This window comes from Stegodyphus dumicola, chromosome 6 (genome assembly GCF_044657685.1).
Source record: "Stegodyphus dumicola isolate Sdum_Otavi_A_Nest chromosome 6, ASM4465768v1".
Taxonomy (NCBI): Eukaryota; Metazoa; Arthropoda; class Arachnida; order Araneae; family Eresidae; genus Stegodyphus; species Stegodyphus dumicola.
The window spans coordinates 119,095,468-119,221,604 of NC_140773.1; the positions used below are offsets into that span (position 1 = coordinate 119,095,468).

Here is a 126,137-nt window from a genome sequence, read left to right on the forward strand (position 1 = left end):
GTTTTGTATAGTTGGCCAAAAAGTTAATGCAGTCATTAATAGTCAGTACGATACATCAGAAGAAAAAGTTCTGAGTATCTCCAACTTAGTAGTAAGAAAGTAAGAAATGTAGTATTCCAGTTAAACTATATAGAATGAACACTGTGTATATTGGTTTAAAGTTACAGAATATATTATCTAGTGAAGTTATATGCATGTAAGTTCCAGCTTAAAATTTTAAAGACAGAGAAATGTAGGTAAGTTTACTTTTAGAGAAATGGAAATGTAATATCATATGGTATTTAGAACAAGGGGAAAAAGTTAAGGGTAAAAAAAATTTAACAAAAAAAATTTAAAGGAAAGAGGAAAAAAAAAAGAAATTTACTTTTGGAAGTAAAATGCATAAGGGAAAAATAAAAAAACTGCATTCGTGTAAACAAAAAACTCAAAAAAAAAAAAAAAAATTAAAATTATGAAACTAAATATTACTTTTGTAAAAAAAATAAAGTTTTAAAAGTAGTAACACCTTTTTTAAAATAAAAAGCGAAAAGGAAAAATTAAATTTGTAAAAATAAATATTACTTTTGTAAAACCAAAAAAAAAAAGCTTAAACAAAAGAAAAAAGCCTTTTTAAAGTAAAAAAGTTAAATGTAAATAAAAAATAAAGTAAAAATACGAAAAGGAATAAATTTTGGAAAAAAAAAAACTTTTGCAAAATAAAAAAGTGAAAAGGAAAAATTCAATTCATAAATAAAAATATTACTTTTGTAAAACCAAAAAAAAAGTTAAACAAAAATTAAAATAAAGTAAAGTAAAAATACAAAAGGGAAAAAATTTTGGAAAAGAAAAAAAAAAACTTTTGCAAAATAAAAAGTGAAAAAGAAAATGTAAATTCACTTTTGTAGAAATAAACGTCAATTTGCGAAAGTTAAAAATAAAATTTATGTTTGGGAAAGGGAAACATAGAAAAATTTATAAATTAACTATTAGTAAGTATCAGAAGAAAAGAAGAAAACAATTAAAAATATCACAATAAAATAAAAGAGAGAAATTTAATTGTGGGAAAATCTTATATTTAAAACATCAAAGAACAGAGTTATTTAGAAAGCCAACAGATATCCTGGTTCGTTTCAAGAAATAAAGTTACAAAGTAATTCGTGGTTAGCAAGAATCTGATTGGCCGCCAAGATTGTATTCGTTCGCCGTCATGAAAAAAAGAAATGTGTGACGCGGTTTTCATGTCAAAGCGCATGCTCAATCTGTCAGCTTCCTGACATCATAATTGTTTCCGCTGCACAAAGATCAAAGTGACAAATGGGGTCAACTAATAACATGTTTGAAAGAAGGATGGGCTAGCTTTGAGGTAACGCTTAGGTTTTTTCATCTCAGAGATGGCGAGTTCGAATCTCGCTCGTGGAGCTATTTTTAAAATTCAGAGAAAATAATATTAAATTCAAAAAAATTAATTAAAATAATGTCGTACTAAATAATTAAAATACTCATTCAAAAGAGTAAGTAATTAAAATTAATGACGTATTGAATAATTAAATATAGTTAATCACGTGTCAAATAATTAAAAGTGGTGTCTTTCAAGCACGTGGTTCAAGAGATCGTTGCCATAAAACCTAAAAAATATTGTCGATGCTACAAAAAATAGGAACTTTCGAAAACACAATATCGTTGCCACAAAATGAAAACAAATCTTTGATGACATCATTCCAACGCATCGATTCCGGAAAAATGACAAGACGGCGCTGATGTCGTCACTTCCGCGAAAATCCAAGATGGCGGCGGACACGCCCCCTATGACGTCACATCCGCCGCACGAGTACGGGCGCTTACTACTTATGTGCTTTACCATAAACCAAAATCTTTGTCGGAAAATCTTTGGCGCATGTTACCTTATTATAAAAAATCTACTGTATAGACCATATGACTTCCTTGTACGGAATATTAAATTATACGCATTTTTTTTCATTGCGTTTAAACTTATTGGATTGAATTAAACCTACTTCACCAACAGCGCATAAACCACAATAGAATAAATACATTCTTTAAAATTCACTCTATTATTTTACCCTAGCGCCACTGTGGCGCTAGGTTCACTTAACAGTATTATATTTTGTTCATATAACTCAGAATGCACAAAATTCATAACATTTAAAGAATTATCTAATCACTGCCACATGTTCTATTCAAATACCGTAATAAATCTAAAACGATGTATAAAGGAAATTAAGCAAACAAAACAAAAAAGAAACAGTTTTTCACAGACGATTTAGTATTTCTCATTCAATTAATTCAGTTCTCACTTCGCGACAAGGCAAAAATACATAAAACCTCAAAATATCTGTATTAAAAATTACGAAGTAAATCTTAAACACTTATTTCCTCGAAAAAAATTCCAGAAAGGATTAAGCATGATTTAATTCGCAATAGTAAATAAGGCGTTATCTTTGTTGTTGCGAAGCTAAATTTCTCTAGATTGGCAACAAATCCACTATCCTGCTGTTTCAAATGTAAACAAGCAATGGCCGCCATCAAAAAAATTATTAGGCTTTGGGCCACTTAAACAACTTTAAAATTGTTGATAATTCTAAAAATATTGCATACAGATTTACTAAAGGCATAAAAACCTTAACCGGAAGATAAAAGCAACATAATTAAATCATTTTTAAAGCAAAAATGTACAATTTACAAACATATAAGAGTAAAGAAACTGAGATCATTGAGCCGGGTAACAGAGTGGAGATATATATATATATATATATATATATATGTATAAATATATGTTTGGCGCGGCCGATTGCAACCAAAATACGAGGTGCACATCTACATGGTATAGTAGTCCTGTATACAAAATTTCAACGTTCTGAGTCTACTCGTTTTTGAGGTATGCGAGATACGTACATACGTACATACGTTCGTACAGACGCCACGAAAAATTCTCTTCAGAATTCATTTTAAAGCAGTTTTATAGTTTTTTTTTGGAAAAAAAAGAATTTTTTATTCTGTCCTTACGTAGAGATATAACGCAAATACATCGTTAAATTGCATTCGAAAGCGATCAAAATGGATATTTTCGTTGAAATCGCTGAAACGTTTCGCGATTACAATAGTTCCTTTTTACTTCGCACAAGGAAGTAAAAAGTGTTGAAACTGGTTTTTAGCATAAACATTGTTTTCAGTATTAATCATAACATCAATTGCATCAATAGTATTCTCAATATTAAGCTCAGGTTTGTATTCATAACTATAATGTACACAAAAGCGGCAGCTAGAATAAATTTATATGAAATTTTATATCATAAAAATTTAGATTAGAATTGTTCACAGCACTTGAGGATTAGATGACTAAAAGAGTCGCGTCTCGTAAAGGACGTTTAAAGGGAAAGAATTCGTATTACGTTCACATAAGGAAAAAACCACGAAACCTTCCCTGTAACTAAACCATTTGCCTAGGTTTGAACTCCTTCAAATTACCAGTCTTTTGCGACCTTACTGAACTTAACGCTCAGGGTTCACTCATATTAATTGCATGTGTGTTATAAGAAAAGAGGAATAGAAAAATGTAGGAATCGAAAAATTTAGAAAAATATAATAAGAGCACAAAAGGAATTTAATTCACTTAAAAGAGTGTCATTTTTTTTTTCTTTTTTTTATGTACAGAAGATAAAAACATGTTTTCAGCTGAGTTCATTCATGGCAAAGAAACTTTGCATATAAAGCTGTTTTTTTGAAATGCTACACTATAAAAGTAATACAGGAAACAGCATAGACATTTTTTTTTTTCACATGCACCAAATGCAAGCATTGCCCTTTCCTGGATTTGAAGAACTCAAAGAAAGAGGGAGTAGAAATATTAACAACAAATTTTATTGGTGTCTGACTGATTGCTGTGGGAACACGAAGTCTTTGCGTACAGAAGCTATTCGGGCAATCAGGGCCAACGGGTTTAGTTATACTACATTATAAAGCAGAAGCCAAAGATAAAAGTGGTCGCCCCCTATGTTAGAAAAAAGGTCTTTCGGTGGTGAAATCGGTCAATGTCTTCTTGAAGGGTTGGCCTCTTATCTGTATATCTACATCCATAAGGAATTACCACAATTTTCAAAATTTCAAAAGACCAATTTTGTACTTCTAAATACTTTCGGTCTGACACCAAGATTTAAAAAAATTAAGTTGTTTTCGATATTAAAAAAATAATAAGCCAATTTTTAAATTGTTTTATACAGAACCAGTAGGGAGGTAAAATTTTATTTTCTTGATATATATATTTTCTCAGAGATTATATTGCGAGTTTTTTTCAAGTTACGAAAATCTCACCTACATGTATTTTCAAATCAGATTTATTTAATGTATATGGATCCAAACAAGCGCACTTTCGCACGTATAAAATATACATTAATACATACATAAAAGTGAAACAAATTTTAAAAATAATGCAATTTAGGAATTAGTGTATTAAAAAATAATTAAAAATTTGTTGTGATTTCATTTCTTACGTTATATGCATTTATTTTAGTTTTGTAATATGCACTTATTTTATTTTGTGTAAAACAAATATTTAAATTGTATTAAAAAATTATCAGAGACAAATTTGTCTCTGATAATTGTTGAATTATTTTTGCTTGATCTACTAACTTATAGTAATTCGTTTGGCTTCGAAAGAGCCACAACTAGAACTGTGTCTGCTTCTTGAATTTTACGGTCTACGTCTTTGCGACCATATCAGATTTTTGTCTCTCTTTGGCTTCTTCCATATACGATTTTTTGACATCTCCTCATCTGATTCATTAGTTCAAAAACCACATTCCACTAAACTATTTTCTTCCTCTTCTTTACCAGATAATTGTTCATACAATAGCATAATTGGGTTCTTAAGTTTCTGCAGTAAACTAATTCTGCCGGTAGAAATCTGTACTGTCGTAGAAGAGCAAGTAAAGCCTGAGTTAAGTTCGGAACAGATTCTAGAGTAGGACTCAAAAAATTCTTTTGCGAGTTCTATTCATTATTTCTACAGGATTGCTATGCGCATGGTAAACAGAACTTCGTACAACTTTAATACCTAATTTTTGTAGGAAATTCGATGTCATCCAACTCATAAAAAATTTTTACTTCGTCGGTCTGCATAACTCTTGGAAATTCCATTCGATGAAAAATTTGAAGAAAAACATCAACGAACGTAGCTGAACAAATATTCGCGACAAGAACTGCTTCCGGATTTTTTGAATAAAAGCAGAATCCAGTTACAAGATACATATTTCTTGAAAGTGACCCACAAGAATCAAGATTTATTTTTGAAACTATTTCTATGACAACAGGGACAATTTTGAAAGGCGCTTTCTTTTTATCTTGCGTCTTCCAAATTCTTTGACATTTGTTACAAGCTTTAACAAAATTCTCGACATTTTTGTAACAATTTGGCCAATAAAGTGTTTTGAATAATGCATCTTTGGTCTTTGTTGTGTTATATAGGTTACCGTGAGAATTCAATCCAAAAAAAAAGACTTATCTGTTAAAGACGTCTTGAAGTGGAGGACTCGTATCCTAATAAGCGTTGACGTCGGCGGGGCTCATCTTTACACTGGTTCTCATAATGTCGACATTATTTTACCTCTGTAGAACAGAAACAGGACACTGCTGCCCAGGACGGCTATCCGCTTGGTCTTGAAAGTCTAAAGTCAACACGCAGGTAACTGGTTTTCATAGTGACGAAACTAATTTTACCTCTGTAAAACAGAAACAGGAGCACTGCTGCCCAGGACGGCTATCCGCTTGGTCCTGAAAGTCCTAAGTCAACACGCAGGTAACTCGTTCAAATTTCGCCTCTTTACCAGAACGCGGCAAGGGAGCGTGTTTGCAGCTTCCGGCCAGAAACGTTTTTTTCTAGGCAATTACGACTCGCCTGTTCTTACTCATCCCAAGAGCAAGCTTCACGAGTAACGTCCCAAGTAAGTTCCACACGCCAGTCAGTGAGTCCTCTTAACCAAAACGCGGACGGGTAGCATATTTGCCGCTCCCCGCCGGGAAACATCTCTCGTCGTGAATTACATCTTGCCCATCTCTTTCAAGCCTTTTTCCAAGTGTAACCTCCAAAAGTCCAGCAAGCCCGTCAGTGCGTCCAACTCGAATTTCCTTCGTCTCCTTCACAAACGCGGGCTCCCACTATGGCTTCACTTATCGCCCCCTTAATTTTGGTAAAATTTGCGTTTTCAACCCCTGAATGCGGAAATAAGGGTGATCGCGCATGCGCGTCCTTCTTCACTTAGCCAACAACCGGACCCTCAATCGCCAAAAACCTGAATGACTTACATTGAAAGACAAGTAGCAATCTTTGACCTTTTTGTCACGTACTTCCTCTCTTAAGGTCAACTACACAATGAAAAATCCTTCTAGAACATTCTAAAGGACAGAGCGCGCGAAATCATGACTTGGCAAAAAATTGCTTCCCTTTCCCTGCTTCTTTTCACAATGAATCAAAGCTTGTACAAAATTTGCAAATAAAAGAAAATAAATAATATTCTTTTAAACTAAATAATATTCCCAGAAGCATCTGTTTTTCCCCCAAAATTAAAGCATTAAAGTAAATAATTCAGAATCAAATAAAATTAAAATTTCCATAAATCAGAAAATCATTCACCTAGTTTTTATAACGCTATCAGACAAATTCTCTACACAACATTCCTTTCCCCTAAGGAATTAAATTTTGGTGTACCAAAATTTAGAAGACAGACACTTCTTGAAATACCATGACTCATAGTGTGCAATAAGGCTAAAGGATAACATAATGTAACAATATTTCACACGACTCTTTGGTAACAGTGACCTTACTGACACATTAAATTTCAAGTCCAAAATGTGCAAGGAAAACAACAAGATTAATCAAAGCAATTACTAATTAAAATACTCAAGGAAGATCATCAAAAACAATTAATCCAAAAACATCAATTAAATCACTTAATTAATTAAACCTAGAAATACTCAGAACACATACAAAAATAAAAATAAAAAATAAGGCGTTAATCACAAACAAAATATGTCTAAGATCAATCAATAATTTTATGACAAAAAGTTATTTTCACTTCATTACATCACACTAGTGTTGCAGTCTCTGGCCACATTTCTGAACGTTTATTTATCTATTCATTCTTTTTCAGTCCATTAATATAAACAATTTCACCTGAGGTCGAGCACATTCTACTATTGTGACAATTTCTACTGAGCACAGTCATGGGGTACAATAAATGAGTACGGAGTTGTCAATGCAAGCGCGGAAAAACCCTGTAGTTAGAAATCATTGTGTTAGCAACTTCCCCCTGCAGCGTTCAACGCGAGAAAGTGAAAGCAACAACCCCGTAATGTAAGAACTCAGCACCACAATAGCTTTAGTAGAGAAACTTGACCTTAAAAGAAACCAGATTTCACCCTCCTATGTCTCACCTTCGACCAAGGAAGAACAATCACTGTTTCAAAGTTGAAGAAGACTTTATCTGTCAATTTTTCCCTTACGATAGATAAGCCACTGAATGTGTTCGGATACTCACACCCGAAGAAAGAAATAATCTAATCCAATTGTTCACACCAAAAAATGAAATAAATAAAAATAAGATAATTAACTCGCCGCAGATACATAAAATACATTCCTGAGAAAATAAACACACTCATAATTCAAACAATTCCAAATAAAATATGTCACATGAACGTATTCAAACAAAGACCCCCCTAAGTACTACGAAATTAAATAAATTCCAAGAATGAATCCCAAACAATCACGTCTAAGAACAGAAGCGGCCTGATCAGGGCCAAGCATTAGAAAAGAAAAGAACGTTACAACACAAGGAACCTCGGAACCAGCCGAAAATACCCCACAAAAAAAAATCAGAAAGATAACGTGATTGCCCAAAAATTCAGTCCAACCAAAATCAATTCCGAAAATAGCATCCAGAATACGCTGTGCAAATACCAATTAGAATTTTATCCCAGACACACAAAAATAATAATAATAATACAACCTAATGCATGTACAAAATAACGTTTGGCCAATAATTACAAACAGATACTACCAAGATACACATATACACATAAAATGAAAATACAATTAAACTGTAAAAATTTCGTACATAATTCAAATGAGCAATGAGATCAGTGATACTTAAAATTTAAACTGCAATACCTAGACAAATACACGAATAGTCATTACGTTAAACCATATCAAGTCAAAAATTTCACTGTAATTCAAATCAAGCCAAAAAAATCAACCAGCAAGAGTGAAGTGTCGCTAAAAAATTTTCAAACCTTAAAGTAAACACTAGTGAGTAACAACACCAAACTAAGTCCCCTAGTAAGACAACCAAAAAAATTCAGTAATTCTAAAGATCCATTAAGTCCACAAAAAAAATTTCAACTAGTCAAAGAAATCAATCAAAGCTGGACTGAAGCACATTACTAGATCACTAAATAAAATATCACAAATCAAAAAAGTGTTCAAAACAAACCCCCCAATTTTAGGCAAAAACTGAGATCTGTACTGCATCAGACTCTTCCAAAACGTTGTATAGTAACCTAAGTAGCAGCCTTCAGCAACACCTCCACCCAAACAAAAGAAACAAATTAACTCTTTACCGCGTCCATGTAAGCTGAGAAAAGCGCTGTATTATGAATGACAGACTCAAACTTTACGTATCAAGCAAACTCCCAGACACGTTGAAAGAGAACATAAGATCTCTTATCTCGGAAAGAAAAGTGCGCTAACTGAAACGTTACAATCCTGAACCAACACAATGAAAAAAGATTCAACAATAGTTTTCTCAGATAACAAGTTCCTGTTTGTCCCGGTGTAAGAGGTCAAGTGCCACCATGAAGTGCAAGTATTTACAAGAAAACGAGCTTTCAGGACATTACAACTTCACGCAAGACCTAACTGCAAGCAACAAATGCAAAGTTCTCAAAAGTGCTAAACTAAAAAAAAAAATACTCATAACTCGTAACTCAAAATCCCTAAAAATCACACAAATGAAATCCATAACTCAGATTCTACTATTTTCCTATGACCACAGAAATCTCAATTCTTCCACAGAAACTAAACATCAGAGAACTTACATTTTTCGGACCTTGGCAGAAACCACCAAAACAAAACAAAAACCTGATACAACTATCTTGATACTACCAATTCAAATACAAAACTTAAGCCAAAACAAGAATTAACCCCAAATTCAGCAACAAGTCCAACCAAGAAAGAAAATTCAATAACTCAAATCAAATCTATTACGACTCACTAGCAAATTCAAGACAAACTACTTGTAATCAACAGAAAATTCCCACACAAGAGTACAGAGCAAAAATAACTAATCTTCTCAAACTTATTTCAAACATTTTCACAAAACAAATTCCCGTTGTCACAAAATTCTCATTAAAATTCACTTTCTACAATTCACAAGACTAACTCAATTTCTACTGTTTAAACAATTCTCACATGACAACTCTTCACAAACTTAAAACTCAGAAGATAACTAATCTCAATTACTCTGACTCATTAAACTAATTAGAACTTCACTCAAGCTGAAGAATTCAATCCAAAAAAAAATTAAATATGCAAACATCACTATTGCTGATCTCAGGCAAAAATTCAAATCTAACCCATGTGCACTTTAAAACAGACTTTTGCAATAAAAAAACAATCTACAACTTTTACTCAGTCATTTGTATCATTATGACTTAAGAACATATAAAATTCAATGCTCAATACTAAATTAAATTTTCTAACATATTACACAATATACTGGAATCATAACAAAACATTGTAAATCAAAAAGCAATAATATACTACGCTAGAGAATCATGAAAACATTACATACATTTCACAAAATATTATTCAATTAAGTCAAAAAAATCAAAATTTCTCTAACGTTACCCCTCACAATTACACATTTCACAAGATTCTAGGTTAAATAAGTAGCAAAAACACACACACACACAAAAAAAAAAAATCTAGCTACGCATAGCTATGGCTTGTCTCATTCAGTAAAATAATTAGAGTCTTTAATCTCTTTCTCTTAGAAATGCTCATAAAATGAGTCCAGTTTTTAAAGACAAGCACTCGAAACTTTATACAAGGATATACAAATAGCATAGGATCATCGTGAAATAATTCATTTTCCATCTTGTATCAGAAATCAGAAATCAAACATATATATCCAGAAAACACTCAAGGATTTTCAACAGTAAAATGTACAGTACCTATTCTGCTACATTAAAATATATATTTTTCCTAATTTTAAAGTTCAATTCTGTTTGCCTAACGTTAAAGTCCAAAATTCCAGAAATTCACACAAATTCTCAAAATTTATCCTCTAGTATTAACAAATAAGCAAACACAAATCAAAACTAATTAATCCTAGCACTTAGATTTAACTCCTTCATTAAAACAGTAAGGTATACGAAATAAATAAATTCAAAAAAATCAGTTACTGATTCGATCCTTCACTAAGCAGAGGTCACGGCACCAATGTTATATAGATTACCGTGAGAATTCAATCCAAAAAAAAAATTACTTATCTGTTAAAGACGTCTTGAAGTGGAGGACTCGTATCCTAATAAGCGTTGACGTCGGCGGGGCTCATCTTTACACTGGTTCTCATAATGTCGACATTATTTTACCTCTGTAGAACAGAAACAGGAGCACTGCTGCCCAGGACGGCTATCCGCTTGGTCTTGAAAGTCTAAATTCAACACGCAGGTAACTGGTTTTCATAGTGACGAAACTAATTTTACCTCTGTAAAACAGAAACAGGAGCACTGCTGCCCAGGACGGCTATCCACTTGGTCCTGAAAGTCCTAAGTCAACACGCAGGTAACTCGTTCAAATTTCGCCTCTTTACCAGAACGCGGCAAGGGAGCGTGTTTGCAGCTTCCGGCCAGAAACGTTTTTTTCTAGGCAATTACGACTCGCCTGTTCTTACTCATCCCAAGAGCAAGCTTCACGAGTAACGTCCCAAGTAAGTTCCACACGCCAGTCAGTGAGTCCTCTTAACCAAAACGCGGACGGGGAGCATATTTGCCGCTCCCCGCCGGGAAACATCTCTCGTCGTGAATTACATCTTGGCCATCTCTTTCAAGCCTTTTTCCAAGTGTAACCTCCAAAAGTCCAGCAAGCCCGTCAGTGCGTCCAACTCGAATTTCCTTCGTCTCCTTCACAAACGCGGGCTCCCACTATGGCTTCACTTATCGCCCCCTTAATTTTGGTAAAATTTGCGTTTTCAACCCCTGAATGCGGAAATAAGGGTGATCGCGCATGCGCGTCCTTCTTCACTTAGCCAACAACCGGACCCTCAATCGCCAAAATCCTGAATGACTTACATTGAAAGACAAGTAGCAACCTTTGACCTTTTTGTCACGTACTTCCTCTCTTAAGGTCAACTACACAATGAAAAATCCTTCTAGAACATTCTAAAGGACAGAGCGCGCGAAATCATGACTTGGCAAAAAATTGCTTCCCTTTCCCTGCTTCTTTTCACAATGAATCAAAGCTTGTACAAAATTTGCAAATAAAAGAAAATAAATAATATTCTTTTAAACTAAATAATATTCCCAGAAGCATCTATTTTTCCCCCAAAATTAAAGCATTAAAGTAAATAATTCAGAATCAAATAAAATTAAAATTTCCATAAATCAGAAAATCATTCACCTAGTTTTTATAACGCTATCAGACAAATTCTCTACACAACAGTTGCACCAAGTTGGGCTGCTGTTTGTTCGTGATAATTAGTTATCAACTCTTTCCGATATGTCTCAGGAACAGCCTTTTCGTTCCATCACGATCTCCTTTCTTGGAAAAGATCATTTGGCCTTTCAACATATATCTCGTCTCTTTACAAGATTTTATTTTAGCTTTTTCATAAAGTGGCTTCAATTCAGCATTTCCCTTCTGTCATTGTTTAAATATTTCTGGAGAGGCCTTTATTATATCTAATTCAGAACGTTCATATTTCACAGGAGGCAAACTTTCATTTTCAGTTAATGTGTATTTGTAGCTAACTTCAGTTTCAGAATTTAACTCATCCGTCGAGACTAGATTTTTTAAATTTCATTTAGACGTCGCAGTTGAGTAGGAAACTGTACGACATTTATAATACGAATTTGAACATCTTCATCTCGTTTTACTTCTTCAAATAATGCAGCTGTGTTTCTACCTATAAGACACCTTCCTTAATCTAATGAATCTCTTAAGACTGGAGCCTTTTTATCATATGACCCAGAAAACATTCAAGCTCTACCTCAGGCAAAAGCAAGCATCCTGGATCTTCTGACAGAGGTGTTCGTATCCACACATTTTCAACCGTGTACATAGAAGGTAGCACATACGTTTGGCAAATTAAGTCTAAAATATCACCAGTATCTCTAAGTATGGGAATTTCATAAACGTTACTTTACCTAGAGTGGTATATGGAGTTATAATATCCTTAAAAATAGTTTTAGAAAGTTCATTTGAGGACACAGTTCCATTTGATGCTACAGTTTCCAAATTCATTTTGAGTTTATCACATTGATGTTTATCACGAAGATGCTAGTAAGATCCGCATTCATAAAAACTAGGCTGTTTCCGATTTTCAAATTCCCTTTCATGAATTATATTAGTAGATTCTCCTTTAATTCAGGCTTAGGATTAAAATTTTTCGAGATTTGGATAGGATTATATCTGTTCTGGTAACTACTTTGCATTCTGTTCCCATTTTGATGACTTTCATGAAGTTTTAAACCTAACCTTGTTTCCTGGGATTTTTTTTTTAAAGCTTTGTTTAATACTTTAATACTCGTCTAATTTTTCTGCTAGCTGATATGGAGTTTTTAATTTTGTCCGTTGGTGGAGAAATTGATCTTTTACTTCCATTGGAACCCTATATTTAATTTGCTCGGTAACTATTAAATCTTTCAGATTCTCAAATGTCTTAATTTCTAAATCCTCAATCCACTCCAAAACATAACTATAAAGTTCACGAGCATAATTTCTCCAAGACATTTAAGGAATCTTTTGATGTCGGTAAAAGTGTTGTTTCAGCTTTTCACTTTTACGTTTATATTTATTTAAGGTTAGAATTTCACACAATCTTACTTAGTTGCATATTCAAATCGTTTTCTAACATACTAGAGATAGAAATGAATGTATTGTATATATTTCTGAGCTTCTGTGTATTAATTTTGCAATTAAGTGGATAATTAGCCAGGATGGACGTTGTTCCAGCTACTTAATCTGTACGGATTCACTCTCTTCCCTGGAATCCCTTAAAAATACCACTATATATAATGATATTATTGTTAATATACAGCAGTCTCTCGGAGATCTGGAGAAGAGGGGTATTTCAGTGCTTTTTACATTTGTTCGTGGCCATTCGGGTAATTATGGAAACGAGAGAGCTGATTGGCTTGCTAAGAATGAAACTAAAAATGATATTAATGTTGATGTAAATATTCCAAAATGTTATTTAAAAAAACATTCAAAGCTAAAATGATTGAGCAGTGAAACTGTGATTATATCTCTTTCTGATAAGGGATCTGTTACAAAAACATTCTTTCCAACTATTTTTGAAAGACTGAAAAGTAAGGTTGGTAGTTTATTAAATTACGGCAAAGCACTCGAGGGCTATCTGCCTTAAGGGAGGGATGCCTTCGTGGAGGACATTTTAAGGGAAACTGGCTCGTATACACGTTACACATGGGGAAAACCAGGAAAACACCCATGCAGCCAGCCCTTTTGCGGGATTCGAACCTCGGACCGAACTACCAGTGTTCAGCGACGTTATCGCTCGGCCGCTGGTGGGAACTGAAAAGTAAGGACTTGTTGCTCAATTTTAAAGTTACGCAATTTTTGTCTAGCCATGGTAAGTTTAATGTTTATCTTGAACGATTTAAGCTGACATCCTCCAATTTGTGTTATTGCAATCTTAGAGTTCAACAAAGTGTGTTCCACCTGTTTTTGACTGCACATTGCTAGATAAAGTGTTGTGTAGCGAATTTAATTTAATTTAATTAAGTGATTCATAAAAATCAAAATTTTAATTTGTAATTATTCAAAATTTGTGCTACACAAATATGGTCATATTCTTTTTTTGGCTTATTAATTCTAGTGTAATATATTTTATCTTTCCGAGTTTACGCGAACTGCGTCTTCAATCTTGTACACGCAAACAATGGATTTAGGTGAATTTTTCACGTAATAAACTCAGTTTTTCTTGTCAAAAATTAATTTGATTTCTTAGTATTTAATATCATTAGTTGCAGAAAAATTAGCTCTTTAATTTGACATAACTTTCGTTTTTCTAACTTTAATTGCATTTCAGTTATGAGCTTTAATTAGTAGATTTTTTTTCGTTTGCATTGTGATTTTTGTTGTGGGGGATGAAATGCCCTTTTCCTGTAGAAATGGTCACTTTTTTCGAGTTTCAGCGTTCTTTCGTTGGGAGTGATTACAGGGTTGTTGAAATTCCAAGTTTCCCCTTCCAGGAGGTGTGGTTAGTTTGGCGAGGGCTTGCCGTTTTAGAATTTCCGTTGAGGTTTCAAAGTGGGGGATTTGGCGAGTTCACTAACATGAGGGAATGCTGTAGTTGCAACTGTTTTAACTTTTGGCGAAAAGTGAGTGGTGCCAACGTGGCGGTCCGGCACCCACCTTTTTAACGGGATGTTTTGGGGGACGAGGGGACTTTTGGACTGTTTTCACTTGCAAGGAAGTAGGACTGGCCTACAGCTGAATTTCGGTTGGAATCATGTTCAAGAAAATGAAAGGGGTGTTAGGGCCCTTGTTAGGCCGTTGTTTCTCTAGTTATACTTAAATGTATTGGCTCAAGTAGCCGTTTCTCGTGGCCTTCGGACCGAGGAAATTTTTTCGGCATCTTTAAATAGCTCTTCCGTCAGCATAGATGATAAATAGCACTACTAAACACATACGATATACACTTCAGCTTCGATTCAGTGCATTTGGTTCTTCAAGAAAAATTTAAATTTACTATTTCAAGAATTCCGTTTCCCCAGCTACAAGAACTTTTCCTAACGTCTCCTTGGGTGTGTCAACAGTTGGTTTCAAGAAAATGGGTTAAAAAAAATAGCACTACTAAATTATATGATATACACTTCAGCATCGATTCAGTGCATTTGGTTCTTCAAGAAAAATTTAAAGTTACGATTTCAAGAATTCCGTTTCCCCAGCTACAAGAACTTTTCCTAACGTCTCCTTGGGTGTGTCCACAGTTGGTTTCAAGAAAATGGGTTAAAGTTTCACCGCCTCATACTCGCCAACCAGGCTCCTGTGAAGTTTCAGCTAAGTGATTTGTAATTTTTTTTTCTCTTGGTTAAGGTAACTTAATTAGAATGGCTAGGAAAATTATTATTAGTTAAATATTTTAATTAAAGCGAGAAATAACTTTGATCGTTAAGATTTTATATCAGGTGAAATTAATTGGGTTTCATCACTTCGCAGTTGGAATAAGTTGTCTGTTAAGTTGCAAGGCCTGATTTTATTTTTTTAAATATTTTTACCCGGTTATTTACTCATCTCATAACTCCAAAAATTATAATGTCCAATTAGTAATTAGTATCATTCCGGTTTATTTTCTCATCGCAAAACTCTAAAGTCATAATGTGCAATAAGAAATGAGTAACATTTTGTTTTGTAATTAAGTTCATATATGCTTTTTCTGTGTGGAATGCTCTTGCAAAGTGAAAATTGTTAAATATATTTATTTTCTTTTTCTCTCCGGGAAGATTATGTTATTCTTTCTTACAATGAAACTGATTATGCTTACCTGTATGAATTCAATGTAATGTTTGATATTGCAGAAGGTTTTGAAAGGAGATTGTTAGTTTATTCTGTTAAAGTATACCTTTTATTTTATTCAATTATTTCTCCCTAACTGATAGAATTTTCTAAAATTATAAATTGCTTAAGAGTAAAAAAAAATAAGTTGTTCTAGATCAATCCATGGTTAAATTTATTTTGTGTGCTCATAATTTCTACCAGTCTTTTACTCAAATTGATTTTAAGGGTTAATCCGGATTAAACACAACGCAAATGTATATTGTATTGATACTGGTTTATTGTTGAAATGAGTATTTTGAGTGTTAGTTTCAATTAGTAGGGTACTCTTTTGCAAAAATTTAAGGTAAAAGTTTAAAATACTATAGCGTTATTGGTGTCGCTCCCTTTCAAACCATTTTAGCACTTAAATTTTTTTTTTTTTTTGGTGCTGTGATTTTTGCACCACCTTTTGGCTTGCTCTTATATTTAAACATAATTTTGACTTGAGACTGGTGATTGTCATGTGTACTATTGCATATTTATGTGAAAGTTTTCTTCCACATGTCTAGGCTTTTTACTGAAACCCTACTCGTTAGTTAGTTACAGTGACAGGCCTATACAGTGGTCGTATTACTGTGCTTATTTTATACTTATTGAGGTTGCATACCAGATATGTACTACTGATACACATTTGGACTTTAAAACTATTGTATCCAAACACAAACATTTTCACGCAGTACCTGTTTAGTTTAGTATTTTCTTTTTGTGCAAAATTTTTTATTGCATTTTTACATATTGATTTTGAGGATTACTGTTCACATTTTTGCATCTGTATGTTTGCAACATAAGGTTAAAAGGAACGAGTGTTAATCACACTTTGGGATACAGCCCTACTTTTATGTGCTGGCAATTGCTGATTGCAGTTTAAAATGCCAAAGAAAGTGTCAAAACGAGCAGCCAGAGCGGCTAGTAATAGTGCAATAGACTGGGAGGAGAGTCAAGAAGTAATGGCTCTATCAGTTTTTGGTTGTGATCCTCTGGATTCTGTTCCTCTGTTCTCAGGTGCAGACAAGGGAATTAGTCTGAATGACTTCTTAGATAGGATTGATCTCATTGCCAGTCATGTGGGTTGGTCAGATGAAGACAACTTAACAGTGATCAGAGTCAAGGTGGCAGGTGAGGCTGCTGAATTAATTAGGAATAATCCTAGTGTTACGAAATTGGTATTTAAAAAGCTAATGTCAGTTCAATTATAAATTAAATGGTTTTATTTCTAGCGCAGTGCAGCTCGTGACGAATATTAAAAGAAAGCTAAGCCGGAAAATTGAAAATACAAGAACGCGTGCATTAAATAAATAAATATCTCATTTTGATTTCGAGAAAATACTGGAAAATTCTAGCGCGTGATTTTTAAAATCTAATAAAAGGAGGAAAACATCTCACTTTGTAGTTGTTGCTTAGTCTGTTGTTGTTTAGAAAATTGCTCTTGTTGATTGTAGCGAATTCGCAGATTAGCTTTCTTTAGCTGTTTTGAATTACGTTCTATTGGACATTTGAGTAGTTAAAAGATTACTACTGTGAGATATTGTAATACTGCATGATAATTTGAGAAAATTTAAGCATTATTGTTGTGATAATAATAAATTTTTGTTCATTTTTCATCGGACTTGTGCATTCATTTCATAACGAACCCGTACGCACACAACAATTTTTGGCGTCAGAAGTGGGATTTGAATGCCAATAACAAGAACGATGGAAGAGCAATTAAGGCAGTCAATATTAGCCGTTGCCTCATTTAAAGAAGCAATTAAAGAAGAAATGAAATTGTGCCAAGATTCCGTTAAAGGAGAGATAAGATCCGTTAAAAAGGAAATGGAAGCCGTTCACGAACTGTTGGAAGCTGGTCAAGTAACTTTTAAAGAAGACATAAAAGCTGTACAAGAAAAGATTGAAGCAGGTCAAGACGAAATGAAAAGAGAAATAACCTGCGTAATAGAAAGTAAATTTGAGGCTATGGAAGACAGAATAGGAGCTGTCGAAAATAAAGTCGGGCAAATTGAAGAAAAGGTTTCTTCTGTCAAAGATGAAATAGAAGATAGAGTGTCGGCTGTGGAGCGACGAGTCGAAGGAAGAGTTTCGGCCTTCCAACAACAAATTGAAGAAAGAGTTTCTGACGTCCAAGGACATATTGAACAACAAATCGAAGACAGAGGTTTTGCCGTCCAAGGACATATTGAACAACAAATCGAAGACAGAGGTTTTGCCGTCCAAGGACATATTGAACAACAAATCGAAGACATAATTTCTGCTGTCGTCGCCAAAGAAGTTGACACTTTAAAGAAATTCGTAGCGACGGCAGGGAGCATTTCGGATGGTTTAAAATTTCTACCCATGCCTGCTCGTCCCTCTCTGAAGCTATCGACATATCATAGGAAGACCTTCTGGCAGGTGTATAAGACACAATTTTCTATCGTGGCGGATGCGAATGGATGGGATTCCCAAGCTAAGGCCTGTCATCTCGCCGCTTCTTTAAGAGCCGACGCAGCGGATATCATTCAGACTCTTCCCGAAAGCAAAAGGTTAGATTTCGAAGCTCTGTCCGGCGCCTTGGAGCTGCGCTTCGGGGAGAAATGTTTAAGACTACAGCAGGCTCCAATTAAAATCCCTTAAACAGAAGCTCACCGAAACACTTCAGGAGCTCGCCACGGATGTTGAAAGGCTGTCACATCACGCCTTTTCGGAGTGCCCGACAGAAACAAGGGAAATCCTGTCCCTGCAATATTTCATCGATGGCATCCGGGACCCTGAAATACAGAAAGCACTGCGAATGGCGGATGTTAAAGATCTGAAAAGCGCTTTAGTGTACGCCATGAAATTCGAGGCAGCCCAGCAAGCAACTCGTAGAGAACGCTACCCAGTTAGAGCTGCTCAGGTCCAGGAGCCAGGGGATCAAGTCACTGCTCATCTAGACGATTTAACCCGCGAGCACACGCGGCGGGTATGTCATACCCATGTGCATTTTTCTTTCTGTATATTTCTCGCCCATTATTTCATAAAAGGTCGAAACTTCGTGTAGCTGAGTTCAAGGTCACATACTTAAATGGGGGAAATTCCTGAGGTGGCAAGTGCAACGGTTTTTTAGGAACAGCATTGTTCGGGCATGTCATACCCGTGCGTGTACTCGAGTTTCTCAGTGAGTCACTTCGCACTTCTCGTTTTCAAGCTTTTAGTATAGGTTTTTCTTGAGTCGTAAGCATGGCGCCGTATATTCCTTACGATGAAGAGATGAAAAAATTGAGAAATCACCTTGAAACAGTTTCTTCTGATGAGGATTCATTTAGTGAAGAAGAGGAAGATGTAGATGACGAAGAATATAATAGGAATCATGATTCACCCATAGAGAGTAGTGATTCAGATACAGAAACAGAAAATGAAACTCTAGAATGTAGCAATGAGTTTTTATGTTGGAAAAAAATGGAAAAAAATAAATTCCGGACTAATGTTAGAATTGGCGCCAAAAATATTATAACTAAACTCCCTGGAAATACAAAGTATTCTAAAGACTTCTCAACACCTTTAGATTCCTTATCACTACTTATCGATGAAGATATGTTAAAACATGTAGTTAACAATACAAATATTTATATTGATTCAATACGAGAAAATTTTACTCGTAAATGGGATGAGTACTTTTCTCAAAGCCTTAGGGATGAAGCTAATAGAAAATGTTCAAAATGAACGACGGCGAGCATCTGTGGTTCCTGATTCTGGACAAACACTGACCACCGATGAACATGTTAACAATGAACGGTCTCCCAAAAAACCTAAAATGACTTACAAGAGGTGTACAGAGTGCTCCAAGAAAAAAGATAGAAAGACTAGATTCATTTGTGAAAATTGTAGCAAAAGTATATGTATAGAACATATGACCTCATTTTGTAAACAATGTTCAAGAAGTAAGTAAATAATTTTTCCTCTCCTTATTGTTTCCTATTTTGTCTAAAATGAAAAATTAACTTGGTTTTACATTTAATTTCTTTTAAAAAACGATTAATTTTTTGACAAATTTTTAATTACAATTTTTTTATTCGGGTATGACATACCCGGGGCGTGTTCTCGTGTTCGTCGAATCGGTGCGTGTGCTCGCGGGTTAACTAGACAACTGAACGCCTAGAGACGGAATATTGGTGACAAGAAACCGACCGTAAAGTGCTGGAACTGCGGTGCTTAAGGACACATACGACGAAACTGCAGAACACCCCAGGGTACGGATGTTAAAACCGCTCCTAACAAACAGCAGGGAAACTAATTAGTGGCCATCTCGCGGGGCGGAGGTTGCCAGATAATGAAAAGCCCCCGTTTAAAGCGCTTCAGATTTCTGCAGTGAGAGGCGGCAGTAATGGACTTTTCATAATAGGACATATTAATAGAGTTCCCTGCAATATGACGATAGATACAGGAGCCATCGTTACCATCATCCGAAATGATTTGGCTCAACAACTGGGAAGCAAACTTATCTGGACGCCGCCCTGCGTGTCCCTACAGACTGTGTCCGGTGAGAAGATCGACATAGATGGAAAAGTAAATGTTAACATCACGTTTGAAAGTGCCGCTTACCATCACACGGCATATGTAGCAGAGATCACTGATTCTTGCATACTCGGATTGGACTTTCTAAGGAAATACAATTTTTCCTTGGACTTTAAAAATAACGAATTGCATTCTACATCTGAGGACATAGCGTTATTTGGAGTTAATGATGAAGAAGTTAAATCTGTTCATAAAATCATAGCACAAGACAATATCACAATACCGGCAAGAACAGAAATTTTACTTCCTGGATCCATTGCCGAAAACAGAAATTTCCGCTACGGCATCATAGAATATCCCAATAACTGTAATAGCCCAAAAGGAGTACTAGTAGCCTCAACACTCGTCGACCTATCCAGAACGGTTATCCCGGTGAGAGTCGCCAATGTAACTGAGAAGGGGAGAATTATTAAGAAAGGTGAAGTGGTTGCAGCATGTACTCCAGTAACCAGCGTTGAAAGAAAGAGTAACATCCAAGAGTCCGTGTCCTTAGAGAGCATTACATCGGAGTTATTGCAGAATGCGCAATTAAACGATAAAGAGAGGAATGCTGCCGATCGCGTCATTAAAGACCTTCAAGTTGTTTTCGCCCGCTCGTCTTCTGACGTGGGTCGAACTAGTTTGACACAACATAGAATCGATACCGGCGATCATCCCCGATCAAGCAACATCCAAGACGTCTACCGTTTGCTAAACAGGAAGAGGTCCGAACCCTGTTAAAAGATATGGAAGAAGGCGATGTCATCGAGCCTTCAGTAAGTCCATGGGCATCTCCCATCGTCCTAGTCAGAAAGAAAGACGGCTCAACAAGATTTTGCGTCGACTATCGCCGGTTGAATGAGGTTACGAAGAAAGACAGTTACCCTCTTCCTAGAATTGACGACATTCTAGACACTCTCTCTGGAAGCAAGTGGTTCTCAACACTTGATTTAAAGAGTGGGTATTGGCAGGTAGAAATACAGCCTGAAGACCGAGAAAAGACGGCATTTACTACGGGCCAAGGGCTTTGGCAATTCAAGGTGATGCCGTTTGAACTGTGTAATGCGCCGGCAACATTCGAACGTCTTATGGAGACTGTTTTGAAAGGCCTTTCCTACGAAGCCTGCCTGATATACCTGGACGGCATCATCATCGTCGGAAAGAGTTTTGAAGAACATTTAGAAAATCTTAGGAAGGTGCTTCAGAAACTGAAAGAAGCCAATCTGAATCTGAGTCCCGCTAAATGCAAATTGTTCCGAAGGGAAGTGACTTACCTGGGACATGTCATCTCTGCAGAAGGTGTGCGCACGGATCCTGAAAAGGTATCAGCGGTTAAATCCTAGAAACGTCCCGAAAATGTCCAACAGCTGAGAAGCTTCCTAGGGCTTTGCACCTACTATAGGAGATTCGTGAAAGACTTTTCTTTCATCGCAAGACTTCTTCACAAGCTGACAGAGAGCAAGCAAAGATTTTTGTGGACAAATGAATGCGAGGATGCATTTAACAACTTAAAGGAGGCTTTAACATCTGCTCCAATCCTGACGTATCCTCAGCTCGACCGACCATTTATTCTCGACACCGACGCGAGCAATGAAAGTGTCGGTGCTGTTTTGTCCCAAGAAATAGACGGCCAAGAACGTGTAGTGGCGTACTGGAGCAAGTGCCTGTCTAAACCGGAGAGGAATTATTGTGTCACCAGGAAAGAGTTGCTCGCCATAGTCAAAGCTGTAGAACAGTTCCATCACTATCTATACGACAGAAAATTCCTGCTCCGGACCGATCATGCATCATTGACCTGGCTTTTAAATTTCAAGAATCCTGAGGGTCAAATAGCCAGGTGGATACAGAGACTCCAAGAATATGACATCACTATCCGTCATCGTAAGGGATCATCACACGGAAACGCCGACGCCCTGTCTAGAAGACCTTGCCAAGAAAGCTGCCGATATTGTTCCATGGTGGAAGCGAAATACGAGCTGCTGACTCCGGTCGCAAGACAAATTACAACATCAACATCGGCTGATCGAGAACCGTGGAGTGATGATGAAGTCAGGAAAGACCAGCTGGAAGACCGCGACATTAATCCCATAATTGATTTAATGGAGTCATCAACCAGAAAACCTACCTGGCAGGACATTTCTATCTGTAGTCCTACAACCAAACAGTATTGGGCACTCTGGGATTCACTTCACATTCGAAACGGTGTCTTATACCGGAAATTCGAATCGAATGATGGGAAGACGTTCCGATGGCAGCTGATACTTCTAAGATCCCGCATTCCTGATGTCCTTAAAGAACTAAATAACAGCCCTACGGGAGGTCACTTTGGAATAATGAAGACCTTACAGAGAGTTCGTGAGCGCTTTTACTGGAATAATGCAAAGGATGACGTCCAAAAGTGGTGCCGATCCTGCCATGCCTGTGCAGGTCGGAAAGGACCGAAGAGACGCAGCCGAGGCAAGCTGCAAAGTTACAACGTAGGGGCGCCTTTTGAACGTATCGCCTTTGACATTTTGGGACCTCTGCCACGAACTGCTGATGGCAACAAATACATACTCGTTGTCATTGATTACTTCACCAAGTGGCCTGAAGCTTATCCTATTCCTGATCAAGAGGCAGTCACAGTAGCTGAGGTAATGATACAGCACTGGATTTCCAGGTTCGGAGTGCCTCTTCAGTTACATTCCGATCAGGGAAGGAATTTTGCCTCGGCAGTAATCAAAGAACTATGCAAACTACTCGGCATTGACAAAACTCAAACGACGCCATTGCTTCCCCAGTCGGACGGCACGATAGAGTGGTTCAATCGAACCATCCTTAATAACCTCTCAATAGTGGTTTCCAGAAACCAACAGGACTGGGACAAGAAATTACCACTCTTTTTACTGGCTTACCGCAGTGCTGTCCACGAGACTACCGGCTATTCTCCATCACAAATGCTCTTCGATCGTGATCTTCGTCTGCCTAGTGATCTATTGTTTGGCCGCCCTCCGGATGCTCCTTCATCGTCTGAGGAATATATTCAAGATCTCCAGGCCCGGTTTGAAGTGATGCACATCTTTGCACGAGAGCGAGTCAACTTGGCGACGGAGAAGATGAAGACCCGATACGACACAAGAGCTACTGAACATCAATTCCACGAAGGAGACAAGGTGTGGTTGTGGAATCCGACTCGACGGAAAGGACTTTGTCCGAAATTACAGTCATCTTGTGATGGCCCGTACACAGTCCTAAACAGGCTGAATGACGTCGTGGTTCGGATTCGTAAGTCTTCGAACTCTAAACCTAAAGTCGTTCATTACGACAGGTTAGCTCATTACTATGGCCATAGTACATAATGTAAATAATTGTAAATAGTGTAAGACCATGGTCCTTTTTGTTTTTAAATGTGTATCTGATTTGATTTGTATTTAGTATTTGATTTGCATTTAGTATCTGATTTGTATTTGATAGCATTTGTTTAAGTTATCTATTGCATTTATTTTTCATGTTGTTTATTATTGTAATGTAAAGCTTATTAATGCATTTACGCCACAGTTGTAAGTTTGGCTTCCTGTCCAGGGATTGTACTGCCCGGGACGTGCAGTCCTTGGGAAGGGGGCAGTGTTACGAATTTGGTATTTAAAATGCTAATGTTAGTTCAATTATAAATTAAATGGTTTTATTTCTCGCGCAGTGCAGCGCGTGACGAATATTAAAAGAAAGCTAAGCCGGAAAATTGGAAATACAAGAGCGCGTGAATTAAATAAATAAATATCTCTTTTTGATTTCGAGAAAGTACTGGAAAATTCTAGCGCGTGATTTTTAAAATCTTATAAAAGGAGGAAAACATCTCAGTTTGTAGTTGTTGCTTAGTTTGTTGTTGTTTAGAAAATTGCTCTTGTTGATTGTAGCGAATTCGCGGATTAGGTTTCTTTAGCTGTTTTGAATTACGTTCTATTGGACATTTGAGTAGTTAAAAGATTACTACTGTGAGATATTGTAATACTGCATGATAATTTGAGAAAATTTAAGCATTATTGTTGTGATAATATTAAATTTTTGTTTATTTTTCATCGGACTTGTGCATTCATTTCATAACGAACCCGTACGCACGCAACACTAGGTTAAAGAAAGAAGCCAGTCTTGACTATGTCGTGAAAGCATTGAAAGATAGCTTCAGTTCTGTGCACAATTTGCACTCTAACTTCCGTGCTCTTATTCAGGCTTTTCAGAAACCACACGAGTCAGTGCGACAATTTGCAGCACGTATAGAGTCTCTTTCGGACAAAACTGTGCCAGTGGAAAGAAGCAGTGACCCTGCAGCAGAAGCACAGAGGCAGGATTTACTTCTGTCAGTGTTTATCGAATGATTGCAGTTGCATTTGCGACGCTTGTTGCTGCCACAGAATCGCAAAACTTTTGCATCTGCTAAACAGCATGCAATTATTGAGGAAGATATGTGGGCTAAGAGCCATGCTAGTAGTGATTTTTCAACAGCTGAGGTTAGAGCAGTGAATGCTGCTAAACCAGCAGTCGAAAAGTCAGTTACAACACCATCAGTAACCAACTCAGAGCTCACTACAGCTATTAAAATGCAACAGGAAAATATAGCTCATCTTACAAAAATGATGGGCTCTCTTCAAACACAGGTGCAGAGTTTAATATCACAAGGTACTCGTTCAAGACCCATGCAGCCTCGTTGTTACTAAGAGCCATGCTAGTAGTGATTTTTCAACAGCTGAGGTTAGAGCAGTGAATGCTGCTAAACCAGCAGTCGAAAAGTCAGTTACAACACCATCAGTAACCAACTCAGAGCTCACTACAGCTATTAAAATGCAACAGGAAAATATAGCTCATCTTACAAAAATGATGGGCTCTCTTCAAACACAGGTGCAGAGTTTAATATCACAAGGTACTCGTTCAAGACCCATACAGCCTCGTTGTTACAGATGCAACAGAATAGGGCATGTTAGCAGGGACTGCTATGCGAATATTGTGCCTAATCAGCACTCTAGACAGGGTCAACAGAGATTTAGAAATAACCAAACAGCCAGGAGACATCCTAATAACACCACACCAGCTGTTTCGGGTACTCCAAATACCACAAGTGTGGCTACAAATGCTTTGAATCCCCAAGCACCAAGTTTTAATTTAAACTAATTCAGGGTGGGGAGAAACCAGTCTCCGTTTCGTCTCCTAAAACCCTTTGGGAGGTGCCATCGGTTTTTATAGTATCCACTAGTGAGGCGTCTTTGCCTATTGTTGAGGGATCTATTTTGGGTGATAAAGTAAAGTTTTTATTGGACTCAGGGGCAAATGTAAACATCATAGAAGCTAAATGCATTAAATGTTTTGGAAATAAAATCTCATTGGATTCATGTAATATATATTTAAAGGGTATTGCTGCAGAAAAAGTAAAAATAAATAAGAAAATGAATTTAATAGTAGAATTTCAACAACAATATTTTGAAACTGAATTTTTAATTACTGACACACCTCTTTCATCTCAGTATGATGCTTTATTAGGGACTAAATTTCTTGCAGACAACAATATGCATTTGGATTTCTCCACTTCTCAACTGTTAGGATCAATTGTAATTCTTAAATGGAATCTAAGTCAGCCTAGTGCTATGAATAGTAATGTTTTCTCTACTTCAGTTTCTCAGTCATTTTGTTACTCTGTAACCAAACATAAATTACCACTTTTTCTGAAAATATCATTAAGCTGACTGCTCGTTCTGAAAATTTTACTACTTATACTGTGTTAATTGAACCTTTAATAGAACATGCTCAAAGTCACTTTTCCATAGCCAGGTCAGTTAATCAGACTTCTTTATCTAACGAATTTTATGTCAAAATAATTTTTCACCGAATACACTACATCTCAATAAAGGAATGAAATTGGCCAGTGCCCAACCTGTGAATGTCATCACACATAACTCTGAACTTGTAAACAATACCACCATAGAAACAGGTGAGGATTTCGAGTCTTGGGGTGGTGAATTTGATCTTACACATTTACCTGAGCAGCAACAACAACATTTATCACACCTTCTCAATCAGTATAGTAACATCTTTGCTGACCTCAGTCACTGAGTTAACAGGGTGTGACACCATCTTACACAACATCAACTTGCGTGACAATATTCCTGTTAGGCAAAAGCCTTACAAAGTACCTTACCATCTCAGGGATGAATTAGATAGACAGGTGGCAGAGCTGCTTGAAGCCAACATCATTCAAGAAAGTGACAGCCCTTACAGTGCTCCTGTTTTATTTGTTAAGAAAGCGGATAACACCTACCGTTTAGTCACTGACTTCCGCAAGTTGAATGAGAAAACGATAGAAGACAGTTTTCCTCTGCCTTCCATGATTGAGTTGATAGAACAGTCAGGAGATTCGAATTATTTTTTCACGCTTGATTTAACTTCAGGGTTTTTCTAGATGAAAATTCATCCTGATGACACCTTCAAAAGTGGTTTCTCGACTCCTTCTGGGCACTATGAGTGGTTACAAACACCTTTTGGCATGCGAAATGCTCCTAGTTCCTTTCAAAGGTTGATGTCCATAGTTTTGGCCAATCTTTCACCATTAAAAATAGGGATTTACATTGATGATATTGTCATTGCTTCTAAAACTTTTGATGAACATTTGGAAAAATTGAAGTTAGTTTTTGATAGACTGAAACCGCATAATTTAAAACTTAAACCTTCTAAATGTCATTTTCTGAAAAAAAAATTACGTATTTGGGATATAAAGTTACCAAGGGTAATATACAGCCTGATGATAAAAATTTAAAGACAATTCAGAGTTTTATTGCACCTAAAAATAGGAAGGAAGTTAGGCGATTTTTAGGCCTTATTGGCTTTTACAGAAGGTTCATTCCAAATTTTGCCCAAAATTCACTTCCTTTAACTCAGCTCACTAAAGATAAAGTTCTATTTTATTGGTCACATGAAGCTCAGCACGCCTTTGATATTCTAAAAGCTGAACTTCTGAATGAACCTATTTTGGCTTTACCTAATTTTATTAAACCTTTTTCCTTGTGTACTGATGCTTAATTATGCACTGGGTGCTGTCTTGTGTCAGGAAGATTCTAACGGTTTCCAACATCCAATTATGCTAGTAGAAAATTAAAAGGTCCTGAAACACGTTATAGTACGCTAGAGAGGGAAATTTTGGCAGTTGTTTGGGCCACAGCACATTTTAGACAATATCTTCTTGGTAAACCATTTACAGTATATTCTGATCAAGCTTCATTATCTCATGTTTTAAAACTTAAAGATCCCACTTCTAGAATTGCACGTTGGATTATGGGTTTATCCCAGTTTGATTATAAGATTGTTCACAAACCTGGTAGATTAAATTTAACAGCAGACTATTTATCTAGAGCAGTAAATGTTACACAGTTAATTCAAACTTCCATTACTCCTGAATTGTTAGAATTATTCAAAAAAGAACAAGCTTCTGATCCTTCTTGCCAGCAGATTGTAAATGATCTTAAGAATAATAAGCCTAATTCTCAGATATTTTTTTGTAAAGGAAGATGTTTTATATTGCAAATACAAGAAACCGAAGTCACGTTGGCAGAAGCAAGATAGGCTAGTTGTTCCTAAAACACTAGTATTAAGAATTTTGCAGGAGCATCATGATTCTCCTACTGCTGCACACTCAGGCTATCACAGAACACTTCATAGGGTTCAAAAGTCTTTTTTCTGGAAGGGTATGCATAAACAGGTGCACAATTACATTAAGTCCTGTCACTCCTGTATCCAGAGGAGGGGTCATAGACCTGCTCATAAGGCTTCCCTTATGAGAATGCCTATGGCTTCTCGTCCCATTGAGCGAATTGCGATGGATATAGTGGGTGCCCTTCCAGTTACTATGGCAGGCAACAGATATATTTTGGTCGTAACTGACTACTTTTCACGATGGCTTGAAGCTTATCCTTTGCAGGACACCACATCCATATCCATAATTGAGAAATTAGAACAATTTATTTCAACTCATGGTATACCTCAGCACATTGTTACAGATAAAGGTACTAATTTTATTTTTCAAGCTATAATGGACGTTTATAAGAAATTGGGGGTTACTAAACATACTACTACGAGTTATCATCCACAGTCTGATGGTGTAGTAGAAAGATTAAATGCTACTTTAATTAATTCACTTAGCCACTTAGTTTCTCAAACTCAGGAGGATTGGGATAGACATCTGCCTTTTGCCTTATTGGCACACAGAACTGGTCGTCATAGTGCACTTCAGGAATGTCCAGCTTTTATTTTATATGGCAGGGATTTGTGCTTACCAATTGATTTATTATTGCAAACCAATTTTAGAACTTATGATGACACAAACAATTATTCTAAAGATTTGGTTTTGAGATTACAAAAGGCTTTTAAATTAGTCAATCAGAATTTAACGGAGGCTGCTGATAAGCAAGAAAATTTACGTGGAAAGAATTCTCATGATAAGGACATAAAAGTGGGAGATTTGGTATATTTATACACTCCAGTAGTTCAGCCAGGTATGGCTAGAAAACTCTCTAAATTGAATCATGAATTATTGAGAAAGTGACTAAAGTCAACTATAAAATCTCTTCAATTACAAATCCTGATCGGATTCAGGCGATACACATGGACAGAGTCACGAAGGTACCAGAGAGAATTACTTTTCCCACACTTCAAAAGGATGACTCAATTTTGACAGATAATGTAAAGAACTCGTCACACGATTCACCTTACCATCTAAGACCTAGAGATACACATGGTTTTGTGTCGAAAAAGTGAAATGAAATATTTTGAGAATATAATGTGTTTTGTACACAATTTTGGTTAAATTATTATTTGTTTCTGGTAATCGTATTCTTATGTAGCTAAATTTTGTAATCAATTAGTATAGTTGTGTAGTCTTCTTGGCTTATCCTTGGTCGAGTGTTGCATTTGGATTTTACATGTTTTGGGCATAAGAGGTTGTGATCAAGTTGTCTTGGCTTGGAACTTTCTAGTCTCAATAGCCTGGTTTGTTTTTTTTGGAAGTTTGGCTGGGTTGGCCCCGCCTTTTCTCCACTTTCTTAAGTTCAATTTTTTTTTTCTCTCTTGAAATCCCTTAGCCATGGTAGTCGGGATTTGTTTCGGTTAGAATTTTGACTAGATAGTTCTCTTGCTAACACTTCGTGGTGGTTGTCTTCTGTTCATATTAGTGCAACTCGCTTTAATTTCTTATGCCAAGGATTTATTAGTAGTTTAGTTTGCGCTATACAATCGCGGTGTTTACTCGTATGCCCTCTCGTATTGGTGGGGTGTCAGTTCTTAGGGAAGTGAAATTCTGTGTGTTAGGGAAAATTATGATTTATACGGTACACATTTCCTTAAGTGTAATATTGAGTTGGTATCATAGGAGGGATGTTGTGTAGAGAAATTTAATTTAATTTAATTAAGTGATTCATAAAAATCAAAATTTTAATTTGTAATTATTCAAAATTTGAGCTACACAAGTTTGGTTATATTCTTTTTTTGGCTTATTAATTCTAGTGTAATATATTTTGGCTTTCCGAGTTTACGCGAACTGAGTCTTCAATCTTGTACACGCAAACAATGGATTTAGGTGAACTTTTCACGTAATAAACTCAGTTTTTCGTGTCAAAAATTAATTTGATTTCTTAGTATTTAATATCATTAGTTGCAGAAAAATTAGCTCTTTAATTTGACATAACTTTCGTTTTTCTAACTTTAATTCCATTTCAGTTATGAGCTTTAATTAGAAGATTTTTTTTCGTTTGCATTGTGATTTTTGTTGTGGGGGATGAAATGCCCTTTTCCTGTAGAAATGGTCACTTTTTTCGAGTTTCAGCGTTCTTTCGTTGGGAGTGATTACAGGGTTGTTGAAATTCCAAGTTTCCCCTTCCAGGAGGTGTGGTTAGTTTGGCGAGGGCTTGCCGTTTTAGAATTTCCGTTGAGGTTTCAAAGTGGGGGATTTGGCGAGTTCACTAACATGAGGGAATGCTGTAGTTGCAACTTTTTTAACTTTTGGCGAAGAGTGGTGCCAACGTGGCAGTCCGGCACCCACCTTTTTAACGGGATGTTTTGGGGGACGAGGGGACTTTTGGACTGCTTTCACTTGCAAGGAAGTAGGACTGGCCTACAGCTGAATTTCGGTTGGAATCATGTTCAAGAAAATGAAAGGGGTGTTAGGGCCCTTGTTAGGCCGTTGTTTCTCTAGTTATACTTAAATATATTGGCTCTAGTAGTCGTTTCTCGTGGCCTTCGGGCCGAGGAAATTTTTTCGGCATCTTTAAATAGTTCTTCCGTCAGCATAGATGATAAATAGCACTACTAAACACATACGATATACACTTCTGCATCGATTCCGTGCATTTGGTTCTTCAAGAAAAATTTAAATTTACTATTTCAAGAATTCCGTTTCCCCAGCTACAAGAACTTTTCCTAACGTCTCCTTGGGTGTGTCAACAGTTGGTTTCAAGAAAATGGGTTAAAAAAATAGCACTACTAAATTATATGATATACACTTCAGCATCGATTCAGTGCATTTGGTTCTTCAAGAAAAATTTAAAGTTACGATTTCAAGAATTCCGTTTCCCCAGCTACAAGAACTTTTCCTAACGTCTCCTTGGGTGTGTCAACAGTTGGTTTCAAGAAAATGGATTAAAAAAATAGCACTACTAAATTATATGATATACACTTCAGCATCGATTCAGTGCATTTGTTTCTTCAAGAAAAATTTAAAGTTACGATTTCAAGAATTCCGTTTCCCCAGCTACAAGAACTTTTCCTAACATCTCCTTGGGTGGGTCCACAGTTGGTTTCAAGAAAATGGGTTAAAGTTTCATACTCGCCAACCAGGCTCCTGTGAAGTTTCAGCTAAGTGATTTGTAATTTTTTTTCTCTTGTTTAAGGCAACTTAATTAGAATGGCTAGGAAAATTATTATTAGTTAAATAATTTAATTAAAGCGAGAAATTATATTGGTCGTTAAGATTTTATATCAGGTGAAATTAATTTGGTTTCATCACTTCGCAGTTGGAATAAGTTGCCTATTAATTTGCAAGCCTGATTTTATTTTTTTAAATATTTTTACCCGGTTATTTACTCATCTCATAACTCCAAAAATTATAATGTGCAATTAGTAATTAGTATCATTCCGGTTTATTTTCTCATCGCAAAACTCTAAAGTCATAATTTGCAATAAGAAATTAGTAACATTTTGTTTTGTAATTAAGTTCATATATGCTTTTTCTGTGTGGAATACTCTTGCAAAGTGAAAATTGTTAAATATAATTATTTCCTTTTTCCCTCCCGGAAGGGTATCTTATTCTTTCTTACAATGAAACTTATTATGCTTACCTGTATGAATTCAATATAATGTTTGATATTGCAGAAGTTTTGAAGGGAAATTGTGAGTTTATTCTGTTAAAGTATACCTTTTATTTTATTCAATTATTTGTCCCTAACTGATAGAATTTTCTAAAAATATAAATTGCTTAAGAGTAAAAATAAATAAGTTGTTCTAGATCAATCCATGGTTAAATTTATTTTGTGTGCTCATGATTTTTACCAGTCTTTTACTCAAATTGATTTTAAGGGTTAATCCGGATTAAACACAACGCAAATGTATATTGTATTGATACTGGTTTACTGTTGAAATGAGTATTTTGAGTGTTAGGTTCAATTAGTAGGGTACTCTTTTGGAAAATTTAAGGTAAAAGTTCAAAATATAGAACAAAAGCAAGAAATCTACTGAAATGCAGATTAAAATTAATTGGAATTCATTGGCCGCCGAAATGTTATGATTTTGTGTCTTCAGCTTCGGCCTACCGAGCTTTCAACGATTTTATTGACTTTTATTTTAAACATTGTAAATGATTTCTTTATACATTTTATACTTTTGTATTTACATTTTTTTTTTTCTTTGTGTATGATTTCATTGTATTATTGAAAACTCATGTTATTACTTACAATTTTGCCTTTTTTACTTACGATTTGTAAGTCTCGTGTGATACTTTAGGGTGCACGAGGATTTATTTTTCTTTAAATAAATAAAAAAAAATACTGGGGATTTAACATACCGGTAATTCTCTAATATATACCGGTAGGTTAAACACCCATAAAATAAGCCACCCAATCTTTCTTATGGACCTGAGCCATTTCAGCTTTTTTCTCAAAATTAATCAAATATAGTCCCATTTCATCCTTTTTACTTCCTTGTACGAAGTAAAAAAGGAAGTATTGTAATCGCGAAAAGTGTTTCAGGCAGCATATTTCAAAGAAAATATCCATTTTGACCGCTATCGAATGCAATTTAACGATGTTTTTGCGTGATGTCTGTACGTAAGGATAGAATAAATTACTCTTTTCCTTCAAAAAAAATTACAAAACTGCTTTAAAATGAATTCCGAAGAGAATTTTTCGTGGCCTCTGTACGTATGTACGTACGTACGTATCTCACATAACTCAAAAACGAGTATCCTCAGAACGTTGAAATTTTGTATATAGGACTGCTCTAACATGTAGATGTGCACCTCGTATTTTGGTTGCAATCGGCCGCGCCAAACGTATATTTAAATATATATATATATATATATATCTCCACTCTGTTACCCGGCTCAATGACCTCAGTTTCTTTACTCTTATGTGTTTGTAAATTGTACATTTTTGCTTTAAAAATGATTTAATTATGTTGCTTTTATCTTCCGGTTAAGGTTTTTATGCCTTTAGTAAATCTGTATGCAATATTTTTAGAATTATCAACAATTTTAAAGTTGTTTAGGTGGCCCAAAGCCTAATAATTTTTTTGATGGCGGCCATTGCTTGTTTATATTTGAAACAGCAGGATAGTGGATTTGTTGCCAATCTAGAGAAACTTAGTTTCGCAACAACAAAGATAACGCCTTCATTTACTATTGCGAATTAAATCATGCTTAATCCTTTCTGGAATTTTTTTCGAGAAATAAGTGTTTAAGATTTACTTCGTAAATTTTAATACAGATATTTTGAGGTTTTATGTATTTTTGCCTTGTCACGAAGTAAGAACTGAAATCATTGAATGAGAAATAATGAGTCGTCTGTGAAAACTGTTTCTTTTTTGTTTTGTTTTCTTAATTTCTTTTATACATCGTTCTGGCTTTATTATAGTATTTGAATAGAACATGTGGCAGCGATTAGATAATTCTTTAAATGATATCAATTTTGTGCATTCTGAGTTATAATATGAACGAAATATAATACTGTTAACTGAAGCTAGCGCCAGAGTGTCGCTATGGTAAACAAATAGAGTGAATTTTAAAGAATACATTTATTCTATTATGGTTTATGCGTTGTCGGCGAAGTAGATTTAATTCAATCCAATACGGTTAAATGAAATGCAAGAAAAATGCGTATAATTTAATATTCCGTACAAGGAAGTCATGTGGTGTACACATCAGATTTTTTCATCAAACTTGTAATTTAGTAATAAATAATTTTTTCATCAAACTTGTAATTAGGAGGAATTTGTGCCAACTGCATTTTATTGCTTGATTCTACTATATTCGCTATTGATCCCCTAGCTCGGACTTTCTTGATTTTTTCAATTCAAGTCGCTTTATTTATAATTTATGTGTCTAAGCTAGGCGTTCTTCCCGATCAGCAGTTACTCTGTTCATAATTAATGTAACTTCTTCGTGATCCTAAAATTGTCTCCTAGCTATTAATTTTGTAGTTTCTGGGACCTAAATAGTGAGCAGCACTTTCTCACCCGATTTGTCGGCTACTTCTTTTAAATCTTATTTTCTACCCTTGGCAAGAAAAGACATTTTTGAAAGAGAAAGCTCTTGGACAGCGTATCAAAATTAAGTTTAAAGGCCTTTAGCCAATATTCAAAAATTCAAATCATTTTGCTCAATCTAGCTTTTTTAAAAATTTAGAAATTCAAATAAGACACAACGTATAAAAAATACTCAATACAATAAAATTATATGTTCTCTGTTCAACAAAAATCTAGCAAGCTCGCTCTTAATAAAATATACTAAAGTAAATAAAAGATTAAAGCCTCTAACTTGATTCATACAAAATTCTTGATTTTGGACTCTAATACAAGAAGTCAAATTTCAGAAGGAAATTTTCTAATATTACTTAATAAATGCGACACTTTAATACAAAAGCTCCAATTTATTCACATAAAACATTTTTGTAATTTTGAATTCTAATGCAACAGCTTAAGTTTTAAAATAGAAATATTAGCATAATAAATTTTCCGACTATAACACAAGAACTCAAATTTTAAAGAACATCCTAATCAAAATAACAAATTTGACACTTTAATAAAATAGCTCAAAATATCGTTAAGAATAGTTGAATTCAATAACAATATGAAACATTTTCATATAAATTAGCACTGTATTCATAAAAAGCTTGATACTCACCCGTCCTATATACCTTTCGTTTTTAAATAAACACTGGTGTCACTTTTCGATTCCAGCGACTACTACCAGATATATTTTTATATATCTGTAATGAAGTTTCAAAGAAATTTCACCTTTTTAAACAACAAAATTTTTTATTCAAACTTACCGGTATTATGTTAGTAGCATAGCAACACAAAGATGTCAGTGTCAACTGTAAATAAGACTCAGTGTCAACTGACTCAAGTGTCAACAACTCAGTGTTAAAATACTCGTTGTCAACTGTAAGCAAAGTAATTAATGCTGATTTGAATCTTAAACAAGCGAAAAAACATAATGCGCATCGCCATAATGTGCATCGACATATCGCCTAAAGCAGAACCTATTGCAGGATTCTTTATGAAAAACATTTATCCGGATAAAAATAGAAAAATGTTGTCAAAATAAACTAATCTTGGGTGTATTTAAATGACTTCAATAAAAAAAGATCCATTTATTATCCTCAAAGAGGAGGGAACAAACCTTAAAACATGGTTCAAGGAATCTAAAGAAAGCTTTTCGAAGGGATTTATGATTGTTGCTGGTTTTTCCACAATATCATCAATCAGTAGAACTGCACCAAGACAAGGCAAGCAACAGGCAAAAATATCTGCCTTCTTGACCGCTAGCCGAATCTACTGTTAAAATCCTAAATAAAAATGGAAAAGAAATGGGTATCAAGGCCATATCCTTCACTCATATCCCTACTAAATCTCATGTTCTGTCACTAATGTATTTTTGCGCTTTTAGACTTAAAAAGCGGGTTGACCAAACGTCGACTTACAAACTCCTTAGACTTTGGGAAGCTGTTTGAGAGCGATGGGATAAAATGCCTCTACCGATACTACAAAAGACATTATTATCTTGGAAATTACGATGTATAAAAATAGTGAAGAATAAGAGTTACCAAATACAATATTTAAAACACAAAAGTGTTAGGTAAAGTATTTCTGTAATTAAAATGAAAATCATCTAAAAATGTGTGAATAGCCTCTGTATAGAGCCAGATAGCGGAATGCACAATATTTTTAGTTTCAAGCGTTATTGCGTGACATGTCTCAGGTATATTCAAAGTTTTAAAACCTTTTGAAGTTACTAAAGCAACATCGCGTGTATTCGGTAAAATGACGAATGAAAACATGACCACGCTAACAGGCACATTATTTAAAAAAAGGCTTCATTTAAAGAATTGTTTGTACAGTATTTCAAGGAAAACGAACAATCCATATTGATGCGCTATATTTTTCATTCATTTGATTTTCCTATATAAATGTATTTCATACACCAGATAAATGGGAAGTTACGACAGCTCAATATATTTGAATAGCGTACTCCATTATAAAAGATCATATTCGTGTTATATCTTTGTTGACACGAATATATTCGTGTTATATCATATTCGTGCCATATCTTTGTTTAAATTAAAATTGTCCTGCTTTCATATATACTTGAATTTGAAATCTTTGCATGGGAGTTGTAACCAGTAAACAGAAGTAATGAAAATTGCAATAGTTAATAAGCTGATCTTCTCAGCTTCGATTTTTCTTTATTTTTTGTGTAGATTGACGGTTTCAGGATTGGAAGATGGAGTCGGTAATATGTCAGAAGAAGAAGTCGGCAGTTGCTGGTACGCTATTACATGTAAATTAGGTACATATACATATTTTTATCTTATAGATATAAACAATCATTTTCGATTAGAAATAATATTCCTAAACTCCAGTAAATATTAACTAAACTTCGTTTATTCGAAAAGGGAAAAAAATAATTTTCTTAATGTTTCTGACAAGCAATCATTCCAATAAAAAATAAGTTTTTGTCAATGTTCCATCATTTAGAGGAGTTGTTTATTACTTCCTTCTACGATATAAAGGAAGTATTGTAATCTAAAAAAAATTTCGGGTATCATATTTCAACGAAAATATTCATTTTGATGCTATCGAATGCAATTTAACGATGTTTGTGCGGGACTTCTGTACATAAGGACACAATAAAGAAATCTCTTTCCCAAAACGGGTTGCGAAAAGGTTTTAAAATGTATTCAGAACAGATTTTTTGTGTGATATCTATACGTACGTGAGTAAGTATGCATGTACGTATCTCGCATAACTCAAAAACGAGTAGCGTCAGAACGTAGAAATTTTGTATATAGAACTGATATAACATGTTGTTGTGCACCTCCCATTTTGGTTGCAATCGGCAGCACCAAAAATATATAAATATATATGTACCCACTCTGTTACTCGGCTCCGTATCCTCAGGTTTTTTTTTTTTTTTTTTTAATTAGTATTCTTATATGTTGGTAAAGTGTGTAATTTTTTTGCTTTAGAAATGATTGAATTATGCTATTTTTATCATCCGGTTAAGGTTTTTATGCCTTTTGCTAATCTGCATGCAATAGTTGTAGAATTATCAATAAATTAAAAGTTTTTTAAGTGCTGTTAGAACTAATTTTTTTACCACAGCATCCCCCCCCCCTTTTTTTTTTTTTTTTTTTTTTTTTTTTTTTTTTGTACATATGAGATTTAGCAGAACAATGAATTCAGTTTTTTTACCTTCAGTGTCTTTTTGCCGAGTGGGACCAACACTAAACTTTCAGTATTGTGCACCGAAAAAATCTGCCATCTTGTCCGCTGCCCGAATTACTTACTTTTGCGTAGAAACTCTGATTTTAATAGTAAAAATTGTTTTAACTATATTTGGTGTTTCAAATTTTTCTATATTTTTCAATTTGTAATGCAGATATTTTTAGGTTTTATGTATTTTTGCCTTGTCGGAAAGTAAAAACTGAATTAATTGAATAAGAAATATTTATCTGATGAAATTTGAGGAAATAAGTTTAAATGAAATGCATGGAAAAAATTTGTATAATTAATTTAATATTCCGTGCAAGAGTGGCATGTGGTGTACACATCAGACTTTTTGTTATATGTTATACAGCAGAAAAAGTGATGTCAATGCATTGTAACTAGAAACATTTTTAAATAAATTTATGTACTAAAAAGAGCATTCAAATACTTAACTATTAGTGTCGGATATTACGTTAATACAAGTTATTCTTTGGTACGAAATAAACTGCTAAAAGTCAAAATATCAAAGTTTGCAAAGAAAATGATTTCTAGCTTTTAAATTCCAACGGTTATGCGGCTACTGCTTTTAACTGTTCCTCAGTATTATTGTAACTCATTCCTCTCCCTAGGTTTTAGATATTACTACTTAATTTACAATCTAGAATTACCATGGATATACCTTGATCTGCCTTTTCAATGAATGTTAGACGTTTAAATCTATGATTTTTATATTTTTACCCAGCTCTTTGTATAAAATATGACACAAGAGAATATTATTCTATTAATCATTTAACAATTATTGCTTACTTCATAATTTTGTTGAATTTATCATTGCATAAAATAATTTTTAAGCATAACGTTATATCATTTTTTGCCATTTATTTCTTTGTGATTATTTGATACATATCGGCATCAATGTTGTTTTAAGCCAAAATTGCACCAGCTGTAAAACGTAACATAATTTTAAAAAAATTTAGCAGAATGTCTTGAGCGGCTGACTGAAGAATTGCCTGTCAGTTACTCTCCTCGATTCGTAAACTGTTTATATGTTGTTACAATTCAAAATGCGAATTTCATTAGAGATCATTTCTTAAATCTAAAATCATTTAAAAAATATACACTGTTTGTACAAAAGTCCTTACTCGTCTGATGCTTACTTAACACAGTTTCACGCGGCTGGTAACCAAAAATAAACACGAGAGAATGGACTGTAATGTTCACTTTTATTTATTACATTAATTCTAGTTATGCGAAATTTATTGCAACACATCGAGCCATAACATGGCTGTCACATGAACGAAGTTCTATCTTTTACTCCACTTGCTGCCACATGCAATAAAAAATAAAGAGAATCTTACATTCCAAACGATAAATCATATATTAATTACTTTAAACATCCGGTCGGAGCGGACTGCTGATTCAGCCATCAGTACAAAAACCAAACGATCTTATTTTCATGAGGTCGCTATACTCACATGAACGCCGTCCTTTATTTTCGTAACCATTGATCGTAAACATATACTTCCAATAACAAAAATGTTTTATAAAAGTTTGACTGCCGTACGGACAAATATTGACCGAGGAATTTTTATTAAAGTCGCAGGCAGCATTTAGAGCGTGCCCACAACTTGAAGACCGAAATGTTTGCTTAAACTTAAAATGGGTGTACTCCAACTGCGCTAATGAAAATCCCCCCGGGTCCTGCTATAGTCCAACTGCGTAGATCAGAATTTGTTCCCCCTGCTGCCTACAGGGTTTCAATTTAACTTTTCGAAGCCAATTGTAGCCAAGAGGAAAATAAAAATATATAAATAGAATTACATATCACAAGTAAAAAGCTATCTGACAAGCATGCTAATTACTTGAATAACAGTAATAAATGCGAGAGCTAACAAAATAAAAGGTATTGGTAAACATACATATTAGCATTACAAACATCTTCCATTTATTATAATAATATCATAAATTAAATAATTATAAAGCATACAAATTATATTTTTAATAAATTACATCAATAATAGTCAAGATGTCTGAACTAGACTGGAAAATTTAATAGAGTTCACTAGCGTGCAAAAAATTATTTCATATCAAAATGTGTTAAAGTGTGCTAAAATATTTTTTGTTAATTATAATAATCATGTAAATGTTTGCAGAAATTAAATTTAGTTAAATTTAAAAAAAAGCTTAGCATGAAAACTATTATAAAAACATTACTATGCATTTGGAACACTGACGTATAAATTGTAAATAAATTTAAATTATTATGCTAAGAAGTTTTTTCTAAAATTTATCTAGAAGAAAGGAATTAGATAAACAATACTGCAAATTAATATAATCAGTCAGGCCTCTCAATAAATAAAAGTTTATTTTTTTAACCAAAAATTAAAAATTTGGATGCAAAAGTTTGAGCAATATACTTGGAAATATCTGAACATATAATTAATTAGAAATGTATAATTAAATTAATAACAAGCTAATTAGCAGTAACATTAAGCTTAATTTCATTCAATCTAAAACAAGCAATCGATGAGGAGCTCAGCATAACTGAAGTTTTAATGCTTTTTTATGTAGATTTGCGTATAAACTAAAAGTTGCACTTGTGAAACAAGTGAATAATGTACTGATAGTCAACAGGAATTAAAATACAGTGGTTAAAAATATAACTACTTGTCAGAAGGTATGCAAAGTTGTCATGGCTAGAGAAACTGAATGGTTATAGAAAACTCATAATGTTAAGCGATACAGTATGAAAAGAAAATTCTGGAATAAACATGTTAAGAAAATTAGATGGAGAAATAATCCTTAATTTATTGATATCCTTATAAACTCCATGCTTTTGGAAAAATGTTACATATGTTAAATACGTTAATTACACCGAGGTATCAATCACCGAAACCGAGTTAATTTCTTTCCTTCTTTTTTATTATTAGAGGGATTTGTAAAAAGATATGTTAAGGTAAAGGTGAAAATTTTTGCAATATTTTTTAAGAATAAATTTCAAAAGTATTTTTACTTCATGAACTGAAATTTTTACGCTACATTTTTACACAGTAAATAAGTACAAAAAAATAAATAAATAAATAAATAAATAAAAAGCTGGAGGATCTCTGGGATTAGAAACTCGGATCGAACTACCAATGTTTAGTGACTTGATCGTAAGATCTTTCGAAATTAAGCTGAACAATATATTAAAGAATGTAGAAAATACAGCACATGTAAAAACAAAAGTGGGCTGAATTATAATGTTTGGTGAATGAGTTAAACATATATAAGTATGCCATACAAATAAGTACGTCATTATGAAATATTAGGAATGTAGCATGAAAGCATCAATGAAGAAGGCAATGGAAATATAAAAAACACTGTAATCTAAATGTATAATATTATCAGTATATGCTATTAATTTCAATACTGCTGAAAAAATTATAAATGAATAATATTATAAATCATACGAACTCTTTGCATTATAAATTACAACAGTTAGAAATATTATTAGCGTGATTTAGCGACCATCATTGTTAACAAATAATTTCAAGTAATTAATTTTACAAATAAATCAGCCTGAAACTAGGTTAGAAAATAAACTACATGCTGAAGATTAAGCTTTGCCAAGCTGTTAGAAACATCTTCTGTTAACTAGAGTTGTGATACAAGAATTTGTAAAAATTATCATTTAAATATAAATTCGCATTAATACAATACAATGCAGTATATAAATTCTACATATATGAAAACCTGAGTACAGTGCAACAATATGAGAAAAAGGAGTGGATTAAAAGGGAACTGAAAATTCCAGGATATGAATATAAGAGTTTGAATTTTTTTTTTTATTATTATGAAAATTCTGCTGATGCTCATAATTATTAATTTATTAATTAAATGTGTATTAGAAATTAAATGTATGCTAAAGTACATCAGGTGGAAAACAGAATAAATATTTAAACGTTTCTAGTATTAAAATATGGAATTTGTAACCTTTAAAATAACTTCAATGACTAAAAGTGGAAAGCTTAATACGGGAATATATTGCAATAATATTAGAGTGAATTTAGAACGACTTAAGACGTCCAATTTTTAGATTTAATAAAGAGAATATTTTTAATTAAATTAGATCTGTTTACCTAAAATGATAAATTTGAAAGTTAAAACCATTCTGCTATTTAAGAAGATTTGTTAATATTTACCTAGATAAGAAACTTATTTAAGGTGCGCTACAAATCTAACATTTGATAGGTTGATTATGTATCAGTTTTGTGTATGTCATTAATCTATCAATTTTACTATTCAAAACTGATATATAATTATATCAGCGACTAAAATCTACAACTTGGAAAGTTTTTAATTCTTACAGAGAATAAGAAAGATCTAGCTCATCATTCCTTTAAGCATCATAAAACTTTAAAATGAGTGTAAAAGAAATTTATTTTTACTTTAGCACACGCCAGACTTTAAATTAATATTTGTTTTGCATGCACAATTTTTACAATATTGATAAACGAAAATAAAGGTCAGTCTCAATAGAATGTCCCATTAATGGCGATAAATGACTTTTTGTAGCACCCAATCTTCTTGGGAAAGGATTAGGGGACAGGAAACGTCGCGCAGTTCGTGGATTATATAAAAGGGGGACGGGTATCTTCGATTAAATTTGGCGCAGTTCGTACCCTACCCTTAAAATATCAGTTTACATAACATAACGGTTTCTGATTTTAAGACACTACGTGACGAGTATTTCTATGCAGATTATTATAAGTATTAATGACCAATCTAAGATTTTTTCAAAGTGGAGATCTTATTCACGCAACGTTACTGAATTCGTACTCTAGAAAACCTAGTAGGCTTCAATATTCGCACCATTATTTGTATTAAAAGTAAAAAACATTTTTAGTTTAATAACTTTTTGTACAATTATCAGATTATATTCTGAAGTAAGAAAACTTCACGAGACTATTAATAACTTATTTTAAGACTGAAATGTTATAAACTTCAGTACGTTCCTATCAGCGACCTGAGTAGAAGTCGCCCAATTTTCAAAATGTGCCAAACTCTTTCAAGTTTGCGCGCAGCCATTCTTCAGCTAACCATGCTTATAACTATCCTTCACTCGAATAAAGCCGCTCATTTACGTAATTTTTTTTAATTCCGAGTTCCAAACGGTCTTATACAAATCGCGATATTTTTTGTCTTACAGACACGCATATATATATATATATATATATATATGCGTGTATATATATATATATATGTGTGTGTGTGTGTGTGTGTGTAAAATATAAAAAATACGATAGCTTTGCTCTACGCGAACAGGCAACCTCTAATTAACTTTCCGCAATTTCAGGAACTTCCCCCTAGACCAGTACTTTCGAGAACATTCTGGCATGTTATGTAACCGCTACTATAAATGTAGACTTCGCGCCATTTTTCATGAGACTGCTTTTCTCTTCCTGCCGCTATCAGACCTTTTGCTGCCGTTCTTTCCGTCTGTCTTCCTTTGCTTGAAAAAAATGACGCAGTATTTACTTTAAATTATTAACGCATATGTAATCTTGAAGACTCTAAAAGAATTGTGATTGCTAAGCTTCATCATTTCCAATACCATCTGCTGTAAGTATATATATATATATATATATAATTCTCTTGGCATACAAAATATGAAGAGAAATTAAGCACTAGTAAATGACGAAAGAATATCATTTACTGGAATTTAAGGAAAAATTTACCTTGACTTGGTCTAATATATTTACTAACCGACCCCTCTAGGCAAATTAAATATGATCTTAAAAATCACAGATTCTGAAATTAAATATCTGAGTCAATATTCATAGTATGGCTGTCAAATATTTTGTGTTTTATTTTTTATAATGAGTACAAAATACTCCTAAATGTAATTATAGTGACCTCACATAGGGAATAAATAAAGAGTTAATTATCGTAATTTTCACAAAACTAATAAATTTAAATTAAAAATGCTAAAGTATGAAGATTTGTTTCATTTAAAGCATTTTTGTAATAGGAAGTACATGCCTGCGAACAACTGTTGCGAAAATAAAGGCCGTGTAAAAGTTTTTGTTAAAACGATGTATTGCTAAAGTTAAAATTTTTATATTGTTTTATTTCGGATGGTGAGGGACCAATGGACGTATATAAAAAATTATGGTTTACTTAATTAAAATTTTTGCAACAAAGCGTTTTGTAAACAGAGTTTCCAGAAGCTTTAAATTCTCTCTATATTATTATAGGTTTTAAAATAAAATTATTATAATTTTTTAATTTTTTTAAAAAGTACATTTGAAGATTTCATTAAGAAACTGTGCATGAAAGAGGTACGACTGTACTCCAACTACTTTGATTCCAGTAACATGAATTTCCAGATGATCTTTATATGTTTAATATTTCCATGTCATATAAAGTTCAGCTTACTGTCTTTTTATCACTTTTTAATTTAATTTCTTTATTAATAAATTAAAAAAATGCAATGTATGTTTCTAAGAACTATTACATTACTTTATATCAGTTTTATTAAACTGTTCGTCGCGGGACCTGCCGCAGAGCGTCGCCAAAAATTTAGCAGTTTTGATATTTCTTTAACTTATTATAATAATTTTACTATTACCAAATATTTTTACACAACGTATCTGAAAATAGATAAAGATAAGACAATACAGACAAAGAAAAAAGTTTTCCCGCATTCTTTTTATAATAGGAACGTTCATTGTACTTGCTTTGCACGTGACGCTGTCATTTCGTCTGTTACTTATTTGAAATTTGAACAATGTTCTATTTCTTAAAATTAGAAATTAATGACCTAAACCTGCAATGGTAGTATATTACCAGTACAAGTGGAAAAAAGAAAAGAAAATCTGAAAGGTTTCAGATTTTAAATTACGTCCAAATAGGCGGTTTTTTTTTTTTTTTTTTTTTTTTTTACATTTTGTCTGTTACCATTATTTATTAAATATCACGTTCTTCACACTTAAACCATAAAATTCAGTTCAAGAGCAATATCGCAAAATTAATTTAAATTGAGCGTATCTTTAGAATTTCCGATACAGAGTCTCGCGCGCTGGAGATAAAATATGTTTTCTGTACAACGCTGCCATTGCTCGATTTGAAATTCTTGAGTTTGTTAATTAAAAATTCGTAAAGTTTTACAAAATATGAAATTAATAATAAAACAAATTTCAAATTTCAAATTTGGGCTTCCGCATACGTATATTCGCAGTAGGATTACGTCATTCAAAATTCGATAGTTTGGTGGCAACAGTTTGAAAAGTGAAACAGACATTTATAGTGAACCAACGCAAAATTGAAAAACGAAAGCAATAGTCCTTCAGGGACAAAGCCCCGTTGGACTAAAAATTGAGTTTCACACACGCGTGTGTCGGATTTGCGCAATGCTTATAATGCCGCACAAAACTTTCGTAAATATTATGGGGTCCGGGGGTCGCGAAAAACTCTCAGTGATAAAAAGGGGTAGCGACTGAAAAAAGTTTGAAACCCTGCTTAAGATGAATGTGTACACTATGTGAATTGCTCTACTAAGCTCTAAAGTATGCAGCGAATAAAAACCTTGAAGATGAAGCAGCTTCAGAATTTACGAAAGTTTTGTGCACAATACATAGGCTTACTTGTTCAGCACTGAAGGTCGTTGATTGCTTTGGAATAACATAGTCTAAAAAATAAGAAAAAATTAAATTAAAAAACGCGTTTTAATAGCAGATTAAGCAAACTATTGTCAATTTTTGAATTCTTCCTCCACGTAATGAAGTTTTTTCTTTTACTTTTCATAACTGCATTCTTCCGGATTTTTATGTATTCCGCACTCTTTTCTGAAGGTTGAGACTCATAAATTTATTACAAATTGTGAGTGCGAATATTGACCTCGAAAGGTTTATATTTGTTATATTTCTCAATTTATGAGATTTTTTATTGGATTGCACTCACACAATATAATTGTTACAAAAGTTTAAAAAAAATCATTATTTTTTGAACTTCATGCAAGAAACGGAAAATTTTATATTGAAATAAACAAAAACATTAACCATCGTTGACAAGAAAATAATGGTGATAAAAACATATTTTGGACTTTATTTTATGTATATTAACCATAGGTATACACTTAAGTACAATAACTGGAAAATGTTGATTCACTATTAATGTATGACTAAATATGTTAGGCAATATGCAAAAATTAAAAAAAGTGTCGAATACATTGTTCAAGGAAAAATCATATAATTTAAATTCTGTAAGACTTATATTTTAACTCTCAGTCATAATAACTCATGCATAATAATATACAAACTCTGTGTGCAAAATTTCAAGGGATTTTATAAGGAATCATGGTTGCTGTGAACATAAATCATAAAAAAATATCATAAATCGCATATAAAGTTTTCAGATTAACATTACACGACACATGCACACAACTATTCACGTTGCCAAACGAAAGTGAGAAAGCACATAATACAAGTACTTTGCCAGATTCTCCAGACTAATTGAAATACTTAAAATTATTTAGTATGTTATGTTAGTAAACAAATAACATAGAAGAGGGCGAAAACTGCATTTTAAATTTTCCCTTTAAACTTTCACTTCCGCTGTTGCAAACAATAACTTCGGGTTTATCATCCCTCAGATAAATTGGTATATCTCCACTTCTAATAAACATATCAAGAAACGAAAAGTTTTTTGATAGCTAAGAGTGTGGCCTTCAGAAACATGAAATAAAAAATTGAGGTTTTTAACCAAGCTCGGCGTTTTGAAGAAGGTCGATTACCTTATGTATAAGGGATATGTTTTTGCTAATTTGATTATTTCACGTCAGTAAAAAATAATGTGTTATTTTCCATTTAGTTGAATAAAAAATGTTATGTATTTTGTTTATGCAAATGCAAAATAATATTTTCGTTTTATTTTGGCACGGCAACAATAATAAGAAAGCTGTGAGTCCCTTTTTAAGGTCTGTTTATAAAAACACGAGTTTCATTAGTTTAGATTCAATGTACATCAGGTAAATAGTTTTGTTGTCCTTTAATTTTACGTAGTATCTAGCCTAATGTAACTAATGCCTTCCGTTATTAATATTATTTTATTTTATTAAGTAAGTTAGATTTGTTTCTCAAAACTCCATCGAATGATTTTGTTGGGTACGTACGGGTTCGTAACGCATTGATTGAACAAGTCCGATAAAGATTAATAAAATTGATTATCACAAAGAAATACCAAAAACGCGCGAATTTTCTCACAGCGATATTCGTACAATATGACGCAATATAATCAGTAGCTATATTTTAAGCTACTAAAACGCTAAATAGAACGCAATCCAAAGCGCAGAGAAAATTAATCTGATGTCACCGCAAATTCGCTACAATCATCAACAGTTATCTAAACAAATGAGCTGAGATGTTCTCGCTCTGGCGTTTTATAGCTTTTTAAATCGGCCGCGTGAGACAGTTCTAGCAATTTCTGGAAAGCAAAAAGAGTAGAATTCGGTTACAGCTAACATACTAGTCAATTACATTTATTCAAATTAAATATAAACTGACGAGATAAACATTTTTTCAATGTTAAATGAACGTGTTCCTGTGTTTTAAGTTTTTCGGCATAGCTTCCTCTGAAAATACGCCACGCGCTGAGTTGCACGACTAAATAAAACAATTTTAATTATAATTCTATTAAAAATATCTCACTAAGTACAAAATTCGTAACACTGCTCCCTTCCCAAGGACTGCACGTCCCAGGCAGTACTATTCCTGGAAAGGAAGGCATACTTACAACTAAAGAATCAATGCAGTAATAAACATTACAACACAAAATAAATCAAATACAAATCAATAAATGAGTGCATAATTTTACAAATTTAGAAACAAAAAGGAGCATGAGCTTATATTCTTTACGTTTAATACACTACGTATTGTAGCCGCAGTAAGGAGCTAGCCTGTCGTAATAAACGACTTAGAGTTCGATGACTTACTGATCCGAACCACGACGTCGTTCAGCCTGTGTAGGACTGTGTATGGATTCTAAGGAGACTGTAGTTTAGGAGAGAGTCCTTTCCATCGAGTCGGATTCCACAACCAAGCCTTATCACCTTCGTTGAATCGATGTCTAATAGCTCTCGTGTCGTATGGGGTATTCATTTTCTCCGTCGCCAAGTTGACTCGCTCTCGTCCAAAACTGTGCATCACTTCAAACCGGGCCTAGAGGTCTTAGATGTATTCCTCAGGCGATGAAGGCGCATCCGGAGGGCTACCAAACAAGAGATCACAAGGCAGATGAAGGTCTCGACCGAAGATTATCTGAGATGGGGAATAGCCGGTACTCTCGTATTTCTCTTATACACTAGTATGATTTTAAGGGGGTTAGCATGGGAGGGCCTAGTATGATTTTAAGTTATGGAAAGGTTATTATTTTAAGTTTATGTTAAGGAGTTTACGACCAGTAAATGGGCCATGCTTGGATAATCTCTGCACCATGCGGACACTTAAAATACGTGACGTGCTGAAAATCCTTTCGAGTAGTTTGGGGGTAGGAGAAGGAGTGGAAGGCTATGGGGTGATTCTTCCCTTGGGGATTCGGCTTCAAAACTGGAAAGTGTGGAACTTAATGTGCAAATTCGAACTGTACTTACATGGTGACACTTAAGGTCAGTTTACACCTGTCAGAGCGGCTCGGAGCGAGTCGCTCGTTACGATTACTTTGACAAAGCGTGCCAACGTCTTCGACCAGTATCGGATCTAGACACCATCACGGATATTATGAAGAAAAATCTGCAAACTCTCCAGGCTGAAGCGGCGGATATTAGAAGTAAGTGCGATCTTTCTTGTTTCTCAGGCATTGTGCCCCCAGTCAACCCTAACCTTAAACGGAAAAATTTTGAAAATAAAAGGAAAAATAGTGGTAACTCAATTATTACTGATAGTGATGGATTTAAAATTCCCCGTAAGACTGCTAAGCAGCAAAAACTTGAAAAAATTCCTGTTGTTATGGAAAGTACGAACAGATTTAATGTACTCAATGAAAATGTTGATGTTGATAATGTAAATATTATTGCTACCCCAGATGAGCAGGCAGTGCAGCAGCAGCCGACTAATAATCATACCCAAACTATCCCCCCAATTATGGTTAACCCAGGAAAATTAACCCATGAGGTTTTTGTAAAAGAATTATCTTTAAAGACAGAGGCAAAGTTCTTAGGAAAAGTGAACGGATAACTCCTAAAAGTACTACCCAGGACAGCTGACGACCATCGGATGCTTACAGCCTTATTTTTGGAAAAGAAAGTGGAGCATTATATCATAAATGCAAACTACGCCAGACCTATAAAAGTGGTTATTAGGGGTTTATCCATAACCACAAGGACAGATGACATTTCCGGTGCCCTTACTGCCAAAGGATTTGGAATCAGCAAAGTAACGCAGCTCACACGCCGACGAACTAAAGCCCCAATGCCTCACTTTTTGGTACAGGTCATTAAAAATGAAATTGCAAAGGAAATATATAACGTTAGTGATTTATTATTTTTCGCGGTCACGGTGGAAAAATACATCTCCAAAAATCAGGTGCCACAATGTTATAATTGTCAAAAGTGGGACCACTCATCAGAAAATTGCCATTTCGCTCCACGTTGTCTGAAATGTTCACAAGAGCATAAAACTATAGACTGCCCGACGAAAGGAAAAATGGAAGAACCTAAATGTGCCAACTGCCTAAAAAATCACGTGGCTTCCTACCGTGGCTGCGAAAAGTTTCCCAAAAACAGAATTAATCCTCCAAAAAAGGATAACACTGTTAAAAAAGGAATCTCTTTTGAAGATATGATAAAAAACCAGGCGCATATGTTCAACGAAAATCCAAATATGTCAGTCCCAAAATCGGCTTCTGCTGCACAAAGTAAAAACTGTGAAAATATTAAGTTAACTGATCTCAGTACTGCATTAAAAAACATAAATATGTCAAATCTAGTGAGCAAATCTAGTGAAAATGTCGTAACTGATAACCAAGAGAAGCCACAAGGCTCCGAATTTTTGTATTTTATGAAAAATATCTCAGAATTCAATAATGTATTAAGAATTAACAATATCAGATTAATGAACAATGTGATCAAAACATATTTACCAAAGTTAAAAGAATTAAGTGACCCTGTTGACAAATTATTTATGTTCTATGAAATAGTAAATGGAATTCACAATAATGTCTCAGCTCAACCATAATATGCATTTTACTTTTGTTACTTGGAACGCAGATGGACTGCTCCAAAAAGCTTACGAGCTTAAGGAGTTTTTACATGAAGTTTCCTCTGATATTTTATTCCTACAAGAACACATGCTTGGCCCCCAAAACTACTTCAGAGCATGCAACTACGAAACGCATCGTTGAAACAGACCTACAGAAGGCAGATATGCTCCAGGAGGCAACGCAAGAGGAGGGTTGCTTATTTTAATCAAGCGCTCCATCCCTCATCATGTTACTACATTACCACAGCTTTTAGCAGTTGAAGCTCTAGCTATTACACTCACGCCAAACACTTCACGACCAATCACAGTCATCTCCACCTATTTTCCAATACACTCACCTACAAATTCTGTCAAGACAGATTTGCAAACCTTATTAAACACTAACAATCGAGTTATTATAGGTGGAGATTTTAACGCACACCACCGCGAGTGGAATTGCTGGGATTTTAACCAACACGGAAAAGTCATCCACACCATTGCCCAAGCGGCCAATATTCACCTCGCAGTTCCTGAAAAACCAACACACTATGGGATAGGTAGACCATCAGTCATGGATTTCTTCATCCTCAAAAACATCAATCCAACCAGTTATGTGGAAAGTCTGACTGAATTATCATCAGATCATAACCCTGTGATGATGGAAATTTCTACCGACTCCTATAGTACACCGCACAAACGAGCCCTTATTACGAATTGGGCAGGTTATGCCAAAGCTCTCAACAACACTCAGTACCCTATCCACACGATACAGTCGAGGGATGAGTTAGACGCCTTCACGGAAGAATTCACGGATGAACTTCACGATGCTCTTCTGAAAAACAGCAAAACTATGCGAGCAGATAAACGCTACAAGAAGAAGATCATCAGAGTAATCATCAGACGCAGAAATCACACTCGTAAGCAGTGGCAGAGATTCAGATGCCCTGCGGACAAAGCGCTATTAAATCAACTTAATCAGCAAGTCAGGACTCTATTAAGAAACATGCACAACTTGACTGGGCCAGACATTTAGAATCACTTTCCACGGACGATAATTCGCTGTGGAACGCAGTTTCTAAATTTAAAAGACGCAACACTAATATTCCGCCCATTAATGGCCCCAACGGAATCGCATACACCGATTTTGAGAAAGCTGAGTCTATTGCAGATCAATATGCTTCTCAATTTCGCACTCACAACAATCCTAACCCCCAAACAGAACTCACAGTCGCATCACTCATCACACAATTTCAAACAAAAACACACACAAACAACACACCCTTAATTATGCCATCAGAGGTTATTAGTTATATTGAGAAGAGAAAAAACCGAAAAAGACCTGGACTGGATAAAATAAGTAATAAAATGCTTAAAGAGATGGGAGCGAAAATGATATGCAAATTCACAAAACTTCTGAACGCCATGCTCCGCCTCCAGTACTTTCCGACCAATTGGAAAACAGCCATAATCGCTCCAATTCTAAAACCAGGGAAGGATCCCATCCTGGCTACCACATACAGACCGATTAGCTTGCTATCGACTGTAAGCAAAATTGCAGAAGCAGTCATCTTGAAGAGAGTGCAAGACTTCCTAACAGATAACAACGTCCTCATCTCACAGCAATATGGGTTCAGAAGTAAACATTCAACTACGCACCAACTCTACCGAGTTACTGAGATGATTGCAGATGGCTTCCAGAAGAGGCAAATCACAGGAGCTCTCTTCCCCGATATTTCGAAAGCCTTTGACTGTGTATGGTTACAGGGCCTCCCTTACAAATTACTCACTCTGGGATTCCCAGATTACATCATAAACATCATTAATTCCTATCTCTACGATAGACACTTTGTCGTTCGCTATAACAATACTCACTCCACACGGAAAGTAACTCTTGCGGGTTTACTTCAAGGAAGTTTACTTTCGCCCACATTATTTTCAATTTATACGAATGACATCCCACACCACCCCCGCACTACACTCGCACTTTATGCAGACGATACTGCGATCCTATACCAAGATGCGTCCATGGCCGCAGTCGTACAAACATTACAAGAACACATCCATGCATTAGAGTCCTGGATGCTTAAATGGAAAATTAAAACGAACGTCGAAAAATCCGAAGCTGTTTACTTCACCAAAAAAAAAAGAATCGTCGACCTGAGTATCACCCTCCAGATGTATGAAGTCAACATTCCCTGGGCCAAGCAAGTCAAATACCTTGGTGTCATTTTAGACCAAAAACTCACATGGGCCTCACACATCACACATATCCTGAATAAGTTTCGGGGAACTAAAGCATTACTCAACCCCCTAATTGCCCGAAACTCGGTTTTATCTATCCATAACAAACTTCATGTACTCAGATCCATGCTGCGACCAATTGTTACTTACGCCTGTCCCGTCTGGGGATATGTTTGTAAAACACACATGCAAAAAATCCAGCAATGCCAGAACATTACACTGAGAAGAATCTCTAACAGCCCCTGGTACTTCAGAAACGAAGCCATCCATAACGAACTAAATATAGATAGCATCAGTATTTGTATTGCCAAAATTGCAAAAAAAATTTTTCAACAATATTGAAAAAGTTAATAATAGTTCCATTCCCAGGCTGACCTACGACTACACGATTGAAGAAAATAAAAAGAGACCAGGAGCTGTACTCCGGCATTTATTGTAGTTGTACCCTAATTATAAATTAATTTCCCGCATCAAATTTCATAAAATTCAATTGTATTGGCAATACTACTTCTGTGGAATTCTAGGACACGCATAAGTGTCGCCATCTATATGCACTCCCACGGACTTCAATTTTTATTCTCCTACTCTATATCCATAACACTGTTACGACCATACATAATAGTTATTTAAGCCACTTATTATCTTAGCATATGATCCTTTCACTATTTTGCGTTCTCCCCATTTTAGTTTCTAGTTATTATTTTATCCTTGCATATAATTCCTAGTTCTGTCTTTAAAGTCAAATCCTGAATAAGATACAACGTTTAGCTAAGCCCCTCCCCCCATCCAATGCCTGACAAGCAAGACTGTGCACTTTCTTTACAGATCGACCATTGGCGCACGTGACCAGTAGCTCCTCCCGGCACCTCTTCGACCATCTCTATGCCATTCCATCTTCATTTGAGCGCCGGCCAACGTAGCAGTAGCATCACTTAGGTTTTTCTCGCAGCTCCTGCCATGAACACGACTAACTCTCCGTGCTGTTTATGCGAAAGGCTCATCCATTGCTTATCACGTCCACTACTTATCACGAGGAACCTTCCTCTTCTAAGTAATATGCCATGATATGCCAGTAAAAAGATATGCAACCTTACACGTGATAGACACAGGATTCGGCTTTCCCAGCCGAGGCGCCTGAAGAAGTGCCCAGCACCTGAGCCTTCGACGGAGTAGAAACGTAGGGGAGATGAGTCAGCGCTTCCGTTTCTACTTTGAACCTGTTGAACCTGGGCAGTTACTCCGAGCAGCGTTCGCAGGGGCGTCGTGACAGTGAGTTCTATAATGCCAAGATTAAGCGATAGCCAAACCATGGTTTTTTTAATGCATACGCATCTTATGAACTGTTTTAGGGAACACTTCACTGCTTGATTAAGATGTAGCATACTTCTATAATTATGTGAGCTTATAATTCATTTTTCTACAAGCATCCCTACATGAGGATGCAATAAATAAATGATATTATAAACTATAAAAATAAAAATGGAATTATGAAAAAATATATAGATCTGTTTTATTGGGGATATTTAAATTTCTTGCTTTGTATAAAAACATTCTGGGCTATAATTCGTTACAATTCAGCTTGGATGTGAAACATGTTCAGCTTGAATGTGGAGTGCAAGTACTGAAGATGTATTAAGGTTTATACAAATTATGCTAGATGAATTCTAATATTTTTAAACTATCCTTTTTGGCATTTTAAAAGAAAAGTATAATCACTATATTTAACCATTATTAATTTTGTTGATATTACTTTGTGTGTTGTCCAGAAACACAATTTCAGTAGGATCCAAAAGTAACAATTTGCGATAAATATCTTCCTGTTAAAACTATGTCATAATATATATATTCTTTTACTTGTGGTAAATATATGTAATGCTCCCAATTTTTTGCTACTTCTTATTTATTTAAGATTTTCTGAATAATTAGGTAGATATTATACAGTTTACTTTTGTCGTGTTAATGGTAGCTTTGAATAAATATTCCATGCTTTAATTTTGCATTCTTCTCTAGAAATAACACAGTTCCAATCAGAACTCTGCATAATTAATTACATGCACAGAGAGCTACTAATTCTGTGTATTCTGGATGAATAAACATATTCTTTCTATTAATAAATAATAAAACACATTATTACTTTTACATTATTTTGTAAATGATTAATTAGATGTAAATAAACGGTTGTATATAGTAGAAATACTTTGTTAATTTGAATTTCAACAACCACAGTTGACTAAATAACTTCTCTGAAACTGAGTTTCTTTTAAATTCTTGTATCTGATATGCAATAACGTTTTTGTAACTTTGGACATTCTCGTCCGAAACTCATTTAATAGTTCATTTGATACTCCTAATTCCATCGCGGCAAGCTACCCAGTCACGTACCCATTTATTTTCTTTTTTTCCCCTCACAAGAGCAAAAATTAATTCGTTTGAAACTGCTTCGCAGACTTCAAGCACTGCAGCCGAAGAACATCTATGTATGTTCCATGCATATTCTTTCCTCCAGCTGCCACGTCGGTATCCATTCCGTAAACAAACGGAGGCGAGTTGTCAGTCCACTCTGATTGGTGTAAACAATCTATCAGAGTACAGGTCCGTTCACTCGGTTCGAAACGCCCGGACGAGCGGCTCGCTACGAGCTGCTCTGACAGATGTAAACTGGCCTTTATAAATTTATGTATATATGGTCACTTAAAAGGTCCATGCCAACGATGGCGCATTCCTGCGTTCCTTGCAACAATAAAACTCATTAACGTCTTCTAATGATACTGTCAGACAAGTGAGCTAAATCACAATAACAACAGACCTTAGATCGTAAAAAATATCTGCTAAAAAAATCAAAAATTCCAATAGATTTTTTCACACGAGTTTGAATTCAATGACATAGTGCAAGGATTCTTGTAAACATTGTTTTTAATGTGATTTATTACTATGTTTCTTCATTTCTAATAACGTTTATTCTTTCATTGATTATAGCAAAATTTTGAAACAAATAGTGATTTAACTTACGTCATAACGCGCAGGTATTTTCTAGATTAAACTGCTTAAAAATAGAGGCACTTTCTTAAAAAATATACTTTTCATGAATTACAATGATGGTTATATCTTCTATACGTTTTAAAAGTGTTCAGATTAACTGTGATTTGTAATTAACGGCCCACGCTATCCCGAGTAGTATCGCTTTCAGTCTGATATCTGCTCTAATTCTTCTTAAATATCTTCAAAATCTCCTTTTTTAATAAACGTCATTTCATTTTCCAGCTTCTGGACTACCTGCATTAGCCATTATTATGCAACACTTGTTTGGCGATAATTATTTAGAAAAGTGTCCTGTCTCCTTCGCACTGAAGATGTTTTTCGCTTCAAACAGTTTCTTCCTATTTTTTATCTGACATATAGATTAACTGTGATCTACAATCACATTATAATTTTAATAGCAAATAATTTCTGTCACAATCCTATACATTTTAGGGAATTTTTCGTGCCACACACTTTTCCATTTAATGTTCGCCTGAAAATAGTTTCCTCTCAATCTGCTGAAAATTCCAGGAACTTTCTCATTACTAAACCCTTCCTTGCCTAATTACTTTTATCTCAGATTTAGAGTAGTTGCTTAAACGTAACTTTGTCAAAGGCTTTATAAAACTACACTGTTGTCCGTTTCATCTCACGCTAGAAACACAGAAGACATCTAGGAAGGCAGTTTGTCAAAATATTATCCCAATTTTTTAATGTTGTTTGATAAACAATTCTGAGAAAGATCGAATTTAGTGTTATATCTTTTTTCCTACGGACTTTTATCAAACTATTTGAGAAACAAAATATCAACATTTTCCCTTTGATCATTAAACACATAGGTTTCGTATCTGTTGCTTTAAGTTTATCAAAAATGTAGATTTTTATGCTTAATGTGATAAATGGTATAAAATGTGCCAGCGGCACACAAGTAGTACTCTTCCTAAATCAGTGAAGGCATTCTGACAAAATATCCTACCATCTAATAAGTTTAAGTTTATGTTGGGTACGGACTCAGAACTTAAATTGTGGTAGTCACTTTTCTCGAAGTTCCTTCTCGTAGAAAACTGAGTAATTGAGCTTGGAAGAAAATGTTTACTGAATGAGTTATAGAAAGACTACATTGCTGTGGAATTTGTAAAAACATAGGGATAGTGAATTGATTCTCGGCTTTGGTTAACTAACGGTTCTCAGTCACAGTTATGTCGAAAGCAAAGGCGATGTGAGAAAAAACGTTCTTGGCATTCACTCAGTGTCTTAAACGGTCATACAAGGGCATCGCATATATCGCAGAGTAAATTACAGCAATAAACAGAAAAGAAGCTTTTGAAGATTCAAAATTATAAAATGCCATGGTAAAGTTGTCAAATCTAGTTATCTTGGACACATAACTAGATTCCTGAGTAGGAATAGAGAGCTTACTCAAAGCCTTGTTCGTGCGTGTGTAGAAGATACGACAAAGATGAGAAGGGTTAAATTGTTATGTGTTTCGATAGTAAGTACCTGAAAGGTTGCCTACTCAGTTGACAATAACGCTTAAATTTTCTAACAACAGTAATATATATATATATACCAACATCAATAAAACCAGTACGTTTTGCGTTGTGTTTTCGGATTAACCCTGAAATCAATTTGAGATGTAGACTGGTGAAAATCATGAGCACACAAAAAAAAATAAACATTGACTGATCTAGAAAGTGAGGCTATTTATTAAATTCTTCAACAATTACTTAATCCATTAATTTGAAAGCAATTTATATTCAATCAGAACTGTAACATATTGATTATTACACAATTTATAATTAACTTAGAAAGCAAATTATATTCAAGCTGAACTGTAAAATATGGATTTCTACAAATGCATACCCCTACAGAGTAATACTATTTTTATCATACGACTCTATAATATCAACTATTATTTCTATTACATTCAGGTAAACATAATCAGATAAAACTTTGGATAAATTAACAATACCCTCCCCGGGGAGGAAGAAAAAGAATAATTAACAAGTTACACTTTCCAAAAAAAAAAAAAAAAAAAAAAAAAATAGAAACATTTCACACAGAATAATCAATACCAATGTAATTCAGGTTATTGCACATAGTAACATTTAATCAATACCAATGGAATTCAAGTTATTGCACATAGTAATTTTCTATTTTCAAAAAGAATAATTTAACCGGGTAAAATATTAATTTAATTCAGGCTATTACATCCTACAAGCAATTTAGTCCCTAAGAGGAGCAAAGAAGCTCAAATAATGACACCTTTACAAATCAATCTTCACCATGAAAGAAATTCACAAGTTCAATTAAATAATTTCAGGAAGAACTTATTTCCTTAACCAATCTAACTAAGTTACATACACGGTTTCAATTAAATAATTTGAATAAGGTTATATTTCCTTAGCCAATCTAATAATTTGCTTTATCGACAAACAAAAATGATTTCTTTAGAATTAGGTTAATTTACTCAACTACAAAATTTTAATTTAACTAATTAAGTTATTTCAATCACTATTAACTGCAGAATTTTTTTTTTACGTCTGACTACAAATAAAAAAAAAAAACTTATCTGAGTAAATACTGCAAGCAGGCAAGTGAAGGAGGAGAAAACCTTCTTATTAAAAAGAATTATCATTGATGCCCAGGAGGACGGATGACAAGCGTGGAGGAGTGTAGAAGAGTTCATAAGGAGATGAAATTTCAATGAAGCCGAGAAGTTTCTAGTTGATTTAGGATGCACTATGGAGGTTACAAGTCCTTGGACTAGTTGATTTAAAATCCAATATTGAAGTTAATAGTCGTTCAGCAAGAGAAGAATTCTGAAGTTACATCAGGAAATCGGATAGTGGAATCGACGGACCCATCCTCAGAGGTCGTAGACACAACGAGAAGCATACTCAAGCCAAATGAAGCATTCTATTGTAGCGACCCCGGAGCTAGCAGTGAAGGAATTTCTTGCATAGTGGGAAATAATTCTAGAAGCGTCGTAGAAACATCGAGACAGATGAAGACTCCATTCGTGGAGGAGACACTGAAATTTTCTTCTTAACGGCACAAATACCAGGCATCACCTTTCGTTGCATTTTTCTATTTTATTTTTCTTTGAGTAACTTAAACGTTAAATATTCAAACCCAAAAAAACTGATGAGAAAATAATTAGGTCGAGGACATGATGCATAAAACTAGGGCCCTCGCTCAAAACACAAGGGCAAGAAACCCGTAGATCCAACGGTAGAAAATTGCATCTTTCCGGAAAAAAATCTGCTGCCGGCGTGTACAGCCTCCGAGGGTGAGTCAAAAGTCCAAAAAAGTGACCTTGTCCCTCAAAACAGCCCGTTAAAAGGGAACGCGCGGGAATACCAACTTGGCAGTGCTCACGCCCCGCCAAAAATGAAACCAGTTGCAACTTCAGCAATCCTTCATGCTAACAATCTCGCCGAAACCACCACTTTGAAACCCCAACGGAAACTCCACGTCGCCAAGCAGTCGCCAAGCAGCCACGCCTCGCGAAAGGGAGAAAATTGGAATTTCAACAACTCTGTACTCAGTCCCAAGGAAAGTGCACTTTAAACTCGAAAAACGATTATTTTACCGGAAAGAGAAAGATTTCTTCCCACAGAATAGAAATCACAATGACAACGGAAAAAATCTATTAATTAAAGCTCATAGCTAAAATGCAATTGAAGTTGGGAACACAAAAGTTATATCAAATTACAGAGCTAATTTTTCTGCAACTATTGATATTAAATACTAAGAGTTTGACTTAATTTTTATCATGAAAAATTGAGTTTATTACATGAAAATTCACCTATATCCATTGTCTGGGTGTACAAGATTGAATACGCTGTCGCGTAAAACCAAATAATCGAACTAGATTGCACTAGAATTAATAAGCCAAATAAATGAATATATCCAAACTTGTTGTGTAGCTAAAATTTTGAATATTTACAAATTAAAATTTTGATTTCTATGATTCACTTAATTATATTAAATTTGCTACAAAACAAAATTTACCCTTTATTTCCCACAGCGTACAGCCGTCTCGCACATCGGGATACAACGACCAGCACTTGTGGTCTAAAACGTAGAAAATAAGAACTAAACTAACTAAAATAAAAACTAAACTTAGATGCTTTACAGAGAGTAGTAACGCGAAGATTGGCCTTTTTAACACTACGTATGTAGTGAGCGGAATGTAAAAGACTACAGTTCGTCTTCAAATATCAGCGAGAGTTAAGTTCTGGCAAAGGCAGACATGAACTGACTGAAAAGCACGCGCGTGGTAAGGCAGCGAGAAGTCTCTCTCTCTTTTGGAGAAAAGCCGTATCTTAAATACTTATATAGTTTACAACCTCATTTGCATAAACAAATCTAATCGCGCTTAATCTGGCGGCCGGAAATAGAAAATAAAAGAGGGTAGCAAAGTTTTAAAATAAAATAAGCGCTAGTAAAACTTAAAATCCTCACAAATTATGTGTCGATTTGGGACAATTTCGTTAAACTTCACAATTTGAATATTTTTATAAGGAAACTCTAAATTTTGTAAACAGACGAGCAAATAAGTTTCTAAACGGAACGTTCATAAAAGAGATTTCGTTCTAAAATTGTCAGTTTGTATTCTTGCCTGATTTAAAACTTTATACTGCAGTACTTATTTTACGGATGCTTTAATTTTCCTTTCGCTTTTTCACTTAGGAGAAGAAGCACATAAGAAATCTATGTCTTGTTCTGAGACTGTTTCAGAAAACGTAAGTACATTTTATATCTGTTACAATATTTCTCTTGATATATATCAAGAATATATATATAAACGTAAATTAATAAATTAGTAAAAGTATATTAAACCATCCCAGGAAGATGTCAAAATTTAAAACGAAATCTATTAGAGTGCTTAAATTATGAATCCGACAATATATGGCATTGCTCAAAATTTAGAGAACCGAAATCGAATAAGCTGCAATACTAGATAACTATGCACTTTGCTTCTACTTCTGAAACCGCTAAGATGCTGCCGCGCTGTTTTTCTTCTATAGAAACAATATCAAAAATGTAAATCTACTGGAAACAGGCACGATTAGAGTGCCAAGTGAGTTGTGGCCACAACTGTCAATTGAAATAAAAATGAATATTTAATCTGCCTCGCTGCCAAGTTTACTTTTCACTTAAGATCATCTTAATATCTGCGCAGCCTAACGTTCCTACATTATTACATCTAAATCTGCTTCATTACATCTAGTCTGACAGAATGTCGTAAGTGCAGCTGGAAAATTCACGTACGGAATTATAAAATGTGTTAACGACAAAGATTAAAGATTTGCCATGACCTACTAATTTTATTTTATTTTTCATGCATATGAAACATCGTTTTTGATCTATTTAAGATCCAGAAAAGGAAAAAAATACTGTCATCTGCAGCGCTTAAAATTATCCCAGCCAAAGGTTTATATTAAAAGTGATTAAATACGTGTTTCCAGGGGACATCCCAAATGATTTAAACTACGCATTCCCAGTGCTTTGAAGGTCGTTAATGTATGTTTGAAGAATGTGCTTCAAGTTTGTGCGCGTTAAATTTATTTTCACTTCATCTCTTTTTTCTATTTTATTCGTCAATCGGAAACTCTAACCGTGCTGTGGATTTTATAATTTTATATTAGGTATTTATTATATGAATAAAGTAAGGTTTTATATAGTACAGCTAGAAATTTGTAAATCATGAACATATGGGAATTGCTGATCATTACTATTACTCGTATTTTGAATATTAGTAATTTATTTTAATTATTTTAATGAATAAACTTGATTTAGTAACGAATTAAAACTTATAATTATTTTATTTAGGGAAGGTTATTAAAATTATTCTGTTATTAAACATATGTTTTAATTATTGTTTCAAAGATCCTTTAAATTTGTTTAAGAATTTGGTAATTATTTTGATAATGATGTGAATGTGAAAAATCAATGAAGTAATTTAGAAAAATTGGCATAGAATATGATATACTATTAGTGTTTTGAATAGACGCTCAGGACTATTAAATATAGCGCGTCGGGAAGAAAGGAAAGTACGATCGCAAAATTTGCAAATAAATGCAAATGTCCGGACCGTCACCGCCACTATTCCCAACTGGGTGTATATTATGGTGCGTAAAATTAAGAGAATTTCCGCATTACGTCGAATTTATGAAAAGTTAATGCAGAGATTTTAATGAAATTTCATATGAATATACATTTATAAGACAGAAAGAGACATACCAACTCATGGTTATCAATAAAGCTCATAGTACAGAGATGTCGAAAATGCACGTTGTGATACTGAACTAAAAATGAGTCTACTATACTATGTGGTATAAATCCCTCTCATAGCCAGCCAGGTCGCGTAGCGTAAAGGCATACTGGACATGAAGTCCCTATGGCAGTCAATACCACTCCTGCAGCAAGGATATTTTCCTCTCCCGGATGGTTCTAGTAATAACAAGACGGCGAGATGAAATTGCCCGCTCAAGAGCGTCCCAGACATGCCGTATAGGGTTAAGGTTAGGAACTTTAACTGGCAAATCCATGCGATGAATATCCTCACTTTTCACGCAATCGTTGAATAGCTGAGGTTTATGTGGATTTATGTTTGTTGTCGTCCATTAACAGAAACCCAGGACGCACTGGCTCTTAAAAAGTAGAACGTAGAGTTCTAAGATCTCCCCTTTATACATCATAGTAGTCAGGGATCCTTTTTAAAAAATATACAGGTATGTGAGATAGTCTAACATAATGCCTTCCCAAACCATTACACCTCCATCACCATAATGATCCTTTTATTTTAAGAGATGGTGAATACCGTATTCTAGGCTGTCTCCAGATATAGGTAGACGAAAATCAGTGACCGAGCTAAATTTCGCCTCATCAGTGAAACGCACTCTGCTCCACTGAAGTCTTTTCTAAGTCGCATGTTGTCGCATGTCTTTAAGTTGCCTGTTGTCTGCGCCATGCTAAAGTCATTCTCTTGTGTGTTGCAGTAAGTGAGACGCAAACAGCGCGTCTTCTGTTATACCACGCGAGCTCATGAAAGTGTATGGTGTTTGGTGTTTGGTGCAGTTAATTATGGCAAAGCACACTAGGGCTATCTACTTAAGATGAGGGATGCCTTCGTGGAGGACTTTCTAAGGGGAACTGGCTCGTATACACGTTACACATGGGGGGAAATCCACGAAAACGCACATGCAGCCATTCGCGGGATTCGAACCTCGGAACGTACCAGTGTTCAGCGACTTTACCGCTCGGCCGCTGGTGTGCCCTGAGCTCATGAAGGCTTCGGGCAACTGTAAACCGTAAAACTCAGGCTTCAGTGGCAGCATGCAGCTCATGTGAGAGCTGTGAAGCTGTAGTAGTCCCGCGTCACCACGCTGAAAATGCCAAGTAACAATCATTCTTCGTTGCGGATCTTGGTGTATCTTGTGGAAGTTTTCTCGATATGGATCTAGTGTCCTGAAACTGTTTTCACAAATTACAGACAATAATGGTCTTACAATGAGCTCTGTATCCACCTGCGTTTGTGATTTGTCTACTTACCATCTACCCACAATACTCCATCTCATTCTGTCATCCGTACGTTCGTGCTTTCTCATATTACCTGATGTCATATAAAATTTACCTAACTCTTGCAGGAAACACGGTGAAAGTCGTGAAGAAGTACGAGCACACCTCTCATGGGCTTATATCCCCTACAAAAGCAGTTTACAGACTCGCACCTTTAGGCTTAGGTATTCGACTCTGAATATTTGCATAATTCCTTGGCGGCATAATTAATACCTTTTTTTCAATATTTTTCATAAAAATATACATTCTCCGGAAATTCTCTTAATTGTGCACATGTGTGTATTTCTTAAACCCAATGATACATTTGTTGGACAAATTCGCAAATATGTTTCTACCGGATGAAGAGCTGTGCTCGCGGCTGGAAACAATTTGTCTAACCGTGTTACAGAAATCCAATAATGCCGTAACCTCGAAACAGGAATTTTTGTTCAGGAAATGAATATCCAGCCCATGAGATTACGTGAGGGAGTAAACGTATTCTGTTATGTCTAACAGACTGTGGTATACCTAGCTAATTTCGGGAATCTCAGAATCCCAAATTCCGGACATCTAGCGTTAAATATCGTGACTATGCTTATACTAGAAATGAATGTCAGTTAAATATTATGCAGGTATCGTGAAAGTAAATCATAATCGGAACCTCTATTTGACTTGAATAATTATCGCAACCTACACAGGGTTATTCGGCTAACAGCATAGATTAAGACACTGGCTCCCAAACCTTTCCGAGTTGCGGCGCCTCTTTTTAATTAAAAGTATTCTACAGAGCCCTATCCTAAGCAAAACGGTAACTAATCATAAGGCATAAAATAAATAAAACTCGTGTATCTCCATTATTTAACTTTTTTACTTTATTGACTAATAACATTAAATTAATAATTACTATTAACATTAAATGTGATGGATGAGCCTGCAAATCAATGCACATTTTCTCAAACCGTGGAATTAAGCAGTATATGGCCACGCTCATTTTCTTTCTCATGTTGATTTTTGCTCTATCCCTGCTTTTTATTACACTGTAGGATCGTGTTCTCTTTGACAACATAAACTGTACAAATCTTACTAAAGAACCTGGCTACATCAAACCAACACAGAAGAAGGGTAAAAATAACTCTTTATTTATTTTAAATATGAAATGCATGCCTTTAACAGAAAGGCATGCATTTCATACTTAAAATGACACCGACAACTTGCGGTGGAAATTAAGAATCGTTACACAATATATTCGAGGATAAAGAGTAGTGCTGGACTAGCACTTGAAGTTTAGGTTAACTAAGTTGACTTGGTAACCTACCGGGCATGATAATTATTTAAACGGCCAAAAAGGCGCATCAGCAATTCCGCGTGTTAGCAAAGACAGACTCCTAACGTGCGCTGGCTAGCGAAAACACGCTCTGAATAAACTCAGGACTCACCCTTTTAAATACTCAATTCACTTAACTCTAAATTTGCGTCCTGGCGAGGAAATGCGAGGGGAAGTTGAGGAGTTCCGAAAAGATAACAAAAATTTGAATAATTGGTTAACTGAACTAAGGGAAATCCTGCAACACGACCGATGGAAACCAAGCTTCACACAAAACCAAGCTACGTCGAAAATTGAATAAAAATCTTCCCGAGCCTGGACTTCAATGAAAGATGAGTATCCCCTTAATTAGAAGGGAATACTTATCTTTCATTGAAGTTCAAATTTCTGCCAATTCCATGCTGCCAAATTTGGCTTTCAAACTGTTGTCGCAAGATAATTCGATAAGATTTTGTTCTTCCTCAGCAGTGAATTCAGACGCAGCACTAGTGATAAAGGAATCTTGATCCTTGCAAATATATCGAAATTTTTATTTTAAAAGTATTTCTCAAACCAGATCATTAGCTGGATGCCTTTCAAACATGGTTTTTATATTTTCAGAAAGTTCAAGTTCATTTGACGTCACAAGTTGTTGCAATATTAAAAAACAATCTTCGCCTGGATCATTTTCTTCTCCATAGTTTGAGTTTTTTTTATAAAAGCTGATATTTTTTCCTTTGACTAATACAAATAAGTCGCATGTGTTTTTCCCTGAAGAGAGTGAATAAGATAACACAGCTTTTCAAAAATGTTGTATAAATATACCAGTTTTATTAAAAAATCGGCATCAGCAAAATCTTCTGTATTTTTGCATCCTTCCTCTTTAAAGAAAATAAATATGTATTCCCGCTTTCAAAGGTACGTGATAAAACATTATTGTAAGGGATCTTTCGTGAACTGCTATAGTCCAAGAAAGACGAATATTCGGCTTCCATATCTTCACACAATTTTTTAAAAAGCCTCACTTTCAATTGACTTGATTTTATAAAATTTACAACATTCAGCACATATTCTATAACCTGATTTAGCGCAGCACTCAAATGCTTTGACGCAAGCGCTTCTCTATGAATAATGCAACGTGTGCATAGTGCACTTGGTAATTTGCTTCCAATAAGTACCTGTAATCCTCCATAGTAACCAGACATGTAAGTAGGTCTCAGTACAGATACCAGCGCACTTAAGGCAATTCAGATTATTTTCAGATGAGAAAGCATCTAGAATATCGAACAGTTCCTGAGTCTGGAGTGATAATTTTGCAGATTGGATTATTTAATTATGGCAAAGCACACGAGAGCTATCAGCCTAAAGGGAGTGATGCCTTCGTGGAGGACTTTCTAAGGGCAACTGGCTCGTATACACGTGATATTTTTGCAGAATAGAAGGTCTTATTTAACATTATTATCGTACATAGCATATCAAATAAGCATCTTTATTATTATCCGTAACATTATCTAGCTGCCATCCCAACTCCTATAGTTTTTTCAAATACTTGATCGCTGATATCCTCCGCCGTATGTTTCATTCTCCGACTAATAGTTTTATTGGACAAAGGCACACTTTCAAATCCAGGGTTCTTAGCAGATTCTCCAACCATGATTTTCAGCATATCTACAGCAGCTGCTAAAATAAGCTCTTCTGCAACTGTATGAGGCTTCTTTAATTATGCGTTTCTGTAAGCCACCTTGTAAGACGCTAACAAAGCTCTTTTGGTATTGATGCAGTCTTAAAACGTGTATATTTTTTTTTGTTTAATTTCTTTTAACTTCCTGGCACAAAACGCACGAGGTTTGCCAACCTTGCTGTAGTGATTTGCTTTTAGATGGCGGCTCGATTTACATGAGAGCAAACATTCCGCTGCCAAAACTTTTTACACAATACACATTGTGGTCATTCTTCAATATTCATTTTTGTTGACTTAAAAACAAACTCTAAATAATCGTCATCATATTTACGATATTTTTGTTTTTTCACAGTCGTGCCACTGATTGAAGACATGCTTTCTTTATCTGCACTATGTTGTTTATCACTGTTCAAAAATCGGTCTTCCATCAAAGACAGAGCAAAAAATCACAAAACTATTTATCAAAGACAACAAACAAATATAATATAATACTAACTATGCTGCATGAACTAATTTAAATCACTTTCTATTTATATAAAGCAGTGAGTTTGTATGTTTTCCTCAAGATCTTCCAGAATAGTCCAAATCTGTCGCAAAGGGCCTAAGTTAAGAAAAGGGGACAGGATGAGCAGGAAAGCAGCTGGCAGAAACGGAAGCAGACCGGAATGTAAGCACATCTGAAGATTGTAAGTGAAAATCGGAATAATAGCAGCTGTATTCAGATGCCCGTTGACGAAGATTCAGCTTTTTGAGGAGAGTGCGGACGACGGTCCCGCAGGATCTACGGTCGAATAGTCAACACCAAAGAAACTAAGGAACAGGTCAGATCCTCCAGCAAATGAGGCTATTGAAGACAGCGGGAAGTCCAGAGTTGTGAAATTATTTCAAACGACGGATGAGTGACGGGAGACGAAGTAGAAAGCAGTCAGTTAACGCGCTAAAATCTATTTTATTAATATTAAGGCTAAAATTGTGTCTCAAAATTAAAGCAATAATAACGCAATTATGTTTTTATTAATACTGAGTGCTGTAATGAAAGTTTATATTTCTTATTTTTGAGTTTAATAGGATTTAACACATTCATGCTGTAATAGAGAATATTATGCTAAACGGCTAACACATCTAAATAAACCTGTCATTGGGATGGATTGTAGTGCTTAGGGATACTTGAGTTTAGTCGCATAGTATTAACATGTTGTGTAGTTTGGTTTAGGAGTAGTTGTCCGCTCTAATACAACATATACAGTTTGGTAGCTTCAACACAAACACAGAGGCCTTGGAAAAGATCAGGGAAGAATGTACATAATAATCTTGTGAAGAAATGAATATGTTATAGCAAAATGAAATATGTTATTGTACATAAATATAAAAAATTGCTTTCCTTTCTAGGTCCCATTGGAAGGATGTAAAAAGATGTCAAGCTATGCTTCGAGTTTGCGATGAGGCTTCAAACGGTTCTCACTCTAGAAAATATACTTAACGTTTCATAAAGTCCATTTGAGACTGTGAATAACCAAGACTTTTCCTTGAAAAAGGCGAGAGTGACATTTCAGTTAACAGTTTATTTCAAATCGTTCCTTTGTGCCTCGTTTCCTCACGTATTCGCTCAGTTTAGAGATTATTGCAGATGTGACAGGCACGTGGCATAATTTAAATTGAGAAGAAGAATCAAAACCGTATAACCGTGTGGCAGAAAACACGCTTCGCAGTGTTTTGGCTGCTGCACTTACGTTGCTTTCGGAGGCTACTGTTCGAATAAGAGATAGGTCAAGTTGGTAAGTGAGTTTTGATTTAGATTAGTTTCTCCAACCAAGTATATTGTAGCCTTGATTAGAAGCACTATTATTGTAGCCAGTTGAATTTGTAAGCTCCATCTAATTGCTAAAAGTCAAGCCGACGTATTTTGTTTTGTGTTATTTTAATATAGAAGTCGCAAGTAGTGAGGTGAAATAAAATTAATATTTAAACGTTTTGGGCATTCGTTGTTTTCAAAGTTAGATTAAGCTAAAGATGATAGCTTGCACCATACCTTTAAGGTAACATTTGAGGAGTAAGCGTTTAATACAGGTATTTATGCAATTAGAAAGACCCCTGAATCGTTATAATATTAACTAATTTCTTTGTGTCATATTAGTGGAATTTAAAACTTGTGCGTCGAAAATTTTCATCTGCGATAAAATTACGTTAATCAGTGAAGTCCTGTACGTTTCTCTTTTATCTCTTTGTATTTAAAATAGAATAACTGTAAATATTCAATAATATATCGAATTTCTTTATTTTATTTAGGAACTTCTAAAAGCGTTTGAATGGTACAAAGAATTCGATCCTCCAATTACATATAAATCTGAGAATGTAGATGACCGCATGAGGCAATTGTGTGAAAGTGATCCTCAGACACAAGTAAGGAGAACAAATGTTTGCTTATGAGCGCTTAAAGTAATTGAAATGAGTAATTGTCAAACACAATTATTGAACTTGAGAAAAATAAGGCTCATAATATCTTGTAGGAATTACGTTTTATAAAGTGTGCTTATGCTTTGTTTTAGACTTTTAGAACACAAAACTCTTCTTACAAGTTTTATGTTCAAAACGTCGTAAAAATACACAAAGTTTATTCAATAATCGAAAGATGAAATAAGACATGTGCCTTTCCACTCTTAATTTAATTCTGAAAGATCAGTAGCGGATGATAGTGAAACTAATTTTGTTTACATGCACATATGCGATATTAAATTGATAATTTTCACCGGCACAGCAGCTGTTCCACTTGGAGATGGTGCTTATCAGCCTGTGTAAACCCTGACAATGATCCTTATTTTGTTCGCTGGTATATTTTGAGAACATATGCATATTATGCATTTTTCAAGTTTATGACATTTCTTTTACTGCCCTTAGTTGTAGCAGTATGCCATTTAGTTATTTAGTCGATTGGGGATTCCAGGAGCTATTTCAGTGCATTTATGGATACGCCTAAGAGCGTACGTGTTGAAGCAGATGTTACGTACCCATACATGTTTGTTTTCAGATGATGGAATTCAGAGATAATAAGCACTAGTTTCTGGACAGTCAATATAATGGTCAGACTCCGATCCTCCACATATGCACTGCGCATTGTTCCTAAAGCCTAAGTGAAATAAATATGTATGGGCCATGTCCCGTCAGGAATTATGTCAGCTCAGAAGTACCACTGCGTAATTTATCTCTGATCTGGGGATGGTAACCCGGACCACACATCAGACATCATACAGGGCATACAAAAGGACCTCAGGGAAAACTTTCCTTATCGCACGAAACTGGAATGGATCAAAGCTCATGCCGGCCACCAAGGCAATGAGCTAGCTGATCAACTCGCCAAGGAGGCCACGACAGATCCATCCAGTACGCAAATAACCATTCCATGGCCCTTTCGTTTCTCAAAAAGACACTTCGCTTAAAGGCCACCGGTTTATGGCAAAGTGGTGGGACACCAGCGCCACCGGGAGGCGCACGCACTACTTTATCAGCTATGTGGATCCCAGCAGAAACACTGCCAACACACAGCTGGTAAGATTTATATCCGGACACGGACCTTTCCCGGAATACTTCCACAAACGCGGCATCAGCCACACAAGCCAATGTGCGTGCGGAGAAAATGGCTCACCAGAGCACTATCTTACATCTTGCCCACTTACAGAAGGGCTGCACATCAATCTACCACAGACGAACCGTCAAACCTTTTGTAAGTACATGATAAAACAGCGGCACCTAATTAAAAAGATAGTGCAACTGATGGACAAACTGTCTGACTTAAACACAGACCTCTGCCATCCTTAGATTTTTCACTCTACCTGTAATATAACTGCATGTAATATCTACCCGAAGTGTATCAGCATTTACCATGAGTACAATGGTAATATAAAGTAAATATAATAAAATGCAAGCTGCGCCATGCAATGTACTGTAATACGTAAAATAGGATAATGACCTTAATAAGTAATGAACATAATAAGCATTATAAACTTAATAAGTAAATGCATACGAAAGCAGTGTATATCTTATAAGTGTCTTAATTATGAAGGTAACATAAATTCAGTGTAATGCAAAAGTAATAATAATGTGAACAATATGTATTATAATATTAATGCACATAGAGAATTAGTAAAAAATGTGAATAGCATGTGCACTCCTTAAGCGTTTATGTTTTAGACGTGAAGATAATGCAATGTAAATGTATCATAAGGTAAATGCAATATAAATGTAAATAGCACCATTTAATGAACATAATAAGTAAATGCATACGAAAGCTGTGTATATGTTACATAAGTCTTAATTATGAAAGTAACATAATTTCAATGTAACACAAATGTAATATAAATGCAAACAACACCAAGTAATGAAATTGTGAAGGTGGTGCACATAGAGCACCATTAAACAATGTGCATAGCATGTACCCTCTTTAAGTTTTTATGTTCTAGATGTGGAGATAATGCAAAGTAAATGTATCATAAGATAAATGCAATATAAATGTAAATAACACCACTTAATGAGCTGAATAAGTAAATGCCTATGAAAGCTGTGTATGTGTAATAAATGTCTTAATTATGAAAGTAACATAATTTCTATGTAATGCAAATGTAATATTAATGTAAACAACACCATGTACTGATTCTGTAAAGGTGGTGCACATGTGCATATAGACAATCAGTAAACAATGTGCATAGCATGTGCCCTCTATAAGTGTTTTTTTTAATTTTATTTAATTTTATTTTTTTTAGACGTGAAAGTAATGCAATGTAAATGCATCATAAGGCAAATGCAATATAAATGTAAATAGCACCATTTAATGAACTTAATAAGTAAATGCATACGAAAGCAGTGTATATGTTTTGTAAATGTCTGTTAAATGTCTTAATTATGAAAGCAACATAATTTCAATGTAATGCAAATGTAATATTAATGTAAACAACACAAGTAATGAATCTGTAAATGTGGTGCACATAGGCAGTCAGTAAACAATGTGCATAGCATGTACCCTCTATAAGTGTTTATTTTTAGACGTGAATGTAATGTAATGTAAATGTATCATAAGGTAAATGCAGTATAAATGTAAATAGCACCATTTAATGAACCTTAATAAGTAAATGCATACGAAAGCAGTGTATATGATATAAATATCTTAAATTTGTATACAATGTATGTAAAATGTAACCAAATGTACTTAAATTTTCAATGTAATCTGTGTTCACAAACTCTGTAAAATGTGCATCCAAATGTATAATTATGCCCTTGTTTGGACCTGTATTGCAACTAATTATTCTGCCCAAACTCTAGATAAAGGTGGACGTGGCGCTATACCAATTAACCAATTGGCAGAGGGATGGTGCCCACGTCCTCCGTCGCATGTCGCATGCCAATATCGTTCGTTGTCCCAGAAACTTTGCCATTGTTCCATGAAAAGAGCCTTAGTGGTCCTTTTCATGTGCGACTTCGGCCATGGTGATCCGCGTATATTCGTTCGTGGCTGAAAATTTGGGAATTTGGTCTGCTTTTTCATTGCCATCTACTCCAGTATGCTCACGGACTCATTGGAGTTTGGGCTCATATTTGTAGGCAAGATGAGTAGCATTCTCTGAATCCCATTTGACGATAGTTTTCCAACCTTTTCAACCCCGTATAGCATGGAGATTTGACGCTGGGTCAAAATATGTGGTTAGTTCGTGACCAACTAGAATGCTGTAGAGAACTGCTGCTCTAACTGCAGGAAGCTCAGCTTGGAACACTATTTTGGCAGAATTAAGTTTTCGTGTCCAAATGGTGCCTCGCATCGTACAGAAGCCACAGGCTGTACCTTAACCCTCTTTGATACATCACTATATGCAGCATATTACTCAAAAGTTGATAGAGCTTATAATTTCGTATCAAGATTAAATTCTGCTGGGTAGAAAGGCCTTGTTGGGCTATTGCGTATATAGTCAGTGTTGATGAATTCTCTATCCCGCAAAGATATATTAGTGTGTAGACGGTAAGCTGCAATAATATGTGAACCCGTGTTATTCTGGATGATTTTGTTGCAGGAAATATCTGAAAAATAATGTAGTCTGTTATAGTTTCTTCGCAATGGTTTTGCAATAACGTAACTATTTTGTTGCTTTTTGGCTTTTTTTCTGCTCCTGTTTTCAAAGGAACAGTTTTAATATCCGCTACTTCCTTAGCTGCAGTAAATTTTGTTGTCTCAGGAGAGCATCCTTTCCTTAAACTCCGAATGAGATGCTCTCGTGAGAGTGGGTAACCTCTTATTACCTAGTACACTGAAACTTGACTCTTGAACTAAATTTCTTCCTGAAGATAGTCCGTCATCCGAAATATTCGTAAACTGAAACAGATTTCTCTAGATAGAAATAAATGTAAAGTGAATTACTCTGTTCGCGTATTACAAATTATTTCTTAGAAAAGTTTGTAATGTAGAACCAGAATTATATCTAACTGAGTAATGTACATATAAAAAATAGGAAACCTTGATTTAAATTTTATCGTATTCTTTACGAAGGAAAGTTCACGGAGTATCTAGAAACTGTGAAGAAACAAACGGTACAAAATTATGTTTGAAAAGGAAACCTATTCGATAAGAATATTACGTAGCTGCTGTCTGTCTGGGTCCAAGGCTTCCACAATTTCTTCGCTTCCACATATGCCAGAATTTCTCATCATCGGTAAAAACTGTGACCATTAACAAAAGTATATATCTTCAAGCGCCATTTATTTAATTTCACGTATTTTGTATTAATATTTTTTAACTTAGTGTTATGTATTTTGTTTTATGTTATATTATCCGCTTTATGTCATTTGCATATTTTGTGTTATCAAGCATGCATTTGCGTTTTATTATGCAGGCATTTGTATGTTATTATGTATTTTATCTTGTATATTTATTATTATGCATTTTGCATATTTTTTGCCTTTATTTCACGTGTATTGTATTATAGTTCCTATGTACATTCAGATTTGTTTTTAAGTACACTTCTATGCTGATTTCTATCGAGCATTTATACACATCTTGATGCTACACAAATATCCATAACTAGCATGATTATGTTCTACTTAAAAATATGCGTAATGGTATGAACCGGTGTTGTACATGTAGACAACTGAAATTAATGGTATTAATAACAATGATTATGTTCAATTTGCAATACCACTGCTGTGAAACACTGTAAAATCTATGCATTTAATTTCTTATTCTATTCAATGTATCTGTTTTATTATTGTTCTTCTTATTTTTATATACTTCTTTTGTTTCTAATGAAATTTTTCACGAGAATGTCATTCATTTACGCATGGTTTGACCTAGAATGGATAAGATGTAATCTCTGTTTGGATTTTCAGTTTCGTTTTCTTTTCTCTTTCTCTTAACATAGTTCATCTCTGCCTGAGAATCGTTGAGCCTTTGGTCCATTAAATATTTGTTCTGCATGTGTTTTTAAATGTTCCTAAAGCAAGTCATTGCAAATAATATTTGCTAAAAATTATCAGGGTAATAGTGCTAACCTTTGCACTAGGTTAGATTAGATTAACCTTTGCACTTTACTCCATTTTGTACACATTTCACGGATCAAATGACTTCTCACTTGTTGCCGGCTTACTTCTTCGTTTCTTGAGACATCATTTGTCATCCAAGATTTTTTCCTTTTTGAACATTTGTTCGCGATTCGAGGCTTACATTTTCTCCCTCTTTGATAGCTATAATTATCATAATAATCAAATGACGGACACTAACGCCATTTAATAAGTTTAGTATGCGATCAGCTTAGGAACGTGCGAGGATTAAATTCTTATATTCATATAAAAACATTAAAACCATATTTTTGAAGAAAACATTATTAATATTATAATGGAAAAGGTACTTTTCTATTAAAGCTATGCCACGCTTTTGAGCTATACTGGCGCATTTTGACTTATTTTTCCCCCACGTTAGGGTAAAAAAAAAGGTATTGGGCGCATACGTCTGACACATAATTATTCCAATCTATCTCTGTGTTGTGATTCATCTGAAGCTCCAGTTAGAAGAACTCAATAACTTGTTAACCCTTGACACACTTGTTAACCCTTGACATATGCTGAAACATCAGCGACAATAACTTCTGCTTTTTTGAGGGCTAGGCAATAAAAATGATACAGGCAAAATTATAATTTATTTGTAAGTTTCAGTTTTTAAGCTTAATTTACTCGCCGTCTGTAACGCAATTTTTGTCAAACCAAACTCATCAATTTCGTAATACAGCATTAAAGAAAGGCAGAAACAAAAGAGCTTCACAGTAGGATGAAAATTTAAACCCACTCTACTTAACTTAAATTCTCATAATTTATTTAAAACTCGCTCCATTGACATTTTCTGGTGATGTAGACCATAGAGTAGAACTGCATGAACGTTTCACCGCAAAACATAATTTGCTAATTAAAATAGATCAGACAGATCGGCTAGCAGTAATCAAAAGCTGTGCAACCTCGTAAACTGAACTATGGAATTCTCATGTACAAACCGCCCAGTTTCACGAAACGAAAATGTTTAATTTGATGTATAAACGGCGATTAGAAGAAGATAATTCAATGCGGATGTTTAAAGTTTTTATAATAAAAATTTGCTAATCAGACTGCAAATCGATGGTTTGATATTTTTAAAAATTTACTTATTCAATATGTGTTGGGAAACATCTAGAGCGAGATTTTTTTCCCTTTTATAAAATGTTAGACGTTAGACGTTTTCTAAGATTTCTAAGTCTACATGATCGAGATTTCTATGGTTTCTATGTCTGCATAATAGAAAAAATCCGATATATGAATCTGTACTAATTTTCTGAATATGAAAAATGTAAAATTTTACTTTTATATAATAAAGGGCGTTTTTTGTTTTACAGGATAGATATTTCCAATTCTTTATACAGCGTTTTATCGATATGATGTCGGTAAGCATAACTTTTACATAAATTTTGATATAATTAAATTTCAGTTGCACCCACTACTGTGAGATGTTAGGTATTTTAATTTCTGCACCAAAAGAAAAGTGCCAAAAGTGTCTAATATTTTCATGTTTATTGCTTTTCTTACAAAATTGAAAGAAATTTCATTGCACTTATATCGCAATGAAACTTAAATTTTCTAGTCTCCAGATATCTTTAGTTACTCATATCGAGTCTTATTTCTCTAGGATAACTGAAATCGGGATTATTAATATTTTTTATTTTAAAACTTTTTTTATAATCTTTTAAGTAATTTTAGATGATGGTACAACGCAAACGAATAAGACCTCATTAAGATGCAATGTATGCAATCCAGACAGCCACTAAAACAATTTTAACGGTTGTGAAAATAAATTTTCTAATAACTTCTATAACGGTTGAAGCCAAAAGACTGTGTACGAGAATCTAGACAGCCACTGAAACAATTTTTTGCGGTTGTGTTATGTAAAAAAATGTCAAGTGATCGACATAAGAAAAGTAATAAGCGTATTTGTAATTATTTACGAAAACTGTAATTATCCTAATATATTTCATTTCTTTACTCTTTGGGTTAATAGTTTTATTTTATTATTATTTTTCACTAAATTATTCATCTGAAAACCAGTGCTTCTATGCTAATTTTTGTTTGCTAAATTTAATTATAAAATTCGTGAAACAAAGAAATAATTTGTATGTGTAAAATCAGGAGGGCTAGCGAAGCAAAATTTTGCTGTGTCATTCTATTTTCAAAGTACGGGAAACGCGCCAAATACTGTAGAAGCTTTTTGCATTGTTCTTTCACTTGCTCGGGACGGGGTTGGAGTACGTGATGTTTTACAGTAAAGATCAAGGGTTAATGTGAGGTTACTAGTTTTGACTGGCTGCGCTTACGCAAAATGTTGTTTTTTGATTGATTTGACGGAATAGTGGTTTTACTCGTGTTTAGGGGGTGACAAATTCTGGATTTCTGGGATCTTGGTTTAGTGTGATCGCGCGTAGAATTTTCCTGCGTTGGTGACGTGTTCCTCGGCTGTCTGTGGTGTTGGTGACTTTTTCCTCGGCTGTTACTGGTGTAGTAGCTTCAATTATACTCCCGAACCGAACTTACCATTGAAAGTTCAGGGAATCGGGCTTGATAAGCGGTACTTGGAAATTGTGGTACTTGATATGTGATAAGGAAAACTTTGAAACTGTGGTATCTGCGAATTTCTTCGGTGATCTTGCGAGAACTTGTTGAGTGCGACACACTTTTGAAGGAACAGCGATGAAGAGCGTACGCATATAGTTTTTGATGAAGCAGATTTTGATACACTTGGAGATAGTTGAGATGTCGAGACGAAATTTTCTTTAGAAGAATCCAGAGGAAAAGAGGTGAATGAAATTTTTATTAGCTGGTCGACGCCATGCCTAGGTGAGCGCGCGTGAAAATTAGTATCGGCTTGCTACACATGAAGTCTGACCTAGCAGTTATGGAGGCGTTATATTCACACTGAGTTCCATATCTGTCAGCATCCATCTGAAAGGTGCTAATACATGTGAAAAATCGTGGCAAGTTTATTTCCCAGCAGCAGTAGTGTTTAAATATTGCTCTAGTTTTACCAGAGCTATAATAACCGCATATTCTTCATGTCTGCGTAGATCGCGTGCTTCTCCGGAAGTGTCTCAACTTGGCTGAATCAGTGATGTTCTTGACCATTCCATGGATTAGACGGCTAAACTCCGGAGTATTCTACTTCCAGTTTCCAGTTGGGGGCTTTTCGAAGACGCAAGACTCTCGCGGGAAATTTTTGTATCGCCTAGCTACCAGCCTGGTCTCAGTTCCCGACCCATCGACGTATCGGCCCATATAGCACATTTAGTTCTATAACGTTACAGTGACATCTCAGTGTTGTATTTTTTCACATTACATTTGTGACCACGGTACAACGTCGCAGAAATGTCACATTGTGATGTCGATGTGAATGTCGCACAGATGTCACATACTCGTCACAGCAAACGTTTAATGTGACCACAAGAAATTCTGACTCTTCCTCATCCTGACCTTTCTTGACCTTACTCACGCAATTCTTCTTTAATGAGAGGTATTCTTGACCCCCCCGATTCATTGCTATGTGTTTCAGTAAACCTTTCTAAATAAATTATTCTTTTGTCGCAATAGCTTGCAGTTTTAGTTATTTCGGTTTTATTAAAAGTATTAAAAGTTTATAGCGTGTTTTTATTGATGTGGTACTTCGAAATCTTTGAACTATACTCTGCGCTGAATGAATTCACATTCTACCGCATCTAGTGTTATTAAGAGATACTGACGAAAGAGTTTATTTATCTTAAGGATTTTCGCGGCCATTTTTTTTAGTTCTGTTCGCCGAACACATCGTCAGTGCTACATTTTCAGGAAAAAACTGTTTATTGTATATTTATTTGAATGATATCAGCAATTATAATAATAAAAGCGTAATTTAAATTCTATGAACAAAAAGAAATAATGAATTGGCTGTTGATTAACTTTTATTTGTATTACAAAGATTGCGGAAGCAAGTGCATTGTCAAAAATATACTCTAATTTATGTTTCACAGCTTAGAAATTTTAATTTTTGAAGTCAGTTTTATTTGGTAGAAACAATTCATTTTTTGTTGTTTTTAATGTTAAAATATAATATGAAAGAGGAATTTATTTTATGCATTTTAATGCAGTACTTTCATCTTGTTCTGCTATTTTTCGAAATTATTCACAAAATAATTATTTCCATGCGTGGTACTTAGCGCCACTTTACAAACGATGCCACACTTGGGTCCGTGACACTTGGCCGACAACCACTTAGCGGACGGGACACTTAACCGACACCACTTAGCCTACAGGACACTTAGCCGATACGGACACTTAGCCTACAGGACATTTAGCCTACAGGACATTTAGCCGACACGGACACTTAGCCGACAGGTCATTTAGCCGACACGGACAGTTAGCCGACAGGACATTTAGCCGACAAGGACACTTAGCCGACAGGACATTTAGCCGACACGGACAGTTAGCCGACAGGACATTTAGTCGACACGGACAGTTAGCCGACAGGACATTTAGCCGACAAGGACACTTGGCCGACAGGACATTTAGCCGACACGGACAGTTAGCCGACGGGACATTTGGCCAAAACACAGAGTTAGCCGTAAGGACATTTAGCTACGGGACACTTACCTGTCAAGACATTTAGTCAACAGGTTACTAAGCTGACAGTTACGTTTAACTGACACTACCCAAAAATTATTTAAACTATCAATTACAAAATTTCTCGACTATTCCATAAGTTCAATATTTAAGTCATTTTTTTTCACCTATCAGTAAAATTCATTTTTCGATTTTTAAAGATCTCATATTAATTATTGTGTTAATTTAGCATTGTTTGATATGTATCGTGCTGTTTGATCTGCATTGGCCAAATTGAAAAAGCGCTGAAATTTCTAGAAAATGAATAAAAGAAAAACTTAAAGAATATTTTACTTCTAAATTAAACATTATGCACTAGTTTAGGGCTATAAGCATTAACCTAAGTAAGTATTTTAAGCGAGAGGCGTGGTCAATAAAATATTACAGAATTTTTATCTCAAGAATGGAGGCATGAACTGCAAATTATAGAGGTCGCAAGTAATTTATACCTTTGCTTGTCTTAAAAATTCACTTTTTATTAATTGATTTTAATAACAAAATAAAATATATTTGTTAAACTAACCCTCACCACCATATGTTTCCATAAAAAGTATAATTCAAGAATAACAATAATTTTTATTGCATTATTTAGATTTTTCATGACAGGGAAAGAAAATTTCATTAGTGGGAAGAGCCAAACGATTTTGTAAGAGAAAGAATGTAACAGGATGTGATGTGTAAAATAGTAATGAAACGTAAAGGTATTAAAAATTTGAAAGCATTTGGAAGAGCGAGATTGGAAAATTAATATCATTAAGTAAACAAAAAAACTTATTAATGAGGTGCAGGTGTTCAAAAGAACCCAGTTGATTAAATGAAGAAGCTTTATGGATAATATTTGAAGATCTCACATTAAAATGTAATTAAGTAACCGCCGTACTTAGCTAAAAAAATTCTTTTTTCCTTTCGAAATTCCATTCATATTCCCTGACGAGAAATTTCAGGGCTTTATCAATTTCGCCAATATACACCAAACAGCACGATACATACATGAACCATATAAGAGATAGACTAACCCAGTGGGCGGAGCGTGCGTCGCCCACATGTCCGTAAGAAAGAGTAGGGACGATCTGGCTTACTTTAACACGGAAACCGTTGGCTTTTATATCACATAACTGTTTTTAATTATTAAATGTGATACGTTGTATAAGTGATGAGATTATGAAAGTCACAGTTTTTGCAAACAAGATTTAACATATCTCATAAAAGCACTTTTTACTGCATTTCGCGCATTTTTTTCAAGCGTAATTCTTGTATAAATTTCTTTACTTTAATAATATGGTAAATATTCTAAACGCAAAACTTATGAACTTATTTTTGTGTACAAATAAAGTGAAATTAAATAATACTGATAGCATATGATGCTTTGAAACAAATAAGGTGAAATTAAACAAGCTCTGCTAATTTTCTTTGATTTTATGAGCATTTTCAGGCAGTAGTTTTTAAAATTATTATAGCATAACAAGACGATCATTTATTTGATTATATGATCATCAATTATTAACATTACAAGATTATTATTTATTTTAGTAATTCATAAAATTCGGAGCATAAACTTTTTTGAGTTTAATGAGGGAAGAAAAAGATAAACTCTGGAAGCACTGAGGAATATAATTTTATATTACGCCCAAAGGAGCGTTTTTGTAACGTTTTGCGTGTTACCTTTATTTATTAAACATCATGGTCTTCGCAAGTAAACCACATAAAATTTAATTCAAGAACAATATCACAAAATATTTGAAAATGACATATCTTTAGAATTTCCGCGCTGGAGATTGTTATTTTCTGTACAGGGTTGCCATTGCTTGCTTTGAGCTCGTTGAGTTTCTTAATAAAAACTTCGTTAAAGTTACAAAATATGAAACGGATTAAAACAAATTCGAAATTAGGCCGTCCAGGTGCCCATATTCGAGTGGAGGATTACGTTATTCAAAATTTTATGGTTCTAAAATCTGTTGTTTTTTTCACAGTGCGAGAAAACATACATGCATTCATGCAGATTCTTTATCATTTAATTTCTTTAAATTTAATACAGGGCGATAATATTTGGTGGCAACAGTTTGCAAAGTGAAACGGACATTTATAGTGAAACAAAGCAAAATGCCGTTTCGAAACTAATAGCTTTTCTGAGCTGCCGCCCCTTTGGGTTAATAAAATAAATTAGCAATAGATAAGAAAACTTATGCAGAACTAGACATAAATTTAAAAAAAAACTAATCACTATAAAATACTAGCGCAATTAATTATTACAGTTAAATACAATTTTTAACATTAGAATAAATGCATAAAAATTATTAAAGTGTTAAAAGTGTTACTCACTATGATGTATTAGAAATATTATTGAAATAAAACTCCTTTGTAGAATATTATGCTATAACATTCAGATATACTTTTAAAAAAGCAGTACAAATAAGAATTTTAAGCAAAAACTTTAAAAAATCCATTTTTTCGATTTTAGTATTTTTTACTTATTTACACCAATAAAAAGCATAAAAATTGTAAGAGAAAACTGTTTGAATTTTTTATTAGTTCAGATTTAAAATATTATTTTTTAAAAGAAGGAGATACAAATTTCCTTACAGCATAGGAAAAGCTAAAAAATATCCAGACCTGAAAGCATGTAACCTGAAAGCATGTAACATATTATTTAGAACATTAATTACGCTTGATAAACATGCTAAATTTTAAAAAATCGATCTCAGTTTCAAAAATAAAACTATCTAAAAATTCTAATTTTTGAAATGAATGCTATCACCAGCTTTTTCTTGAAAATTATACGCGCTGCAATAGCCAATTTTTGTTAAGTTTCTGCAAGTCATCCCTACTCCTCCGGATGTGTTCAAGGTGACAGCCGGCAATACGCCAAGGCAAGTGAGAAAACCCATTTGGCTTGGTCTATTTCTTATAAGGTCCATGGATACATATCAAACAATGCTAAATTAACACAATAATTAAAAATACATATGAGATTTTTAAGAATCGAAAAATGAGTTTTACTGATAGTGAAAAAATAACTTAAATATTGAACTTACGGAGAAGTCGAGAAATTTGTAATTGATAGTAAGTTTGAATAATTATTGGGTATGTGCTAGCTAAACGTTACTGTCGGCTTTGTGTCCTGTCGACTAAACGTGTTGATAGTTAAGTGTCCCGTAGTTAAATGTCTTGACGGCTAACTCTCTGTGTCAGCAAAATGTCCTGTCGGCTAACCGTCCGTGTCGACTAAGTGTCCGTGTCGGTTAAATGTTCTTTTTTGTCCGCGACCGGCCACATTTCCATAACCACGTTCTAGTTATACAGAATACGTTTTTTAATTATTGTAACTTAACAAACGGCGTATTACTTTCAAACACTGAACTTTTCTACGTTTCCTATATGTAATTTTCTGGGATTATTTTTAAAATTTATTATATTAAATCTTTTCTTTTCGTAAATTACGTCACACTTTTATGTATAATATATTTAAGTTGTGTTGTTAAAGTAAGAGATTTAGTTATTATTAAGAGATTTAGTTAGAGAAAAAAATATTTTTAGTTTAGGCTCAATTATGTGAATACGGCAAAACACACGAGGACTGCCTACCTAAGACAAGAGATGCTTTTGTGGAGGACTTTCTAAGGAAAACTAGCTCGTATTCACTTCACATATTACGAAAAACATGAAAACCAACTATGCAAACGTATTTGTTACTTCAGAGATATAGAGAATATATTTATGGTGTTAATTTTTTAAATAGTTATATAAATTATTTAAACGATAATGGTATAAAAATATGGAAATTGCATGTCTTCGTTATTTGTATATGAAAGAAGTTAAATTTCATTTGTGACAAAAGACTATAAATTAATATTAATTTGTCTTAAAAGCACCAGTTACTTCATTTTATAAAGTAACAGAATTTCAAATCGTATTTTAAGAAAATTAAACCTATTGCGGAGAATTTTATAAATGTAATGAAAATTACTATAAATCGAAATGTATATTTAAGCTTCACGGATAAATTTTATTTTAAATAGTTATTTTAATTTAAATTAATATATTTCACTTCTGTAAACAAGATTTTTTTTTGTTATTAGAAACTTTAAAATTATATCTAACCCTCTAATTACGTCTAATTTAATTACCTAATCTAATTATATCTAATTTTGCTTTAACGTATCACCTGCAAAACGCAAACATTGAAAAGATACTAATTTTTGCAATCCTATTTAAATAGCTTAAAAAATTAAAAAGGCATCTTTCACAAAGGAATTTTAAAATTTCATTGTGATAACTTGCAAATTCGCATATTATAAAACAATGATTTATTAAAGTCTTTGTCATACAGGGGAAGAAAACTTATTTTAAGGTAAAATATAACTTCATGGAAATCTTTTTATTGGGTCAGACCTCAGTTTTTCCCGCATTTAAATAAACAAATAAATTTATATGGAAATTTGATAACAGAAATCTAATTCCTGGAGAGTGAATCGAAGGCTCTGAAAACTCCGTATAATTGCGCTGAATTATACTGTAGGACGAACAAATATTTATTTTAATGTAAGAGGCGGAGTTTTATGCTTTCGTTATTTTTTAATTTTAACAAACGTTGTAAATTTATTCCTACAAAATTAAGTAGTGGAATTACTTTTATTTTCTTAAATACAGCCAATTTCAATTTGAACTTAATAACTGAAATTTAATTTTAATTGAGTAGATTCTAAAATGAAAGGCAGAAACGTGTTTTCATACTTACTGTGCCAAAAGTAAATTTAAAAAAAACTATTTTTTTATATCCAAGAAATCAACTAATCTATTTCTCTTTAATTAAAAGTGTACTAAGGCAACTGTTTCTTTATTTCCCGTCTAGTTAAAAAACAATAAAATCATTACTAAAATATGTATTGAGCCTTTATGATATCTTAACAGTTTGAAATCATTTTTGATTTCAATAAAGAATTGAAATGAAAGCTTTAAAGAAAGTCCAGTTTAAAGAAAAATGAAATACTTTAATGTGCCTGATTCACTTAAAAACGGTACAGCACTGTGCTGTACAGATTAATTCAAATTAAATTAACAATATTTTAAAAGTATACATTGTGAAATATAATACCTTAATCTTATTTAAATCAATTCGAAAAACTAAATCATGCTTATGTTAAACGAGAAGAATAGCAAGAATGCGTGTATCTCAAGTTACCTCATCATTATCTTAAAACATACTTTCCAAATCCTAAACATTGATCTGTAAAATCATAGTAAAATAATTCCAAATACTCAAGTTAAAACATGGTACTGATTTTTTTCTATATTTGCAGAAAACTATAGCAAGCAAAGAATCATCATTGATTTTCTTCGTGCTTAAGTTCATGCATCTCTAGTATTTTTGTTGGCGATAATCGCTTCGTTCTTAATAATAATTTTAAAATTTATCTTCATTTATTGTACATTAATTTTTGAAGCTATCATTCATGTCAGTATGCAATAAGTGTTTACTCCCCATATGTGTTAATTAAATAAAAGAATTTGTGAAGTTACACATAAACAGCTGACCTTTATTCAGTTTACCGTATGAGCTACTAACAGTATTTAAGTATTGCTGTGAAGGTTATAGTGTAGTATATATTCTCAAAAGTGAGTAATACAGATTTTCCATAAAAGAGCTTTGATAGCAATAATGGTTTTATGAAGTGGAATTAATAATTCATGCAAATTTGTTATGATTTTGCATAATAAACTGTGTAAAACTATATTAAATTGTTACTCTAATTGTTACGAGTACAGAAAAATGCGTTTAGGAAATGCATAAATATTTAAAACAACAGATTCACATTAATCAAAAATGAAACAAAGTATACGATATTTTTACCTTAGTATAATTATTTAAATCTATTGAAACTGTGCAGTGTAAGAGAGCTAATTTAAATTTATACCTTAAAAAATGTTATAAAATTGTAATTTCTCAATGGAGGAATAATGATGAAAGAGAGTTAACTATAACTATTCATTCAGTATTACAGATTAAGTAACAATTTGGAACTAATTTGGAACTATGATTGTGTTAATTTTCGAAAGATTTTAGTTCAAAACGAAAATTTTTGTTATTTAACAGAATATTCACATAGGTAAATAAACGTCCTATAAATATAGTACTAAAAGGGTTTTTCTTTCATCCAATTATCAAAATAATTTAGCTCTTTTTGTGGAAGAAACGCAATGAAGGAAAAGAGAAATGGAGTCCTGAGAACAGTATTCCAAGCCAATAACCAAAGCCAGCAAAAAATATTCCAAGCCAAATAATTTTTTTAAAAAATATTTCTGTTTAGAACAGTGTTTTCCAACGCGGGGCCCATGCCACGCAGGTGGGAAGTTCGATTGTTAAGGGGGCAATTCGAAAATGGACTCGTCCAGAGTTTAATGTGACAAAGGACGTTCAAATTTCCAAATTATCTTCAAGAAGTTTAAATTTTTCGAAATTTCGATTTCTATTCCCATTAAAGACTAATTTTTGCGTATGCATACGCAAAAATATTTTTAAATGGCGGCGCTTTTTAAATATTTTATTATAAAGAATTTTCGCTATATTCATTGATGAAATGCTTAGGAATTTCTTCCTAAAACCTATCATTAAAGTTTCTTTTTGTGACTATTTCAATTTTTGAATATTAAAAATTATGTATGTGCTATGGGGGCATAAGAATTGTAGAGTGGATTAGGTGGGGCATAGTGAAAGAAACACTGGTTTAGAATGAGGTATTAAATTAAGAAATATAGTTATTATTATAAGAAATATGTTTATTATAAATGTTGTAAGCCAAATAGTTTTAGCGAATAGCGACATAAGCGTGCTGTTGTGAGGTTCCCGTCCTCGAGCTGAGTGTCGTCGTCTAGCTTGCTTCATCTAGATAAGTCTTTTTTCTTTCTATATATTTTGGTTAGTCTAACCTTTTCTTAATATTCTTAATTTAAAGTTAATCTGATTAAATGTAAAAGGGCTTCGAATGAATCGGCAGATAGATTTTCTTCTGTTTCCTTTTCCTGATGTCGGTATTAATGAAAATAAATTAGCTGATGGTCTGTTATTGAAAATATCAGTAAGGTATGAGTGGATCCTTAAGAAACCTTATTCATTGTGATGAAATGATAATGCTAGATAAAAATGTAAAGGACGGTTTCTGTGCCAGGATAAAACACTAGGTATTTTTGGGGTACCCCTTACTTATGAAAAATATGATGTTTTCTCAATATATGTACTTTTACTCATTTTTGTAACTTATTAATTAACCTAGAACTTAAGTCCAAAATTGAATAAAATAGATTAATTGGTTCAATGCTCTGCTTATTATTTGTATTTCTTAACATGATCATTCTCCAAGGCACGATCTCGGTAATGATAACACAATGTACTTTTCTCCTTAACTACGGTCTTAAATTTGAATTTTTGTGAAATGGGTCTAAATATGTATTATGAGTTTAAATTAGAAGTCTTAAAATAAGTTTCCTTATGATAAGTCCTAACCTTTGAGCTTACTTTAATAATTCAGTGCCGTGGCGGTACTGAACAGTTTTGCGAATACCTTTTATAATAAATTCAATAACGGTTCAAGCCAAAAGACCTTGCACCACAATCCAGACAGCCACAAACACAATTTTAACGGCTGCGCAAATAAATTTTATAATAAGCATCTATAACGATTGAAGCCAAGAGGCCGTATGCCACAATCCAGACATCCACAGAAAAAAATTTTAACGGCTATATAAATAAATGTTTTAAGAAATATCTGTAACGATTGAATTCAAAAGACCGTGATTGCGTTCCAGACACCCACCGAAATACGTTGTACCCCGGCTGTGCAAGTAAATTTTCTAATAAACATTATCTTTTTTGCCTTTGCTTATTTATTAATCGATTTCTAATAAATTCAAACGATTTCTCCTTAAGCCACGTGGAAATGTTTTCGATAAGTTACAACAAGCTTTGCTGTACTATTATTTGTTAATTACTGTAGTATTCTTTTCTTTAGGATTACTGTTACAACCCTCTCAAGCAAGATTTATGCAAGAGGTGGACTTTAGTAAAAGTACGTATATTGATTTTCAGACATTCCTGTACAATCTCTTCTATATTACAGCTGTGTCGTATTTCTTTTTAAATTTTTGATTGAACCAAAAGTCGAACCTGAGAAATTTTGGAGTGGAAAGAAATACTCACATCTCATCTATCGTAGTCGCTGACCTCTATTTCCCAAATTCTAGTTCAGCGTTATGGACCGAGCTTCTTTACAGCCAACTCCATCTTCTACTTTGAAATTACACTTCTATTTTGAATTGGCAGCATTTGGGAATGAATATGATAACTTTTTAGAACGATAGCACCTCGGAACTGCTGCTTTTACACATGCTCATTTCTGTCATTTAGTACGAGTTCTGAATTAATATAAATTTGATAATGCATGGTACTAACTTCTCAAAACACAAGTTTGAATAAACAGTAGTGGCAAAAGATTGATAATTCTGGAAAGACATTTATTTCCATAGGTTTATCCACTTTTTATACCTCAATATAACCACATGACTTGTCTACCATCTTCAGGCAAGTGATTGCAAAGCTTATTACACCATCAGCCCGTCCATTTCTATTCATGCCTCGAAGTATCCTCTCTTGAGGGTAGATAATTTCTACTCTTATAATGGATACTTTTTCCATGGCTCTTTCATTTTGGCGAACTGATCATAGACCTATGGTCGGTGTTCCGCTACCTTTTATTTTCACCTTGGCAGGTGCTTTCTGATAGCGCTCGCATTAATTTAGGAAGCAGTATCGTGAAGAATGAGGAGATTCGTCACTTGAAATATTCTGCGTTCAGCACTCAGAAGAAGGCAGTGGCATTTTTGGGATGATATTCCGATGCCTCACATCCCCATAAAGATAATGGGAACCGTCACCAAGAAATATCGTCGCTTTCTCCTGAGTGCAGGACGCAGATTGTTCACATGTAGATTGTGTCTTCCTCAATGGTAAAATGCGGTGTCGTAATGCTAGAACTGTCATCGATCTCCTGTGAGAATGGCAATGAGAGATACTGGGACACCAGTCATACTCTATTAGGTGTCTGAAAGAGTATTGCTTGGCAGCATTGTTTTACGCCAAGCAGAGTTTGGCTTTATTGTAACCCTAAAGTTATTTCGTTTTTGCCTTATTAGTATGTATGATTTTTGACTTGATGTAGGAGCATATGGTTGCTCGCTCTTAGCTAAGTTACATAGGTAACTATAAGCACATGCGTGTGCTAGCATTCAATAATGATGTTTTTGTTAAAATAAATTGATATTGTTAATATTACAGTCCACTTACTGAAGTTAAGTTTCATTAAATACGTTCGAGCTATCTTCGGCAGGAATATACTCCTCCAACATTAATCGCATGATTATGATATCTTTGACAAAAAGAACCACCGAGAAAGATCCTTTAAACAGTAGTGTGGAAAGTATCCATGCTATAAAGCTGAGCTGTCGCGGTACTAAATCTGCATAAATAAACGTGTTGATGGTATACCACACCTTTCAGTCACTTGGAAGAAGATGGTAAATATTTTAGGCGATTACACTGAGAATTGTAAGCATGCGTTTCTATGGTAATAAAATCTTTTCTGAACTATAGACATGTCACTTCTTTTTTATCTAACCCTCCTATCTTCTGATTTGTAGCTGCACATAATGGGTCTGTAGCTTTGATTACCCCCTTAAAGTCAATAATACGTAAGGCACGTTCTTCTCCAGTATGATGTATGTTTAATAATTTGATACAGAAAACTACGGCAAGATAATTTAAATGTTATCTTGAGCTAGGCAACTCATCGAAAAAATCAGTACCTTTAAAAGTATAACGTTGGCGATATTCCCGCTGCATTTTCTAAGAGGTAGCTGATTTATGTATTTCCTTCTTGGATCGAATTCTTATATAATCGTAGGGTTGTTCTCGACCAAGTTCATATTCGGTGATTAGTCGCGCCAATTTTTAAAGGAAAGAGTTTCGTGATATTCGCTGGTGTCTATAGAAGCGGTTATTTTCAGAGTATCTCCTCTTCGCTTTAAACCATTTCTGGTTCTGGTTCAATGTGACGGTGACAACAGATACTTCTATACTTCAAAAGGCTTCCGAATTTATTTGAACCGCAAACATTTACCTGTCATTAACCAAGAAAGATTACTGTCACACATTTGAGTTACTTAGAGTAGTTCTCTGTCAAATACAACTTTGATACCAGACTTTGCCTATGGCTTAGAAACTCATTGGTATTAGTGTTTTATGGACTAAGTGCTTTTAAAACGACAATTCGTTTCAGTTTGAAGCACGTACTATATTATATACATTCCGACTGAGTGAGAGGCTCAGTTTGTTATTGAAAGAGATCGGATTTCAGCTTAAGATCATGGGAAGAAATTGGTCTTAAATTTCTATAAAAAGTTATAGTAAATGCTCAGTACTTTAAATTTATTCAAATTAAAAATGTAAGTCTAATGACTTAAACTGAAAATATCGAACATTGTAAATACATACCATTGTCGCAAATTTACAAATGCCTTAACGAGAGTGTAAAGGTAATATATAGTTTATCTTAAAGGAGAATCTGCATTCTTGTTTCTGAATTTTTAAAAAAGATGTTAAGTAAAATATTCATCTCTACCAAGTTGTCCTATTTCTTGAAAATAGTTAATTATCTCATTCAGCCCGTGAAGCGACTATCATTAATATAGCTTAAAATTCCCTGAAATTACACTGAGTTAGAATATGAACGTAAGAAAAAAGGTATGAGAACTAGTAGACGTTTTAATTTGGAAATCTGGGTATAGTTCGAGGATCTATGGCTTCTGCAACTACGAAATTTAATATTACTAATGTGTCATTCCAGTAAATTTTTGTTTTCCACAATTTTAATTTATTTAATATTAAAAACGAAATGCAGCGCAAAACTTGGTAATTGTGGCTATAGCTTACTTTGGGATTTTCACATATTATAAGAAGATGACAAAAGATTATTTATTTGATTTTTCCAGAAATCGGGATAATTATCCAGGTTTTCAGAAATTAAGTCCTCTGTTTATTATTGCGGATCTTATTTCATAATCTTCTAGACTGATAGTTAATTTTTATCGCTGTTTTAATCGTCTTAGTATTTCGATTTATTAATGTAAATATTCAGGTAATCCTCATTTTGCAACATTTTGTATAGTTATTTATTGGATCGAAATGGTCTCTTATTTTATAAAATTACGTATATTAGAAGTACACTTGGACGTAAGGTATTACATTTTCACTAAAGATACGAAAGTCTTGGAAACACAGACTTCATTTGCATTCATGATATAAGAGACGACCTGAATACAAAGCTTATGTGGTTATTTCCATCCCATGGGAAATGAGTTAAGAAGTTCTTCGCTCATTAATCTCTTGAGAGAACCTTCAGATCTAAACATCCACATCTTATCCAGTAATCAAATTCGAAACCTATCTATATACTAGACAGAATGTGCTGTTCACGCTAGTCTATGAATGTGACCTGATGTGTGAATTTGTTGTCTTGGGACAACTACTCCTGATTTCTTAGAGCAAAGATGTGCTGTTTTGAATTTATGGTGTTTTTTAGAGTTTGGTTCCATTCTAGTAGGTCAAGATTTTTAACCTCAGTAAGGCAAGCATTGTTTTAGTATTGCTATTCATTGAAAAGTATGGTTGTTCGGTGCAGTAGTACATGAAATCGTTTCATAAGGAACTCTACTGTGGTTGGTAACAGGCAACGAAAGCTTAAGTAACTACTTATTACGCTACTGTCACCAAAGCAGGAATGATACTTGATATCTGCATCATTCGTTACATAGCTAGTAACCTCTGATGTATGCTGGGTGCCCATGCTCTGTTTCAACTGCATTATAAAGTCATAAACAAATAAAGGTTGTCATAAAAAAGTTTGATAAAGTCACAAATAAATAAATAAAGTTTGCAATTGAAATTTAATGAAATTTAAAATAGAGCGTATGTTTGTTAAATTGCTAATACTCACAAATTTGGTGTACTACAGGAAAAGTTATTTTTTAACTTCACAATAATTTTAAAATATTTCCTGCGTTATGAATCATTTCAAGGGCCGTGTAATAAATTAAATTTTCTAAATGTTTATATTTTATGGGCTCATCTTGCATTGAAAAAAATTTGATTTATAACCAAAATGGAATTGAATTTTTCTTTTCTTTACTAGGAATGTTCTGAAGCCTTAATTGTAGAATACTACAGTAGAAAAGAATGTGTAAATTTGTGAATACCCGGCCTTGTAAAAGACTTGTTCAACATCAAGAAACATCAAAGGATGATTTCACATATTCTGTAAAATTTCAATATAATATTGGATATCTTTGAAGTAAACTTTAATTAAATAAAAATAAAAATTTTAAATCAAATATACTGTTTCATTGCTAATTTCATTTCTCTGCATTAAACTGCAAGATTTCGTGCTGGAAATCACGGAAAAATATCACACAGCTATAAGTCCTGTACTGTGTAGCCAACATGTGTTAGCATAGGTAGGGGACGAAATTTTATTAACATTTGACTAACAAATAGATTGATTGATAGATAGAGAGATATTGATCAATAGATAGAGAGATATAGATATTAATAAAGATATATATGTATTAAAAAAGCATAAAATAAACTTAGAAATTTAGCAGAACTTTATAATTCTTTGATTTACATTGTATTTGCTCGTTCATATCAGGGCCAACAATACAAACAAAAACATCCAGTGCTTTGAACGGAGAATAAAAATAAAAGAGCTACAGCATACTCTCGTATATTAGAAACAGAGCGCAGCCATTTCAAAAGACTAACCTATCGAATGCAGTTTATATCGTAATTAGAAATTTGAATGTAGAAATAAATTACTACTCTAGAGCTGATAAATAGAAGTATTTGCTATTACGATACATTTATGTAAGTTAGTAAGATAATTACTTTTCGGCTCTCACTGTATCATAAACAGCCACTGTGTTTCAATCTGTTAAACTTTATTATCATTAATGAAAATCGAAATGAAAGATACTTTTGGTTATTGTTACAGGAAGAATCATTCTGCTAAACATTATAAAATAAAATATACAATTACTCTTTAAAATCTTTTTAATATCGTTTCCATTTTTCATTTCAAATCTAATTTTTAATTTTGCTGTAAACTTTATTTAAATAATGCGATGTTAAGAACATATCCTAGTTTAAAACCATGTCACTTGTCCTCATATTTGCGTAAGCGTCTGGTGTCAGGGAGCATTGGGACAAGACAAAAGAGAACTAAATGTGTCAGTAAATAAAAAAAGTGCACGTCGCATCCTAATAAAAAATAGTTCTTATGCTTATATTAAAATTGTCTATATTTTATATACATTTAAGGCACAGAAACATGCTTCAGGTAAGAAATAACTAAAAATTAGATAAGACGTCCAGCAGATCTGCCATGTGCTCCTATTAGCTCGAATGAATTCAGCTCAGCTTTTGCACAAGATACTCCACCCTGCACGCATTCATCTTCTCAAGGATACTGTTAAGGGACGTTCGCACTGGGGTTTATCTGAGATAACGGAAATATATGACATAGCCGAGGCACTCCAAAAACAGTTTTTTCTCATAGCGGAGTGAGTTGAAAAATGTGAACTACACTTATAGCGGAGCTAGTCGACTCATGGAACTGACTCCGTTAGCTCATATAAAGCCCAGTGCGAATGACCTTTTATAAAGAACATAACTCCACTCTACAGTGCTCTACTCACTGTGGATACTTTTGACTCGCTGTGGTCGCAGAGTGCTCCAGAAATACTCAGGAATGTCAAAGCTTATTCCATCTAATTAAATATTTCAAAAGTAGAGCTAATTCATTCATTAGATCAACACCTTCATTAAACGACAGCAACAAAGAGATGCTCTAAAAGCTCATGCATGATTGCAGGGCTTTCGAATTTAGCTTTTAATTCCATTGTATCCTCATACGGCCATCTCTCTCAAGAGCAATTGCATTCGGGAATGATATTGCATTTCTTGACGGTGGCTGAAACTGTGGCATTCTGCAAACCAGTAACTAAGAAACCATAAATATCTTCAGCATTCTTTGCAGAGAATTAAAATTAATAATTTCTGAAGAAAAATCTTCGACAGATATATTCCAAAGACCGCGTCAAACGGTCACTCGTAATCCTTAAAACGAATGAAAAATTATATAAATTCATAATGAAATTAAGTACTTAGGTGTATTATTCGACAACAAATTTTAATGGGTTTCTCACCTTGATGAGCTGAGAAGAGAAACTTGTCTCACTGCCCCAAGATTTCGTAGAATGCAGGGTTCCAATATAAGTCCAAAATTCGTAAACTTATGTATAGTAACGCAATAGAAAAAATAGACACATATGTAGCATCAGCCTTAAGCTATTCCTATAAGAGAAGTGAAGACTGCTCATTAATAGAATTCAGCGACATTTTCTGAACAATATATCAAAACCACAAAAAGTACTTCTACCTCCGCAACGAAATTTTAATAGGAATTATATCTTTGCGTATCTAAGCACAAATCGAAGCTTTTACAGCCTAAATATCACAACTTAATATCAACAACAATGCCTTTGCAAAGAATTAAATTGGCTGAACTTCAGTGCAGCCAATTAGGGAAAACCCGGAAACTCTTATCTAGATTGTCGACAAGCTCTGAAAGTGCTCACATATCACATTACCACCAAGTTATTAGGATCTCTATCGTCTTATCACAGATGATTACAAAATAGAAGGAAATATAGGCTGCACATATATACAGGCTGCGGTAAGAGAGTTGATACGCAAAGCGGGGTTAGGGTTGCCAGAAAGTGATAAGAAAGGGTAGAGTTGCCAGATTTAGCGCGAAATCACCCATTTCGAGACATTTTTCCGAGAATATTGTCCAAAGTAGTTTAAAGCTATATATACCTTGCTTGTACGCGGAGTAGTAGTATCTTGAACTCTGTAATGTAGTAGTGTCTCGAGTTCAGAGATTAGCTTGAGCGCGATCGACTAAGTTGGGAGTCGTAATTTAGTGCTTTGCCATGAAGCTGTCTTTAACGTTATAGCCTGAAGGCTGTGTTGCGGATTGTTTCAACGTGTTCATCGTAGGTTTTTCTAGATGACTCTAAACGTGTCTGTAATGTGTATTACTGTCGAATAAATTGTGTTGTGATTCTTCATCGAATGTTATCATCAATTACCCCAAATCTATGAACCCATATAACGCGACAACTGATGTCAGAAGTGGGATTTGTGAGTGAATGCCAGTGAGCCGCCTAGAGGGAAAAGCTATAGCGCAGGGAATGAAGACGTTGATGGACTTGTTAGCAGCTGTAAAAATTTTACAAGAAGATATCAAAGCCGGGGAAGAGGAGATGAAAGCCAGACACGAGAAGATGAAGAGCCAATAAAATCGCGTCAAAAAGAAATAAAAGCTGGACGAGAAAAGCCGTAAGAGATATTCCAACAGAATGGAAGTAAATCAAAGCAAGATTAGAAGCGATATTGTAGATCTTAAAGAGGAAAACGAAGCTAAATTTAAAGACATAAAATAGAAAATGAAAGAAAGGTTAGAGGAAACTGGAGCCAAAATAGCAGATGTGGAAGAAAAATTTGAAGAAAAATTGAGAAAGTTCCGGAAAGATATTTTGAAAGAAAAACGGACTGAGTATAAGAACGAACCTGAAGATTTTACGTAGCTCCTAGTCTCTTTTCATACCGTAATCAAACGAAGCACATAGGATGGAAAATCATCATGGAGTGTATATAAGATCCAGTTTTCGATGCTGGCAGAAGTCCTATCAGAAGACCAGATTTCAAATTTCAATGCGCTCTTGAATGCGCTGGAACTGAGATGCGGAAAAAATGCGTGAAAGTTTGTAATCGTTCGCAGTTGAAAACTCGCTAGGAAAAAGCCTCCAAGAACTGGCGACTAACATTGAGAGGTTGTCGCATCAAGCATATCGCGACTTTCCACCAGATGTCAGCGCAAATATGGACCTGAGGCTTTTCATCGATGCAGCAAGGTTGCGGAAATTCAGAAGGCTGTCAGATTGGCGGATTAGAGAGACCTAAATTTCGTCTTAGTCTACACCATGAAGTTCGAGCCGGTTCTACAAGCGACTCGAAAAGATAGCCATCCGATTAGAGCGGTTCCAATAGAAGACCCAATTTTTATGTCGCTTATTTGGAAAAAGAAAAAGAAACATTCGGGAGGCGTTAAGAAGGCCGAATATAAGCAACATTGAAAAGAACACAACCAAGTGCTGGAATTTTGGACTGGAAGGACATCTCTGCAGGAACTGTGAAACCAGAGAAATTCAAATGCGCCAATCTTACGGATGTTGTCAGCCGCTCCGTGAGATTGCCGCGCAGAAATGTAGCCCCATTTGAAATTTCTCCAGATCTCTTCAATAAGCAGAGATAACGGACTATTCGTCGAATGATACGAGAATAAGCATCCTTATAAGATGATCATCGGTACAGGTGCAAAGCTAATAATCGTCGGAACAGATATAGCTCGATAATGGAACAAAATGCTGCGACGGACTCTTCCTGTGTGAATTTACGGATAGTGATAGGTGATAAGATCCCGACTGAAGTTAAAATTGACATCCACTACCTTCGGAAATGAGACCTGCCAGAACATGGCTTTCGTCGCTAACATAGCGGACGAATTAATACTAGGAGTAAACGTTTTGCAGAAATACTACTTTACACTAGCTATTAGGAATAAAGAAATACACTCTTCAAAGGAACATATATAGCTGTGTTTGAAACGAAAAACACCATTTCTTCAGCTCACCAAATAACAATAAAAACAGATGTCACCATCCCTCCGATGACCGAATTATTAATAACGAGCTCCATCAAAAGCAGCAATAGCTTCAAATTTGAAATAATTGAATACTCGGAAACTAATCCAAGAGATGTATTTGTGTCTTCGACATTAGTAGACCTTTCAAGAGACTTCGTCTCTGTGAGAGTGGCGAATGTTAGCCACAGACCGAGAACCATCCAGAAGAGTGAAATGCTAACAACATGCAAGTTAGCTAGAGAAAAAAAATATTTTTAGTTTAGGCTAAATTATGTGAATACGGCAAAACACACGAGGACTGCCTACCTTAAAGAAGAGATGCTTTGTGGAGGACTTTCTAAGGAAAAACAAGCTCGTATTCACTTCACATATTAAAAAAAAACATAAAAACCAACTGCGCAAAAGTATTTTTTATTGAGAGATTTAGAGAATATACTTACCGTGTCAAGTATTTAAATAGATATATAAATTATTTCAATGATAATGATATAAAAATATGGAAATTATATGTCATCGTTATTTGTATATGAAAGAAGTTAAAATTTCACTTGTGACAAAAGAGTATGAATTAATATTAATTTGTTTTAAAAATACAACTTACTTCATTTTATAAAGTAACCGAATTTAAATTCGTATTTTAAGAAAATTAAACCTATTGCGGACTATTTTATAAATGTAATAAAAATTACTATGAATCGAAATGTATATTTAAGCTTCACGGATAAACTTTATTTAAAATTATTTTATTTTAAATCAATGTATTTCATTTCTGTAAACAAGATATTTTTTTGTTATTAGAAACTTTAAAATTACATCTAACCCTTTAATTATGAATGATTTAATTATCTAATCTAATCACATCTAATTTTGCTTTACTTGCAGAAACAGAGACATTTAAAAGCTACTAATTTTGGCAACCCTATTTAGATAGCTTAAAAAAATAGGAAAGGCATCTTTCACAAAGGAATTTAAAATTTTCATTGTGATAACTTGGAAATTCGCTTATTATAAAACTTTCATTAAATAAAGTGAAGTCTTTGTCATACAGGGAAAGAAAAACTGATTTTAAGGTAAAATATAACTTCATGGAATTCTTTTTATTGGCTCAGAACTCAGTTTCTTGCCGCATTTAAATAAACAAATAAATTTATTTGGAAATTTTATAACAGGAAGCCAACCGAAGGCTCTGAAAACTTTATATAACTGACTAAATTATACTGTAAGACAAATATTTCTTTTAATGTAAGAGGCGGAGTTTTATGTTTTCGTTATTTTTTAATTTTAACTAACGTTGTAAATTTATTCCTTCAAAATTAAGTAGTAGAATTACTTTTATTTTCATAAATACAGCCAGTTTCAATTTGAACTTAATAACTGAAATTCAATTTTAATTGCGTAGATTCTAAAATGAAAGGCAGAAACATGTTTCAATACTTACTGTGCTAAGAGTAAATTAAAAAACTATTTTCTATATCAAAGAAATCAAATAATCTATTTCTCTTTAATTAAAAGTGTACTAAGGCAACTGTTTCTTTAATTACCGTCTAGTAAAAAAACAATAAAATCATTATTAAAATATGTATTGAGCTTTTTTGTCATTTAACAGTTTGAAATCATTTCTGATTTCAATAAAAATTGAATTGAAAACTTTAAAGAAAGTCCAGTTTAAAGAAACATGAAGTACTTTAAAGTGCCTGATTCACTTAAAAACGGTACGGCACTGTGTTGTACAGATTCATTCAGATTTAACTAACAATATTTTAAATGTATACCATTGTGAAATATAATATCTTCATCTTATTTAAATCAAATCGAGAAACTAAATCATATTTATGTTAAACGAGAAGAATAGCAAGAATGCATTTATCTCATGTTACCTCATCTTTATCTTAAAACATAATTTGGAAATGCTTAACTTTGCTCTGTAAAATCATAGAAAAATAATTCTAAATGCTCAAGTTAAAACATTGTACTGATTTTATTCTATATTTGCAGAAATTTATAGCAAGCAAAGAATCATCATTGATTTTCTTCGCGCTCAAGTTCACGCATTTCTAGTATTTTTGTTGGCGATAATCGCTTCATTCTTGAGAATAATTTTAAAATTTCTCTTCATTTATTATACATTAATTTTTGCTGCTATCATTCAAGTCAGTATGCAATAAATGTTTACTCCGCATATGTGTTAATTAAATAAAAGAATTTGTAAAGGTTACAAATAATATATAATAAATAGCTGAGCTTTATTCAGTTTACCGTATGAGCTACTAACAGTATTTAAGCATTGCTGTGAAGGTTATAGTGTAGTATATATTCTCAGAAGTGAGTAATATAGATTTTCAGGAAAGCAGCTTTGATAACAATAATGGTTTTATGAACTGGAATTATTATTTCATGTAAATTTGTTATGCTTTTGCGTAATAAACTGTGTAAAACTGTATTACATTTAATCTCTAATTGTTACGAGAACAGAAAAATGCGTTTAGGAAATGCAGAAATATTTAAAAAATTGATTCACATTAATCATTAAATGAAACAAATTATACGATATTATTACCCGTCCAGAGTTTAAGGTGACAAAGGACGTTCAAATTTCTAAATTTTCTTCAAGAATTTGAAATTTTTCAAAATTTCGATTTTTAGTCCCATTAAAGAATAATGTAAATGATGTATACGTAAAAATGTTTTTAAATTGCGGAGCATTTTAAATATTTTACTATAAAGAATTTTCGCTATAGGCATGAATATTAAAATGCTTAGAAATTTATTCCTAAAACCTATCATTCAAGTTTCTTTTGTGAGTATTTCAATTTTTGAATATTAAAAATTATGTATGTGCTAAGCGAGCATAAGAATTTTAGAGTGGATTAGGTGGGGCATAGCAAAAGAAACATTGGTTTAGAATGAGGGAAAAAAGGTATTAAATTAAGAAATATAGTTATTATTATAAGAAATATGATTATTTTAAATATTGTAAGCCAAATAGTTTTTTTTAATATATTTTTAAAGAGGGGCAAAAAGTGTTAAATTAAGAAATATAGTTAAATTTTTAATAAGCTGTAATAAAAACTCAGATTTTAAAGGCAATTTAGAAATTTTGGAAAATTATAGTTTTTAAATATTAAATTCTGAAGAATGAATGCAAAATTTGTACCTTCTGGACAGGTAATACTCACAAGTATTTGCAATATAATACACTTAGAAAATGACCATATGATCACTTTTGCATCTATTTTCTGAATTTTCTCTACACTATGGTTCATGTATATACGTAATAAATATAAATGGATTAGTTATATAATCTTAATAGGGTGAGATACAACCTTAGTACGATGAGAAAATTTCAAATGATTATGTTGAATGTTTTAAATAATTTAAAAATTACGAATATTACGAAAATATTTTAATACCTTGACGAGTATTTTTCCTCACTGGAGCACTAAAACCATTGCTGTAGTTAGCTGTTCACTAAAATAGGAGTACATCACGCGTATCATTGAAAAAGTAACTCTGTACTGTGTGACATGCATTTGCACGTTTAGTGACATTACATTCATGGCACTTTATTATGATATATTCATGTCATTATATGGCGTTATATTAAAGTGGCAATGTGTCGTTGCATGAATGTCGCAGTGTGACTTCACAACAATATCACAGTGTAACTTCACAACAACATTGCCGCGTGACTACGAATCAACGTCACAGTGTGACTTCATAACAATGAAACAATGTGACTTCAACTTCGCATCAACTTCGCCATACGACGTCACAAAAAGCGGACATTAAGCCAAGCCTACAACGTTACTGCGACATTGAGATCGTCGCAGAGTGACCATTTGCAATGTCATAGGGACATAACCGTGCTGTTGGATGGTTCCCGTCTTCGAGCTGAGTGTCGTCGTCTAGATTGGTTCATCCAGATAAATCATTTTTCTTTCTATATATTTTGGTTAGTCTAACCTTTTCTTAATATTCTTAATTTACACTTCATCTGATTAAATGTAAAAGGGATTCGAATGAATCGGAAAATAGATTTTCTTCGCTGTCCTTTTCCTGATGTTGGTATTAATGAAATTAATTAGCTGATGGCTTGTTATTGAAAATATCAGTAACGTATGAGTGGACCCTTAGGAAACTTTATTTATTGTGATGAAATGATAATTCTAGACAAAAATGTAAAGGACTATTTCTGTGCCAGAATAAAACACTAGGTATTTTTGGGGGTAACCCTTATGAAAAATATGATGTTTTCTGAATATACATATGTAATTTTACTCATTTTTGTAACTTATTAATTAACCAAGAACTTAAGCCCAAAATTGAATAAAATAGATTAATTGGTTAAATGCTCATTATTTGTATTTCTTAACGTGATCATTCTCCAAGGCACGATCCCGGTAATGATAACACAACGTATTAGTCTCCTTAACTACAGACTTAAATTTGAATTTTTGTGAAATGTGTCTAAATATGGATTATGAGTTTAAATTAGAAGTCATAAAATAAGTTTCCTTATGATGACGTAATTTCCTAAACTTTGCGCTTATTTTAAAAATTCAGTACCGTGGCGGTAACTTTACTTCGGTAACGTGGCGGTACTGAAAAGTTCTGCGAATACCTTTTATAATAAATTTCACAACGGTTGAAGCCAAGAGACCTTGCACCACAATCCAGACAGCCACAAAAACAATTTTAACGGCTGCGCAAATAAATTTTATAATAAGCATCCATAACGGTTGAAGCCAAACGACCGTATGCCATAATCCGGACATCCACCGAAATAATTTTAACGGCTATGTCAATAAATGCTTTAAAAAATATCTGTAACAATTGAATTCAAAAGACCGTGACCACGTTCCAGACAGCCACTATAATACGTTTTACGGCTGTGCAAATAAATTTTATAATAAACATTATCTTTTTTGCCTTTGCTTTTTTATTAATCGATTTCTAATAAATTAAATTCAAAGGATTTTTTTGAAGCCACGTGGAAATGTTTTCGATAAGTTACAAAAGCTTTGTTGTACTATTATTTTTTTAATTGCTGTAGTATTCTTTCTTTCTTTAGGATTACTGTCACAGCCCTTTCAAGCCAGATATATGCAACAGGTGGACTTTGGTAAAAGTAGGTATATTGATTTTCAGACATTCCTGCACAATCTCTACTATATTACAGTTGTGTCGTATTTTTTAAAAAAAATTTTGATTGAACCAAAAATCGAACATGAAAAATTTTGAAGTGGTGTTGTTTTGATAATTACTTTGAATCATTATGTGTTTTGAATTATAGGTTATGAACGAAATCAAGTCAATTATTTTTCTTAATTGTATTTAATTCTGAATTCTGAATTTATTAATTTATTATTTAATTATTAATTTCTGAACTATTAATTTAGTGTTTTATTAAGTCAATATTCGGTTTTGAAAATGCTTTAATTTCGACGGAAAAACAGATGCTTCTAGGAATATTATTTATTTTCTCTTATTTAAATTTATCCAAGATTTCTCTTCATTGTGAACAGGATTTCAGAGAAGATACGAATTTTGCTAAATCATGCTTTTTCAGGGCTGTTTTGTTCCATGAAAAGTTCGAGAACAAATTTCTTTTGTGCAATTGACATTTATGGACAGGATCTACGTAACGAAAGGTCAGAGGTTGCCTTTTCATCTAGTCTGGAGGTCGTCTTGATTGGCGATCTGGGTGTCTGGTTTCTGGCGAGTTGAGAGAAGGGTGCGCATGTGTGATGAACGTATTTTGTTCTTTTGGGTTGAGAAACGGAAATTTAGTCCCAAAATGGGAGGCGATAAATGAAGCCAGTTTTATTAAGTCCAGTTTTATTAAGCCAGTTTTATTAAGGAACCCCTGTTTGTGAAGAAAAGCGAAGTAAATTCGAGTTTCATGCATTCTTACTTACTTTTCGACTGACTTTGAGATACTGTACTTAGTATTCTTGATGTAAAAAAAGATGTAGTTTGTCTTCTAGCAGTGCTTACGGCGGGGAGCTGCAATTATGCTCCCCGGCCACGTGTTTCGCTAAAATGCGAAGAAAAAGACTTTTGTGTGTCGACCGTCTGAATTGTTGAGCGAGTTTTTCTGAAATATCTAAAAAGACTTGAGTCTTGACCGTCGGGGTAGAAGGTGGTTCTCTTGCGTGAACCAAGAAAAAGTTATTTTATTGCCGTGAATTAAGGACTGTTGTCCTTTTTCCCGGTCGTTCTGGTTGAACTAGCCCTTATCTTGCCGTGAACTGCAGAGGCAGGGAGCTGCTATATGCTCTCGTCAACTTTTTAAGAATTGGTCAATAATTTCGCTTCCTGATATGACCTGTATACTGTTCAACAGAATGTGGGAATATTCGGTTCAACTCAGTATTCTCGTTTTTTCGATTATTGGAAGTGTCCAAGTGCAATGAACTGAACTCCGTAATTCTTTTGGGTTGAGAAACGGAAATTTAGTCCCAAAATGGGAGGCGATAAATGAAGCCAGTTTTATTAAGTCCAGTTTTATTAAGCCAGTTTTATTAAGGAACCCCTGTTTGTGAAGAAAAGCGAAGTAAATTCGAGTTTCATGCATTCTTACTTACTTTTCGACTGACTTTGAGATACTGTACTTAGTATTCTTGATGTAAAAAAAGATGTAGTTTGTCTTCTAGCAGTGCTTACGGCGGGGAGCTGCAATTATGCTCCCCGGCCACGTGTTTCGCTAAAATGCGAAGAAAAAGACTTTTGTGTGTCGACCGTCTGAATTGTTGAGCGAGTTTTTCTGAAATATCTAAAAAGACTTGAGTCTTGACCGTCGGGGTAGAAGGTGGTTCTCTTGCGTGAACCAAGAAAAAGTTATTTTATTGCCGTGAATTAAGGACTGTTGTCCTTTTTCCCGGTCGTTCTGGTTGAACTAGCCCTTATCTTGCCGTGAAATGCAGAGGCAGGGAGCTGCTATATGCTCTCGTCAACTTTTTAAGAATTGGTCAATAATTTCGCTTCCTGATATGACCTGTATACTGTTCAACAGAATGTGGGAATATTCGGTTCAACTCAGTATTCTCGTTTTTTCGATTATTGGAAGTGTCCAAGTGCAATGAACTGAACTCCGTAATTTATCCCCGAAAAATGTATTGTTGCCGGAGTGCTCCTTTGTGAATGAGCCACGCCAGAATTCTTAGCTACTTCGAATCTCCTTGCTGAACGGTACCAGGACTGTTCCTTATGGCTATCCATTCTATGTGGCTCTCTCATTCTTCAGCCCTTCCATTTCCTTGGACGGAGTAGCTGATTTTCTTTGTGAGATGTATGAATTTATCGCCGTGCCGTTTTCGAGTCCTTGTGATGCCGATTAGCCGGGTGTCGTAAGGACGATTTTAAGGAAAAGGTTTCCTTCCACTTCAAGATGGCTCCATTCCAGATAAGATCTTTTTATTTCTTTTTAATGAAAATAGAAGAAGATAATAAATACTTAGTAGCTTTTAACTTTCGAATGAAATGTAAACTCGTCTCCTTCCCGCAGTCCTTTTAATAATGTGAACTCAGAGTTGCTTCTAATTGAGAATGTAAATTATTTTAATTTTGAAATTATTATTAGACTAGCTGTTAAACTCCTTTCTTAAAATCAAAGAAAAAATTTAGTATTTTTTTATAGAATTTCTTTAAGAGTTTTGTACTGAATGATAAATAGGTATGGTTCATGATAATTTAAATTTCATTAAATTAATGTGAGAGTATACTAAGTAAATTAATGGAAATTCCTTTGACTTGAGAATGTCTAATAAACGCAGAATTAATTTGGCATTTGTATGTTATGTTCTCATTTATGAATTATTGTTATCTTGTTATCTGACCCTCTCACAGCACGGTACCGGATTTTAAAATCACAACGCAAAAAATAAATTTTCCACTTAAGTACGATCACTCAAAATGTTGAAACTAATTAGCCCTTAAGAATTTATTTTCAGCTTCACCTGTGTGTTTCAGTGTTGGTATTTTTCTTTATATACCGATATAGAAACATTAGAGTGAAAGGAAATACTCACGTCTCATCTATTGAAGTCACTGACCTCCATTTCCCAATTTCTAATTCAGCGTTAAGGACCGAGCTTCTTTACAGCCAACTCCATATTCTACTTAGAACTGGCACTTCTATTTTGAACTGGCAGCATTTGGGAATGAATACGAACACTTTTTAGAACGATAGCACCTCGGAACTGTTGCTTTTACCCATGCCCTGTACGAGTTCTGAATTAATATAAATTTGATAATACATAGTACTAACTTCTCAAAACACAAGTTTGAATAAACAGTAGTGGAAAAAGATTGATAATTCTGGAAAGACATTTATTTCCATAAGTACATCCACATTTTATACCTCAGTATAACCATTTGATTTGTCTACGATCTTCGGACAAGTTATTGCAAGGCTTATTACACCATCAGCCCGTCCATTTCTATTCATGCCTCGAAGTATCCACTCTTGAAGGTACAAAACTTCTACTCTTATAATGGATATTTTCCCATGGCTATTTCATTTTGGCGTACTGATCATAATTCTATGGCCGGTGTTCCGCTACCTTTTATGTTCACGTTGGCACGTGCTCCCTGATAGCGCTCGCAATAATTTAGGATGCAGTATCGTGAAGAATGAGGAGATTCGTAACTTGAAATGTTCTGCGTTCAACACTCAGAAGAAGGCAGTGGCATTTTTGGAATGATATTCCGATGCCTCACATCCCCATAAAGATAATGGGAATAGTCACCAAGAAATATCGTCGCTTTCTCCTGAACGCCGGACACAGATTGTGTCATATGTAGATTGTTTCTTCCTCAATGGTATTGCGCGGTGTCATAATGCTAGAACTGTCATGGATCTCCCGTGAGAATGACAATGAGAGATACTAGAACACCAGTCCTACTCCTCCAACATTATTCGCACGATTATGATATCTTTGACAAAAAGAAAGAACCACCGAGAAAGATCTATTAAACTGTAGGGTGGAAGTATCCATGCTATAAACTGAGCTGTATAAACCGCGGTAGGAAATCTGCATAAATAAACGTGTTGATGGTATACCACACCTATCAGTCTCTTGAAAGAAGATGGTAAATATTTTAGGCGATTACACTGAGAATTGTAAGCATGCGGTTCTATGGTAATCAAATCTTTTCTGAACTATAGACATGTAACTTCTTTTTTATCTATCCCTCCTATCTTCTGATTTGTAGCTGCACACAATGGATCCATAGTTTTGACTACTCCCTTTATGTCAGCACTACGTAAGGCACTTTCTTCTCCAGTATGATGCATCTCTAATAATTTGATACAGAAAACTACGGCAAACGAATTTAAATGTTATCTTGAGCTAAACAACTCATCGAAAAAATCAGTGCCTTTAAAAGCATAACGTTGGCGATATGATCAGTGTATTTTCTAAGAGGTAGCTAATTTATGTATTTCCTTCTTGGATCGAATTCTTATATAACTGTAGGGTTGCTCTCGACTAAGTTCATTTTCGGTGACCAGTCACACCAGTGTCTAAAAGAAAAGAGTTTCGTAACATCTGCTGGTGCCTATAGAAATGGTTATTTTCAGAGTATCTCCTCTTCGTTTTAAACCATTTCTGGTTCTAGTTCAATGTGACGGTGAGAACAGATACTTCTATACTTCAAAAGGCTTCCGAATTCACTTGAACCGCAAACATTTACCTGTCATTAGTTGAGAAAGATTACTCTCACGCATTTGAGTTACTTAGAGTAGTTCTCTGTCAAATACAACATTGATATCAGACTCCGCCTATGTTTCAGAAACTCATTGGTTTTAGTGTTTCATGTACTAAGTGCTTTTGAAACGACAATTCGTTTCACATTGAAGCAAATACTATATTATATGCATTCCGACTGAGTGAGAGGCTCATTTTGTTATTTAAAGAGATCGGATTTCAGCTTAAGATCATGGGAAGAAATTTGTCTTAACTTTCTATAAACATTTATTGTAAATGCGCAGTACTTTAAATTTATTCAAATTAAAAATTTAAACTGAAAATATCGAACATTGTAAATACATCCCATTGTCACAAATTCACAAATACCTTAGCGAAAGTGTAAAGGTAATATATAGTTTATCTAAAGGAAAATATGCATTCTTGTTTCTAAATTTTTAAGAAAGTAAAAATAAATAAAGTAAATATATAAATAGTAAAATATTCATCTCTAGCAAGCTGTTCTTTTTCTTGAAAATAGTTAATTATCTCATTCAGCTCTGAAGCGACTATCATTAATCTAGCTCAAAATTCCCTGAAATTACATTGAGTTAGAATATGAACATAAGAAAAAAGCTATGAGAAGTAACAGACGTTTTTATTTAGAAATTTGGTATAGTTCGAGGATCTATGGCTTCTGCAGCTACGAAATTTAATATTACTAATGTGTCATTCCAGTAAATTTTTGTTTTCCACAGTTTTAATTTATTTAATATTAAAAACGAAATGCGGTGCAAAACTTCGTAATTGTGGCCTGTTGCATCATATTATAGCTTAATTTGGGTTTTTCACATATTATAAGAAGATGACAAAAGATTATTTATTTGATTATTCCAGAGATCGGGATAATTATCCAAATTTGCAGAAATTAAATCCTCTGTTCATTATTGCGGATCTGATTTCATAATCTTCGTAACTGATAGTTAATTTTTATCACTGTTTTAATCGTCTTAGTTTTTCGGTTTATTGATGTAAATATTCAGGCAATCCTCATTTTGCAAAAATTTGTATAGTTAGTTATTGGATCGAGTCTCTTATTTTATAACATTTCGCATATTAGAAGAACACTTCTACGTTAGGTATTACATTTTTAGGTTACAGCCGAAAACATCGCGGAGAAAACAACGCAAGGCGAAAACGTCGTGCTACAAAACATCGTGGGAGAAAACATCGCAAAGAGAAAACATCGCAGTTCTAAAACATCGCCGTACAAAATATCATCGTTGAAAATAAAGCGGTTCAAAAACTTCGGGGTTTAAAAACATCGTCGTCGAAAATATCGTGGTAAAAAATAAAGTATCTACAAATCATCGCATGACGATAACATCGCAGACATGCTTTTTTCAGGCTTTAATAACTGTAAATGGATATTCTCGTAATGATTTGTGAGCGCAAGATGGAAAGAGGGATAATTTTTACTTTCATATTTTTTATTAACTAATAAATTTTAGCTGAAAAAGTAAGAAGGAGACTTAAGCATAGAAAATTAATGCAACTTATAGCACTTAATAGAATTTTAAACCGACATAGTTAACTAACAGAGGTCATTAATAAATCATTTTTATAAAGTTTTTACTGGTAATTTTTTATGAAAAGTATTATCTAAAAAGATTAGATAAAGGAACGTAAGTAACTGCATGACCATATTTATAAAAAAATTGCTAAGTTAATTTTGAGATTATTTTCTTCACTTTTGTTAGTCTAATACTCTTATAGCGAAAATTATTTCTTATTTTGTTTCAGTTTATTCTTAAAATGTCATTAAAATTTCCATGCACAGCGTGCAGTCACTTACTTGAATGACGATTTGTTAGTTATGAAGAAAGTCAGCTATGCATAATATTTCAGTAGAATTTAGATTTATTAGATTATGCCAAAGCACACTACGGCTATCTGCTTAAGGGGTTTGGGATTCCTTTGTGGAGTACATTCTCAGGAACTGGTTCATATGCACATTATACTTTAGGAAAATCACGAAAATCCTCCTGCAGCTTTTTTTTTTTTTTTTTTTTTTTTTTTGTTGTTGTTTTTTAGAAATAATGTATACTTGCAGTGAACATTCTTTGTGAAAATCTCCCTCTAAGACGAACAGTGTTTTTGAGAATAATAAATATTGGTTTTTAATCATTACGCAAGTTCACTACATTCTCTCAAGATTAAACAGATATGGAATTTTGAGTAGTCGCTTTAAATAGCATTGCTTACATTTACTTTTAGATTTAGACATTTCTTATTTAGCACTTTAAAAGTATTATTTAATTTTTCATATACATTTTATTCGAAAATTTTGTAGTTACTTGTTGAACTTACAGTGGCCAACTTTCTAAGACAATTTTGAATGTTTTCTTCGGTATTTCTTAATTTTCAGAATATCTTAAATTATGCTCGCCAAAAATCTGTAGCGAAATTAAAATTAATATTTCTGAGTGAGATTCTATTTTGTATCGATTCTTTGCCTAGCAACTTTGAAGAGACTAATTTTTCTTGTAGGTTTTTAATTAAAGATAAAATTTAGTGAAATAAAAACTTAATCGAATTTCCTTTATGTAGATTTCAAGGATAAAAACTGTACATATTTTATATTGCCTTTTCTTTTCACTGACTGAAACGTTTCAAGTACAATTTCTTTTTGTATTTATATGACAAATTGTTTGGAATAAGAAAATATAACATTTTTATGAATCATAAATACATATTTATGAAATGAATACATATTTATGAATCATATATGCTTTAGAAACATACTATTTTGAATATCAATCATAATTAAATTTTAAAATCCGGGTTCGCTTCGTGCATGATTTTTTTAATTAAAGTATCCAGAAAGAAATTGTTTAAAAAAAAATGAAAGTATTTAGTGCTTCTAGGCATTAAACTATTGGAAAAAGATATCTTGAAAGAATGCATGTTAAGTTCCATAGTGTACGTTTTAAATCAAACAAAATTAACTTTTTGTTTTAATAATTTTACAAATCTTATTGTTTTTTTAATCTGTAATTAACTGTAGTTTTAGTTTCTCAGTTCACAATAATAAGCAAAGATATACTGTGAAATAGCTAAGTCAATGAGAGGTGTGTTATTAGGTAAATGTAGAATTCAGTTTATCTATGTGCACCACTGTAAACAACAACTATACTAATTGCTTATCTGGATTTCTTTACCTCAACGTTAAACATTTTCTTCCTCTTACACTCCACAGGGAGGGAAAAAAAGCTTCTCTATCTCTTTTCCCAGCCATAAAACCTCTACTACGATGTTTATTATTGCATCTGCATGTAACAAAAAGAACAAAATGTTGCATATAAGTTTATAACTTCATGGAGTTACCCATTTTTTATACTCCGATATGTGTTCTTTTTAATATTCACGTAAGGCTTAATTAGCATGTTGGCTATGATTCATACTTTATACTTGTATAAAATCGAATCACATGCTTTTTTGAGTGCTGGATTGCTCAAAAAAAAAAAACTTTTTTTCGTTTTATTGTTAAAATATAACTAATTTTTATATAAAGTGTAGTGGTGATGGTGCGTGTTAAGAGGACTACATATAGTCCTTATTAGTTTTGTATATTGTCCGTATTTACTTGTCCTTATTATATTACATATTATAGTAATGCATTTTAGTAATATTTACGAATTCGCATTGATACTGTGACACAATCATTTTGCTTCTTGAAGGCAACTTTTGCAATAAACTTCGAATGTTTCAGTTTCATCATAAAATGAATTGATACGAAAAATATGATTTAAATTTTGTGCTCTAATTTTGCATTAAACTGGACCAAAATTTTTGGGAAATCCTCTTGTTATTGAAAACTAATACATATATAAAAGTAGAAAATAGTAGTTTCTCTAAATTGTTTTGAATTTCTTTTAAATGAATGACAAATGCTTCTAGGATTAATATATTCCTAATTGTAATGGGTAAGAATTGCAATAAAATTATAGCTCACAGGAAATGTAGAATTATAAAACAAACAGATAATTATGAATTTTCTCAACTGTATTCAGAATTCTTGCATCTTTTCCTTTAGCATTGAGTCATCTATGATTGTTTCACTAATGACCTAGCTAACTACATTGTTATCAAATGAGTCTTACAAAAATGCATATTATGATGCTTCAAATCATTAAAACAGTATAGATAATGGCTATCTGGTTACATCTCTTTCTAAGGTCTTTCTGATTTGTATACAAAAATATTTGAGTTATATTTATTTTATTGACAAATGTTTAGAAAGCAGACGTAAAACTCTGATTGACTTAAATGAATGTAGGTCTTTACATTTATGACTGAAAATAATGCTAGTTTCATAACTCCCTACAATTAAATATAATATGAATTTCTTGCATATCTATGAATTTGCAATTTGAAAGACACACAATTTGCATTTTTGATAGTCCAGTATCAATGAACACATAAATTCAGAAATTTTAATGAAGAAAATTTCTACTTTTTCTACAATATTCATTTAATTTATTTACAGTTATGTATAGAGTATGAGCTTAATTTCAGGAGAAGAGACTAGAAATGTTAACTTTTTGTTTACTCGTTTACCTGTTGTAAAAGTATCTAGAAGTGGCATTCAAAGGTAAATTGAAATTTTTACTTAACTTTAATATCTTCTACAATTTAAACAAAATGAAGTAATGTGGTATGCATTATAGAAGAAGATATGATTTTACTAAATAATAACAATATTATTTAAAAAAAACTGGTGTAAATATCTTATTTTTCTTTCATGTCTTTCTTTTTTTTTTTTTTTTTTTTTTTTTTTCATTAAATTACTAGACAAATTGCGTACTTTTGACCGATCTTACTAAAAAAGGTTTGGTTCCTGGAGTAATCATCCAAATAATTTTAAAAATCATTTAAAATGTGAAAAGGTTGGATAGGAGGTAGTCAGCTGAGGAGCATTGGATATTTTCGTTTGAAAAGTAAAAAAAAAAATATATCTTTTCTCATTTTAGACCTTTTTTTTTTTTTTTTTTTTTTTTTTTTTTTTTTTTACACAAACCAACCTTATCTCATATAAAAAGAATAAAGCTTTGAAAACTACAGATCTCAATAAGTTCAATCTCAGTGCAGATTTCAAAAGTTCTTTTGATGCCCTTCAAGTTCCATAACCGACATAAAAATTCTTGTCAAAGGCATCTCTCGTGAATAAAAAATACATTTTTATTTTAATTAAAAGGAATAAATATTTTAGTTAAATAATAGTTTTACTTTTAATAAACATTAAGTTAAATTAAATTTAAATAATTCTCTTGCGCATTGATTTAAGTAATGAAATTTGAATTTAAAAACATTCTCTATTCGTAAAAAGTAAATTAAAAGTTAATTAAATTTTAAATTATGAAATTTAATTGTAAACAAATGAATGATTAATTATTGCTGCGAACTAATCTGCAATATCATTTAAATTATGAATACATGGATGACGAAACACGAATTGAATAATTGAAGAGTTAGGTTTGGAGGCAACTTCCCTTGATAAGTTTGTCTCCTGCCTGCTCAACAATTATTCACTTATGCATTTTAAAATTTTTTTTTACGATTAAAACATTTTTTGAAATTATATATTTATTCATGGATTTTGATACTTTCACGTAATTTATATATGCTCTCAGAATTTAAATGATATTGTAGATTAGTTCGCAGCAATAATTAATCATTTACTTGTTTGCAATTAAATTTCATAATTTAAAATTTAATTAACTTTAAATTTGCTTTTTACGTATAGAGGATGTTTGTTAAAGTTTTATTTTAATTATATATGTTTACTTTTTGTTTATTTGCATTTTTTCTATTGATTAGTTCTTAAATGTTAATGTTTTTTAAAGAAATCGAAAGTTGATTAAAGAAATCGATATATTAATATATGAATATAATATATGAATCATATGCTGAAAAACTCTTTCCCTATGCTATTTACATAATCAAATGGGTTTTTTATACTGAAATAAGTACTGGATATATACTGAAAAGTGTTTTTACATTCATATACTGAAAAAGTATTTCCTTATGCTATTTATATAGTGAAAAATGTTTCCTTATTGTGAAATAAATACTGAATGTATACTGAAATGTGTTTTATATTCTTCCCTAATGTTATTCATATGCTAACTTGTTAGTTTTGAAAGACTCTTTTTAACTTTCCTTCTATATTAATTTCAAAACTTAAGCTGAAACTTCGTTTACAACATTAAACCACAGTATTTTATAAAAGAAGACTTTTCCATCATAAGTCATCTATTTTATGAAGCAGTATAGAGATTGTTTGTTGACTTACATAATCACCTTGTATTAATGTTTATTTCTCAGATTAAATTATATCCAAAAGTGCATCCTGAAAAATTCGTTTACTATAGACTGTGTTATTTTCAGATTTTGCAGTGCGTCAGGAAATAATATTTTGAATCTATATTTTAATCAAAAGTTGCCATTCTTAATATTATATTATTTTTATTAAACACAGTGCTTTATAATCCACTCTTTTACTATTTTTAAGTAATTATAAAAATTTATAGTTGTTATTGAATAATGAAAAATATTTATGGTACCATTATAAAATTTAGCGTAGATATGTCAGCCTTGTTCAAAATTTGTAGCTTAAGAATAAACAATAATTTTACTTTCCTTCATTTCGTAAAAAAGGTGATATCATGTCAAAACTTTGCAAATAATGTACCATCTATTAATGCAGTTATAAAAGATTAATTAAATAATAAAAACTTCATTGTATACATTTAAAAAATTAGGAGCGCGAGAAAACTGTAAACATAGCAGAAATTTCCGCCTAAGTTAGAACTAATATTTAATATTGCTTCATAAATGTTTTCAATTAAGCTATACATGGAAAACCATAAGCATATTTTGAGAATGTATTTTTGTAACAAAAGACCGATGTTCATAGTGTTACCCATTGCAGAAAAACATGAAACTCTCTAAAATACCTTTCATATTTATCAAATAAAATTTCCATTTATATATCATTCTATATTTAGCAAATGAAAAACTGCTGTTAAGGATTTTTAACGTTAAATTTACATTACTGTCATATAATAAATTACTTTAAAATTATGTTATATAATCAGTATTGATCAAAATTGAAATGACTAGGGATTTAAAAGCAAATCTCTTACCTCAGTTTTCAAATTTTCCCCCTCTTAAATATGCAGAAATACGCAATAAAATACCGTATTGTCTCAAAACATAATGGTGTCATATATGAAAAAGTTTTTCTTTTAAGAATCTTTCAGAAAGACAAAAGGGGCTTACATATATAAGTATATAAGTTTTAAGGGCCACGTATATAAGTTTGATATATCAAAGTAAGTTACAAGAAAAGCCATTAAAAGTCTAATCTTATTAGCATTTGAGATAAAATTAAGTAAATATATCTCCCATTGCTTTAGGAGTTAAAAAATACTCTTAAACGTATTCTTTAATATTAAGCTGCCTGATCAGGATGATTTCAGTAAGGAATAGAAATTGAAAATTTCGTTTTATATGCATCCACAATGGTATTAAATTTACTGAATTTTATTAAAATATAGATAGCTTATTGAGCTAAAAATTTATCCACTGTAAACAAATACTCTAAAGTCATTTTCTCACACAAATATGAATTAATGAAAAATGAAACGAAATAAAATTTTAATTGATAGGAATTTTTCAAAAATATCGTTATTGTTAATACCAAATCTCCAATAAATTTTAGCTTCGCATACCGTTTCAGTTAATAAATGATATTTAAACGAACAAGGCATCATCATTTGTCGTTCATAATTTCTCTGATGAAATAAAATTTGATTTATACTACCAAAGAGTGTATACCAAAGAGGCTTAAATAAAACACATTATACCAAAGAGGCTTAAATAAAACACATTATACCAAAGAGGCATAAATAAAACACATTATATGGAGTAAAATATCATTCACATATATTCATGAAAGCTAGTATAATTGTAAATATGAACTCTAAGAGCATAAAAGTTCGCCTAATATTTTTCAGAAAATATAATGTAATTACGACTCATGTTAAAGCTGTAGTAATAAAAACATGTATAATTATATCAGACATTAAACATCCTCATTAATTAATGTATAAAAAATTTACACCTGCAGTTTAAAATTGTAGGCTATTCCCCTTAAATAGTCTAAAATAGGCCGATCATTATACTCATTTACAATCTTTTGAATTCTGAGAGATGTATCTCTGTAAACTTTTCTTCTTGCTGGTGGATGGTGACCTGCAATGTATTGTTCAATTTTTATAGAATTTAAATTTTGTTCCTTTTTTAAGCAATCAATAAATTTCCAGATTGTTGGATAGAATCCGTTCATAAGTTCGTTGAATCTGCGATGCCATCCTTCAACCGCATTATTTGTCCTTGGAACTTTTACAGCATCATAACAGTTCCAAAGAGGGATGTCAAACACTGGTCTGCGACGTTGTCCACGACGAGTAAATCTACCAATCCATGTGTTTTCAAAATAATTTATGATTGGCTGAATGATGTTCATATTATTTACAAAATAAGTAGATGATATTAATTGTTCAAATGCTTCAATGACATCTGAAGTAGGAACGAAGCCAAAGCTGCAAGTTGAGAGATTTCCAAAACGAAATTCGGATCAGTTTCATATTTACTTTGCAAACCTGCAGACTGAATCTTTCTATACACACACTGACTTAAATGAAAAAAACATCCTCTCTGAATGATATTCGGAAAGGAATTTTTAAAGGCATTTATGGCAGCCTTTTCAAAATCAGTCATTACAGTTTTGGGCTGCAGATTCGGTTTCAAAGATTTTATCACCTTAAATACTCTATTGTATGTTTCTTCGCGTTTGTTTGGCATTAATACATACACTGAAGGTATCACATTATCATATTTAACACCATGGATTGTATAAATCTGACTGAAAAGCGGTGGTGTTGCTTTAAAAGTTCCAACAGCAAACCAGTTCGGACATTCAGCCATGAAGTCCAGATTTCTGAGGGTCGAAAAAATTAGAATTCTGTCTGTCTGCACTCCACTGTCATACAACAAAAATTTCTCTTCTTTTAGTGTTTTTGAAAACTGTTCTGGGATTACTAATTATTCAAGACATCTAGGATTATGCAATGGCATTTCTCCGTGTCGAGCATAATAATTTTTTTAATATTTTCCACTGGTGGTATATGCCCTGAAACAGAACAAGGAAGACCAATTGTACCAACTGCTGCTAAAGAATGTGTCGATTCTTGCGTTGTTACCGCACGCTCTTTAATTGAACTCATAATCTCTTTGGCTGTAATTTTGCCAGCATTTGGAGGATGCCCGTGAGATTTTTCAAGAATGATATTATCATCTTGAGTGTGAATTCGCCCTTTACACTTACAAGTAAAATACTCTACACATTTCCAAATACTTTTTTCAGCACTATCACTTTCAAAATTATAGATGTATCCTTTCATCATAAGTTGTTTACGGTTCTTTTGGCTGATGATATAGTGTAACGGCATGTTGGCTTCTCTGACAGAAAATGCAGTTAAGTTTCCGAGTTTCAGGTACAACTAAGGCTTGGAGCATCAGACATACATTATTTACCTAATTGTCAAACAATGGTTTTCTCGAGGCAGGAGCCACCTGTTTCCCCATCAGGCTAAAATGGCGTTTTACAGTTTGTTAAGTAAAAATAAGCAGGTGTTCCATTATTGAACACAGTTAGTATATGTTTATTAGTAGTTAAACACCAGGAAAATTTCTGTGAACTGAAAAATGTCAGCTAAGCAATTTACAATTTGATTTATTTTTGTGTATCTGGAATCATTATTGCTAGTTTAAAACTAATGAGCAGTTTTTGTATATAGTGCTGGAACAGATTAAAAATTTAATAAAAATTAAACTCGAGGTTCCTTTCAGGTAACAAATATTAGCATCTTTACTGAGAAAAGCTAGTAAACAGAGTTTTGAAATCGGAATAAATTATTTAATTATTTTAAAATGGTTCAAACCCAAAGAAAAAGATCTTTAAATCAAATATCAGATAGTAATTGAATCTTAAAATGATTAGACTGAAATTTTATGATAAACAAGTAGAAGTAAAATGAAGATAGAAAGAGAGATGAGTCTAGTTAGAATAAAAATATCTGTGTAGAATTAAAATAAAAAGAGTAAAAAATACAGCAATCCAACATCCAAATTTTAGTTATAGAGATGTCTTATATAAGCATATTATACTCTAAGTAAAGTGGTAAACTTCCGTGTCATATTTTTTGGTACAACTGGACTATTATAGTGATCTGAATGTTGAGTTTTATCAGAAGTACTTTATTAATTACGTATCTCGAGGTCTCTATCGATATTTATCCACGTATTGTCGAGCAGCGAGTACCAGATGCATGTAGATCACAGCCACTATCATACTACAAGACTATAAGAAAACCATTTACTTGAGAAACTTAAGATTGAGTTTACCAGGAAAATCAGAAATGAGCTATGAGCTTTAAATCTAAAAGTCACTCTGCACGTTTTTTGACGCATTTTCATTTTTTATTGAATCTTTTTGTTTTTGTTTCACATTTAATTTTATATGAACAAACGTTTCGCAAAGCATTCGAATTTATAAATTATAATCTTTAATCTTACTGTAATCATGACCCCTATTAGTGGTCGAATGGTTAAAATCACTGAATGCTAGGAGTTTGAACGCAGTGCCATTTCAGGCAAAGAGGCTGGCTTCGTGGTTGGTATCGAGAAAGCCCTCATCGCAGGCATCCTTTCTCTAAGCTTGATAGCCTTCGTGTGCCTTGCCATATTTAAACAACCTAGCCTATTGTGTAAAGATTACACTCTTTATGGAAACGAAATGTACGTGTCGAAAGTGTGCAATTAAATTCTAGACATGTTGTTTACGTATATATTTATATGTAAATGTAGTATGTAAATTGTGCAATGCGTTTATTTGCTAACAATTTTTATTTTTAGTGCATTTTTATAAAGAATTTAATACTTCTTACATAATAACAGGACCGAGACAATGATGAAGAGAAAGAAGTACTCAGCTAGAATAAATAACTCAGACGGGAATTGCACGGGAAAAAATAACATGAAAGACAGTGTTATTTAAACCTGAAAATTAATTAATATGCATTATTCTCTGTCCTGATAAATATTTTATGTAGGTTTTTTATTAATTAAGTCTTTTAATTAAGTTTTGTTTAATTAGGTTTTCTTATCATATGTGTGGAATTCAATCATTTAAGGTAATGTGGATTACCTCAGATAACAGGAAGTGCGGATAAATGGACAACTGTATTATTTCATAAAAAATTATCATTACAAAAATTTATTGCACACGGTACTGTTATTACGCAGTGTTATTACGCACGGTGTTAAAAAAAATGTCCCTGAAAAATTATAATGGAAAAAATGTTCCAGTAAACATGTTTCCAGAAAAAATTAAATGTTTCTAGAAAATGTATGGCTATTTTCTTATTTTTCCAAATCTTATAGCAAACTATTTAGTGTCATATCATAAATATCACCACAAGTTTATATAACTTTTAAAATTAATGAACATTATTTAGCTTTTACATAAGAAAGTTGCCTTACATTTAATGAAATATGTTACACAAATGTACTAAATGTGAAATATTCTATAAACGATAGTTAAAGTGAATAGAATTAATCATACGATTGTGTTATGTGGATAATCACATATAAATTTAAACTAGGTCTTTGGAACATTGTGCATTATGCTTATCAATGTAGACGTTACGTCGATTATTTTTTTAACAGTTCGTCGTAAAGGCCAAATCATATTCCCAATTAGTAAAGCCATATATCATACTCTTAGTTAATAATAATTCGTAAAATGATATTCCCAGTCCGTAAAGCTGTAGATGGTGTTTCTAGGCCGTAGATGTGAAATATATGATATTTTATTCATTAAGGGGCTGTGTACAATTCTAAATTTTATTTTGAATAATTTTTTTTTAAAGATTACATTTTAATTTAGAATTAAGATTAATTAGATAATTAAGATTACATTTTAATTTAGAATTACTCGGTCCTGTTATTATGTAGATTTAATCGTACAGGAACAGACGTTGTGAACACGAGACATAAAGAAAGACAGTCGTGTGGGCGTTTGTTGAGCAATCGGAAGAAAGGGGAATTCATGAAACATTTCGAAAAGCGGAACTGGAAAAAAAAAAAAAAAAAAAAAAAAAAAAAAAAAACCACAGTACTTTTAAAAGCATTATACAAATTTCATTTACTTGTAAAGCACTTATATTTTTTCATTTCTTCGTATTTATATTATTCTCATTATTTACATAAACTAAAGTTTTATTCCTTAAATACATTAAATCGTAAAAGGAAATTTTATAATTTTTGTGTTTAAAGACCGGACACCAAATTTTTAAAGTTGTTTTGACAGATTAAAACATATTTCGGGAAAATTTGTATATTTCTCTTATTGGTCTGAAGAAGTATTTAATAATAAAGAAATTTTTAAAAAATAAATAAATGCATAATGCACAGTTCTGAAAAGACACTGCTTAAAGTTTGTATAATTAAAAAAATTATTTAATTTTGGAAAATCTTGTTCCTCAGATTTTAAATATTTTCCATTCTCAGCGACAAAGTTTGAATTTATGATGTTTTTATCATACGTATAATCGTAGAGTTTCGCCTCTTTAATCGAACTACGTAGATATGTAATTTTATTGGAAAAAGTTTAAAATTTTGGATTATTCATTATTCGTATCGTTGAACTTAGGCAAAAAAAGAAAGAAAAAATGTTAATTAAATCTATATTTTTAATATAATTCATTGATGAAATTATATATTAATTAAATAAATCTGTATGTATGAATGCTTATATGCAAAAGAGGCAAAGGGCCTTTTTTCAAAAACAAACAAGGAAGGGCGATCTAAACAAGTTTGAACTCTAAACTTTTCTGGGTTCTCTTTTTAAACTGCATGGTAGATGTAAAACACACAAATACTAAGAAGTTAAGAAATGCTATTTCTGTCTGTACATGGACCATCATCAGTAATGACCGAAATTTTCAGCTGTCTTTTATTAACCAAATTGCCTTCAGCGGCCAGAGGGGACAGGACCCTGGAGTAAAAGGCTTGAACGAAACACCCGTTCTCACGGATGTTAACTAATGGTTGACTCTCCCCAATAGTATAAATAGCTGTAATTCATCCGCCCTCCCCTGAGTTCAGCCACTTAGCTTGTTTTTCAACTCAATACTCAAAACTAAGACCTTCAAGCGTTAGTTTCCCGAAAAGTTCTTAATTGCTTTCATCTTGCATACAGACTGCTACAATTCCCAGGCAAATCCTAATTCTCACTTCTCTTTCGAAACAAATATATACTACCATTATTAATGAAAGAAAAAATTTCATTTTATGAATAACTGAATATGAAATGTAATCATTTATTAAAAAATGAACTTTTCTATAAAAACTCATAAATCAATATTCTGAAATTTTTAAGTGCGGTGAAATACAGCATTTATGTCTCTCCCTTAACCCTTTCAGTCCCAATGGGTTAAGTCCCAGTAGATGTTTAAAGAAACCTAGAGAGAATTAAACGCATTAATTTACTGCATAGTTGATGTCCCACTGGTAGCAGGCATCATTTTTAACATTCCCATTACAAAATTGTTGCGCGCATCTTCTTATAGAGGCTTAGTGACAGACTGTCAATTTCTGTTAGTGTGATTTGTGTCATTTGTGATAATTACCAAGAAGGCATAAAAAAAATCAAGTCAGTTGCAACAAATAAATTGGGATTGAAAGGGTTAAACAATTTAAGAAGTTTTATAAATTTTCAGTATTTAGTTATTCAGATTTCAACCAGTAAAATCATCTTCTCCAAATGCCATTTGTTAAATGTATTTAAGTCCTCAAAAAAAGTATTTTCCCTTTCATTTAAAGATTTTATATTTTGACAACTTGCACATCCTTGTTTTTGATATTCTGCACTATATCACACGTAAAATTATAAATTTTTGCTCATAAAAACTCACAGAATCATGAGTATATTTGAATTAATTGTGTTTCTTATATCAAAAACATGTTTAATATGTTGAAGACGTATATTAATAGAGTTTTATAATATATGTTTAGTGGGAAATATGCACTAATATATAACATGCATTAAAATAATTGAGTCACAGGATCAGTAAGAAACCATGGTTATTACCAAAGTAAATAAGGACAATGTGCAACATAATAAAGACTACAGAAATGAATGAGGACAATATTTAAAATAAATAAGGACTATATACAGCTCCTGACACTCCCACATCATCACCACTACATAAGAATTAAACATGTTGCAACAATAAAATGAACAAAAAAGAGAGAGTCTGTGCAATCCATTACTCCAAAAAAAGCATATGTTTCGAGTATATACAAGTATTAATACATAGTATGAATCACAACCAACACACTAAAAGTTGTACTAAACTACAGCACACTAAAAAATCCTATACTTCAAAGGTAAAGCATTCTTAGCACAAAGAATCGCCACAAAGTAGACTCTCTCTCAGAAATATTAATTTTAATTTCGCTACAGATTTCTGGAGTGCATAAATTTAGATATTCTGAAAATTAAGAAACACAAAAGAAAAACATTAAAATTGTCTTAGGAAGTTTGTCACTGTAAGTTCAATAAGTAATTACAAAATTTTCGAGTAAAATGTATATGAAAATTTAAATAAAATACTAAGTGCTTACAAGAAATGTCTTAATATAAAAGTTTTCTTCTACCAATGGCGGCCCTCAGCGGACTTCGGTTTGGCCACTACTAAGTGATGGTTACTTTATTACGGTGACACCTAATTATAGGTGGGCCACATTTGCCTCCTATGAAGGACAGTTACAATCCTGCATTCTCCGAGGTTCGAACCCGGGACCTTTGGTATCGCAGCCCGGCGACTCAAACCACTATACCGTCTAGGCGGTCTAAATATAAACGTAAGCAATCCTATTTAAAGCGACTACTCAAAATTCCATTCTTTTTAATCTTGAGTGAATGTGGTGAACTTGCGTAATGATTAAAACCAATGTTTGTTCTCAAAAACACTGTTCGTCTTAGAGGGAGATTTTCACCAAGAAAGTTCACTTCAAGTGTACATTATTTCTAACAAAAAAAAAAAAAAAAAAAAAAAAAAAAAGCTGCATGAAGATTTTTGTGATTTTCCTAAAGTATAATGTGCATGTGAACCAGTTCCTGAGAATGTACTCCACAAAGGAATCCCACCCCTTAACCAGATAGCCGTAGTGTGCTTTGGCATAATCTAATAAATATAAAACCTACTGAAATATTATATAGCTGACTTTCTTCATAACTAAAAAATCAGCATTCAAGTAACTGACTGCACGCTGTGCATGAAAATTTTAATGTCATTTTAAGAATAAACTGAAACAAAACAAGAAATAATTTTCTCTATAAGTGTATTAGATTATCAAAAATGAAGAAAATAATCTCAAAATTAACTTAGCAATTTTTTAAAAGTAAGGTTATGCAGTTACTTACCTTCCTTTTTCTAATCTTTTTTAGATAATACTTTTCATAAAAAATTACCAGTAAAAACTTTATAAAAATGATTTATTAATGACCTTTGTTAGTTAACTATTAATATTACTTTGTTACTATATATATTACTTTGTTACTACTATATATATTACTTTGTTAGTTTGTTATTTAAAATTCTATTAAGTGCTATAAGTTGCATTAATTTTCTATGCTTAAGTCTCCTTCTTAAAAATTTATTAGTTAACAAAAAATATGAAAGTAAAAATTATCCGTCTTTCCATCTTGCGCTCATAAATCATTATGGGAATATCCATTTACAGTTATTAAAGGCTGAAAAAAGCATGTCTGCGATGTTATCGCCATGCGATGATTTGTAGATACTTTATATTTTACCACGATATTTTCGACGACGATGTTTTTAAAGTGCGAAGTTTTTGAACCGCTTTATTTTCGACGACGATATTTTTAAACTGCGAAGTTTTTGAACCGCTTTATTATCGACGACGATATTTTGTACCACGATGTTTTAGAACTGCGATGTTTTCTCCCACGATGATTTGTAGCACGACGTTTTCGCCTTGCGTTGTTTACTCAGCGACGTTTTAGTCCGCGATGTTATCGGCGGACACCCATTTTTACTAAAGACCCAAATGTCTTGGAAACACAGACTTCATTTGCATTCATGATATAACAGACGATTTGAAAACAAAACTTATGTGCTTATCCCATGGGAATGGAGTTAAGGAGTTCTTCTGTCATTAATATCTTGAGAGAATCTTCAGATCTGAACATATACATCTTATCCAGTAATCGAATTTGAAACATATCTATACACTAGACGAAATCCACAGTTTACGCTAGTCTATCAATGTGACCTGGATGTGTGAATTTGTTGTCTTGGGACAACTACTCCTGATTTCTTAGAGCAAACGTGTGCTGTTTCGAATTTATGGTATTTTTCAGAGTTTGGTTCCATTCTAATAAGTCTAGATTTTTAACCTCAGTAAAGCAAGCATTGTTTTGGTATTGCTATTCATTGAAAAGTATCGTTGTTCGGTGCAGTGGTACATGAAATCGTTTCATAAGGAACTCTACTGTGATTGGTAACAGGCAACGAAAGCTTAAGTAACTACTTATTGCGCTACTGTCACCAAAGCAGGAATGATATTTGATATCTGCATCATTCGTTACATAGCTAGTAACCTCTGATGCATGCTGGGTACCCATGCTCTGTTTCAACTGCATTATAAAGTCATAAACAAATAAACTTTGTAAAAAAAGTTTAATAAAGTCATAAATAAATAAATAAAGTTTGCAATTGAAATTTAATTAAATGTAAAATAGAGCGTACAGTTGTGAAATTTCTAATGCTCACTGAGTTGGTGTACAGCAGGAAAAATTATTCTTTTAACTGAACAATAATTTTAAAATATTTCCTGCGTTATGAGTCATTTCAAGGGCCGTGTAATTAATTAAATTTTCTAAAATTTTTGAAATGTTTCTATTTTACGGACTTATCTTGCATTGAAAATTTGATTTATAACCAAAATGGAATTGAATTTTTCTTTTCTTTACTAGGATTGTTCTGAAGCCTTAATTGTAGAATACTACAGTAGAAAAGAATGTGTAAATTTGTGAATACCCGGCCTTGTAAAAGACTTGTTCTTACTATGAAACATCAAAGAAGGATTTCGCATATTCTGTAAAATTTCATTATAATATTGCATATCTTTAAAGTAAACTTTAATTAAATAAAAATATAAATTTTAAATCTAACACACTGTTTCATTGCTAATTACATTTCCCTGCATTAAATTGCAAGATTTCCTGCTGGAAATCACGGAAAAATAACACACAGCTATAAATCCAGTAGTCTGTAGCCGACATCTGTTAGTACAGGGGACGACATTTTATTAACATTCGGCGAACAAATATATTCATTGATAGATAGAGAGATATAGATATTGATAAAGGTATATATATATATATATATTAAAAAGCATAAAATAAACTTCGAAATTTATCAGAACTTTATTAACTCTTTGATTTACATTGTATTTGCTCCGTTCATATCAGAGCCAACAATACAAACAAAAACATCCAGTGCTTTTTAAATAAAAATAAAAGAGCTACAGCATACTGTCGTATAGTAGAACTAGATCGAAGCCATTTCAAAAGACTAACCTATCGAATGCAGTTTATATCGTAATTAGAAATTTAAATGTAAAAATAAATTACTCAAGAGCTGTTTAATAGAAGTATTTGCTATTACCATATATTTATGTTAGTTAGTAACTTAATTACTTTTAATTTCGGCTCTCATTGTATCATAGACAGCCACTGTATTTTGATCTGTTAAACCTTCTATTATTAATGAAAATCGAAATGAAAGAAACTTTTCGTTATTGTTTCCGAGAGAATCATTCTGTTAAACTATACAACATAAAATATACAATTACTCTTTAAAATCTTTTTAATATCGTTTTCATTTTTATTTTAAATGTAATTTTTAATTTTGCTGCAAACTTTATTTAAATAATGCGATGTTAAGAATATATACTAGTTTTAAACTATGTCACTTGACCTCATGTTTGCATAAGCGTCTGGTGTCAGGGAGCATTGGGACGAGACAAGAAAGAACTATAAATGTGTCAGTAAATAACAAAAATGCACATCGTATCCTAATAAAACATAGTTCTCATGTTTATATTAAAACTGTCTATATTTTATGTACATTTAAGGCACAGAAACTTGCTTCAGTTAAGAAATAACTAAAAATTAGATAAGACTTTCAGCAGATCTGCCATGTGCTCGTATTAGCTCAAACCAATTCATCATTCGCCCAAGATACTCCACCCTGCAGGCATTCATCTTCTCAAAGATACAATTAAGGGACGTTCGCACTGGAGTCTATCTCAGATAACGGAAATATATGACATAGCCGAAGCACTCCAAAAACAGTTTTTCTCAAAGCGGAACGAGATGAAAAATCTGAACTACACTTATAGCGGAGCTAGTCGAATCATGGAACTGACTCCGTTAGCTCAGATAAACCCCAGTGTGAATGGCCTTTTATAAAGAACATAACTCCACTCTACAGTTCTCTACTCACTGTGGATACATTCGACTCGCTGCGTTCGCAGAGTGTTCCAGAAATACTCAATAATGTCAAATGCCTTACAAACTTATTCCATCTAATTAAGGATTTCAAACGTAGAGCTAATTCATTCATTATACCAACACCTTCATTAAACGACAGCAACAAAGAGATGCTCTCAAAGCTCATGCATGATTGCATGCCTTTCGAATTTAGCTTTTAATTCCATTATATCCTCATACGGCCATCTCTCTCAACAGCAATTGCATTCGCGAATGATATTGTATTTCTATACAATATCATTCGGACAGTTGCTGAACCCGTGATATTATGCAAACCAGTAACTAAGAAACCATAAATATCTTCAGCATTCTTTGCAGAGAATTAAAATTAATATTTTCTGAAGAAAAATCTCTGACAGTTATCTTTCAAAGACCGCGTCAAACGATCACTCGTAATACTTAAAACGAATGGAAAAAATATAAAAATTCATAACGAAATTAAGTACTTAGATGTATTAATCGACAACAAATTTTAATGGGTTTCCCCCTTTGATGAGCTGAGAAGAGAACTCTTGTCTTACTCCCACAAGATTTCGTAGAATGCAGGGCTCCAATATACGTCCAAATTTCGTAAATTTTTATATAGTACCGCAATAGAAAAAATAGGCACATATGTAGCATTCCTATAAGAGAAATGAAGACTGCTTATTAATAGAATTCAGCGACCTTTTCTGATCAGTATATCAAAAACACAAAAAGTACTTCTACCTCGGGATCGAAATTTTAATAGGAATTATATCTTTGCAAATCTAAGCACAAATCGAAGATTCTAGAGCCTAAATATCACAACTTAGTATCCCGACCAATGCCTTTGCAAAGAGCTAAATTGGCTAGACTTCAGTGCAGCCAATTAGGAAAAACCCGGAAACTCTTATCTAGATTGCCGACAACCTCTGAAAGTGGTCACATATCACATCACCATCAAGATATTAGGATCTCTAGCTTCTTATCAATTTGTTTTCACATATGGTTACAAAAAAAATGGAAATACAGGCTTACATATATATACAGGCTGCGGTAACAGAGATTACACACAAATCGGGTTTAGGGTTGCCAGAAAGTGGTAGGAAGAAGGTAGAGTTGCAATATTTAGCGCGAAACCTCTCATTCCGAGAATATTCTCGAAAGTAGGTTAAAGCTTTATATACCCTGCCTGCAAGCGGAGTAGTAGTATCTTGAGCTCTTTAATCTAGTAGTGGCTCGAGTTCAGCGATTAGCTTCAGCGCGATCGACAGAGTCGGGAGCCGTAGTTTAGTGCTTTGCCATGAAGCTGTCTTCACCTTTATAGCCTGAAGGCTGTGTTGCAGATTGTTTCAACATGTTCGTCGTAGGTTTTTTAGATGACTGTAAACGTGGCTGTAATGTGTATTACTGGTGAATAAATTGTTTTGCGATTCTTCATCAAGTGTTATCCTCAATTAACCCAAATCTATGAACCCGTACATCGAAGTGGATGTCAGAAGATGTCATGATGTCAGAAGTGGGATTTGTGAGTGAATGCCAGTGACGCGCCTACCGGGAAAACCCATAGCGGAGGAAATGAAGACTTTGATGGCCTTGTTAGCATCTGTAAAAAACCTTACAAGAAGATATCAAAGCCGGGGAAAAGGAGATGAAGGCCAGATACGAGGAGATGAAGGCTGAGATCAAGAGTGAATAATATCGCGTCAAAAGAAATAAAAGCTGGATGAGAAAAGCTGCAAGAGAAATTCCAATTGAATGAAAGTGGATGAAAGCAAGATTAGAAGTGACACTGTGGATCTTAAAGAGGAAACCGAAGCTGAGTTTAAAGACATAAAATAGAAAGTGGAGAAAAGGTTAGAGGAAACTGAAGCCAAAATAGAGATGTGGAAGAAAGATTTGAAGAAAAAATGAGAAAGTTTCAAAAAGAAGATGCTTTGAAAGAAAAACGGACTGAGGAGTATAAGAACGAACTTGAAGATTTTACGTAGCTCCTAGTCTCTTCTCATACAGTAATCAAACAAAGCACATATGATGGAAAATCATCATGGAGTGTATATAAGATCCAGTTTTCGATCCTGGTGGAAGTCCTATCAGAAGACCAGATTTCAAACTTCAGTGTGCTCTTGAATGCGCTGGAACTGAGATTCGGGAAAAATGCGCGAAAGATTGTAGTCGCTGGCAATTGAAAACTCGCTAGGAAAATGCCTACAAGAACTGGCGACTAACATTGAGAGGTTGGTGAATCAAGCATATCCGGCCGGACTTTCCATCAGATGTCAGCGGGAATATGGGCCTGATGCATTTCATCGATGCAGCAAGGTTGCGGAAGTTCAGAAGGCTCTCAGATCGGCGGATCAGAAAGACCTAAACTTCGATGTCTTAGTCTATACCATGAATTTCGAGCCGGTTCAACAAACGACTCGAAACGATAGTCATTTTATTAGAACGGTTTCAATAGAAGACCCAATTTTGATGTCGCTTATTTGAAAAAAGGAAAAGATACATTTGGGAGTCGTTAAGAAGGCCGAATATAAGCAACATTGATAAGAACACAATCATATGCTGGAATTGTGGACTGGAAGGACATTTCTGCAGGAACTGTGAAACCAGAGAAATTCAAATGCGGCAACCATACGGAGCGGATGGTGTCAGCCGCTCCATGAGATTGCCAGGTAGAGATGTAGCCCCTTTGAAAGTTCTCCAGATCTCTTCAATAAGCAGAGATAACGGACTATTCGTCGAATGGTACAAGAATAAGCATACTTGTAAGATGATCATCGATACAGGTGCAAAGCTAACAATCGTCAGAACAGATATAGCTCGATAATGGAAGAAAATGCTGCGATGGACTCCTCCTGTGTTACTTTACGGATAATGATAGGTGATAAGATCCCGACTGAAGTTAAAATTAACATCCCCACTACCTTCGGAAATGAGACCTGCCAGCACTTGGCTTTCGTCGCTAACATCGTGGGCGAATTAATACTAGGAGTAAACGTTTTACGGAAACACGACTTTACACTAGCCATTAAGAATAACGAGATACACTCTTCAAAGGAAGATATACAGCTGTGTTTGAAATGAAAAACACCATTTCTTCAGCTCACCAAATAACAATAAAATTCGATGTCACCATCCCTCCGATGACCGAAATATTAATAACGGGCTCCATCAAAAACAGCAATAACTTCAAATTTGAAATAATTGAATACTCGGAAACTAATCCAAGAGATGTATTAGTGTCTTCGACATTAGTAGACCTTTCAAGAGACTGCGTTCCTGTGAGAGTGGCGAATGTTAGCCACAGACC

The 126,137-nt window shown here is 33.5% G+C and overlaps 1 protein-coding gene across 3 annotated transcripts; it reads left to right on the top strand.

Annotated features, from left to right (window-relative positions):
• Window positions 1–36,216: 36,216 nt before the first annotated feature.
• On the top strand, window positions 36,217–121,372 carry LOC118204708 (uncharacterized). Of its 3 annotated transcripts, XM_035377007.2 has the most exons (7): window positions 36,217–36,404; window positions 59,497–59,549; window positions 67,638–67,751; window positions 74,243–74,290; window positions 85,529–85,585; window positions 99,468–99,524; window positions 121,283–121,372. In XM_035377007.2, exons 1-7 carry the CDS (start codon window positions 36,251–36,253, stop codon window positions 121,340–121,342), a joined length of 543 nt encoding a protein of 180 aa, XP_035232898.1. In that variant the 5' UTR covers window positions 36,217–36,250; the 3' UTR covers window positions 121,343–121,372. The 3 variants fall into 3 exon arrangements, with proteins under 3 accessions (XP_035232898.1, XP_035232900.1, XP_035232899.1); XM_035377009.2 differs by lacking the exon at window positions 99,468–99,524 and having other exon boundaries at window positions 36,219–36,404; window positions 121,283–121,369; XM_035377008.2 differs by lacking the exons at window positions 99,468–99,524; window positions 121,283–121,372 and adding an exon at window positions 89,762–89,960 and having other exon boundaries at window positions 36,219–36,404.
• The last annotated feature ends 4,765 nt before the right edge of the window (window positions 121,373–126,137 follow it).

Bases quoted from the DNA above. Each gene is read 5' to 3' on its own strand.
- LOC118204708 (XM_035377007.2), top strand. From the start codon at position 36,251: ATGAAAATTGCAATAGTTAATAAGCTGATCTTCTCAGCTTCGATTTTT. The intron at 85,586-99,467 runs GTACGTATATTG...TTCTTTCTTTAG, and splicing joins AGAGGTGGACTTTAGTAAAA to GATTACTGTCACAGCCCTTT. The intron at 99,525-121,282 runs GTAGGTATATTG...TTTCTTTACTAG, and splicing joins ACAGGTGGACTTTGGTAAAA to GATTGTTCTGAAGCCTTAAT.